A 123,999-nucleotide genomic window follows, 5' to 3' on the forward strand; every position below is an offset into this window, starting at 1 on the left:
CGAATTTGAATTTCTTTTTTTTTCGAGAGTAAAGTGCAAGGATTTGTGTATTGGAACCACATATTAATGATAAAGATTTTAAAATAGAAAAATATGAGCCACGCACTTTAATATTATCGGTGCGTATTTATACCAGCAGGCATATGTGTTCGAAAGACAGCCTAATAGTATTCACCCCTTTCTCAGTCCAAAGTTTGACCAATATTTGAATATTTAAGTCAATGACTTTGTTGTGGTTTGGATGAATTTGTTTTCACGTCTATAAACTAGCATATTAGGATAGTACATTCAAAAACGTTAAGTGTAAAACGGGGCGTATTTCTTGTCTAATGTCAGGAAAACGATTTAGACAGTAAATTGTAAGAGGCAGGCCGAAGAGTTTGTCCTTTAATTTATCTTTATCTAAATATAACCTTTCTTTTAATAAAAATTGTTAAATATATTAACTTAACTTGTCTTATATGTATATGTCATCCATTCTTATTTATATAATTATGAGTATGAGTTCTGTTACGGAATGCAGAAGATGAAGGAAATCGAATGTAATGAATAAATTCTGTTAATTTCACGGATATTTTTTTGTTTTTGTTTAATTTTAGGAAATTTGTAAGGTTCCATAACCAAATACCAATTTCCTGTAATTTGACACGATATAATTTAAAGATAAGAGGTGTTCTCGAGACTCTGCTGCAGGAACTTTTTTGTTAAGGATAATTTTAAAAGTGTAATAAAGAATCACTGATCAACTTGTATGAGCAGGTAACATGATCAAGGCCAAAGATCATTTGAGGTCATCCGAACTTGATATTTTTAATCAAATGAATGGTGTTTTGTGGAATACTAATCATCTTAGTCAGCACTGCTGCTGTATTGAATTGCCTAATGCAGGGGAGACTACCAGGGGTGTTCCACTTGTTTGCATAAACTGAGGCAGCCATCCGTGATGGCATATTTGCCTTCAACACAGATATTCATAATGAGAATTTCATGAGAACTTGATAATCTCTTCAAAGAACTTGGTTGAGCAGAGAACTTTGATAATATTTTTTTTTGGAAACAGGGCTATCACGCAGTCATCCATGACAGTATATTCACGTAGGACAGCTATGTATTATTAATATAATCATGATTATAATACCTTTTTTAGGGAATCCCAGGCAATACTGTTATGATAAATTCTATTCAAAGTAAGTACATGCTGGCTTATATGTGAGTTATTATATTTTTTTTTAGATCACCATATCGCGTCGCCCCCTATCCCCGGCCCCTCTTTCATTATCTGTCCCTCTTTTATACCCTCTTCCCTCTACTCTCTAATATAAAGAGCTAATCTGGTCCCAAATCACACTCCTTTCAGAGTGAGATGAGGGACCAATCCTGATGGAATGACTTTTCAATCTTTCAAAGTTTTTTTTTTTGGTAGGAATTCGTAATTCCGAAGCTTCGTTATTCCGAAGGTTCGGGTATTCCGAAGGTTCGTTAATCAGAAAGCGAAATAAGGTTCGTTAATCCGAAAACGAAATGAGGTTCGTTGTTCCGAAGGTTTGTTAGTCCGAAAACGAAATAAGGTTCGTTGTTCCGAAGGTTCGTTTATCCGAAAACGAAATGAGGTTCGTTGTTCATTTCGTTTTCGGACTAACGAACCTTCGGAATTACGAACCTCATTTCGTTTTCTGATCAACGAACCTTCGGAATTACGAACCTCATTTCGTTTTCGGACTAACGAACCTTCGGAATTACGACTCTCATTTCCTTTTCGGATTAACGAACCTTCGTAATTACGCCACAAATGTTCGGATTAACGAATCCTTTTTCGTTATCGGATTAACGAACATCGAGGTATAGGCGATTTACGTGTTTCGGAATTACGACCCTTCGGAATTACGAAGTGTAACCATTTTTTTACCTTTTTTTGAGTGAAAGTGTGAAATAAGATGCACACTATCTCTCTCAAAATAAAAATCACTCTAAGAGGAGTGTGATTAGAGACAGAGAGTGTGAACTTTTGTTTTTCAAATGTATCCTGCTGTTCATCATGTTCATTGACCTATTATCATCATGTTTTAGGGCAGATTGAACATGACTCCGAGTTGAGCACTGAGTTTCGGGGATGTATCATTTTGTGCATGTCCTATGTCTTGTTTAATCATGTTCGTCTTCTTTACACGATATCCATGGTATGATACTGTCTAAATACAATCGTAAGATATACGGACTATACGTGAACGAGAACTCATAACCCTACCAATGGATTGCTGTGTTTACCCTCACATCCAAATTGCTATCAACAATTGTGACGTAATTTGATTATTCTTCGTCACTATGTATTTTAGCAATTATGCTGTAAAATGTATCATGATCTATTTGAATGTCTGCTTTTATTTATTTATTGTGTGTGTGTGTTTATCTTGTAAAAGGCAGGGTTCTGTTATACAGTGATCGATATCCTAGTCATATATGACATTACTCGATAACCATAATCAGGTGGGTATTTATCTTACCCACTTCACTATTGGACTTTCGTATAGGTCTTCACCCCTCCTCATTCACATCCATATCTTTTTTAACAACATACGATAGAAATGTAAGCCTACAACGGAAGTGTTGTGGGTTGAGTAACTGAAAAACGCAACTGTCGGTTTGCATTGTGGGTATTGAGTTTTTAAAAACGTGTATCAATCATGATAATTTGCGTCCGGGACCGACCGTTTACATCACCAGCCAAAAGACGTGACGCATCGCTCGAAGATCAAAACGACTTCTACATCAAATCGTATTCCCAGGCGCACACCACAACGCCAAGTTTGAACATTAGTTAGGAGATTCCATTTTCTTTGTTATATACGTACTTGTGAAAAAATACAATTTAAGTCTCATGAAAAAAAATACTATAGGATTTTACCGTTATCATGTACCAGGACTTTGCAATATTATACGATGTCGAAGCAGTCTTATATCTTGTTTATTGAGGTTTTGGGGTCGTGTTGATTGAGGGTTTTTGGGGTCTCGTGTTATACAGCATATTTATTTTATTTTCTCCTTTAATTCTTCAAACATGACGATAATGACGCTTTAGTCAACATGGTCAATGAACGGTGACCGATGACCGATGCTCACATCAGTGAGTATTTCCAATTGGGTATTCATAATTCTTTTCTATGTGTTTTTTCTTCTTTAATCGAGATCTGTTTGCAAATGTTTTTAAAGATTGTCAGGTTATTTCCGAGTTCAAAACGTCCCTTGGTATGAACTGTGACCATGTTGACATGTGTGCGATAGAACACCGACATGCATCTTTCAATATAGGCGGTGACGAAATAAAAACAAGCACGGGAATAACTGTGATGGGTTTTTTTGCCCCAATAAATTTATGGAGCAGTGCCAAGAACACAAAGCAAGGTAAGCCAATTGTCTTATATTGTTTTTGTGTGTAAATGCAAATTGCGTTAATTTACTATTTGGTGACAAATCGAGTATGTCAAAGTGTTAAATGACGTCATCTGTCAGTTTACCTCAATTAACACCGAGCAATTTTCCTGTGATAGCGGTCCAGATGTCAACATGTTCAAAGGTAACATGTCAAATCATGCTACTCCGATAAACCTTCTCTCATCAACATGACAAAAAATAAATAATTATTTTGCTATTGCTGAAACACCGTTTTCTCTGACATTGGTAAACCAACTATATGGCGCATATTACAATCTAGTTTATTAACCCAGTTCTCAGTAAATCAGAGTTGTCGCATCTTCAGAATAATATAAGGTCAGTCCAGTTAGGAGCTCATGATCCTGAAGGAAATATATATTTATTGTTCTTCTTGATTGTTTGATTATGTTTTTCTTCTAATTTAAGAAACAATAATGACCGTGCTAGAATATCCACGAGCTTTGGAATGTGCGAGCGAACAGACTCGTGTCACTGAATCTACATAATGTAGTTCAAATACATCACATAAACTGGCCAAAGAACATATTATATTGATATAAAGCAAGTATAGTTTTTTTATATGATATGTTGAAAATCAAATGTGTTTTATTAAATCAAATGTGAATAGATAAATAAAGCTGCTCAGAGTTTAGTATTTGTTAGTGTTTTCCTTCCATACTTGTCTATCCTAATTATGAATCAAAGGTCAAGTCTGTCCCAAACATTAAAGTTGATTAAAATAAGAATAATCATAGAATCATAAACTTAGTAATTTCTCAAAAATTCAAATGAAAAGAGAGATATTTATTTCTTTTTTTTAGTTTTCCTTGTTTTCGGAAAGCAGTGATATTATTTTTGAAAAAATATAATTTACAGCAAAAATAGTAATCTAAAACAAGTTCCAAAGTTTTTTGGCATCTTTATAATATCTTTAATCATGCTCAATGCCATTGTGAAAAGGTTAGTTTTAACTATTAATCTACATTGTACCTGTCATGTCTTTCTAAACAGCATCCCTAGCTGACACTTAGAATATCTTACAAGTTATAAAGCCGCCATACCCTGTACGGTTTGATATGAAATGATAGGGCAAATAATTTACAAAATATGTAGGGGTCATGATAAGGCTCTTCCCTTGGGCATGAAACGGTCAAAAATGATCTTCTTTAATAGTATTTGTTGAATGGTTAGTTGATGATCATGGAGATATGATATCGCTGTGATGATTGTTTTATTCGGTCTATTTCATCATGAGATATATTTCAAAGAACTTTTTCTTTCCATCGGTCCAGAGTTTCAGAACCACATAAATCGTTTCAAGTCATCTTTTTATTTTTCCCCCAACGGAGTCTTACGAAGTAAATCACGTTGCACGTCATTACACAGCAAAAACTGCGGTGTTAACCGGTGTACATAGAGGACCACACCAGTTATTTTACACCGGTGTTAGATTGGTGGTGTTAGTTTTACACCTATAGGTGTTATTACAACACCTTTGGTTGTTACATTTACACTCTTCGGTATTATGTTCGATCTCTAGGTTGTAATTTTAACACCTCAGGGTGTGGTCCTCTCTTAACACCAATTAGTGTCAGTTTTTACAGTGTACCTTATATCGCGACTGGCAGTACTTCTTTGTAGATGCAATTTGTATTCTCAATTGCGCCTTCCAATGGGCTTTTTTATACGCACGTACAGTTAGATCAAAAGTTAGTCTCGAGGATTATAATAAAATCTCAGCTATTTGGTTGTGAATATTGCATGATTGAATAATAAGAACACAACGAATGATTTTTTTCATGTTATTATGTCTTCCATTCAATGGAGTACAATGTGAGTGGAACCTTTGTGTGGTGACACGGTTTGAAGCACTTAAGGCCTGGTCACACCGCCCGAGCGTTGTTGGAGCGGTCGTGGAGCGGAGAGAAAAAAATCATCACCGCTCGCTACCGTTCACCATTTTCGATTTTGATTGTTTTTTTTTATGTTTTCGATTTTTGTTTTCAATTTTTCCCCCAATTTTGAAAGCGAAATTCGACCCTCTTTCCCTACCTCTCCACGACCGCTCCAACGACGCTCGGGCGGTGTGACCAGGCCTTAAATTGCTAAAAACATGTCCAACGACTGTTTTACCGTACCCCCTGTTCTCAATCTGTCCCCCTCCCTCTATCTTCCTCCCCATCTCTCTTACTCTTTCCATCTCTCCCTTTCTCTCTCTCTCTCTCTTATGGACTTAAAAAAATACGACATTCACGCGTTAAAGCTATCAACCATGTTCATGTTTATATTTTCGAGCTCATTCATATGGATTCGAAAGGATGCGAGAATGCACTGGGGGTCCGGGGGAGGGGCACAACCGGCCCATGCCCCCCCCCCCTGAGAGCCATAATTGTAATGCAAATATACCGTTTTAACCCGAGCGTGCCCCCTATTGAAAGTGAGCGCTTCTTTTCGGAAAATTTTCATCGGAAAAATGTGCACCCCTCCTTGGAAAATCCTGGATCCGCCACTCCGAGAAGGCATCTCTAAGTTTGCTCCTGTGTTGACACGTTTTTGTCTCGATCTTGTTAATATAGGAACCTTTCAAAATAGCCACCATGAGTTCTGATTTGGATTCCCTGTATAAATATGAAAAAGTTCACGCTTATGCTGTTAGATTTCCCTTATCCGAAAGGTTATAGAAAACGCTCATAAAATGTCTCACTTTTCGTTTGAAAATAGATTTATCCCTTTAAATGTATTTGTTTTTATATCTCGACTCTATATATTTCATTCAGTTTTCTTTTTCGTGCTCATTTTTCTATTCCACAGACAAAGTAACACTAGTTTGAACATGTTGAATGGAACACAGCTTGCGGTTCAGAAAGATCAAATTCAAATTGCAATTGTGTGGTTCATACATAATGAAACCCCAACGGGTTCCTTACTGTTTGAGACCTCAAGCAGTTCTAAATAATTTCTCCCCTTTTCTGTGGTATATCCACCAAAGTATAACATAGTATTCAGTGACGGTAGTGACTTGATATTAGAAGAAATCCAAATACCCAGTTTGCACGAAGTTCTTATATTAAGGAAGTCTTTATAGCAAAGGTACGGCGAATAAAAACTGATATTACGTCCCTGATTCGGAAGGATTCTGTTAAATTCTTTCAATTTCTAAACATATCGTAATCATAATTACGAACCGGATGACTGAGACTTGATGCATTCCCAGGTGAGGTGCATTTTGATTATTGTAATGCATGTATACAATTTGCAGTGCACGAGCTAGATGGTGAGATAATTTTTCTTGTCAATTCTACTTCATAACCTTATTATGTCGACTCATTAACTTGACATGGCGACATCAAGAATATTACCAGTCAACTTCTCACTGCTTGTCATCTTGTCGACTTAGGGTATCTTGCCTAGTCGACCTTCGCAACAGTAAATGGTACGATCGGGTATATCCCTGAGCCAACAAATTTATTTGGAAGTCAATTTGGCAAGGCAAATTATATCTCTATGTCGACAAATTTGTTTCGAAGTCGACTTGGCAGTGTATTAAGACTGATAATGTTGATAAATCGACGTGATAAAGCTATTGAGTCAACTTCGAAAGGTAAATATATGGCCATCTCGTATGACTAGATAATATTTTGCCTTCGGTAAGTGAGTGGTACTTTATTTTCAGTAAAGTGACCCCTTTACTGAATTCTGAAGTCACCATCGAAAGGTTTGATTGATTTGACTATTGATCAATTTCAAACCTAAGACACGACTTCCCAAACCTCGTATAAATGATGCACTCTTACTGTTATATTTATTTGGGGATGGATAGAACACTTGTGATGGTGTGTTTCTGCGTGTTTTGGATTGTTTTAATGAAATGAACTTCTACTAAGAAGGCGATGTAATCTTTATTTGAACATCCCCTTCCTGCACCCTCCCCGAGGGAGCGCGCTTCGCGCGCTCTGTAAGTGTTGGCACGCTTCGTGTGCACTTACAGTCCCCTCCAAAATTAAATCCTCGCTACGCGGTTGTATCTCACCATTTTTACCAACGATAGTTATTTTCTTATAAAAAAAATACGCATGCCAGCTGAACATCTAGGTATTCTTCAATATTCAACACCAATCATGCATTTTACCCTTTATTGTTTCCGATGTGGAATATACAGTGCGTATCAAAATAAGTTTACACTTTGAAAAATCCCTGGGAACTAGAAAAATATACAACAAAGTTTTGACAGAATGTTACGCTTGAGTGAGCACTGTTGCGTTTTGTAAAGCTCGCAGAAATCGGTTTGCGCAGAAATGCTCGTTTTCACGCTGTGTCAAGGGGAAAGAGCGAAATCGAACTTCCCCTGCAAAACATTTCTCATACATTTCCCTTGCACTTTTGGTCAATTCAAATCAAACGGATACATTCAAGCATTTTGCAACAATTTTGCTACCCAAATTGAAATTTCAACACTTAGTAAGCACAACCTTTACCCTTTTTGTGCCAGCTGGATCTCAGGACATAACTGAATCTGAACAAAAGTTTATATCAGACATCTCCAGCATTTTTTCACTAAGTTTTTATCATTTAAAGTGGGTTTACATTTCATTTTTCACTTGTTGCTCCACACTTTTCCCAAGCTTGACAATGATTAACAAAATGAAAATCAAGCCTAAGCCATTTCATGTAAATCACAGCTCAGTGTAAAGCAAATATCGTCAAGATGGTCTCGGTGTGGGGAAGGGGGTGGGCGCAATGCACTCTTCGAAGTGTTTTGGGCAAGGAAACAAGTTTAAAAAGGTAAAAGATATCTTCAAATTAATTTTACTAGCTAAATTCCACATGTTTTTCATGATTAAGGTCTACTTTTATTCGCATATTTCAAATTTCTGCACAAATCATTTTCACTAACTTTTTAAAAGTAAGTGGTGCTCACTCAAGCAGAAATATTTTTTGACAGTTAAATCGTCATTTGCTTAAATGGATCTGTACCAAAGTTAAAATGCGGAAAAATCTTCAGGATATCACAACTGTATAATTTTACAGGATTTTTTTTTTAAGTGTAAACTTTTTTATACGCACTGTATAGTACATGATTTTCTTTTGAACTTTGGTCTTAGTATGATAGACGCCTTTTCACTCCCTCAGCCCTTGCCTTAAACTCATTCAGATACCTGTGGACATGATAATTTTTCCATCGCCTTCACCAACTGCGATTTTACTACAAAATTCACGCATAATTAGAAATCAAGAAGGACTTTAAGTAATAAACAACCCAATTCTCACCGTACGCAAGATATTTTTAAAGAGGCAATATTCCATCGATTTGGCGGCAAAGCATCGAGGATCATTACTCCGATTTAATCTTAAATTGAGCATGATAAGTTAATAGTTTTTTTTTTTTTACTTGTTTAAGTTTTACTTTAAATAATGAATGTTTTTGTGCACTTGTTTGTCTTATTTTTAAAAATATAGCAAAATAGTAAGGTATGAAAATTTATCTGGAACAAACAATAGAGTAAAATTATCAATACACCGCTGCGTTTTTCAATGAGCTCTATGCTGCAGTTTTTTACCAGGTTATTATATGTCTTAAATCTCTTTTATTTTGTGATGAGAAAGATGTGTTTTTTGAAACGGACTAAAACCCCCACCCCAAAAGAAAAACTTAAGTAGTTGAAAAAAAAACATACAGAGTGTTTGTGCGTGAATATTTTGTACTGAAGTGATTTTCTCGCATTAACTCCCCATTCACTGTGCGCTCGTAAATTATATTTGCAATAGAACACTTTTACGCGAACTTACCCGGCGAGTTACACTATAAGCACGATTCGCTTATAAGATCGTAACAGACGTCCCTCCTCTACACCACTGAGTATTCAGGTTTCTATGTTAACATTTTTGCTCCTCCTCCATATCCAGATAATATTTTAACCATATCTGATCAAACTGAAAGAATCTAGAGAACAAAAACAATTGTATTGAAAACAAAGAATATTATTATTTTTTTTTAGTCATTTCTTACCATGAAAAAAAAAAGACATGTATAGCCTCGTGATATCTAGTAGAATGAAAGTGCATTCTAAAGTGTAAATAAACCTTATTTACGGAAGGTGGAATGTAGTGGTCATTTCCCTTGCGCACCACTGTCACTGGAAAATCGCTCAAGGAAATCGTACGGTTTTTCCCAAAACGATATTTTATTAATTGATAAATATACATGAACTCAATGAACTCAATGTAACCCACCCATGATGGGATTTTGGAAACTATTTTTTTCAAATAAATGAATATTATTTTTTCTCTTAAGAGATTCAAAATTTTAGTTATTTGCTGGTGAACTCGGTGTCAAATTGGTTATTTGTACATGTAGCTTATTATTTCTATGCTCATTAATATTTGTGCGTTGTAATAAAAATGTAATTTTTATTACATTATAGCGTAATAAACCGTCTATTAACTGCACTATGAGACTGCGGGAAATATTTCATAATACAAGCGATGACGCCACAAAGATTTTAGACAGTCTGATGGCGTATGATGATAAACATCCTTAGCCGAAATTTGATAGAAATTGACTCACATGCATGGTCCAAAATATGGGCCTACGATTACATCAAGCTTAAGTACACTGACGTTCTGACTTGCTTTGTATGAAGGTATCGACTAACTATCAAAAATTATAAAACCCATTACCAATAGATGGCGCTATATCTGATACTTGGAGAATCTGCATTTTCACCGACAAAGAATCGGTCAATGTAAAGTAACACATTTTGTTAAATTGGAATATTAGAATAATTGGAATCTGGGGATAATATTTCAATATGAATTTGCCAAGGCTTTTATGTCAATAACTAACCTCGTCAAGAAACACGTTGTTTAAATAAAGCATGCGTGGCAACTTTAGCAAAACCTTGGTACTAGTATATAAAATTTCGGCCAAGCGAAGCTATTTTGATACAAACCGTCACAGTGAGATTCATGGTGAAGTATATCCTTTGTTTTAGCTTAATTGTCTACACAAACACGTTGAAGTTGTCAATGATCCGCTAAGGAAAGTAGTCTAAATTGGGTTTATAAAACTGACTTTAGTCTATCTAAATTTAATATAGTCTAGGTTGCCTAAGCTTGTTTGTTGAGCAGACTTTATTTTCTGGAAACCATTGTCCTGTGCCAGTCACGCACAGGGTACCTCGATAAACAATACATTTCCTTCCTCTCACAACCTAAAAATTTTCCATTTTTTCCAAATGCATAAAAAAAATTACAGATTAACCTCTGAATGAAATTGACCCATTTTCCTGTTATGATCATGATATCCCTCCATAAAAGGCAATATCCTAACCACTTTATAGCAGGTTGATGGAATGTAATATCATGGACTTTCTAGTCTGTCCATGGTAATATTCGATGATCAAGGTCGTAGCTTCTGAAACAATGAATGAATGTACGTGCGATCAATGCTTACCGTTGGCCATGACCACCGTCACGCCTCCTCCAAAGCTCCACAAAAACAACAACAGCAACAACATAACAAGGAAAAGTGCGAAATATATTGCTTTTTAAATATAAACTTTCGTTAATTTTTTTTTTCCAAATTTACATTTTATTGACATTTTGTCTCGCTCGCTGCATGCATTCTTATAAATTTTGCCCAATACATTATCTTTGTCACCTTCATTTTTTTTCTTATACGCCACTGACCGATATTCGTGTGAGTGGGCGTGTTCGTATATTAATGTTCACTGTTCGTAATAAAGCAGGAGCTCGTATTAATAGAGATTCCCCAGACCTCACTTGGTATATGCGACTCACGACTTTTTAACACTATAGCAGACGTGCAAATCGAAAAGTCCCAATTGCCTCTTTTGTGTATACTTACACAGTTTAGGCGAAACACTAGAAGTATAAAGTTGCCTTCTCCGAGGTCCACCCGAAGTTAAAAACATAACGAAGAGTCTGAAGTACAAGCCTAGAGAGGGGAAAACTCTGACCGTACCATCGATCTTTTTTTCTGAACGAAACATTGATATCTTTCGAAATTATAATGCTGCGCTCGTAGCATATAACTATGGAAGCAGGAGACCGTCAAAAACACGTATATACGTCGTGTCGTAATTCAATTTACTACACGACGTAAATAATTACGTAGTGTAGTAATTCGAATTACTACACGACGTAAATAATTACGTAGTGTAGTAATTCGAATTACTACACGACGCAATTCCGAATTACTGCCCAACGATTTAATGTCATGACGTTAAATGAATTAGTGTCGCTACATCAAATAATTAAGGTCGTGTAGTAATTCGAATTACTACACGACGTAAATAATTACGTAGTGTAGTAATTCCAATTACTACACTACCTAAAGAATTACGTCGTGTAGCAAATAATTACTACACGACGTAATTCCGAATTACTGCTCAACGATTTAACGTCATGACGTTAAATCAACCAATGAGACCGTTCGTTATACGAGCGCAATGCGAAGAGCTGAGACTACAGAGTATTGTACAGGAACGTACCGGCAGGAAGTTAGTTGGATGTCCTGACTAATCTCTTGGTGCCGCCAGTGGATAGAGTAAAAAAAAACAAGGAAAGAGAGAATATATAATAGGAGAGAGAGAAGCGAAAGGGGGAGATTGGAAAGAAAAGGAGGGGGAACGGGAGAGAAAGAGAAGGGAGAACGGAGGGGTCATATCATTGTATGAACAGGATGTTTTATGATTGTGCCCCGAGCAATAGGGCGAAGCCCCAAGCTCAGTGCGTTATAAGAACAAAAAGAGGGGGCACACAATGGCGCATGCAGCAAAAATTTGCTTAATATTAAGTCTCGAGCCAGCGAGAGAAAAAAACTTTAACTTTGAGATTGATTTTGACATGGTATGCATAAAATGACGTATCTTTCATCTTTCTTTCCTTTCTTTCCTATTATCATTTCCTATTCTCGGTTGTAGAACTTTTTTGGGGGGGCAGTGCTATGCGGATCGGGTCCGTGGCATGTGACGGCACCAAGGTTTTTAACCTAGGAGACAAAGTAACATTTTGGGGCCAGGGGGAGGGTACGTGACACACATTTTTTTAAAAAACAGAGCGTGGGGCGCAAGCTAAATTTTATTTTAAATGTAGTCTCTAATCAGTGACTTGAAAAGGGACCTGTTAAGGACTAGCAGTTTGCATAATTAATTGGTCCATGAAAATGATATCTCACGAGCCGAAGAGCTTTGATATCCGGGGATGATATCTGGACGTTCTAAGCACTTTTTGTAATCATGAACACGATGGGTATACACCTATACAATTGATGCGATCGCGCTTGAGCGGAAACAAAATGGCGATTTCACACCAAAAAAATGGTCCAGCTTCACAGGCGTTTGCATATCGAACCTGAATATCAAACCAACTTCACAGTTTGAATATCGAATATCGAACATCCAACTAACTTCCCTTCTCTTTCTCTCCCGTTCCCCTTCTTTTCTTTCCAATCTCCCCCTTTCGCTTCTCTCTCTCCTATTATGTAATCTCTCTCTCCTTGTTTTTTTTACTCTATCCACTGGCGGCACCAAGAGATTAGTCAGGACATCCAACTAACTTCCTGCCGGTACGTTCCTGTACAATACTCTGTAGTCTCAGCTCTTCGCATTGCGCTCATATAACGAACGGTCTCATTGGTTGATTTAACGTCATGACGTTAAATCGTTGAGCAGTAATTCGGAATTACGTCGTGTAGTAATTATTTGCTACACGACGTAATTCTTTAGGTAGTGTAGTAATTGGAATTACTACACTACGTAATTATTTACGTCGTGTAGTAATTCGAATTACTACACGACCTTAATTATTTGATGTAGCGACACTAATTCATTTAACGTCATGACATTAAATCGTTGGGCAGTAATTCGGAATTGCGTCGTGTAGTAATTCGAATTACTACACTACGTAATTATTTACGTCGTGTAGTAATTCGAATTACTACACTACGTAATTATTTACGTCGTGTAGTAAATTGAATTACGACACGACGTATATCCGTGTTTTTGACGGTCTCCTGCTTCCATATATAACGGCATTCGTACCCTCAGTTTTTTAACATTCATTATGTAATCGACCAAGAAGATGTGATAGCCTATAGTTGGTACAGCACTGGTTCAGGCGACCTTGATTCGAAACTCAGTTCATGGGTTTTAACTCTTTTTAATGCATCACCACTTCCTTCGGACAAGATGTAGAATATTTGCCGTATACAAACTTGTATTCCCGCTTACCTTAAAGTTTAATAGGCTAATGGTAACACTAACCAATAACCATGATAACTACCGTAATCATATTTGGAACCCTCTAAAATCTGGAATCTCTCGGTTTGCTCATGGACCTATCACGTAATAGGTCCATGGTTTGCTCCAATATTTTTTCATTCATATTTTGAATGAAATGAAAATTGATCCTGGAGGGGAAAGTCAACCTCCACCCCTTCCTATCTTCTTAAGTACAACGCGGTAACTGTAATAACCTGATCTCCGGGAACTCATTGTTCGGGCTGTTTTCCGGAAATAATAAGATCGTTATTTACTTAAATAGTTCCCTTCCTTTCATATATGAAATACTGGAAATTCTGGTTAATGATGGTCATCGTGGTCAGTGATTGTTGGAAGTCTTTGAACTGTTTCCGGAAGGAAAAGAGAATTCATCAAAATCAATCAATATCCGTATCAAACGCACATATTGTTTTGTATACTAATCCGAAAGCTGGATATCTAACTTTTGCTGTGTTCCTGTGCATGTGTAAACAATTTTTTTTAAATGATCAATGAACTTTGATATTTTCATATACTCGAGAATATACTGAAATATTAACTCATTAAGAGTCTGATGAATCGGGTGGGTTTGTTGATGTGGGGAATACTTCGTGAATCTTTCCCCTCTCTTGCAGCAGGCATCTCTTTATCCACATTTAAAGGTCAAGTCCACCCAAGAAAAAAATGTGGATTCGAATCAATATAGAAAATCCAACAAGCATAACGCTAAAAAAAATATCAAAATCAAAGGTAAAATAAGAAAGTTATAGTATTTAGGTTTCGCTTATTTTTCACGAAACAATTATACATGCACAACGCAGTAATATGCAAAATTTGAATTACACTACAGTGTATTTCGATTTTTGCAGATCTGATAATAATGACCAACTTACTTGAATCACAACATATTAAAGGAATTTTAATTCCACATGGTCAGGAAGGAGTGAAACTTTGTTTCAAATGACTGAGAAGAAAATTAAAGTATGTTATATTTCATATAATGAAATACCAAGGAAACAGTGATTTGGTGTCAACAGTCTTCTCATTTGCATACCGACCAGGATGTGCATTATAACGGTTTCGTAAAATTAAGCGAAACTTTAAAATGTCATAATTTTTTCATTTTCATATCCGATTTCGATGAAATTTTCAGTGTTATGCATGTTTAAGTTTTTCTCTTCTCTTTCTGTTGGGGTGAACTTTTCCTTTAACGGTGTTATGAATATTGAATATGCATCTATAACATGTATGAGCGCCACATATGAGGATGTGTGAATGTAATTGAAATTTTAGAGACGCGTATACCATCAATCAGATATGATTAGTTACGTCTTGGATCGACCTTCAACGTCACCATCCGAAAGACGTGACACGGGGCTCGAACCTCTGCTTTAGCTCGTAACTACTCCAATGTAGCTTCAATTATAGGCGCACGTACGCCACACACCCTGGGGTTCTACACTAATAAACGGCGAGTTTAGAGTTGCAGCACTTGATACTGACCTACCAGGAGAATATACACAGGTCTCAGTCCATACAAGTATGATCAAACCTTGTCATTGATAACAGTTTGAATGATTTTTTTTTGGTTACGTTGGCAAGGTCACAATCAGTGTCATTTGTGGAGGCCTGAAGATTAATCTTTAGAGCAGCAAATTTGTTTATCACTTACCTGTTGATAATAACTCGTCTTTATATTACGTCACTAGTTCGCCCATACAAGGAATTCACAATCAGACGTAGATGGAATATTTTTATATCAATTGATGAAAGCTGAAAAGAGAACGATCTTTCTGTACTTGATCCATCCATGGACCTAGTTCCACGATCCATCCGATACGTATTAAGGTCTCGAATAAGAACTATTTCTTAGCATGGAGGTAATCATGGACTGATAAATATTCCGTTGCATATCTTAAACAATGTAAACTGCATGTCCCGAAGTATGAGCATCTCATGAGTGCATTTTGAGAACATGAAGCAAGGCATATATCGGGATTTTATTTCTATTTTCTGTTAATATATCTTATGACCTTTTGTAATAATCACAATCCCCAAAATAACAAGGGGGCACGTTAACGAAAGTACTTGCACTTACCTCGAATGGAATAAGTGTTTGCCATATAAAGCTTGTAGATCCCCAGTATTTAAATGAGAGAAATTTAATTTACATTTTACGTCATTGGATCACGCGATTTGGTCCTAATTTGGACGCAGTAAACATATCAGCTTACATGTCTGTCCGTGTAAATCTTGTCTGGATTATTGATCATTCGTAAGGAGAGCTGAAGAGTCGGTTGATTTGCAGATGAGGTTTGGGTTTGAATCTAATTCAGTTTTTATTAGGAATCGCTAGTGACAGAATAGGTAAGTTTATTCATCGCATTTCTTTTCCAAATGATATTTCTTTCAGATTTACAGATGGGCACTGTAATTGCAATCTCACTTTTCCCATTTTATGCTATTTTACAGTATTTTGGGGGAGGGGTGGTTGTTTGTTTGTTTACTTAGTGCTTTTTAACATGACGGGTTAAGTTTCGGTTTCAAATTATAAGTTTGTCGGGGTGCTCATCGATACATTAATACGTTGTAAATCACTTATCATTGAGAAACTCCTCAAGTATTTTATAAATTGAAACAGGGATTAAACATTTTATCTTGAGAAAACAGCCGACCTGAAATATGTGCATATAGCTGCCATGTTATTAAGATAAAGTATATTGAGTTTCAAAAGATATTGAAAAGAGATCGTTCTACTCACTAATACAAGAATTTAAATTGCAATCTCACTCTTTACTCTTTGGAATCGCGTCATTAATTTCTAGTGAATGTTGATTAATTCATTTAATAGAAGGGCTAAACATATCGCGTGGCCTGTACGATCACTTTTAAAGTAGTTTCGTCAGTGGTCACTATTTTGACCCCCATAAACTTATTGGACCAACATAATGTGCCTGAGTCTTCTATAAATCAATATGGTAAATTGTGCTATGGGTTTAAACTGAAATGATTCAATAGTTCTTTTTAGAATGAAAAACGAATTTGTGAAAGACTAGCATGTATTATCCAGAAAAGACCTTCATCTTTTACCATTCTCTCTAATTTCCCTGTTTGTGAAACTCTTTTTTTCCGGGCAATATACACATGCCTCCCACCCTCCTCATTTGTGCGCCAGTATTGATAGTTTCCATCGTAATGCTAGTCAAAACAGTGATCCTCGCACACTTTTCATAGGTGAATTACCTCAAATTCTTTTCCGGATCCAGTTGTTTTTGTGGTGTAATGTGTTTAGATGAAACCTTGTCTATACGTAACTAATTTTATATCAATGTTTACCCACAGCGAAAGTAAAATAAGATCGCTGGTATACTCGTGAAACTTAACGTGGCTGTCAAGGCCGTATTTGACAACTATCAAATGACCATACATCAAAGATGGCGTCGCTCCCGTATGCAAAAGGGCTCACATGAGTATTACAGACCCCCATTCACTCACGTGTTATATCATAGCTCATCAAAAAATCATTAAAAATCAATCCCTCGATAGAATTTTCTTTGATTCACTGACATTAGTCACAATAAACAGTACATTAAGACTTGACATGTTGATATGTTAATCATGTACTTGCCCAGCTCAATCAAAAGTTAAATGGCCTGAAATAAGACTCACCATAATTTCGGCCAGTTCATTGCCAGAAAAACCAGAAAAGATTGTGGGTAATAATAATTAAAATGAAATACAAAAATGCAGTCTAGCCTCCCCAAACGCCTTAATTATGAAAGAGTATGATCATAGCATTATCTCTATCGTTTTTTTCTTTTGATATACCAACATTTGATCTATTTCTAATGAATTATTTTCATCAATAAAGTCATGTGATCTTTACTTACGCCTGTCCGACATGCTTTGCGCGCAGTTGAATTACTTTCATGTGCCCAAAACTGATGAAAAGAGGATTTTATTGCTGAGTGGGTTTTGTAATCTTGACACTTTTTAACATTTATTTCTGTGTAAATTTAAAAATAAAAAATAATGATAAAAATCACACTACGAGAGTAGTTATAATGGTGATCGGACATGGTGGCTCAGTGGTAGAGCGCCGACCCGCCTCATGAACGGAAGGTCATGGGTTTGATCCCCGGCCGAGTCTTATGATCTTCTGCCTTCTTATCAGGCGCTTGACGTATGAGAATGGAGCAGGGTAATAACAACATATTCTGTTATGCAGGGCCCGCCAGCTACTCTGGGTAAAAAAAATTATCAATATTATTATTTTTTATTATTATCATTATTATTATTATTATCAATGCTATTATTATTATTATTGTTATCACTGTTATTATTATTATCATCATCATCATCATCATTATCTATGAATGAAAGTTTTTCTCTATGGGCTAAAGTTTAAGATGATATTGAGCAAAATATTATATTATTTGTCAGGTTGATATCCTAGAAATTTAGTTGACCGTAAAAATAATTAATAACCAATTATTTTTCTAATTATTGCATGTATATCTGTATTTACATATTTTTTTGCCGAACTACCAATAACAACGTAATGGTAGGCCTTCTAGATGTGGAAATGAAATGAGAGGGACTGGCAACCGAAAATGCAAGTCGATTCTTTTATTGAAATTGATGGTGACTTTGCTCTAAGGTCTTCGTGACCTAATATCCATGAGGGAAATTACCACCGGGCCCCGGAATTATTAAAACCTATACTTACTGGCACCCCCCCCCCCCAAAAAAAAAAAAGCCAACACGATCCGCATGGTCGTTTCGCTTAACCGTTTTGATAATTAAGTTAAATGGGCGACGGAAATAAGCTAACAACCATGTAAGTTATTAAACAATGAGATAGTGAGTAAGATAGTAACGATGTAATATTAATTGCATTCAAATTGCGCTCATAATTCTAACTATGTCTCATACAATTCAAATGGATGGAGAATATTCTAGGATTATGTTTAAATTAAATAATATACTTTTGCAGCGTAATTGAGTGTACGGATGAAAGCCCGGGGATGAAAGATATTGAGAAGGGCCCGTGTTAATCTGCAACACACAGAATGACATATCGAGAAAACTAATAAACTCTCTGACTTTGATCCAAAATAACAAGTCTATTCAATTAAAATAAAGGTCTCATTAAAGGAGCAAAAGATAAAGAAAAGTACCTGGAGATTGTGACTTTTTTCATAATTATACATAATGTAGCAATATTTCAATTATCATCGACAATATTTAACGACTGAGTTCATATATGATTTTAATTGATTCTGTAATAGATTATTAAAACGTTTAGGGGAAAAAAATCGCTTCGTGAGGAAGGATGCATGCGGTGGAGGAGCATTGTTGTCTGAGAGAGAGGAGGGGGGGGGGGGGGGGTGGGGGAGCAGGGGAACGTTTCATAATTTTTTTGTCCGACAAGTTGTTACATCTGACAACTTTCCTTGATTTTGATTGGCTGACATGCACTGTTACTACGGTAACTGTCGGATAAAACGTCCGACAAGATTTTTCATTAAACGTTCCCCAGATATCTCCTTTCCTATTGTAAATCATAAACGAACAAGCGTATGAAGGACATGAAGAATCGGGCAACCCTCTCCCCATCCCTGTGAAGCACCGAAGCATTTTTCTCACAATTGTTTTTTTTTTTATTTATAACTCAATTCCATCTTATGTGTTGTATCTGTCTTGGGTTTTTGCCCCCATCGACCCCTGGACAGGATATTTCATCAACTATTTTAACCTCCTAGACATTCAATGGCAAACCTTGAGTTACGGCACTGAAGAGCTACAAATCGAATTCCTGGATTGTTACCTTATTAATATGCCCTCATCATGCTCATTGATAATAGTTGTGAGATGGGTCACACTGCGTATTGGCCTGAAGGAAAGAATACACCTTTTGTCATTTCTTGTATTTCGAATTTACCTTATTTATGCATTATGCTAATTTGGAAACGATGTGCATATGAAATAATGGGGGTGTTCTATCTTCCGTGACGGGGTTCACGAAAACACATTATAAACCTTACGTTGGTACCATAATTCTGATCAAAATAGAAATAATAAGTCTTTGAATATTTATTTACTTATTTATTCATTCATTTATTTATTCATTTATATGTATTTATTTATTAAGTTATTTATTCATTTGTTTATTTATTTATTCAGTTTGTATTATTTTTGTTTTCATTTATTTTATTATTATTTTTTTCATTTATTTATTTATTTAATGTTTTTTTTTTTTTGGGGGGGTAATTAATCAGCCCCCAATCATTTTGGCTGACTCTCCTTGGTATGTACTATCCTATCATGAACTTTGTTTTATATTCGTTTCAATTTATTTTCTATGCTCTTTGAATGTCATTCCAGTCTCACAACAACCAAACTCTTAATTATTTTTGGTTCGTTTGTGGTCAGAATGAGTCAATCCTCATCTAAAGAAAACTTAACGTACTTTCACAGGAAACACAATAAATGGTCACCTGATCATCTAAACTTTTGGAATTTGTATTTTGAACATATCGTCAAACCAATACTTATAAAAGCAATCATGGGAAATTTACTTTTACCAATCGACCAAATTTCATCCTTTGAACATTCTACATACTAATCTGACTAAAAAATAAGCGATTTGTAAAAATTAAAGTAGGCCTCGGTGATTAATCATTTTCCAATATTGATTGCGGTTTTTTTGGTCCTGTTATCATTTGATTTAATAACTTTTATCCATAGAGACGTGTGCTCTCTTTGGTAACCGCGATTTTCACTATATCAGTAGAACGTGTCTTAGAACATTTGTTCCATCATTAACCTCAACACATGTTCAAAACATGTGTGCATCCAGTGGCGTACATATTGGGGAAGGGGGGAGGGGTGCTCCCCTACTTCAATACTTAAAAAAAAAAATCACGACCAAAAAAAAGGAAAGAAAAGGAATGAAAGAAGGGTGAAATGTGATATTACTTATTAAATAATGTAAAAATTTATCATAATTTGGAGTTTTGTAATAAATAACTTTTTAAAATAAATTTTAGTCCATGTGTCATTTAGCTCTTTCATTTTTTTTTTTGGGGGGGGGGCTCGTTACGCAACTTTGTGCACAAAGGCGATCTGAAAGATGTATACGCTATGATTATATCCAGATTTGCTGGCAAGTAATGAACTATATCCCATTACCTTCATTAACGCCAATTATCAGCGTACTAAATCAAAGAAGTGAAAATGATTATGACATGTTCATTACCTGTTTACTTATCTTATACGCTCACATCCCTTTCAATTCATAACCACTCAAGATATGGATGTTTAGAAATGCGTAGTTCAAAGACTTATAGTACTATCATACTGTAGAGTAAGACCAGTTGGTCGCATCTTCTGTAACAGAAGTTTTTAATCGCTTTATATTCCAAATCCAAAACGATCTCTCTCCATCTCTTTCTTAAAAAGGGCACCTAAACTGAGATCTCCCTCCTCCCCATCTATCTCTTTTCCATTTTTAGCCACGCATGCGTTTGCTTTGATAACGTCACGGAAATGTAATGCGACGCTTGATTACTTGTATTTTGAAAGTGCCTATATGGGAAGACTATTCAGTGCAACGAATCTTACCCAGTAATAAGTCCATGATACTACACAGTGCACCGCACTTTACCAAATAATAAAACACAAGTCATGAAGTGCAATATTGAGAATCATGGTGAGTTTCGATGCGACATGATCTAGCTCTTCTGTTAAAATTAGAGAACATCCAAAAAATAGAATCCCGTCTCTTGTTTGACTTTTCACCAGATGGATAGCAACATTCTTAGTATGTGTATGCGGAATATAATTATTAGAATAGTTTAGTTGAGTACGATTCCCGAAAAATCCCATAACTTCGCAGTCACACCCAAAGAGGGTAGGGCAACCCACGTAGAACATGTCCGTCTGAAGGGTTCATAAGGTTTGTCATATCAAAGGTATACTACGTGCTTCTTTATTCTGATATATTGATAATCTTGGAAAATGTCACAAGATCGGAACATATCAATATCGAAAGCGATCAATATTATGATTTCAATATGTTTGTTTCCTTTATAAATCCTCAAAATATAATGACCAAAATTTTCCCCATTGTAGCACATCATTTCCGCGATCTCTTTACAGACTTATGCTACAGCAGAGTCGCATTTCACAAAAACTTGTTAACAAATTCTCCAAGACAAACTTTCTACCAGCCAATCAGATGAAATACACGCAGTGGCTTCCAACATTATCACGATGATGTTTTTTTTTATTGTAACCTTATGAAAAGGGATCCTGATCATGATTTCCTGTTGATTCATAATCATTTCTTTATTTGTTTCCTTCTTTTCTCTCAACCATCCAGGAACTGAACCTTGAACCACCTAAACTGCAGAAGGTCTTCCCAGAGGCAGATTCAATCAGTTTCAAGAAAAATATGTTCCCGAGGTTATGCTGGACCGAATTGGTACCGAAACGTGTTTTTTCCTGATGTTTCTATGATGACGACTGACTTTGAAATTATTGTGACGTCAATCATTCATTTTTCCAAAGTATGAGACTCTTGGCACGCAGGTGTGTTGTTACCATGGTAAAAATTGATAATGAAAAACAGGCCAACATCAATTAACTTATAAGTAAAAAGGTGCCTTCAGTTTCTTCAGATATGGTTTCACACCTTTAACGTAAAATTTTGAAATAAAAACTAAACATTGTCTTAATGATGAACATGCATCACTTATATCAATCAGCTTAACAGCTTTATCTTTCACTCTGGATGTAACGGGTTAATGCCTAAATAGCCTACCGTAGCCTATGATACTTCAGACAAATTATAGTGAACAAAATCAAGGAGCACAGTTCTTACTTCGGGAATCTCGATATCACTCGTTTTGATCTGAGGCTATTTGTCATCTCTTTAGATGTAACAATCGTAAAATAAACTACAACAAATTCGGGCTCTCTTGGCACATCCGTTAACCCTCATTTTCAAGTGCTCGGACAAGCACTAGTCATTATCGTGAAGGTTTAAGCGAGCAGTATCTAAAACTTTTCAAAGATGGGGAACCGGAAGTACAGAACGGACGCTGGCAGTCAAACCGGAAGTGATTACGTGTATGACAACCCAGTAGCAAGCACTGTGTCCAATGAGAATGGGATCTCTGTGATATCAACTGGAAACTTTTCCACACATTCCAATGGAGGTAAGCAAAGGTGAAAATCAATAGAACAATGACCATTTAAACTTTACAGAAGAAGGGATAGCTTTTTAATATTAATCAGTTTTTTAACATTGTGGATACACATAAAAAAAATGCAACAACAAAACGATGTGCGCCTCGCAAAAATAAGTGTGATATCCGGATCACGAAATCGCTCGCCCTTGGAGAAAATGTTGATATCAAAACAATTTTCTATACAAGCATTTCTGGTATGTCTTAACAAACTTCATTAGAGCACTTTCAAAACCTTTTAAAGGTCCAATAATTTGAATCATATACAGTATGAACCCTGTAAAAAATTCGATGATTTCTCAGTGCAAATTCGAATTTACAATTGAGGACATTTAGTGCCCTCATTCGATATTCATATTTAATTTTTTTAAACGGCCCTTTTGAACGCTTATCTACAAATAACAGATTGTTATTCATTACAAAACTACAAAAAAAACAATTGTTGCCTTTTTATTTCCAATTCCATGCTTGAAAATGCCCCACCCCTCCCCCTCCGTTATTTCTATTTTGGTCGAATTTAATACTAAACATTACTTGAATTTGACTTTAAATTCGCCAATTGCAACCACGAAATCCCTTATCATTTCAATAATAATCTGAACTATAAATAATGATTCTTTGATTCTCCTACATAATCATGGTAATACTATCTTGACCTGATTGTCTAAAGGGGGCCAGAGAATAATCGCTATGACGTCATGCAAATAGGGTGCAGACGTTTCAGCATGGTTTCCTAAATTTGGAACGTATCTTTAAAGACGTGAGAAATTGACGCAAGCGAAAAATTATTAGTCCCAACCATTAATTGCTCTGGTGAAACAGCAAATGTATCAATTCTGGCTTTCTTTTGTTGGCAAGCACTGGCACTGAAATTGTGATTGTAGTTTTTACTGTTTACATTTTTTCGCTTTTATGCACGTCGAATTTATACCAAATCACGTATTCATGGTATTGTTTAGAGAAGTTATCGATTTTAAGGGCCTTATATCGCTTTGCTCGTTCGCAAAGCGCCCAAACGTTTGCAACTATATCACGGTCCATATATAAAATATTCAGCCTCTTCAAAACTTGCAACATTGAGAATATGCACTTTGCGCAACACGGAATTGTTTTGGGTTTATCTGTTTTGTGGAAAGTTATTTTTGAAACAGATTTTAGCACATTTATTTACCTTACAGGACGGAAAATTTTCAGAGAACGCTAAATACCAAATTCGATTCCAATTGCTCACATTTGAAACTAGGATACTTTTCTCCGTCAACGGCATTTTCTCATGGTAATTTAGACACCATAACACATAGACCCGCCGAATTCTCACTTTATTGGCCTCATTTGTCCCATCTGTATGTGTATGCTCGACTGATTTCTATGGTAGTTTTCAACGTTCTTGGGACGTTTCTGTCCTGCAACGTATGACGGCCCTCGCCTAGTATGATTTAATACAGGACGGTAATCTCGAGAACGCTGTAGGAATCAGTCTAGCATTCATAAACAACCGGGTGTATTTTTTTTAGTCACGCAGTGTAGAAGAGGGGTTTGTTGCCTCATTCCCCAAACTGAGTTTTCGCTTTCACGACACAACACAGAAAATATATTGACAATGCCCGTCAAATGACAATATACAGCTGGGAGGCTTTGTCGAAAATTTGTGAACCGGAACAGCAGTTTCGTCCTAGTTTTAAATGACGAACAATTGCAAATCATGCCGTTTGTCCAGAGTCCAGGACGAAACTGTTCTTAGGATTTGAGACCAATGATTTCTAAGTTGTTTGTTGACATAAAGGGCATTTGACAATATATTTTCTATGTTCTTGAATCTGACGTGCCTCGTGGAAGCGAAAACTTGCATATTTTCTTTGAATGGAAATGCGAAAGACGATAACAAGTTTCAGTGCTGAAAGCGTGGAGGGAGAATCAATGTGGATGATGATTTGTGAATCTTGTAAATATTTAGCATGCTGGGAACGAATGTTCCCGAACCTGTGATTTTATAAGCTATTGGGCAAAATAGGTCAGTGTGAAGCGAATGAATCAGAACTGTATTTTGGATAACGTGTTGGCATTGGCCATTTGGCGAGGAGAAAGAGGTGCGATAATATTACTCTTTACTCCATCCTTGAGGGACGCACTTGATCTGAAATCTCTTGGTGTCACATGACACTACAGTCTGCTACGTATGACGTTGTATCAGGGAGGGTTCATGGGGAACCACCCCCCCCTCCCTGTGAACAAAGGGGAAAGGACTGAGGACAAACAAATAAGGCGGAAGGTACCATGTAAGATGACATGATATACATTCACATAATAGTGTTCAGACATATCCTTGATAATACCCTTTCTTATTAAAAAGTACGCCATTTGAATTTGACAAGTTGGATACCCGGCCCATTCACCGTACGTGCGTACGGCAGCCCGATCGTGAAAAAAAAATTTTCACTTGCTTTACTGTACAAGCTTGGTGCCCACTTTGTAAAAACAGTTGCCATCCCACCCCTCCCCGCCCCCCGTGCCACATCAGTATTGATTTGAAGTAATAAACTATTTGATTTAAAACATCTGAACGATATTATACTAAAAGATTATACTCACACTAGCATAATGGTTTGTGAAAGCGAACATAATCTAACTCTTCGAGTAAGGATATAACTTTTACCGCTTTTATATTTGTTATTGTCATTTCAAATTCCGCAGAATGGCAATAGCAATACAGAGAACATGCACCTGCAGTATTATTTTACTATTGGCCCGATTGTCGGAAGCCACCGTAAATAGTTGGCAAAAATAAAAAGAACTTCATTCACGAACCAGCAATTTTCAAGAATTACTATAGGTTTCATTGTATATGGAGTAAACCGTTGGGGCTTCCTTGCCAATTTCCGCTACAACTTGAGATCAATGTGGGGAAAATATAACGCAAAACAATAAACTGTGTTGATCGGAAGGCGCATTTCAGAAAATGCTAATTTTTGTTCAGTGTTCCATATGAGAAAAGTCCATGGCATATTATTTCTGACAATTGGTGCCTGGGTCAAGAGCTAAAGTTGCACGCCTTGCAACGTCTGGCGCCTTGGGCGAGCCCTGTAATCTTAGGTGTCCCTGAAGGGACATCGCAAATAGACCAAATCGCGAATATTGACGACGAAATTCGACGTCGCCTATTCCGTCATGAAATTCGCGACGAAATTCACGATGTCGCCAAATTCACGACGAAATTCACGACGTCGCGATTTTGTCGCCAATTTCGTCATGAATTCGTTTTGCTTGCTCAGTGGCGGTACGTGCTCATAAAACTCTTGCCAAGACTTTTAACCATGCTTTATGTGAAAATGGTGGGCTTTAATTTCAAATCATGATCCTTTTTTTACAAAGTGGAATAAGTATGTAGATTTGTTAGATCTAAGGCTGCCATTGCCTAGATTATCTAATTTTAAGTTAAATGTTGATTTGAATCAATAGAGAAAAGTCAGACAAGCACAATGCTGAAGATTTCATCAAAATCGGATATAAATTAAGAAAGTTATGATATTTCAAAGTTTCCCTTATTTTTAACAAAAATAGTTATATGAACGAGCCAGTTACATCCAAATGAGAGAGTCGATGATGTCACTCACTCACTATTTCTTTTGTTTTTTATTATTTGAATTATACAATATTTCAATTTTTACGAATTTGATGATTAGGACCTCCTTGCCTGAAGCACAAAATGTTAGAATAATGGAATGCCATGTGTTCAGGGAGGAATGAAACTTCATTTCACATGACAATGACGAGAAAATCAAAATATTTCATATTTCAAACAATAAAAAACAAAAGAAATAGTGAGTGAGTGACATAATCGACTCTCTCATTTGGATATAACTGGCTCGTTCATATAACTGTTTTGTTAAAAATAAGCGAAATTTTAAAATGTCATAACTTTCTTATTTTACATCCGATTTTGATGAAATTTTTAGTGTTATGCTTGTTGAATTTGTCTCTTTTTATTCAAACCAAGTTTTTGTTGGGATGGACTTGTCCTTTAAAGACTATCGGTAGGCTAGATCGATGTGTCTCGTTTCTTAATTCAATGCCAAGCTCATGCCAACATGCACGTGCTCGACTCGAAATCATAGTCGTCTTCTGGCGCTTGTACAAGGACTTCCCAAGCAACCCAAGCAAGCAAAACAAATCCACATCAAAATTCGCGACGTCGTGAATTGTTGAAGACTACCGAGGACTAACGAAATTCTCGATGTCATGAAGACGGAATTGGCGACGTCGTGAATTTCGTCGTCAATATTCGCGATTTGGTCTATTTACGATGTCCCTTCAGGGCCACCATAGAAATCGTACTCTACCTACTTTCAGATTAAAACTTTATATATAAAGCTCAGTTTCTTTCTCCATTTTGGGGAATATAATATGTAGTTACTCCCTCAAGGCCAATCAATAAAATTGTTATCAAACATATCTGACATCTATTCATTACTATATTACAGTTTTATAGTCTTGTTAAAAATTCTCTGAATTAAAGTGACGCGAGGTTGTGCTCCAGTAAAAGGCTGTTAATACAGACTCCAGTCTTAATCATTAGAATCGCCTCTTCAAATATGCAATTTACCTCGTGCATGTCGTGCGCGATCGGATGGATATTTATGCATAAACTGATTTAGTTAGTCTCCTTTATTATGGACAACCAAAATTTGGATTCAACAATGTTTTTGTCATGAATCTGCATGGCGTTGTAGATCAACTCTCTCTCCCACTATCAAGCGTGGGTCGAGGGGCCACAACCCACAGTAGGCACATACAAATGAAAAAAAATGTATATAAAGAATACCCTGTCTAAACTCATGGCTCCTTTCCCTCTTGAGCTCTCCCCTTTAGAAGTGACGATGAAAATACCTTCTTTTACCCAAATGAATACCTTCTATTTTGCTGGTCACATTTTTCGTTTGTTTGAAAGAAAAGGTGACCGAATTACGAGCAACGGCCTTTTACTTTTGTTGGTACACCCCCCCCCCCCATTTTGAAACACTGGATTCGCCTCTGTCTAAAATCCTGATCGTGCAGGTAATTTACAAGTGAAATCTTTCTACTGGCAAAGACCTAATTGGGTAGGAAATGTTTCTTTTAGGATACCCTAATTGGTTGAACTTGACCGTGAGCCATTTTTTTATCAGTAGCGGTTTGCTGTTTTTAGCTACTACCCAAACGTAATTCAGAGTCTTGAATCTGGGGCTCGTTATAGATTTGTCGGTTTTGATTTTTCATTGCACTTCTATTATATTTTTTATACTGATTTATTGAGAGAGGTTATGTTGTATGTTATACCTCCACGTATTGTATACAATCCACTTTTAATCTTCTTTTCCCTGATTGGAAAACATTCGTCATTGTAAGTTTTATATAAGCAACAAAAACTACCTGCGATAAGCCTAGTCTTTTGTATTCTTTGGTACTCACGAGGGTACAGTTCACTAATCATCGTATTGTTCATGTGCTATCCTGCGCTTCATTGCTTTTTTTATCCTTCTTGGATTAACCCCCAGCTTAACGTCAGTTTTGCAGGTCACTCACACATTGATTGGATTACAACCCGCGAGATCAGTTAAATCGATTCGGATTTGTGGATTCTTATTTGGAGGAAATTTTGCCATAGTTTGTTACCTGTGGGGTAATGTGACTTTTACAGGAAAATCGTAATAAACCCCCTTCGAGCAAGATAAGGGGTTTTTTTTTAGGAATGTGGACGCTTCAGTCAAGCAAGTGATATCACGTAAAACTATCGATGGGTCCCGTTTTTCCCCCTTTCGATTAGTTATTTCCTTTCCTGCCTTGCCAAGCCCACTCGGTTGACGCTTCTACAAAATCCAAAAGAAAAACGGGGCACCGCACGTGAAAGCGCGCACGGAATGAAGCAATACCTTTCTGTTAAGACTTTTTAGTGATTTAAACTAGGGACACAACTCTTTGATTAAACCACGGACCTGCAACAAAACTTGATTCGTAGATGAGCTGCCATACAACATGCTTTTGCTATTTAGGCTTATCCGACGTAGTCTGCGAATATCCTGAAAAGTCTGCCTGTGTTTGAACACATTGGCAAGAGAAATTCAAGATATTTATATAAGGATTGTTGCGTTTGGACAGCGTTATTCATAACTTGAGATTATTCTCAAAATGGAAGATTGTTGGCGAAAGCCGAAACAACTTTACAATTCACTGCTTAACCCCTCAGATCCCAAACGTCAGGAGATAAAGGAGGATAAGAAAAAGCACCGTTTGACCTCCGTATCAAAGGTTGAGAATGATGACATCGTCGACCAAGACGTCAATGTCAACGAGGACACAAAATTTGGATGGCTTTGGTTTCGTCCAAAATGCCTACAGGTAATCTTCTAATCCTACTTGTACTTTTTACACTGTACGGGGAACGGACAAAAAGAACAGTATAAATTATAATCACATACCATTCTGATCTCTAATTATTCGTATCAAAGTAAAAGGAAACATCCCAAAATTATTATTCCTACAAACCTGGTTATGTGGGAGTGATGAAATTCATTATGTTCACATGCCAGACTACGATAATTGCATTTTTTCACTAAAAATTGCCGAACTATTACACACATACAGTGCTTTCTTGAAACTGCATGTTTATACCATTAAAAAATTCTTATCGTCCAAATCACTTCCGAGACTTGTAAGATCCATATCCATACTCATTATCATATAATGTAGTTCAAAGTGGAATTGTAGCAGGCAGCTTAAAGGTGACACGAATATTATCTCGGTATATATTTGATTTTTTTATACTTTACAAACTGTTTTGGAATAATTCATGACACGATATATCAACCATGAAGGATGAAGACGGAAGAGTAATATAGCTACAAATACAAAAAAGGTGATTTAAAGGGGTCCTCCGATCTGAAAAAAAGTAACATTTCCCGAGCAGAAATCTGAAAATGTTCATCAAAATCTGATTTTTGGGAGGTGAAAACAGTTATATGCACGCCGTCATGATTATTCATTAGATGTGCTGATGATACCATGTTCCCACTTTCCTCTAAGTCAAATTTATTATATGAGATCGTAATTAGTTCGTATTTCCATAGGTGTGTGATATGTCTCCCTTCAGTTTTTGCAAAATAAGTTGCCGCTATGATTATCTTACGGGTCAAATCAGTTATCAATCCAGCATGTTTTCATCTTGGTGGATAAAATTTTGATAGATACAGCTTTATATAACAAAATACATCAGAATAATACGGCATCATCAGCTCGCGCATTGCATATTCACGAAGACATGCATAGATTTCACCGAAATAAAGTCAGATTTTAAAATGGCATAACTTTGTTATTTTTGGTCCGATTTTTATCATACCTGAAGTGTTTCGTTTCTTTGATTTTATTTGATCTGTTCAAATCACTGGCGTACAAATGAATGGCTTGGGAGTGCTTGCCCCCCCCCAAAAAAAAAAGAACAAAAAAAGGAAACAGAAGTGTGAAATGTGATATTTTCTGAATATAAGATCAAAATTTATCACAAAATTAGATTTTTGCAAATAAAATGTCGAAAAATCGGCTCGCTCGCTCTTAAAGGACAAGTCCACCCCAACAAAAACTTGATTTGAATAAAAAGAGTAAAATCCAAAAAGCATAACACTGAAATTTCATCAAAATCGGATGTAAAATAAGAAAGTTATGGCATTTTAAAGTTTCGCTTCATTTCACAAAACAGTTATATGCACGTCTCGGTCAGTATGCAAATGAGGAACTGATTACATCACTCATTCACTATTTCTTTTGTATTTTATTGTATGAAATATGATATATTTTTATTTTCTCGTCATTGTCATGTGAAATGAGGTTTCATTCCTCCCTGATCAGGTGGAAGTCCATTATTTTAACAGTTTGTGCTTCAGGCAAGGAGGTCCTAACCGTCAAATTCGTAAAAATTGAAATATTGTATAATTCAAACAATAAAAAAAACAAAAGAAATAGGGAGTGAGTGACATCATCGACTCTCTTATTTGGATGTAACTAGCTCGTTCATATAACTATTTTGTTAAGAATAAGCGAAACTTTGAAATGTCATAACTTTCTTATTTTACATCCGATTTTAATGAAATTTTCAGTATTGTGCTTGTCTGATTTTTCTCTATTAATTCAAACCAACATTTTCTGAGGTGGACTTGACCTTTAACTTTTCATATATTTTAACGGATACGCCATATCTGACCCCCTCAACATTTTTGGCTCATCATGCCACTTGTTCACATCACAGTTTGTTTGTTTAGCTTCGAGTAGGGCCTACCCCTCTAAACCACTGATCGTTTGCTGTTCTTTTTTTTTAGTTATGTATAGATGTAAATTCATCATAACAAATGCTATTTCATTCTGTTATTACTTGGTCTCCTTAGGTCTTCAACACGCCCTTGGGCTACTGTTTTATGTTATGCCTGGTGTCCTTCGTGCAAGGCATGACAGCTTTTGGCTTCGTCTTCATCAGTCTATCCACCATAGAGAAACGTTTCTTCCTCAACAGCGTGCAGAGTGGTAGCATATCAAGTGCTTATGATTTTTCGTCGCTTATTGTGGCGGTTATCGTTAGTTATATGGGTGAGAGGGGACATCGCCCACTATGGGTTGGATTTGGCTCCATGCTCTTCTGCGCAGGTAAGATTGAAAGGTTTATATACATACATACATATATATCTATATATATAGTATGTATGTATGGGTGTATGTATGTATGTATGTATGTATGTATGTATATATATATATATATATATATATATATATATATATATATATATATATATATATAGTGGGTATCAAAAAAAAGTTTATACTTAGAAAAAATCCTGTAAAATTATATACTTGTAATATCCTGATGATTTTTCCATATTTTAACATTGGTACAGGTCCACTTAACTGCTGAAAAATATATCCGTTTGAGCGAGCACCACTTACTTTTGACAAGTTAGTGAAAAATTATTAGCGCAGAAATAGGAAATTCTTATGCGAATAAAAGTAAACCTTAATCATGAAGAACACGAGGAATTAGTTAGTAAAATTGATTTGATGTTATGTTTTTAAACTTGTTTCCTTAACCAAAACACTTAGAAGAGTGCATTGCACCCGACTCCCCCACACACTGAGGCCATCGTGACGATATTTGCTTTACACTGAGCTGTGATTTACATGAAATGGCTTAGGCTTCATTTTCATTTTATTAATCATTTTCAAGCTTGGAAATGTGTGTAGCAACAAGTATTAAATGAAATGTAAACCCACATTAAATGATACAAACGTAGTGAAAAAATGCTGGAGATGTCAGATATAAACTTTTGTTCAGATTCAGTTATGTCCTCAGATCCAGCTGGCACAAAAAGGGTAAAGGTTGTGCTTACCAAGTGTTGAAATTTCAATTTGGGTAGCAAAATTGTTACAGAATGCATGAATGTATCCGTTTAATTTCAATTGACTAAAAGTGCAAGGGAAATGGATGAGAAATGTTTCGCAGGGTAAGTGTGATTTCGCCCTTTCCCTTTTACAAAGCGTGAACACGAGCATTTCTGCGCAAATAGATTTCTGCGAGCTTTACAAAAATTGACAGTGCTCACTGAAGTGTAACATTCTGTCAAAACTTTCACTTGCATTAGATAGACGAAACCCAAACCCAAGATTGCATGTGAAAGAATTACCCACATGTTGTATATCTTTTAATTCCCAGTGCTTTTTCAAAGTGTAAACTTCTTTTTGATACGCACTGTGTGTGTGTATATATATATATATATATATATATATATATAATATATAAACAAAGTGGGAATGTTCTGCTCGGAGTTGGTCCAATGAATAGTTAAAACAGAAATAAAAAATAAAATCTCCGTAATGAATTTTTTTTCACAAATTTTCGCCCATAGGGCTTTATTAAGTGATTTATTGAAATCAAACGCTTCAAGATCAACAACAGTAAAGCGCGCACTCTCTCAAGGAGCGCCTTTGATGGAGGCGCACCCGTATATATATATATATATTATATATTTATACGAAATCTTCAATTCATGAAGTAATACATTTCATATCATTTTATAGATGCAAAGCGCAGTTGTGACACCTTTTAAGGTAAAATGAAGGCGTCATGTTTAAACACGAGTCTCGGGCGTGTTTTCATTGATGGTATTCCAGTTGTCCTAATGTAAAAGTATTAATAAAAAACTTTCTAAGTTCTGAATTATTGTTTTATATCAGGTCAAAGATAATAATGTATTGACCTTAAGAAAAAATCCAAAGGATTGTGTATAGTTTGGATGAAAGTGTAGTGCACTCTGTATTATTCATATAGAGTTTACCTCTTCTCTATGCAACCCTATTATAATTAAACAAAAATCGTCCCTGCAGCACAACAGAAAGGAATGAAAAAATACTTTACATTATTCATTAAATCAAAATATAGGCATACATTATAACAGAAAATATACAATATTTCACAAGGCTTGCTTAAACGTATCATTTTTATCTTCTTCTTTCAAAATCATAAATGTTTTTTTTTGTTGGATCTATTTGACATTATTAGTTGTTGCAGGATAACATAATAATTTCCTTTTGTTTTATCATCTTCTATTATGTGTTTCAACTATATATGTACTGCCTAAAGGCCTCCGCAACTAATACGACTATAAGTTGTGCAGAGAGTATGTCCTTATTATTCTTAACTTAAGTAAGCTAAGAATGTTTACTTCGACTTCAAACAAGTTGGACCCGTTGCTTGAACCAAAACTTTTTTTTATTCTCTCGTCCCACAGTCGCGTCTAATTTTGTAAAAGCTTTTCCTTTCTATCTTTAATACCTCATGTCATCCAAGTGGGATTTGATTTTGTCTAAATGATTTTGAAAGTCTTGGTCCAGTAACACAAAGGAATACAAAGCTGTTTAATGGCAGTGATCGTCGAACATTTTTCTACGATTGATTGTATTGACTACAATGTACAATAAATCGTAAAAATGAAGCGTATGATTAATAGCTAGCCTTTCGTGTTACAGGCTTCTGGACACAAAATACAGTAAGCAAATCAACCGTAATGACACTGTAACTGTAATAACTTTCCAATTACGTACAGGGTCTATCACCTTTGCAATCCCTCACTTCGTCACCCCGAATTACGTCTATCAAGAGGTCGACTCAGACTATTGTGGTCTACCAAACGAGACACTCAGCTGTGATGACCATGGTTATGAAGGTGACGATACCGATTTTGAAGACACTCCTTTATCAAAGTACTACTGGTTCTTCATTGTTGCCCAGGTAATCCTCTTAATCTCATAATATGAAGAAGTTTGGGAATATTCTCGGCGCCAGATGTATCATGGTATAATAGCGGGATTTAATCTTTCTCCTCACGACGCTGCATGCTGAAACATTTATGATATTGATTAATCTTCTAATTTCATGACAAACACCTTACACGAGTGCCACATAATCCAAGTGAAAGGATCTTTGTTCTACAGAAGACCCTACACGAAATTCAGCGCCAAATATTCGTTACAGATGAATCAGAGATTACAACTAATTTCCCATGTTGTATCAATATTAATACGACCACCGCTTTCTGCTAAAGATATGGATATTTATGAGGTTCGCAACCATAAGGCCTCCCTCCAAAGCGTAAGTTCCATCAAAAATTACAGTAGTTTCGAAAGGCCCAATCAAATTTTAAAATATTGTCTTTTGTTTTCTTAAAAACGAGGTGCTGCATGGTATCGGAGCTGCTTCTCTTTACACACTTGGGGTTGCATACGTTGATGAAAATGTTCCTCCACGACAATTTGGCATTTTCATGGGTAAGAAGGTTTATTGTTGTTGCTGTTGTTGAATATTTCAATTCAATCACGGAGCTGTCATTTATTCATCATATTGATTTTGTGTATACAGTATTTGCATTATCAAAAAGCATATCGTGTGATATAAACTGAATCCAATTCTAGATTGACTTTTAGCTTGGTATAATGATACTCGATTTTTACATAAAATGAAATATAAACGCATTATCTTCAATCGCTGATGTAGGGCCTATTTGCTGACACAATCATTTGAAAGATGGGGACACTAAATTTGTGTTCAATAGAACCGGCACCTTTAAATTATCAAAATTATGGGTAAGATTACATCGGGAAAGCTCGCGGACAAGGACGTGTAAAAATGAATGCAAGGTCCAGATCTAGCATACACTTCACCAAAACAATACTTGAGCAAGACATTGGCATTGAGGGTAATATCGGAATTTGTAAGTAGCTTCTTGTAGTTAAAAAATGCTTTATGCGGTGAATTGAGATGCCATTTCAATGGAAGATTACATAATATTTTTGCAGGTATCTACAACGCGATCACTGTGGCGGGGCCTTCGCTTGGTTACATCATTGGGGGAGCATTCCTGAATATTTATACTGATCTAAACGTCGATAAAAACAGGTAGGATTGTCAAGATAACGGACTTCTTTCTAATTGCATCTGGTATGAATAATATTTCATTCCCTCCCCCTATACTTGTAAGGCCCTGGAGGTATCTTTTCTCAAGTGTTTCAATAAAAAATATGAATTGCGATTTCGTGTATATGTAATAATTCGTGCACTCAATTGGGGCATTGCCTTTGTAACCGATATGTAACAATATTTAGGAAAACGGGACTCAATGTTTACATATTTATATTTCTTTCTTCAATTTATTCACAATTTTTTAAAAGAGTATCATACAAATCTTATAGTACCTATCAAATAAGTGTTCCAGAAGGTTAATCAAATGTTTTGAGTCCATTTGAGACCTGGAGCTTAAAACTTATACCGACAATATAAATTTACTTTACATTATATAACTTAAGGAATAATATACTTTGATGATCTACTGGGATACCTGTCTGCCTGCCTACTCAGCAAATATGTTCTCGCCAATACAAGGATTTGTTTTCAATCGCAAAGGACCATTGTAGCATGGGAATGTTCTACTGGGATACCTTTCTGCATGCCTACTCAGCAACTATGTTCTCGCCAATACAAGGATTTGTTTTCAATCGTAAAGGACCATTGTAGCATGGGAATTTTATTAATAAAAGGCCCAACCATAAACCAATGGGAGCCGTTTCTTTATCTTCTTCGAATGGGCGTTTGCTTCGGGTTCCAGGAGCCCACAGCATGATTTGACATTGCTTGCCATTTTTAGATTTATGATTCTCATTTCATTCCTTTAGTCTTACTATCGATGTAACCAGTCCTCTCTGGATAGGTGCCTGGTGGATTGGCTTCATAATGAATGGGGTTCTTCTCTTCGTGTTTACATTCATCTACATGGGATTCCCAAAGGCTCTACCAGGTAATTTGAGTTGATGATGGTGATGATGATGATGATGGTCATGGTGGTCATGATAGTGGAGGAGGTGATGATGATGATAATGATGATGTTGATGATAATAAATGATGATGATGATTATGATAATGATGATGATGATAATGGTGGTCGTGGTGGTAGTGATGGTGAGGATGATGAACATATACTAGGTGTGATGATAGGGATAATGATGATGATGAATTTCTGTAGACCATAACCATAAACATTGATCAAAATTATGAATTATAACCATGGAACAATCCGACCATGTATGGATTTTTGTATTCCATCCTCATTTGCTAGCTTCAATTTTATGCTTAGTTCTTACTGCCGAACTGATCACCTCGGTCAAGCTCGATCAAGATATTTTCGGCCTATCGCTCTGCAAGGAATCGATATCAGTCTACCAAATAGTCATCGCCGCTCTGTCATGATCGCCGTTGCTCAAGCTCTCTACTTGAATTTGTCGATCAGGTCCAGAATATTTGAGTACACAACCCGAGAGTTGTCAATCACTCCAATTAAGGTAGATCACTCAAGATCACATTTTCGGATCTACACCAATTAGGATGAGAATACTTTGATGGGACTTGATCGTGTACGGAAGTATATGAACCAAGCATTATACACTTCTACTATTTGATTGTAGTTACTGACTTTTTATTTGATGAAATAAAGTGTTCACATATTTTAGTATTTCTAGAATTCCATTTTGTTTTTTTTTTGTTTCCAGGGCGAGATAAAGTGATGGCAGAACGACGAATAGAAACCCAGAAAGGTCAAGATTTCAAAACCGAGAAAGGGGCACTTAACCAACTCAGAGCATTACCACGTGCTATCATCAGCCTCTGTACCAACCTTCCTTTTATGTTCTTGAATGTTGGTTCCGTCGCGGCGTTCTTCCTTGTTGCTGGTCTTGCCGTCTTCGGACCCAAGTATCTGGAGTCCCAACTAGCTATGACACCAAGTGAAGCTGCTTATGCTATGGGTAAGTCCAGATTGCTACTTTCATGGCCTATGGTGCCCCCTTTTAATTAAGGCTTATATTCTATTCTTGTCTGCCTACATGGTTTTATTGGATAATATCATTTTGATAATTCCAAGCTATATTTCATTGTGGACAACAAAAAATTAAAACCTTTCTCGATTCGTCAATTCTTTCAGGTGTCATTGCGGTCATTGGAGGCATCACTGGCGCCCTCATCGGCGGAATATTGATCAATAGGTTGGATCTGAAGTTTCCTGGTTTGATGAAGCAGAGCATGATCGCTACCTACACAGCGATCTTAGCATGCGGTATTTTCTTTGCTGTCTGCCCAACAGTCGATTTCTCTGGAGTCACCGTCAAATATGAAAGCAGGTATGGCATGAAAAGTGTCATTCAAATCGAATAATTGGAGTCCTGCTATCCTCTTTGAGACTTCTCTGTCCATTTACAAAAGGGTCATGTTCGCGTCGGCGAAGTCATGAAAACACTGCTCAGTAAAAATAATAGATAAGTTGAACACAATATACCAAAGGATGTTATAGTTCTCATGGAATATATATCTGTAAATTGGGCAAAACAGATTATTGATGGTCCTGCTTGCCTGAACTAGAATGGTTTGTCCTTGTTATTGAGGCATATGTGAGCAAATCTTATAAAATTTTAAGTCCTGATTAAAGCTGGGGAAAATGACTAGATTCATTTTTTTCGATATAGGGAAATGTCAATAAATCGCACTTATGTTATGACATTACTATGATTATGAACCGATCTATCTTATCCAAGCCATCAGAAATCTTTTTAATTTCCATTTTGTTGGCTCGTTTCATTAGCGGTCATTCAAGATTTTAGAATGTTCATGCAATTTCAAATACATTGTTTTTTTTGTTTTTTTAAGTACAAGCATCGTTACCAAGAATGCGTAGACCATTTCCGTAAATTTGAATATATGATAAAAGAGTACTGTCTGTTGTCGGACACAAGTGTCGTAGCTGGGAATCGAACCCCGCACTTTAATGTGTCTAGTCAGGGACTCTAGACCACTCTGCAACGGTACCTCCACAATTGGTTTGGGGATCGATAGTGAATTCGTTGTCCGGTGGAAGTCAGTCTATACATCTTATTCTAGATGTTAACCTCTTTTCATCTTTTTCAGCGAACCACATGACGGGCTGTTTGAGTTGAACTCTACATGCAACTCACGTTGTTCGTGTTCTAACAGCTATGATCCTGTATGTGGGAGCGATGGGATCATGTATTACTCGGCCTGCCATGCTGGTTGTGAAGTCGAATTCTTGGCCAGCGGTGAAGTGGTAAGGCATTTATTTTTCTTAAAAGAATAATCAAATCACGATTCCTTTAGCATGCCAGCTTATTGTTTTTGATTAATTTGATATATAGATGGTCATTCACTGTGTTCAACTTATATCTTATACCTGCTCTACATGTTATTGAGTTCGTCATCCTTGCTTGGTTTCATGAATTTGAGCAACAGCGAGATTACACCTTTCCATCCACATCAACTTTGTCGTTTAAGAAATGTCACATTAACCAAATTGATGAGTTATAGAACCGCTAATTTAGTGTGTCTTCTGATCAGCTATGTGGAATAGCTATTTAATACCAGATTATTTTATTGTCACACAAGCATTCAGAGTCCTAAGCAGGATACTCTGAAGATCCAGTGTACTCTTCTAACTAATGATAACTCATGATGATTTAGATTATATCACTCAAATCAAACTGTCTTCGTGTCATCCGTCAAAGGTATGGCTCAATATCATTTACTAGTCTCACAGATTCATAATTATTTTCTCTGGGTCTTCATTTACTCCAAGACATTACTTTCTCATGTTTATAGACTGTCATTTATTATGGCAATGGTGCATCCATATTTATCGTCTTTACATTTCACATTTTGTTTTGTCAGGTAATATCTAATGTAAATGAATTGAATGCATCGAACTCAACCTCTGATACAACTTTGTATTTCACTTAGCTATTACACGAATGCAAATGCGTCCACGACTCAGACTCACCTAGCGACTTTGGTACAGTGAATTTTGGTACCTGCTCTACATCATGCCCGTATAAATGGCTCTATTTTGTTGGTTTAAGTGTCATTGTCATGCTTGGTGCTGTGTCGGGTGTGTCAGGATGGACTGCAACAATCAGGTAATTTAGTTTTAATATCAATAAATCAATCCTACGAAAACAAGATATTTGCCCCCCCTCCAAAAAAAGAGGTTGACAAAATTAGCACATGGTACAGAGTAATATGAAATTGAATTTCTCTTACAAGGAAATAAAAAATTTCTCGACCACTCATACAAATGATAAATCATTTTGGGGGAAGAACAATAATTCAACGCTATTCACTCTCCTTGAATTAGACACCACCGGGAAGGGATCCGAACCCCCACGCAGCCTCAATTTGAACAACCCTTTACGTGATTGTACGTGATATTACTACTGCATTGCTCGTTTCAAAAAATTTCTGACGAGCCCATCCTTTTTGAATGAACATTCTATAATTGTAAATCGAATACTGAGGTAAATGTAAACCATCACCTTCAACGGAGTAGTAATCACAATATGGTTGGTTTATGCTTTGAATAATCAGTACGTGTTTTTTTTTTTTATTATTATTATTATTAGATGCGTGCCTCACAGTCAGAGGGCGTTTGCCATGGGCATCCAGACTTTGATCTACGGGTTGCTAGGTAAGAACCTACACAGTTAATTATTCCTTATGACGTATCCGACAACAGGCAGTTTAAAGTGTAACTTGAAATCCTGACATGCGTGCTCATCGTGACAATCGAGTAAGAAGACGAAATTGTCTGTATCTGCGTCATTGGTGAACTTGTATGAAACACTACACACCATTCTTCTCTTGTGGGTGTTCATCATTCCCCCAAATATAGAGTAAGGATAGGAAAAAAATTCTCGGGCACGGGATACGCTGGTTTTAACCCTACATCCCCTATTATAATTATGAATAACGTTAGAGAACCACTCGACCTCTATGGATAATCCGTAGATTAAAAAAAATAATTCCTCACTTCTTTGCTTCATTACTGTTCTTTTCTTATTCAGGTTCTGTACCCGGTCCCATTATCTTTGGATTACTGCTGGATACTTCGTGTCTCTTGTGGGAGTCTAGTTGTGATGGCTCGGCCAACTGTTGGCTGTATGACAACAAGCTCTCCGCTAGGGGGTTTCTGATCCTCAGTGCCAGCTGTGAATTCATCGCCGCTATATGCCTTACTCTCGCACTGGTATCATACAAATCCCCAAGCAAACAATCAGAACTTGAGGGCGGGATGAATAAAGAGTTTGCAAGCCAGGATGAATTAGATACTGTTGCGTGAATACCATCAAAATCATCATTTCAGTTACTATTGTACGACAAAACGCACTGCTGATATCACTTGTAGAGTGAAAACCTTCCTGGACCTGGCAGGCAACGCACATAATTATGAATCTAAGTGTGGCGCCATCAATCGCAGCATCACATATTTTGATTTTACCACGTTACCAAGATTAACTTGTTGAATTATCGGGTTACGCGTAATGTCTTTATGACCCCATTTTCTATAAGCGAGTGCAGGGGATATGTCACATAATATGTGGTTTTGTATGAAAGATGAGATTGGAAGTCTTATTGAACTCATATTCACGCCCAGGTTCTTAATTTTTCTTTGCTGAATCATCGCATAAAAAAATGAATGATCTGTTCACTCTGATACATGGTATCCATGTGCCTATTATGAAAGAAATGCAAGATGAAAGGACAAACCATACTCTAGCTGGAGAATTATGTATTTTTTTAAATTCGAGTCCTGACAGTACATCGACATTATATTTGAATAAAGCGCTGTCGTGATAACATAAATATACAATGATGATATTCTTTTTTAAAGTCTTACATAAACGTCAAATGTGTCGGCCTAAAAAGTCCTAAAATGTTTAAAATACCTCTTCACCTGCCAGTATATCTGATATTCTGTTTAATCTTTCCTTAATACCTCAAGAGATATGTAACTTAATCAATATAGTAAACATCGTAAATATCGAAAATGATATCCTTGACTTTAGCATAATATTGTACATACTGTACAAAATTGTTGGAGGACTATTGTGTGTATATATTTCAAACAGTACTATGATGTCGTGCAGCCTATACAAGATTACTTAGTATGACATTGATTTTTATTTCTTTTCTTGTAGAGCTTCATTGTCAATGTTTTAGAAGGATATTAGAGGTTCTCATCCGTGTTATGATAGTCTCATATGAATGGATGTCAATAGGGATAACTCATTGATTATATTGAAATATTTAATGTGTAAGTATTTTGCGGGATGATCATTTAATCTCTACAAATTGGCATCAAACGCATGGGCATGGGGTGGGAAAAGAAACTGGAAAATGGTATTTATATTTGTAAAATATAAGGAAGAAGAGGAATGCAAAAAGAGACAAAAAATCAATATATTTGTAAAGGAAATTACTGGATTATACTGTACATTATACGATTAATTTGATGTGGTAGGGAAAAAAAATTACACTTCCTTCAGCTTTGGGTCCTCTATCAAAATATTCTGATACTGGTCATGTTAATTTGTTACTATTATTATTACCATTACCCAATGCTGACGCTACGGAAACGACTGTTGATTATCAAGAAAAGTAAGGGTGCAAAGACGAGAGAGGAGACGAACATTGAAAGAAGGTTCATTCAATTCTTTATATAATTTCTATTCAAACATACAAAGAAACATAAATCAGATAAAAATATAAGAATAGATACGTTAAAGGAAAGCAGTATAAAATGATACATATGAAAATCTGTGTGTGTGGGTCCATCAAAAGATAACAGGAAAGAGGTAACTGGGTCATAATATCATAACACTATTTTCTGTTAGAAAGATTAACCTTCTGATGGTCATTTGGGACGTGAACTAAAAAAAGTACATGGGGCTGTTTCTTACTTAATGCTAGATACCTATTTGATGTCGTTTTCACTTCCGAATATAGTTGGAGATTATTTACCTCATTCACTATTAAAGGACACGTCCACCCCAACAAATATTTGATTCGAATAAAAAGAGAAAAATCCAACAAGCATACTACTGAAAAATTTCATCAAAATCGGATGTACAATGAGAAAGTTATGACATTCTAAAGTTTCGCTTAATTTAACAAACAGTTATATGCACATCCAGGCTGGTATGCAAATGAGGAGACTATGACGTCATCCACTCACTATTTCTTTTGTTTACTTTATTACATGAAATATTCTAATTTTCTCCTCTTTGTCAAATGATACAACGATTAATTCCTCCTTAAACATGTGGCATTAGCTTTGTTTAATACTATAGGTTTCAGTCAAGTTGGTCCTTATTGTCAAATCTATGAAAAATGAAATATTGTATAATTCAAACAATAAAAAACAAAAGAAACAGTGAGTGATGGACATCATCGACTGACTCACCTAGTTGTGCATATCACTGTTTTGTGAAAATAAGCGATACTTTAAAATGTCATAACTTTCTTATTTTACATCCGATTTTGATGAAATTTTCAGCACTATGCTAGTTTGATTTTTCTCTATTTATTCAAGTCAGCATTTTCCTGGGGTGGACTTGACCTTTAAGTAGAAGTTGATGACTACGACAATGCCACAAATGCATTTGCAACATCAGTAATTGAATGAAAATGAAATATTTAGAGGTTTTATCCGGATTTTGCATCCAATGTGTTCAAGTGATAGATATTGAATAGTTAAACCTTTGATGTACATACTGAATTTAAAAAAAAACATTATTTCAAGAATATAGTTATTCGAAAAGTTAACTCAAGAATATAGTTATTCGAAAAGTTAACTATTTCTTGATGAAGTATTAATTTTCGAGTGCAGCGCAAGCGTTGCACATGCTCTTTACACTCTAAAAAATGAAGTGCTAATTCAGCTCTTAAAGAGCGTGTCTAGTGACTGCACTTCGGAGTGCTGATTTTCCTCGTTCAAATTTGAACTAGACAAAACAGCACTCCGAAGTGCAGTCACTATACACGCTCTTTAAGAGCTGAATTAGCACTTCACTTTTTAGAGTGTAAGGTCATGAATATTTTCATCATCATTATTTTAATCTTTATTATTATCATTTTTATTGATATTTTATTGGTGTTCTGTATTATTTCTCATCAGTTTAGCATAATTTTTATCATTGTTATCATTATTACCGTTATTGGTATTACTGGTATTACTATTATAGTGTCATCGTTTTGATTCTTTAATAAATCAAATCAATTTTACTTCTTTGAAGCTGATTTACAGTATTACCGTTAAAAGGTACTAAATAATTTTATATGTTAATACAATAATTATTCTTTTTTCTAGCAAGAATTCTTGATACAGTACTGATAATCTGTAAATATTTGCCAATGGGTCTTATTTTTGTATATTGTATTTGGAGAGTTTAATGAGCTACTAGTATATAATCTTTATATTAAAATGGCATTTTCAAATGCTGCTGTAGTAAGGTAACGTATCTGAAATTGTATTATTTCTTTCCGATTACACTTGAAATTATTTTCAAGAGATTTCACTTTATAGATTCCGAGTGATATATATTTTCTTGTTATTTTTAGGGAAAGCACACTCTAAATTCATTAATCTCCTTCTGTTGCTTAATTTACATGATCATGATTTGTATCATGTACGCACACACACACACACACACACACACACACTATATATTTATATTTATATATATATATATGTATATATATATATGTGTGTGTGTGTGTGTAAAGCTTTACATGTACAACAGCTTTTCGGCAACTCTTTTTTATTTAAATATTGTAAAGAAATGGATGAAGAGAACAATGGTAGGCGTAGCTGAAATCAAGGTTTGTCATTGTTCAAAACTCACCTTCACCCGACAAAGGAAAACATAATTGGTATGGTGTCGAAAATCTGTCTATCTGACGGTCAATCGGATCGGGCTCTCCCTAGCCACTAACTTGTCTCTGTGGTCTAGTGGTTAAGGCACCGGCGTTCAAAGCTGGGGGCCCGGGTTCGATCCCCGGCAGAGACATTTTTTCGGCATCACCAATTTTTCCAAAGGGTAGATAGCTCTGGGGAACCTTGATTTTAGATACGCCTACCATTGTTCTTTTCATCAATTTCTTTACAATATATATATGTATATATATATATATATATATATATATATATATATATATATATATATATATATATATATATATATATATATACATAGATACATATATATATATATATATATATATATATATATCAAGTTTTTTAATTCACCACTTTCCCTTAGCCACTGCTGTTGCATTTTGATATATATGATAGTACTATTATCTTGGACTAATCAAATTATGATTTCAAAAACATAGCATTCATTATCATTTTTAAATTAATTTTTGAGCTTTTTTCACGGAAATAGCTCCTTTTGGAACAATGTCAATTTTTGCCAATTTAAACATGTTTGATATTGGAAACTGAACACGAAGTACGTAAAAATGGCTAGAAGAGCACATTTCACATCTTTTCTGATGTTAATTCATTGAAAAATTACAAAAAGAAAAAATATTTTGTCATCTTTTCTAAGGACGGTGATTTTCCTATATCTAATTCTAAAAGGAGCTAAATCCAAAAATATTCCTAACAATTGTAAAATTCTTTTATTTTCATCAAAATTTGCACCGATGTTGTGAACTTGTACCCACATGTAGCTAAACGATTGAATGTATAACTTAATGTAAAATAAGAAAAATAACAAATGTTAGATTACCGTATTATGGATTTACCTTCTTTTGGAACAAAGCTGTTTTGGATATAGCTCCTTTTGGAATAAAACTCAAATATGAAATCAATTTTTACTACTGACCATTCAAACTAAATTTTCAAATACGATATGCTGCATTTGATTCCCACGTCTAAGATACGTATATTTGAAAGATTTGGTACATTTGGGTTTCGAGCCTCCTGCGAGCAGTGAAGAAAACACCGGTATTCTTGCTAATGTCATGGACACTTTCGGTCATCCCTTGAGTTTCAACGCGGCCCATGTCCCTTTGTCCGAACCATCATACCTTTAACCATTGGGAGCGAGCAGAGACAGCGTGGCAGCAAAAACTCATTTTGTTTTGATAAATTACATTGTGAACAACAATACTCTATTCATGTGCTTCGAATATTTCAATAACAATGCAATGAATGAGCGCAGTTTTATTTTTTAATGAAAAGGCGCCCAGTCTTCAAAAAGAATGATCAATTTGCCCAGTTGATTTTTATTATCTTATATCTAGAAAGTATTATGCCATACCCCCGCCCCTCCTCCGTTTTTCCTTTGATATTTTCTTTTTTCTATTTTTCCTAGCCTCATTCGATTTTTTTATCGAACAACTAATTTGTTATTACACTATATATATATAAATATATATATATTTTACGCTTTTCTAAGGAAGTTTTTAATGTATGCACATTTACATTCCATAAACAAGATTTCGAAACACGATAATAAATTATACAATAAATCCATATCCCATATAATTATGAAAATTATACATCAAACTTTGAAGATACTGGAAATTGATACTAATGCGTTTCAACAATTACAAAGTGAAATATCATCAAGATGTATTAAATGACAAGAGAGAGGAAAAAACAATGATAAAAAGGGTGACGTTCTACCTTCCACCCACCCACCCCCCCCAGCCATCCGGGGGGGGGGGGGTTAGTGAGATATTTTTTGCTACTCGTCATAATATGACTCTGTGCAACATAGTCCAAGATAGGCCCCATAGAAACTTACCAAACCTTGTTGTATATATATATATATATATATACAATATATTTTGACGGTTTCTTGTCAATTCAAGTGTGTTGTTTACGAATCTGGATGATGCCACTCGTGTAACCTTGAGCATTTTCCGCAAATTGGCAAAATCCCATATGGCAGCCAAAATATGCAAATTACCCATGAAATCATAAAATTGCCCGCACATTGGCTATGAAATGCATGAAATCGTATGGCAGGAGTGAAATACTCTGAAAAAAATAATTCTTGACAAAATATTAATTTTCCTTATATTCAAAATGGCCGTCATAGGCCACTGTATACTCTAATATGTACAATACATAGAGATGTATACTTATATCTCTATGGTACAATATTAATAGGGAAATTTAATTTTCACAGAAATGAGCACTAAAATGTATGAACGAAGAAATAAATGCAAATCATCAATACCAACGAGATATATAATTTATTTATGTCATATGGGGACATTGCTGTATTTTGATATCTAAAATAGCCGCCACTGGCCCAAAGAGTTTATGTACAATGCAATGACCGGGGCCAAAAAATGACAAGAGTGAGCACTAAATGCCTATTATTTAGATAAACGAATGGAATAATGACTAAAAACATCATTGTTGATATGCCATGCCATTTAAGTGATAAATGCTGTACTTTGAAATTCAAAACGGTCGCCAGAGGCTTATTACACTATATTTCGTAATAGTCAGCCGAAAGTCAGAAGGCTGAAGTGTATCTAATTTACTGGTCGTATAATAGTAAATTGTAAAATAAAATTGATTTTGAATTGAAATATAATAATATAATCATAATGATAATTTAAACTTTATATAGCGAACATATATGTCGTTAATGACACTCAAGACCGACAATTAACATAAGAAAATTAAAGCAATGCCGAAAATGAAATCAATAAATGTATAGAAATTGAACAAATTTGTAGAGCGCAGAAACTATTCTTTAAAGTATATATTTTACTGAGCTATACCGTGTGAGAGAAAAAAAAAACTTGACACCTCACCAATTCCCAATTTCAGAATAAGAATAAAAAGTTGTCATGAACGCATAATCCTTATATGATAGCTGGAAGACTATCTTCTCCCAAATAATTTAATTCCATTTTAGAGCCTAAATCACCTCCATTGAAATAATATCAATATTTTGTAGTAGTTTTATAAATCAACTTAACAATTTTTTTAGAGAAAAGAGAAGAGGAAAAAGAGGAGGAAAAACGAGTGAATGAAAAAGGTGAGGGGAAGACTTGGGAATTAAAAAAAATGTTTTCGTGTCACAGGCATATGAAATTTTAGCTCGCGCTTCGCGCTCGCATTGAATCTTCGATGCGATACATATCTTGCTCGGTAGGCTGATATGGAGCTTAAAATACCAAGTTTTGAAGTCAATATACAAAATATATTTCAACTTGGAAATCGATCTTTCATTATTTTCTCTGATTTACAAATTGATTTCATAAATGAAAGGCAAGTCAGTGTTGACTTACCAATAAAATTGATAAATTTGATTGAAATAGCTTAATTCTTCTGAGAGAATATTGATCGTTACGGTAAACTTCTGTTTTTTCCAAAATCCCTATTATTTAGTATGATACATGTATTGTTTATCTTGTCTATAATTTAAGTTTTGAAAATACATGTACTTACAAGATTATCAATATCGCTCTGTACGATTTTTGTGTATGCTTTTTCTTTATTTTTGATTATCATTCATGTTTTATATGCTGTTATAGGTTTGCACAAACAGTTCCCTTAAACATTATCTCCCAGGATGTCCAGTCTAATGTACGCACAAATTCACATTCCACTTGTAACCCTTTCCGACCCCTTAATTGGGACATTTGACCGAAGTAAACGAACAAAACCACTTGCCAGGTGGGGAGTAGTTCACTTTCATTTGGACACTAAGTCCCCCAGTTGTTATCATAGTGGTACGCGGCGCTCTAACATCTTTGGTATAAACTAGGAGAAAAACAGCTGGTGAGTACGATACCTGTGTCCTGATGTATATTTTCTTGTATTATGTGAATATCTGTAGTAATAGTGAAACTGTAAGACTCTGTATTGCTTATTTTAACTGTTGACAGGAATATGATTAAGAAGATGTATTCCATACATTGCAATACGCATTTAGAAATAAATACCACGAAGTAGTAATCCTTCTAATAATGTAGAAACAACGAACACTTTCAGAACCACGGGTTCTCAACTAAAAAGTATTTTATACGTTTGCGACATTTGTTTAGTTCTTTCTGCTATTCAATATTGTCATAGAGTAGATAAGCGATGTTCCTTATTATGTATTTATTACGGTTAAACTATGATTGACAATGGAAAAGATATCGACGTAAAAAAAATATTAGGACGATCAGAAATCCATATGAAACAACGATGTCCACCGTCGAATTCCTACTTAAATTAAATTAAACTTTGCTGAAACTCCATAGACATGCCTGTTTAGTTCAATTTTGGGTCATTTAAATTATGTGTACAGAAGTTTACTTAGAAATCTTCCAAGTACGACAAAAAATGCACATTACGTCACTGAATCATCATCCAACACACCACGATTATTACTCTTCATCGTCACATTTTTTAAAATCTATACTTTAATCCACGTAATTGCAATTTTATTCATTTTACTAATTTGTACTGACGGACTCTGGTCGGAGCCATTGTGCTCCTCTTTCACGCCCCCCTGTTACACCCACAAATGTAATAATCGCCCACAAATGTAATAACGCCCACAAATGTAATAACACTTTACCCACAAATGTAATAACGCCCACAAATGTAATAACACTTTACCCACAAATGTAATAATTTCACCCACAAATGTAATAATGCACTTTACCCACAAATGTAATAATTTTTGATCGCCCACAAATGTAATAATGACTTTACCCACAAATGTAATAAATTTGAAGGGATTTTTGGCAAATCCGTTCTGAACTAAAATCGTATAGTAATGCGTTCATTTAGCACAAAAGTGCAAAGTCTCATTTCCTGACCCGGTTAATTAAAGAATTGTAATATAAGTCCAAAGTCTTTATTCCAAACCCGGTTGTTTCAAAAATTATAATATAAATCCAAAGTCTTTATTCCAGACCCGGTTGTTTCAAAAATAATAATATGAGCCCAAAGTCTTTATTCCAGACCCGGTTGTTTAAAAAATTATAATATAAATCCAAAGTCTTTATTCCAGACCCGGTTGTTTCGAAAATAATCATATGAGCCCAAAGTCTTTATTCCAGACCCAGTTGTTTAAAAAATAATCATATGAGCCCAAAGTCTTTATTCCAGACCCGGTTGTTTAAAAAATTATGATATTAATCAAAAGTCTTTATTCCAGACCCGGTTGTTTAGAAAATAATAATATAAGTCCAAAGTCTTTATCCCAGACCCGGTTGTTTAAAAAATAATCATATGATCCAAAAGTCTTTATTCCAGACCCGGTTGTTTAGAAAATAATAATATAAGTCCAAAGTCTTTATTCTAGACCCGGTTGTTTAAAAAATAATCATATGATCCAAAAGTCTTTATTCCAGACCCGATTGTTTAAAAAATGATAATATAAGTCCAAAGTCTTTTCTCCAGACCCGGTTGTTTCAAAAATTATAATATAAATCCAAAGTCTTTTTCCAGACCCTGTTATTTCAAAAATTATAATATAAATCAAAAGTCTTTATTAATAATAATAATAGGCATTTATATAGCGCCATCTATCTAGAAATAATCTATTCCGAGGCGCGTTGTTATTATTATTACCCCGGCTTTAGCTCGAGCTGCCTCTCAGCGCTCATGCATTCAAGGAACTAATCCTACCGGGTACCCATTCACCTCACCTGGGTCGAGTGCAGCACAATGTGGATAAATTTCTTGCTGAAGGACCCGGTTCCAGACCCGGTTGTTTAAAAAATAATAATATGAGCCCAAAGTCTTTATTCCAGACCCGGTTGTTTAGAAAATAATAATATAAGTCCAAAATCTATTTTCCAGAACCGGTTATTTCAAAAATTATAATTTTAGTCCCAAATGAGATACATTAATGATATTCCAGTGGAATAAAAATGAGAATCGAGCTTAGTCTTTTCTCCAGACCCGGTAACTAAAAGCTGAAACTTTATAGTAATGTGTTTATATAGCACAAAAATGCGAAATCTTTTTCCACACCCGGTTAATTAAAAAAATATGATATAAGTCCAAAGTCTTTTTTCCAGACCCATTTATTTAAAAAATTATAATAATTATAAAAAACAAAGACCCACGATCCTATTTATGTTGAATAACATGGAAATGTAGCGTAGTCTTTCTGTCAGACCCAGTTATAAAAGTCATTAAAAACACAACAACAACAACAAAACAAAGACCATGCAACCATTAAAGGTCAAGTCCTTTTCAGAAAAATGTTGATTTGAATCAATAGAGAAAATCAGATAAACACAATGCTGAAAATTTCATCAAAATCGGATGTAAAATAAGAAAGTTATGACATTTCAAAGTTTTGCCTATTTTTAACAAAATAGTTATATGAACGAGCCATGCAGCTACATCCAAATGAGAGAGTCGATGATGTCACTCACTCACTATTTCTTTGGGTTTCCATTGTTTGAATTATACATTATTTCAATTTTTACGAATTTGACGATTAGGACCTCCTTGCCTAAAGCACAAAATGTTAAAATAATAAATATCCACGTGTTGCAGGAATGAAACTTCATTTCACATGACAATGACGAGAAAATAAAAATGTTTCATATTTCATTTAAGAAAATACAAAAGAAATAGTGAGTGAGTGATGTCATCAGTTCCTCATTTGCATACCGACCGAGATGTGCATATAACTGTTTTGTGAAATGAAGCGAAACATTAAAATGCCATAACTTTCTTATTTTACATCCGATTTTGATGAAATTTTCAGTGTTATGCTTGTTGAATTTTTCTCTTTTTATTCAAATCAAGTTTTTGTTGGGGTGGACTTGTCCTTTAAAAAAATAATTTCTTGTATATTCCTTCCTTTTTCTATGAAAAAACCTAAATAACAAAACATTAAAATACATATGAAAAAAAACTGAGAAATAAGATATCAGTAAATAATAGGGGGATTACTTCCAGAAAACGATAAAGTTGTTGATTGACGATCTATGATATATTATACTGTATAAATGAAAAACATTCTAACAAGAGGGGATAACCATTCCATTCCATGTTTTTATTTGGCAATAAGTCATGATTGACTATTTTTGCCACCCACTGTATGAGAAGTAGGGTAGCAATTTTATTTAGTATTATTTTTATTACTTCTTTTTGTCTCACCTGCATAGCAGAGTGAGACTATAGGCGCCGCTTTTCCGACGGCGACGGCGGCGGCGGCGTCAACATCAAATCTTAACCTAAGGTTAAGTTTTTGAAATGACATCATAACTTAGAAAGTATATGAACCTAGTTCATGAAACTTGGCCATAAGGTTAATCAAGTATTACCTAACATCCTTTCAGAGTTTCATGTCACATGACCAAGGTCAAAGGTCATTTAGGGTCAATGAACTTAGACCATGTTGGGGGAATCAACATCAAAATCTTAACCTAAGGTTAAGATTTTGAAATATTATCATAACTTAGAAAATATATAGACCTGGTTCATTAAACTTGGACATAAGATTAATCAAGTATCACCAAACATCCTGCATGAGTTTTACGTCACATGACCAAGGTCAAAGGTCATTTAGGGTCAATGATCTTTGGCCGATTTGGGGGTATCTGATGAATTACAATCAAAACTTAAAAAGGTTTTGGATCTGATTCATGAAACTTGGACATAATAGTAATCAAGTATCACTGAATACCTGGGCAAGTTTCAGGTCACATGGTCAAGGTCAAAGGTCATTTAGGGTCAATGAACTTTGGCTGAATTTTTTTTTTTGTTGAATTACCATCATAACTTTGAAAGTATGTTGGTCTAGTTCATAAAACTTGGACATAAGAGTAATCAAGTATCACTAAACATCCTGTGTGCATTTTAGGTCACATGACCAAGGTCAAAGGTCAATGAACTTTGGCCATAATGGGGGTATCTGTTGAATTACCATCATAACTTTGCAAGTTTATTGATCTGACTTTTCAAACGTGGACATAAGAGTAATAAAGTATCACTGAATATCCTGTGCAAGTTTCAGGTCACATGATCAAGGTCAAAGGTCATGTGAGGTCAATGAATTTTGGCCACATTGGGGGTATTTTTTGAATTACCATCCTATCTCTGTAAGTGTATTGGTCTAGTTCATAAAACGTGGAAATAAGAGTAACCAAGTATCACTTAACATCTTGTGCGAGTTATAGTAGTTTTCAAAGTCAGCACTGCTGCTATGTTGAATCGCGTGATGCAGGTGAGACGGTCAGAGGCATTCCACTTGTTTATTATTATTATTTCTTGTATATTCATTCCTTTTTTATGAAAAAAAACACAAAACCTTTAAATACATATAAAACAAAAAACTGAGGAATAAGATATCAGCACACAATATGGGGATTACTTCCCGTAAACGATAAGGTTGTTGATCGACGATCTATGAGATATCATATAAAAGAAAATCATTCTAACAAGAGGGGATAACGTTTTAACAAGTTCTTCGGTACTTTAAATTTTCAGTGTACCAAACACCATTTGTAGTATATTCAGCATTTTTTTTATTAGTTACAATTCCAATAATCTCAGTGGCCTAAGATATATTTTCTGGGGTTATATTGACCCGTTAAGTAAAGAGAGAGAGAGGATTTATGTGATCAAGAAGTGATAAGATAGGAAAAAAAACTGATTTGAAATGACTGAAAGAGAGACAGGCAAAGAAAGAAGAGCCTCCTCCCACACCCGTACCAGAGTTACGGAGTTAGGCTGTCCCGTCGGTGGATTCAGGTCCATCAACATCTTGAGGTTTAATCTTTCCAGGGGGCAAACGTGTGTGTTTGAGTTTTGTCAGACGTGTCTCAATCAGATATGATTATTTACGTCTGGGACCGACCTTTAACGTCACCATCCGAAAGACGTGACCAGGGCTCGAACCTCTGCATCAATTTGTAACTTCCCCACATAGCTTGGATTACAGGCGCACGCCACAACGCCCAGTCTTTAAATATGGTGTAGTCTTTGCTCTAGACCCATGCAGTTATTTCAAAATAGGAAATTATTAGAAACGATAAAAACAGACAAACAATATTAACAAAGACGCCACAATATCATTGATGTAGAATAACGTTGTTGTTGTTGTTATTTTGGGTTTTTAAGGCGCGTACCATTCAGATCTGAATATTTACGCCTTTTATTAATTTGACGTTTTTGTGGTATGCCTTATCACAGGGTTTTATATTTTGGGAGATGCTGGTGTCTAAGTTTTTAGATTAATCTTTTGCTTAATTTGTATTTTAAGAGAACTGGATGTGGAGTAAAGACAACTCTCTAAACCCAAGCATTTTAACTGGGTTTAATTTTAAAGATTGGTCTTAGCTTTGATTTTTTATCTTATAAATAGCTGGGTCTAGACGAAGGTCTAAGTATAATAATAATGTTATTCAACAGGAATAAGAATATGACAAAGTATTATGTTTTTAAGATTGTTTGAATTAATTTCTAAATGACTGGGTCTGGAACAGAGACAACGCTCTAAACATGTGCTTTTGTACTTGGTCTTAATTTGGAGGATTGTTGGTTCTTAGATTCGTTGTTGGGGGTTGGGTTTTATTGTTTTTTTTTATTCTTGAAATAATTGTGTCTGGAGGAAAGTCTACAATCGATCTCCATGTTATTCCACAGTAGTTAGATTATTGGGTATTTGTTTTAGACAATTTTATTTTTAAATAATAACCAAGTCTGGAAAATGGACGTTTTCTTTGCAAATGCATAATTACAATGTTTTGTAAGGGTCTTAGTATTATTATACAAAAGAACCTGGGTGTGGGGAAAAGACACATTTTTTACTGGGTGTAACTTTTGAAAACTGGTTTTAGATTTGATTTTCTTTTTTAATTCATTTCTTAGATAACCTGGTCTGGAGGAAAGAGTACGTTTTACAACTCATGTTATTCCAAGAGAATATGATAGGGTCTTATGTTAGAAGATTTTTTTTGTAATTTTTGTAATGATTAGGTCTGGAATAAAGACAACATTCTAAACCTCTTTTTAAAAACATGTTCTATGGTTCAAGGGTTGCTTGGTATTAGATTTGGAGTTATTTATATTTTTACTCTTAGCCTTATTTTGAAAAACAAATGACTGGGTCTGGCTGAAAGACTACACTATATGTCCATGTTATCCAGCATTAATAAGATTATGGGGTCTTTATACGGTTTCTGTTGTTGTTGTTGTATTGTTATTTACAATTTTTGAATAGCAGGGTTCGGAGAAAAGGCTAAGCTCGATTTTCTTTTTTTTCCACTGGAATATCATTATGGTATCTTAGTTTGGACTTATATTATAATTTTTTAAATAACTGGGTCTGGAAAAAAGACTTTGGACTTACATTATAAATTTTGAAACTACTGCGTCTGGAAAAAGACTTTGGACTTTTGTGCTATATGAAGGCATTACTATAGGGTTTTAGTTTTTAGTTTTGAATAACCGGGTCTGGAGAAAAGACTATGCTTGATTCTCAATTTACTCATCGCGCGTATATTCACAATATGTTCAGTATAATTTAAAACAACAACAAAGACTTTGATTCCACCAGTTTTAATTAACTGGGTCTGGAGAGAAGACTAGGCTCAATTCTCATTTTTATTCCACCGGAACATCATTATCGTATCTTAGTTTGGACTTATATCATAATATTTGAAACAATCGGGTCTGGAATAAAGACTTTGGACTTATATTATTATTTTTTAAACAACCGGGTCTGGAGAAAAGACTTTGGACTTATATTATCATTTTTGAAACAATCGGGTCTGGAATAAGGACTTTAGGCTCATATGATTATTTTTAAAAAAAACCAGGTCTGGAATAAAGACTTTGTACTTATATTATAGTTTTTGAAACAACCGGGTCTGGAATAAAGACTTTGGATTTATATATAAAATTTTTTTAAACAACCGGGTCTGGAAAAAGACTTTGGATTTATATTATAATTTTTGAAACAACCGGGTCTGGAGAAAAGACTTTGGACTTATATTATCATTTTTGAAACAGTCGGGTCTGGAATAAAGACTTTGGGCTTATATTATTATTTTTTAAACAACCGGGTCTGGAATAAAGACTTTGGATTTATATTATAATTTTTGAAACAACAGGGTCTGGAAAAAGACTTTGGATTTATATTATAATTTTTTAAACAACCGGGTCTGGAGAAAAGACTTTGGACTTATATTATCATTTTTTAAACAATCGGGTCTGGAATAAAGACTTTAGGCTCATATGATTATTTTTTAAACAACCGGGTCTGGAATAAAGACTTTGTACTTATATTATAATTTTTGAAACAACCGGGTCTGGAATAAAGACTTTGGGCTCATATTATTATTTTTGAAACAACCGGGTCTGGAATAAAGACTTTGGATTTATATTATAATTTGTTAATTAACCGGGTCAGGAAAAGAGACTTTGCACTTTTGTGCTATATGAACGCATTACTATACGATTTTAGTTCAGAACGGATTTGCCAAAAATCCCTTCAAATTTATTACATTTGTGGGTAAAGTCATTATTACATTTGTGGGCGATCAAAAATTATTACATTTGTGGGTAAAGTGCATTATTACATTTGTGGGTGAAATTATTACATTTGTGGGTAAAGTGTTATTACATTTGTGGGCGTTATTACATTTGTGGGTAAAGTGTTATTACATTTGTGGGCGTTATTACATTTGTGGGCGTTATTACATTTGTGGGTGCAACACCCCCCCCCCATATTTCCCTACTTTTCACCCATGTTGAAATGGTGATTCCATGCTGTGTATATCCTTTTCATTTTTCACCTACAAATACAAAATATATATTCATAATACAATTAATTTTAGATCATGGTTGTAGGGCCTTCCCTAGCAAGCCTTTGTCGAAGATCGGTGAATCAAAATCCAAACAGCAACAACGTCCTGGGTTCCGTAAAACATAGGTTAGCGATTGATCGTACGCTTGATTTTCACGATTGATTGTACAGCAGTTGTACAGTGTAGTACAGTTAATGTAATAATCATAGAAAAATGTTCTACGATCATTGCTAAGTTTTTTGTTACGGGCCCCCGGACTCTCGACAAACTGCATTGGTATTTTTGTCCGGTCCGAATCTTAAAACGATGTGCACTGTAAAAACTGTGGTGTTAAAACTGAACACCAATTGGTGTTAATAGAGGACCACACTCTGAGGTGTTAAAATAACACACTAGAGATTGGACATAACACAAAAGAGTTTAAATGTAACAACCATAGGTGTTGTAATAACACCTATACGTGTAAAACTATCACCACCAATTTAACACAGGTGTAAAATAACTGGTGTGGTCCTCTATTTACACCGGTTAACACAACAGTTTTTGTTGTGTGCTGTCCCTGTTCACCAACTTCCGACAATGTCCTCTAATCTGTCCGTAGAAATTTGACAGACTTTTTCAATAGACTCTGAAAGATGCTTGCAAAAAGCGTCTGAAAAGTGCATGATAAAATACACTATTGGGTATCCTGCGACATTACCTGCTGTGACAGGGGTCACTGTTCACACAACGTTTCTGTTCGGCCGGTACTGACCTCTAGCATGGCTAGAATCTGTTATTACTGTGTCAAGTTTATTAGACTTGACAAGGGAAGTTAAAAGAATGGGAGAACTATTGAACATGCGGTGAGTTACTTAAACTAGCAGTATATATGTTGGAGAACTGTTAACTCGATCGACGGCAAGTCTCCAGGCACAGTTCTCTGGTTTCCGTAATTCGCAAAGTACATTATACAAATTCTGAATTAGTGATACTAGATTCACCACTAACTGTGAATGTCTCTATCAGAGAGGGGATTCGTTGTCTATTCTTCACTCTAGACGTAGTGATATAAGTGTCAAATATAAGTCTGTGCTTGCAGACTAATCTACGACCTAAAAAATACAGAATATGCAACTTTGTTCATGTCAAGTTTGGTGGGAATGTAGACTGTATTATCAGAATATGCAGAAAAGGTATAGCATAATCTTGTAAATCTAGGGGTGGGGCATAGGCCTAAACCACGCATTCACACCTACACACAAACACACACACACATACACACACACCTTCGCACACAGGTACGCACTCACACATATCATAAACAGTCAAGAAATGAATTATTGAATTTCTATCAACAAATACTACTTAAATCGTGGATAATGTAAAGATAAAAATTAGGGTCTATTTAGTTTGTAGGTTAGATTGTGTGTTTAGTTCAACACGCAGATTTTCCGTCGGAGCAATTGTGGCAGAGGCAAATTTCATGGAACCATCAAACACACAAGTATGAAAATATTCATGATTTCAAGTAATAAAGTGAGAAGAAAGGAAATCCCACCTAAGGAATACGCATAAAGGCGTATATATGACCCTTTTTCACAAAAAATGCTTGATTCTAAAATTCAATAAATTCATTATTGGTTATCAGATTTCGATGAAATTCCACATTCTTGCTTCATGAATTTTGCTCTATTTATTTAGATATAATTATTTTCACCACAGAGTACATCTTGAATTCCGTCAGAACGCTCATTAGATAAGATAAGTTTGCTATATCAAGGTAGAAAATGCAGATTATTCAAACATGGATTCCAGTTATTTATTCTGGAGAATTTTTAGAATGAGCCATTATGACATGTTATGACATGAAATCGCAATTTTTTACGGCCTTAGAATAAGGTTATTGGACCTAGAGTTATGCAGTCTGTAAACATGATCTTTTACACTGTATACGAGCTCGGAACTGTAATTCAGAGCATGCCATTACTTTGTAAACGTATCTTTTCACTTATAAGGAGATCGGTATCATGGAGGGTGAGGCAACGACTTCAACGGGAGAGGCTGAGAAGTTTATTCTGAACAACACTGCTGATACAGAACCCCAAAAGACATCATTCGGATGGATGTGGTTCAGACCAAAATGTATTCAGGTTTGCCAATAGTCTGTTTGTCTCTATTCGTCAAACATGTTTTTTTTTATTTGCACGTCCAGTAGTGAACTTCTTATAAGATTTCTCTTGGACAAGTTACATTAGAAGTTTATTTGTGCTTTCTTTGTATGTCATTTTCATGTATATGTATTTCGCAATCGTATTCTGCAGCTGGGATAACCCCTTTCTTCCCGCCTTTCATGCTCTTTGTAGCTTTTTGGTTTTCCCCATTTTTCTCTTCAAATTCATATACCTGTTAACTATATTATTGATTCAAATAGTGTATTCTTATTATTGGAATGTATATATTTTTTATTGTTCACTACTTACGAAATAAATCAATCAATCAATAAGACATGTGTTCAAGGCATAAAGGGTGGGTGAACGAATGCAAAGAGGCCATGGGCACGTCCAAACTGGATTAAAGTGATCTGAGATATCAACTCTTCTTGCTGAGGATGTGGATTTGCGCTCACGCTGATCGTATACATACGCATCTTGATAAAAAGAAATGATCAGACTTGATTCAACTATTTTGGCCCCGTTAAAAGTTACTTTTATGGTAACTTTGCCATGCGTCGAATGGAAACTTGCATGGATTTCTTGATTCTGATCGGCTGTTGATCAGCGAAGTTACGAATGGATGGCAAAGTTATAGTAACTTTTATGAAACAGGTCCCCAGTTCTAAATACATGAAATATCCAAAGACATTTGTTCGCGGTTCGCTTTTATTCATTTAGGCTTATCTTATTTGGCTTGTAAAAATAAGATTAAGATAGGACTACCACCTCAATAGACAAAAAAACAGCATTCAGCGGCCCAGCGGGGAAAATGGATGAAAAAAAATCATGATGTACTTTCGAATTAGTCGACTTGCCGAAAAGTCCCTACTTTTTAACACTCAAACATATAGCATATGGTTTTGATCTTTCCTAGTTTTAGAGTCAGTCTTAACTTTCTAGTTCTAGCCTTCATTGCATCACAGATATTGTATGTCTTTCATTGGTGCTCTACTGTTACCTTTGATAATGTCACCCCTTCTTTGATCGTTTTCATGAAGAGGTTTATAGTTTGTTTGACGGTGAATTCAATCGAATGTGATTGATAATATTTGATAGGCTGCATTGCTCAACTTTTTTATCATTATTTCCGTTTAGCAGAATGTTTAACTGGATAGATGATGAAATTAATTTACCAAAATGCTTTTTATCACCATTTCAAGGGATAGATTACGATGGCATACATCACGTTCCAGTCATGTAGACATAGTAAATATTAATTTCATTCATTTCGATCAAAGGGATTTATTGTCCTATGATTACCGAATCAAAGTGATTTTTATTATACAGATATTGACTGATGGTGTGTGTAATATAAACATTCTTTGGACCGCCGGATATATATTTTCCCAAGGGGTTATATTTTCCCGAATCGCACAGCGCTGAGGAAAATATAAATCCTTTAGGCGGTCCAAAGAATATTTGTTTACACACCCCATCAGTCAATATCTGTTATATTAGATAGCCTTGAATGATGAAGATAGATCTAACGTTCAGTCTAAACCTAAAGTTAGCTGAGGGAAAATATAAATCCTTTAGGCGGTCCAAAGAATATTTGTTTACACACCCCATCAGTCAACATCTGTTATATTAGATAGCCTTGAATGATGAAGATAGATCTAACGTTCAGTCTAAACTTAAAGTTAGGTACAGTGCGTGCAGTAGATCAGTTGTGTATGATACTAACAGTGACTGATGGAAATGGTATAACTATAAGTAATGTTAGTCTAACGCATTGAATGTCCATTTTCTCATTTAAATCAAGTTTGTTGAGGCCTTACTTGTTAGACCTAATTAAGAGTCCAGTCCAGGTCCAGGAACCAAGACAGATCAAGAATGATTGTTGAGCCATGATCAGGTGCAGATTCTGATCTAGATCTAATGGGGATGAGATAAACATGAGTATGTCAGACTATACTGTTGGTGTTGGTCCTGATCTCTCTGTTGTCGAACTAGGTCCAAGACCATGAATCTAACTAGATCTAGGATCTAATGTTTTTGCTAACACTAACGTACGTTGTCGTTAGCAAGAATTAACGTTAGATTAGATTCTACTCTAGATCTACTCTAACTTTTAGACTATAGCCTAACTTAGATCTATATCTAACGCGTTAAAAAAGTTAGACCTAACTTAGACCTAGGCTAGCCGGCCTAGCCCATATCTATATCTACTAACCGAATTTTATCGTCCAAAAGTTGATTTAATTGTTCCTCATTGCTCGTCGGACATCACCACAAATCTTTGAAGTTAGGCCTAGACTAAATCCAAAAATTTTAAAAGTAAACTAAGCTTCAGTCTCTATCTGCTAAAACTAACTGTCATTGGCTCCACTCACCAATACTGTATTATTTCCGTGTAATTTGTAACGTCTAATCCACAAGAGGGCGACATAAACGTAGAAAAATATATTCATGGACCGGCTTGTCAATATATTCATTGAAAGTGGACCGGCTATAGGAAAATACATTGATTTCGATAATGTCACGTGACGTGCTATGACCAATCACGCTTGGCTATCTGTCTTGGCTATCTAATATTGATCATTATAACTCATTAAAAGGAACATATCATGTTAAATAGCATGCAATTATTCATTACCAAATCCGAAGCTTTATTGTTTTCCTTTCTATGATCGCATTTTTTTTGTTTTACTTTCTTTATACTCAGGTGATCAATAACCCGCTAGGGTACTGTTTTATGCTATGTCTCTTGACTATATGTCAAAGTATGACTTCATTTGGGTTAGTCTATGTCAACCTTACCACCCTTGAGAAACGCTTTGCCTTCAACAGTGTGCAAAGTAGTTGGATATCGAGTTCGTATGACTTCTGCAATCTCGTCGCCGCTGTTTTTGTTACTTACTTTGGCGAGAAGGGACATCGGCCTCTCTGGGTAGGGACTAGTTCTGTTCTCTTTTCCGTAGGTAAGTGTAGCTATCACCAAGTGTCCGTTTTCCAATTTCCTTACACTGAATGTGGAAGAAAAACCAAGTGTAGGAGAACTTCCAGTCACTGAGCCCACAGGGTTTTCTTTTCAAATACGACAGTTTTAGTTTGTTGAAGGGTACATCTATCTATCAGTGCAATAAACAGCTATCATTATCGCCGAAATCAAGCAAATGGCTACAGGAAATTTGCGGCATGATCCTGCCGATTTGTTAAAAATATCACTTAAAACACAAAGATCACAGACAAAGTATAATACTTTCATATTTAATTCATATGATTTATTTTTACCAACAGGATCCATCATATTTTCAATGCCTCATTTCATGTCTTCAAACTACGTCTATCATGAGACCGTGTCTGATTACTGTGGTTTGCCAAATCAGACAAACTTGTGCGATGGTGAAGCCATACGTGAATCTGATGATGAACGATTCCGTTTATACGCCTCCTTCTTTGTCATAGGTCAGGTAGGCATATAAGGATTCTTTTAAATATAGATAAAGATACATAAACATAAAACAGTATTGTCATGTCATATTATGTATTCTTCGTCCACCTTTACATCTGGTGATCATATTAGCCCAACAGGGCATGGATACGTTCAGCTGAAGGAGTATAAGGTGAATCATGGTCTTACATGACCATGCAGTGGATCCAAAATATCTGGATTAATATGAAAGAAGAAAGAAATCCTGAAAAAAATGAGAGCAAAGTGAAGTTAGATCAAGAGTAACACTCAGTAATGTCAGTATCTTTTTAGGATATAATTTATCTATCTGTCAGTCGTACCAATTGATATCGTCGTAATTTCTCTCTGTGTTTTATGATGGCAAAACTATATAGAATAAATTAAATTAATATATTGTCATCGCATTATTTTAGTTTCTTCATGGTATAGGATCGGCATGCCTGTATACCCTTGGTGTAGCATACATCGACGAAAATGTCCCAACAAAACATTTTGGAGCATACATGGGTAGGTAGATATAACCATCATGACTAAAGAATGTGGAAGGGAAATGTATCAAAGTCAAATTGAATATCTTAGTGTACTTTTAGAGTGGTTTGAGTAGTGTAGTGATATAGTTTTTGTATCGTGCACTTGCCTAAAGTAAGGAGCCTTGGGGCTGCGCCCCGAATTTTCTTGAACAAGAAAAACAAGAAAAAAGGGAGAAAAGGGGTGGAAAAAAAATATGGAGAACACGTCATGGCTTGGAATCGAATCCACGTCCCTCAGACTGAAAGACGAGAGTCATGCACTCGACCGCATCGCCCCCAATTATGCTCTTTGGAACCAACATGATCAACGAATCATTATTGCTTTGTTACTACGAAAACGCTCCCCCTCACCCTCTCTCTCGCTCTCTTTTGCAGGCGTTTACCAAGCTATCTGTGTGATCGGTCCCTCACTTGGTTATGCACTAGGTGGTGTGTTTCTCAGCATCTACGGTGATTTGAATGTTGATACCAATACGTAAGTTTTTCTTTATCTCACCATTGAATCATCTTTGTAAGTTTAAAAAAGTGATATAAACATTAGGTGATAGAGGTCAGTTTAGATCACCGTTAATCACATCCTCATGTTCATGTTCAATAGAAAGTCAGAATTATTTTTATATGGGCTTGTTGCAAAATTGGTTTAATTTAATGTAAAAGTAAATGGGAATGATCACATTCAAGATACTGCATGGCATGGCTCCCATTTATCTCAGTGTTGCAGACTTCGAAGTTCTCATAACACCATGCTCCTGAGTCGCCCACCTTTAAAAAGATTAGACTTGGCGAAAACTGATCGAACCTTTGTTAGTGCTACAGCCAAACTCTGGAATAGTCTCCTTTCCTCAATAATAAACGTATTCTCTGTTACCTTGTTCAAAACTTAACTAAAACTTATATTTTTCAAGAGAGTTTCAATAAATACGTAACTTTTTTGATATATTTTTTAGAAACGATTTGCTTTCCTTTCCCGTAATTATATCTTATCCGTACTTTTGTTACTTATCCTGTTAACTATTTCACCATGTTAAGTATTGAAATGGGAAGTTGAGTAAAAAATGCTCAATATGAATGATTAAATGTACAATTACTATTATTATTGTGTACGGTTTATTATCTCTTAATGTGACTTTGTAAACAAATATGCCCGATCTTAGCTTTATATACCATAAAATTCCCATTCTCCTTTACTTTCATCTTCAATGACTTAATTTTTTGTGTTTCTTAGACTCACAATAGATAAGACAAACCCTCTATGGGTAGGTGCTTGGTGGATTGGCTTCATAATGAATGGAGTTCTTCTCTTCATCTTCTCGATTATCTACATGGGATTCCCAAAATCACTTCCAGGTAACCGTTAGAGTATCCACAATGACGTAACCAATTCAACAACATTGAATGCATCTAAAATGAACATACCTCCAAAATGATTCTTACAATATCATTTCTGATAACTTGAGTCATACTCTCATAAGGGTCGTGTAGAATCCTCAATAACACCTTCCCGGAATCATACGTGTACATTAATTTGATATTATGTTCAAAATAGCCACCACTGTCATTGGTTTTCAGGAGGAAGTGTGATCATGAGAGATCGTCAGTTTGAGACCCAAAAGGGTAGTGAATTCACAGGGAAAGATGGCACTGTAAACCAAACCAAGGATTTACCACGAGCTGTGTGGAATCTTGTCACCAATCTTCCCTTTATGTTCATGAATATGACCGTTGTCTTCCAGTTCTTCCTCTTGGCTATTCTTGCTGTCTTTGGACCGAAGTATATTGAGTCACAACTTAGCATGAGTCCAAATGAGGCTGCGTATTCTATGGGTAAGAACCAGCTGTGTTTTTGTTCTTCTTAGGATTGATAAAACATGATTTTTTTTTCAGATCATCGTTATATATATATATATATATATATATATATATATATATATACATATATATATATATATATATATATATATATATATATATATATATATATATATATATATATATATATATGTATATATATATATGATATTTGATAATGAAATAGCGAAGGTACAATTTTATTCCAGGTCCTTTAAAAATAATAATGGGACAAACTTACTTACAAACCTACTTACGAATAGCATCGGATATCGAAAGCTTGGTTTGAAGGTTCGGCAATTGCCTTTGCATGAGTTCGTAAATATGGTCTAATAAAATAATGTTATTTTATTTTTATGCTTAAAGAAATTCCAGTGTCACGACATTAGATTCATATTTGTTTTTAGCATCTTTGGTGGTTTAAATTTGAAATCATTACTTTAATTCTCTAGATATTTGTATTAATTCCGAAAAATAGCAAACATGTGTTTAAATTTTAATAAGATTCCACGGCTCATTGGTCTATATGCACGAAGTTCGCCATTTCTGACATTACTTTTTTTTTGGCCAACGACTTTTCAACTGACAATGGATTGGTGAATTCTTTAAAGCTTCATTATGAAATGGAGCATATCTCCCGAAATCAGTACGTAGGTCCAATACTTAGGTTATAGGATGACAACTCTACACCAGAATCAGAAAAATCCAAATGTGTCCACGAATGATGCGTCATCATGGTCATGGACATTACCACTTTTGGTTTCTGGTGTATATACTAAAAGCTTTCATGATGACATTCTAATACCAGCTTCGTTCCTTTATATACATGTCTACTTCTATGAAATCAAATATTTGAAAGAAGAAAATGTTACTGCGGTTTTTTTTTTACAAAAGAAACTTATGCATATACGTACTTCAAATGTATATATAAAAAAAACACTAAAAATAAAGAGCTTATGTGATACTGACTTTGTGACTTAGCAAATATTTTCTGCGCTTACAAGATTTTGAGGGAAGATCTATATTTTTGTAAAAGATATTTGTATTAATTCCGTTAATTTAATTAAGTAGACACAAACGTAGAAGCGACATAGGCCTACATGTACCCCAAACAAGCATAACTCTGATTCGATCTCTCTATCTCTCTTTCAAAATGTTCGTTTTATCCAGGTATATTGTCTGTGTCAGGTGGTCTCAGTGGTGCCCTCATTGGTGGATTACTTGTCAACCGACTTGACCTGAAGTTTTCTGGTCTAATGAAACTGTGTGCCGTATGCGCATTTCTGTCGATGTCGACATGCTGCGTGTTTACCGCTGTTTGTCCGACGATTGATTTTGCAGGAGTAACAGTGTCATATGAAAATAAGTAAGCACATTGATTAATATGTACATGTATATCCAACACGCAGATATACATGTATGTTGATTTATCGCAAAAGAATATCATCTCTGGTGTTTTCTCTTCTTTTGCATCGGCCAGGTTGATCATTTACGGCATTACAAACAATCAATTCGGTGAACCAGTTTTATTATTTTCAGCAGTTATTTGTTAAGACCTATTTAACAAAGAGGAGTAGTCTAGAATAGTCTACCCATCAGTGACGTACTGACATGAGGAGGGTTTGGGGCGACTACGTCCCCCCCCCCCCCACACAAAAAAAAATCACGACCAAGAAAAAAAAGAGAAAAGGAGAGAGGGAAGGGTAAAATAAGATATTATTTTCTAAATATCGTCAAATTAATCGCAAAAATTGAATTTTATAATAAAATGATGAAATGATATCCAACCCCCTCAAATTTTGGGCGCATTACGTCAATGTAACGACCGGTTGGTCTAGATAAACAACTGAGAAGACTCTCAAGTAGACCTACGTCAATATCTATATCTATATTATTTCATACGTTCAGTTATAATAAGAGCAATCATTGACCCTGCTATGACGTGATGTTTTTAAATTTGTTTGTTCGTTTGTGTTTTTTTTGTTTTGTTAAAAATATGAACGAGTTCCAATGTTCATGTATCTTGCCTTTATTGTTTTAAGGAGTTTATCTCACGAGGGCGCTCCGATCTTAAGTGCACCATGCAACTCTCACTGCGTCTGTTCGAACAGCTATGATCCTGTATGTGGGAGCGATGGAATCATGTATTTCTCTGCTTGTCATGCTGGTTGTGAAGTCGATACTCAAATGAACGCTGATTGGGTATGACGCATCAACTAAAATATTCATAGTTTTATTCCCTCAGTCACATCAGCAAACACGACTTCAAAATCGACCGACGGTCTTGACATTTTTTTTTCCAAGTCATCATGGATTTTTTTTTAACATGCATTTTGTCATGGCCCTGGGGAGCAGGGGTGCTGAGTATGTTTAATGCCATATGCAGTATCCCCCTGAAAATAGACATTTTAGCAAAATCATCCTCATTTTGTAAGGTAAACCTTTTGAAAAGAAAACCTTTTTTTTCTTTTTTTTTTTGGTTGCTCATTTTTTTTTCCTTACCAGCACCCCCTCTTCAAAAATCATTCCCAGGCCCCTGCATAACACAATAGGACAGCCGCTCTTATGTGACGTCAAAAATAAAAATGAAAAGTGAAATTCTAAAAACTTTTTTTAATATTTGTTGGATTTTCCTCAATCCTTCACTAATATTTTAAGTTACATTTTCTGGTATTTGTACGACATACCTTTCTTCCGGGTGAACTTCCCCTTTAGTAATTGATATTTATAGCGACAGATATCTATGATAGCTCATCACCTTGTTGATATTATTATCTATCCATAATCATAAAAACACATTTTGTTTTGAAAGAGTTTCCTTGAGTGCCGCTGCATAGAGGACAGCAGTACTTCGTCTGGACGAGGAACTGCCACTCCAGGGGTTTGTGACACATCGTGTCCTTACACTGAACTCTACTATGCCGCCATCTTTTTCATTCTACTCTTTGGTGCCGTGACAGCTGTATCGACCTGGACTGCTAGCATAAGGTAGGTGTAAGGGGAGGAGGTACATTATTGTTAACTGACGTACATACATGCTGAGACCGTTCAGTTAGTTGGATCATGTAGGTCTACAGCCTCATCTTTAGATCTCTGTCACCTTTCTAGCCCTCTTTATGATATCTAATGAAGATGTGAGGTAACTTGGTGTTTGTTAACTGCCAGCTATTAAACCATGCATGATAAAGAGATAGATGCCTTTTAGCATGTGATGTAAAGAAATACCCACCCCCGATTCACCTGTTAACAATGTTGGTCGTTGTTTTTTAAGTTATTTGTTTATTATTTTCTAGAATCGTTTCACACAGTCAAAGAGCCTTTGCACTAGGAATCCAAACTCTGATGTACGGATTATTAGGTAAGTGTTAACGCATTTTCAGTCAAATGTCATGCTTCATGAATTTTGTGGGCATAGCAGAGGATGAACGAAAATTTATCACTAAGTGTATCTGCTGAAGGTATTATATTTAAAAAAAAAATGGATGTGATGTACCCTCACCGTTTTGGGACATGTAAAGTTCTTCCTTGACAAATTACATGGAAGCACACAAAAGAATATAGTAGCTTACTTGATAATTGGACAAACAAAATCTCGCTTTCTTTAATTTTTGTAAATTGAAGTAACCACCCACCCTTGTTCATTAACTTTTAAGGTTGTGTACCTGGCCCTATCGTCTTTGGTGCTTTGTTGGATGAGTCGTGTCTCCTGTGGGAAACCAGCTGCGAAGGTACGGGGAATTGCTGGCTGTATGAGAATCGAGACTCTGCTCTCTGGTTTCTTGTTCTCAGTGTGAGTTGTCAGTTTTTAGCCCTGGTATTCTTTCTCCTAGCTCTGATTTCATACCGCCCACCTGACAAACATGATCCAACCGAACATAAGGATTCTAGCAGTGATGCAACTAACGTAGATATGTTAATGGCCAACTCTAATGCCAACGCTTGATCTCCTTTTGGAGAACTATATTCTTTGGATTCGATTTTGTGATGCCAATATTCTACAAAAAGACTGGAACTGTGCTATTTTTTATGACAACAAACTGCCAGTGAATGGGGGAAGGGCAAGCGCACCTTCTCAAAGTTTTGACACCGGGGGTTATTTTGTTGTTCATCGGGATATATGTTTTAAAGCCCCGCCGCCTTTCTCCCGTTTTATCTATTTTCGAAGCTTGTTCCCGACTGTCTTACATCGCGCCATATTGGATTTAACGCGTGCTCAGTGCATTTACCTCCTTGTCCCCTTACTACCTTTTAGTTGACAATTAGATTGTACTTGCATCCACACTAAAACGAGATCTTTCTTTCAGCTATCAGTTTATATCAAATTAGAAAGTAATAAATTCATGAAATTAGCTAAATTTATTGTCGTTAGCTCATGATTTGTTCATTAAAAGACAGTTATGAGATGTATACCGGGAGGTGGGCACTCGGATTTGGAACTGGAATTTGCCATCTGAGATGTGGGTCTTCGAGAACTTACGCCTGGCTGACGGGCTTAGGAATGGGAGAGAACAGGTTGACCAATGGACAAATGGGTGAAAATTATATTTGTTTTGAACTGCTGGCTAGGCGTGATAATGAGACCAATAGGGTCCCATATACCATCACTGCTACCATACACGAGTGCCCGCCCTCCCCCTATCGGGTAGGAAATAAATAGAGACTTTTCGATGTACGTATGGATGATCAAGAAAAGAGTTAGTGCATTGTCAATTGCCGTCAAGACAGACAACAACCAAGAAGTCGTGTAAAATTGACGAATAGAAACAACAGTTTAGTCCTTGATTCTGGACTAACGACATTTTTGCAATATTTCGTCAGCTCTAAAACTTTTTATGATGAAACGGCTATCCCTGTTCAACAATTTTTTCGCAGAGCTAGAGACTACTCAGTTGTTCTTTGTCAGTTTACGGACATTTGAAAATACGGTGACATGACATTTGTTCCTGCGACAATTGCTCCTGGCTTAATTTCGTTTAAGATGAATGGTTAGGGTTGGAATCGCAACAGGGTCTTAGGTTAGGTTTAGGGAAGGGTATAGTGTAAAACTTAGGGTTGAATTGGTCATTTTGATTAGTGTGTGGAATTTAGAGCGGAGCAATTGTCGCCAGAGCAAATGGAACCGACAATACATTCGCTCTGAATCCAGCGTGAGTTGCTGATCGAGAAATCCCACTCTCTTCGAATCTTCTTTGAGGGGAATCCACGGTTCACTGACTCATGAGTGTGCACAAATGGACACAATAATTATGATTGTGCAAACGATTTGATCTGCAATTTTCATTTCGGTTTTCATTCCTGTTTAAGAATACCTTTCATCTCCAACAATCACAGATTATTTTGATTCATACACAATATTGAAAACAAAAATTATCTACATGTGTTCATAGAATGAAATAGAAATCAAAGATGCTTCACTAAAGTGATTAAATTAAGCGTATGTAAATATAATATAAAAAAATAATGCCCATCAAAATCGTGTAATGGATAGAATCCTTTTGCAAGAATGCTATAAACATTTTTACTTGCTAAAGAAAGGTAATGACTACTGATATATTTTAATGCCCATTATTTCGTGGTAAAAGAAAAGTAATATATACGATATAAAAGTAATGCCCATTAAATATTTATAATAAACAGTAATCTATACAGTGAACATGTTAATTGACAATATAAAAGTAATTCCCACTAATAAACTAATATTTATGAAGTTGAGTCTATTGAAAAGTATATTTTTGATGATTGATTAAAAGGTAAAGGTAAGAAAAAACACAACAATGCCAATAAAGTTGATTATATTTTAGATGATTCTATGGGAAATTTGAAAGAATGAGGGACTAAAATTCATATCATAATCATTTTGTCATATCATTTACATAAACTTTGAACAGTGAAGATCATGCATTAAAATAGGTAAAGAGGTAGGGTTTATCATATTATATTCTGAGAAATCATCTGAATAACACCAATTATTATGCTAAAAAATGGTAAACATATCTTCCGCTCTTCTAAACTTCATAAGTAATTGAAATGAGGTATCAACGTAGACTTCTATAATTCTGAATTTCATCTCTTTATCAATGTATAACGCATAAATTTAAAAGCTTAAATGACACAAAAAATAATATCGTATCATATTCATCGTATTCTACACCAATGACAACCAGTTACTGTTCTTATCCTTCTTTATGCATATGACATTTCTTCTTCGGTCGCAGTATCATCAGTCGTACTGTTGGTATGGCTAGAATGATTTCTTACTCTTCTTCAGGAGATATGACAATTGAGGTAGGTCGGAGTTTCCTGCAAAATAAATACTATTAGTAAGTAAACGCTGAGGTTATGAATGGAATTGAATTTTAATTGATGAAGATTATTAAGTAGCAAAGATGCCTCAAATACTCTTACAATATACCTCTGCTGGTGGTTTATCATGTATATGGTGGTGCTGCTGATGCTGATAAAGCCGCTGCTACTTATACTACTGCTACTACTACTGCTACTACTACCACCACTACTTCTACAACCTCTACAACTAATATTATACTTAATTGTGATAATAATAATCATAAAAATAATGACAATGACAACAATGATAATTATAATCAATAACAATAAAAATGCTTATGCTAAAAAATATATTATTACAGGAATTGTAAAAAAAATAATAAAAGGGAAGAAAAATAAGAATATTAAACAGATAGAATTGTCCTATATTTACCCTCTTCTATTCCGTTGAGAGAATACAGATATAACGTTTAGCTAGATCACCCCCCCCCCCCTTCTCTCACACTCCTAAGATCATTCCTCTTTTACTCACGTATATGTAACTCCAGCAGAGTCCATCATCATTTCAGATGCTTTCATGAGGTAGATGTTACTATCCCTGTACTTATCAGAGGCGTAGAAGACGTGTTTAATGCCTGCTTGTATGATCATCTTGGCACAGTCGTTGCAGGGAAACAGCGTTATATAAATCTTACCCCCTCTGACGTCACATCCCTGCTTCTCCATCAATGCGTTAAGCTCTGCGTGAGTCACTGCAGTAACATTCATGAAAGTAGGCCTAATCTTACAAGATGTTCAATGGCGACAGTAGGACATTTTAGATTAGGTGGCAAAGATCTAAACATAATTTCTGTTTTAATTATTCAAGAGATGTTTGTTACCGAGCAAGAATTTTTTTAGAGGGCATTCTAAACATGTGACAAGGTATGAATTTGGTTTTAAAGTTGCTTATCTGCAGGCAAGGGAGCTAGGCGAACGATTGTTTAAAATAGGTTATATTTCCATAAGGGAAAAAAAGCACGACACAGTATGCCATTAAAAAGCGCAGAAGAGGTTTGCACAGGCTCTACTAATGTAAAATATACCTTGAATGCTTGTCAGCAACAGACTGGACTTCTAAGGGAACCCCCCCCCCCCTAAAAAAAAAATCCTAATTTTGAAAGTGAAATTAGGTATGGAATAATTCTTTGTTTTCAAAGTGCTAAAGAAATGCCTCTTCGTTTTATCATTTTTTATGGGTGAGAGGGAGAACTTAGGAAAATTTCCTCATGATTCATTCAAAATACATCTTATTTCCTTACATTACAGACTATTTAAATAAACGCTTAGAGCTCTCTCTAGTCATGCTTGTGGAAATTATCATTTTACATCATTTCACAGCTTGAAAATGATTTGACATCACTTTGTTACTTCCTACTGTATATTGAAGATATTTATGAATAGATCAGTAGGTAGCTCATTCAAGGGCCTGGTTTGGACAAAAAAATACAAGCCCCCCCCCCAAAAAAAAAAAAAACTATTTTGTTTGTTAACTCCAAAATGAAAATAACAAGCAATGAGGTTTTGCTCAAAAACCTCACTTTTGCTCAAAAACCTAATTTCCAGGTGGTGCTGCGTCTGGCAAATAACATACGCACCACCCCCAATAAATCTGGGGATGCTTCAGCAGCCCCGCTTTCCAGGGCTATGCCCATATTCCATTGTCATTGACGGGGCTATTTTAAAAAGTTAGGCATGAATTTTGAAAGGCGGAAGCATATATTCAAGTATTAAATCGATTCCCAATCGGTTTAATTCCGATTAGCTAATATTTAAAATGAGTGTATACATTCCATTTTTTCCAAACATATGTTAATGAATAATTCAGTGACGTACAGATGGGCGGGAGATTGGGGGCTTGCCCCCTCCCCAAAAAATACGACCAAGAAAAAGGAAAGAGAAGGGTGAAATGTAATATCATTTTCTGAATGCATGGTCGTCAGAGCAGAGGATTATCTTTTGTGTTTGGGGACTGATCAATAGATGTCCCCCCATGAACAATATGAACAATGGATAATCCTCTGTGGCTCTGATGAAGCCCATGAAAAAAAAAATTGCGCGATACGCCATATCTGGCCCCTCTAAATTTTTTGCTCATTACGCCACTATAATTTGTCAAAGTTTGGTAGAGTTATTCGGTCCTAATTCCTTAAAGCACTTGGGAAGTTAGATAAGATTTATTCTATTTATACACGGTTAAAAAAGCCCAAACAGTTCGCAGACTGATTTCCATTGGGGCCGAGTGGAACATAATATACAATTGACATAGTGAACATTTTAAAACCAGTGTTTAACGAACAATATATATGAAACAGAAGCATCAATGAAATATTACAAGGCAATCATTGAAACGTGAAGAGGAGGGGAGGAGAAGAAAAAAAGGAAGAAGAAGAGAAAAGTGAGAGGGAGAAGAAAAAGATAACAGAGAAGATAACAGAAGAAAAAAAGAAGAAGAACTAAAAGATTAATAATGATAATAAGAAGACGAAGAAATTATATACCGTTCTCAATAACATCAATAACATACAAAATGAAATATCTATCGGTAATTCGAACAAAGCAGTGCATACATGGTAATAGTAAATGTGAACATGAAAAACTAAAATGTCAAAGTAAATACATGTTTCTATAATGGACAATCGAGCACAAGAAAATGAATACATGATTTATCAATGTTAAAATCTAAACACATAAAAATGACTGGAAAATTTATGATAACTAAACATGCGCTGAAAATAATTATAAAGCATCAAAAACTTGGTTAATACTGAAGCTTGCCATATAAAAGCAAAACATATGAAATGTTTTGAAAATGATAAAATGTACTGTGGGGGTATCTGTTTCAGCATCAGAACATGTTCCGGTTGTTCAGAACAGCATGAGTATATAGTACACAGTGTGGTCACGAAGTGCACTGAGTGAAGATTGTAATTCACAACATTGGAGTACTCAAATTTAACAGTTGGAAGACGATTTAAGATCATTTCACATTGTGTTTTACATCGTATTCCACAGTGTGAACGCACTTTGGGAAACACTCTGGGACAACAGGGGCCGATTACATGAAAGGGTCTTTCCAAGGATCGTATTTCGTGTCGCCCATCTTTTATGATACGCTATAAGCGGGGTTTTTCTGAAATTTATGATAATAATAATAATAATAACAATATTTATAAAGCGCAACATATCCATCTCTATAAAAAATAAGATTCGTTAGCTTGCTTTTAAACAGTGGCGTAGCTACGGGGGGGGGGGGGGTCTGGGGGGCACGTGCCCCCCCCCCCCCCCGAGATTTGGTGTGCCCCCCAGGTGCCCCCCCCCCAGAAAAAAATGGCAGAGCAAAAAAAAAGGGGAGAAAGAAGAAAAAAAAAGGAAAAGAAGAAGAAAGAAGAAAAAGAAGAGGAAAATAAGAGGAGGAAGACTTGCAATTAAAAAACAAAATCTTTCATGTTACTATATAAGATTTTTGCTTGCGCTTCGCGCCAGAATTGCCCGTTCAATGAGATTCATATCTTGTTCAATAGGCTGATATGGAGCAAGTTTTGAAGTCAATATACAAAAAATATTTTAGCTCGGACATCGAGCTTTCATCATTTTTTTTTTCATTTACAAATTTAAGTGGTCTGTAAAATGTCCGTTTTATGGTCTACATATCAGCATTTTAAGCTCACGCTGCGTGGTCATATTGTTTGATTTGCCAAGTTCATATTGTCTACGTGTATTCCATAATGTTCCATTAAACAAATGTATTCAGAATGCCCAGATTGATTCTAGGTCTAAATCTAAAACATGCGCGATAGTCGCGATACCCTGCATGTTCTTTACTTAAAATGTACTTAAATTATCCAGTTTCACATCAGAATATCAATAATTGTCTGCTCATGCTTCACGATCGCATTATTAATGATACCCAATTGATGATATCCTATTTATGATTTTACAAAATATGAATAGAGTGTCCCGCTTTTAGGTCTAAAATATCAATTTTCTTCCTCTCGCGCTTCTCGCTCGCATCAATTGTTTAGTTACATACCTATCCCATTTATTAATACAAGAATTAGAATGACCAATTTTTAGGTCGGAATGTCAAAAAAATTTGCTCGCTTCGCGCTCGCATTATTGAAATATATTGGCGTTCGCAGTAACCATCTAGTTACATACGAATCTTGTTCAGGATCACACATAACATTGCCCAGAAAATTAAATTTTCAGGAAAAAATACATGAAAGTAAAAAAAAAATCGCTCGCGCTTCGCGCTCGCACTTTTCATAAGGCTTATGAGATTATTTCATGTTTATGTTGTTTTATAAGAATAAAATTAAGAAGTGACAGATCGGGGAAAATATAGGTGAAGATAATTTCGGGCCCCGTCCCCTATTGGCGAAAGTCGGATCCGCCCTTGTGACACATACACACACACCGGAAAAATGGCCGGTGCCCCCCCTCCCCTGAAAAAGCGAGGACCCCCGAAAGCCCCCCCCCCCCGGGAAAAAAATCCTAGCTACGCCACTGCTTTTAAATCAAATTTTATACAATTTCATGATATATCACATCATTAATTATAAACAAATATTTGTTTATTTTAACGGACGAATATAATATATCTGCAGATGATTGGTTGAAAATGCGTTTCACGTGGCGCATCATAAAAGATGGGCGACACGAAAGACGGTCCTTGTAAAGACCCTTTCGTGCAATCGGCCCCACAGTCTTTTCAGCAGAGCACGATTCGGGCGATTGTACAGGTAAATATAAGACTGAGGTGACAATTACGAATGATACTCACCGTAGGGAAACTTGGTATCATATTTATTTTTGAGATCACGTTCGTCCCATGGGAACTCATCATCTAGACATCCGTCTGGCATTTTGTTAAAACCAGTACCGGCCAGCTTGCCATCCGAGGTTACTATGCATGCTCCCACCTTGTAACAATGAAAAACATTCACCAGCATTATTGGAAATAAGTTCCGTATTAATGTAGGAGGAAGGGAGGGGAGGAAGGGAGGGGAGGAAGGGAGGGGAGGGAGGGAGGGGAGATGATTGTTATCGTTAGATCACCTTATACTGATCCTCGACCATGTCTAGTTTGCCGAGATGCGTCGGGTCGGAGCTTTGCAATAATTTCTGTCAGTTCAGTATATGGATTGGGTGAAAGCCTCTGAAGCTTAAATCGGCTTTGTATATTTCAAAATCAATACTTAAGAGATACTCTTCACGTTGTAAAGGTCTTCGAATACAGGTTGCTTGATTTATTGTGCTATGCAAGTGCATAAACGTAATAATAGTAATAATCTTTAATCATTCTAATAACATCTACCCTTTTTCAACTGGGTCATTTAAAGATATTTATTTCATTCAAAATATTCTCATGTAAATATGGGAGTTACTACTCATTTGGACCTACTTTTACTCAGGTAATGTAAATATTAAGATGATAAGCAAGAAGAAAAGTCATGTTTGATTAGAAATTAAGATTTTAAACTCAATGACTCTCTCGAAAACAAGCTCCCTATCCGGCGAAATGTATCATCCACAAAAACAACAACGATGATGATGAAGTTGATGACGATGATGATGATAATAATAATGATAATAACAATAATTATTATTATAAAAATAATAATGATAATAATGATAATAAAAGTATTAATAGTAATTAATAACGAAAAATATATTGATCAGTTAGACTGTCAGTCATTCTTTTCTGCTGATACTTCTTTATTTTTTTTCTTTGAAGGATTTGTAAAAACGATATAATTTTATACTGTATATACCATACGTACGTAGTTTTGTTTATTTACGCAACCACCCTCCTCGATCGCTCGTAGATTTTCAGAAATAGTGCACCGTATTACAACCGTCATTCCACTAAGGAGTTTATTGTGCAACTAGATGTAATGGTTAATAAAGCAATAATACATACCGGTGTAACTGGATCTTTACTCCTTTGAGCAGTTAAATGAGCTGTAATCATGAAGTACTCGTCATCGCTCAAGAATTCCTTCCTGGGACCTATATGGAATCTTAATTTTATACAAAAGTTTATTTCTTTGTTTGTATTTAAAACAAATTTAGAAAAAATATTCAGAAATAATTATCATGCCTGTGATCATGGTGCAGACATCAGAAAATAAGGGGAAAAAATGAATATATAAATCTTTCCTAAAACATTACTAACATATTGTTTGTGAGGGTGTGTTTGTAATGACTTTCCTTTAAAAAAAATTCTTGCATTTTTACTGGAAACGTACAACCATTCCAGAATTCATGCCAATTAATCCCTCTTCTTATTACTAACCATTATTTTCATATAGTAAAACTCATCTTCGGCAAATTAAGCTGAATGGGTGTGTACGTGTGTGTTGGTGTGTGGATGTGTGTACACTGTGCAGGCCAGCATGAAGCGTCCTCGGTTGGCGAACAATGCTCACGTATGTATTGAAATGAGCCTGGCTAGTGAATTAAATTCCCAGCTTTGGCAATTAGACGAAACAAAACACTTTGCACTTGTTAAACATAATTATGTACCTTCCTAGTAACCTCAAACAATACAAATTCGAAGTTATACTTTTTATTTTCTCTCTAACTTGATGTTCGAATGATGTGGAATTTCTTACTCTCGTGACACAAAATTTAGTGATTATAGTTAAACCATCGATATATTTTTCAATTGATATTCTGGTTAAATTACAATGATTATTTCCTTGATCAAATGTCTTGTATTACCATGAACTGGTTATGGGATCGAAGTGTGGAAAATATGTGAAATATATGTGAAAATATGTCTGTAAATGTTGGTTATGATAGTCAACTCAAAATTTTAATTACCAAAATTTTCAAAATACTAACCTTATTTTCAGTGGCGTACCGTGGATGTCGCGCGAAGCGCGCTCAATAGCCGGGTAAACTGACATAATAGAGACATTTTAAGGTCTGTGCCTTTAAAATTAATGTATATGTATCTCACTGATCAAATAACGCGATCGCGAGGCGCGAGCTGACATTTTTTTATATGTATACCTACAAAAGGGACTTTATAAGCAAATTACTAAATCATGATACGTGTGCGTACCTGTCTTACTAAACAAACAAAGCAAGCTCCAACCGCGAGTTGAAATTTTTGTGAATATTTACCCCAAACAGGGACATTTTAAGGACTATTATTTAGGAATTCCTGAAGAGCATACAATATCACCATACACGTTTAATTCGAGCGCCAAGCGCGTGATGATTTTTTTTTTGAATTACACCTAAGCACATGAAGCACTTTTAGTAGTCATTGTAATCATGAGAATCCATGACACATGCTCCGGCGACGATTGCTCCGGTGACAAATGCTCCCCAAAATGCGACATTTGCTCCGCGACATTTGCTCCTCGACATTTGCTCCGCCGACATTTGCTCCGCCGACATTTGCTCCGCCGAACTTTGCTCCGCCGACTTTTGCTACGCCGAAATTTGCTCCGCCGACTGTTGCTCCGCCGAAATTTGCTCCGCCGCCAATTGCTCCACATTTAGCGACAAATGCTCCGGCGACAAATGCTACCCGAACGACACATGCTCCGGCGACAATTGCTCCACCAGTATTTGCTCCGCATGTAGGGACAGTTGCTCCACCGACATTTGCTCCGCATGTAGGGACAAATGCTCCGCCAATAGTTGCTCCGTCCACAATTGCTCCATCGAGTTTCTCGGCATGTTGCTTTAAGACCTAAATAAAATACCTGCGACAAATGCTCCTCGAATAACAATTGCTCTGCTCACGATTGCTCACAAGACACTTGCTCTGACGAAAATATTTGTTATATCTTTTTGCGTTACATAATTTTTGTATTGTTTTGTTTTACCATTCAAGTTGTTGAGCCACTTTATATCATAGGCGAATCCAGGGGGCGAGGGGCCCCCCTTATTGGCGGAGCAAAAAAAGATAAAAAAGGGGGGGAACAGGGAAAAGAGGGAAAAAAGAAGAGGAAGACAAGTGAAAGACTGGGAAAATAAAAAGAATCTCTCATATTTTACTATATAAAATTTTCGCTCGCACTTCGTGCTCGCATTGCCTGTTAGTTGATTTACATATCTTGTTTAATATGGAGCTTAAATATCAAGTTTGGAAGTCAATATGCAAAAGATATTTCGCCGCGGAAATCGAACTTTCATTATTTTGTTTGATTTACAAATTGATTGTTTTAAAGTGATTTTTAAAATGTTAGTTTTACGATCTGAACATTAATATTTTCTGCTCGTGCTACACGCTTGCAAATGTTAACTTATCAGTTACCTTTATTATTTTCGTGTATTCCATAAAGTTTTCAAAATATCCCTTTGCAGATCTGATTGTCAAAACGTATCAGCTAGCGCTGCATGCTCGCATTTTGATTGGCAAGTAATGTATGTATCAATATTGATTATACATCAAACTTCTTAAAATCCACATTTCGTGACAGTCTATCAAAAGTTGCGGCTCGCGATTTGCGCTTGCATTAAAAATGTATTTACTCATGCATCTCATTCATAATTACCAAAGTTCTTAAAATGTCCAGTTTTCAGGCCATAATTTCGTGCCCTACTTAGGCATATTAGCTTAATAAATAAGATAAATAATTTTATAATTAAATTGTCCCTTTGTTTCATCTCGCACTTAATTAGCAAGAGGAATAGGAAGATCATGTGATGACTTGTCCTAATGACGTCCCGGTCTCTTGTCAAAACCCAAAGTAATAATAATGAAAAATATTAGCTGTTTTTTAAGTACGATCCATATCCACCTCACAATTTTCCTACAAATTGCTTGAAATATAGAGCTGAAATACACCCTTTTTTATTGATTTTCATGATAAAAGATATATTTAGAATGCCTAGTTTCTAGGTCTAAATATGAAACACACGCGAGCATGTTTCATCAGATACGCAACTTGTTCTCTATTTAAATCATTATCCAGCTTCAGATTAAAATATCAACAATTTTTCTGTTCGTGCTCTGTTCTTGCATTATTAATACAGGAAGATCCCCTATTATTCATCCTATTCATGATTTACAAAACATGAATAGAGTGTCCCGTTTTTAGGACTAAATTTCGAATTTTGTCGCTCGCGCTTCGCGCTCGCATCAATCGTTTAGTTATATAGCTATCCTGTTCACGATTAAAGAAATTGATTTATTTTTTTCATTCTTTACGTAGAAAGGTAAAAATGTTTAGCTCGCGCTCGCATTATTTGATTGCTGAAATATGTAGAGTCTTCATGGCTAACTGCAAGCAGTCCTTAACAGGTACCTTTTCGATCAGTTCAACACGTATATAAAAAAATTTTGCTTGCGCTTTGCGCTCGCATTATTAGTGTTAGGAAGATCCCTTGTTCGCGCTCGCGATTGCATTATTCAAATAAGGATTATGATATGATACATTTATGTTGATTTATAAGAATAAAGCTAAGAAATGACTATTAGGACTACCCCTTCAAAGAAATGTTAAACAATGATAATTCCACATGTTCAGGGAGAAATAAGACTTTTTTTCATAGGAAAATGAGGAGAAAATTTGAATATTGTATATTTCTTATAATAAAATACAAAAGAAATAGTGAGTGATGTCATCATTTCTCTCATTTGAATACCGACCAGGATGTGCATATAACTATTTTGTGAAATTATAGCTTTCTTATTTTACATCCGATTTCGATGAAATTTTCAGTGTTACGCTTGTTTGATTTTTCTCTCTTTATTCAAATCAACTTTTTCTTGGGGTGGACATGTCCTTCAAGAGGAGAGTTGTTTTTACACTGCACGTAATTGAAGGGAAAAAATAATGAAAAAAATGGAGTGAAAGTGACAGGAAACACCTTTCTAACAAGATTGTAAAACTTTATTAGTTTTCAATTCCATTAGAGGGGGTAGGAAAAAGTTAAAAGAATAAACAGTGAAAACAGACCAAAATAGCATTAGAGCGAGAAAGGAGAAGAAGGGAGAGGTTGTAAAAGAAATAGGAATAGAAGTTACTAGGAATGCAGAGAGAGAGATAAAAAAATTAAAACAGTATGAGAGAGGGACGGGGGAGAAGGTGCTTTTCAAAGAAAGAAAGGGAGAAATAATCGAGATAAAAGCGCTGATGGGAAATTTAATTTGAGCCAAACTATTTCTTTCCGCTGAACAATTCAATTAGGAATGTTAAAAATATATATAATAATGATAATGACCATACAGCTTTGGAGAAGAAGCGTTGTTAGTTTTACAAAAAAAAACAATAATTTTTCGGTGGATGGCATTTTCGGCGGAGCTATTAAGGCCCTATCTCACCAACGGAGACGTCGCCGCGACAGTCTCCAACTTATCAGTCGCTGCAGTCGCGGAGACGTCTCGGAGACAAAAATGGCTTGCGCTCTCACCAAGGAGACGTCTCGATGGAACGTTTGAAAGATCATACACCTGACTTGGAGCAGGAGGAGGGATATCAGCACGCGTTCAGTCACGTGGTTTCTGAAGTGGGTCAAACAGTGTGAAGAAGTGTCGCGGAGACGTCTCCGCAATGTATTATAATTTTTTTTTGGTCTCCAGCAGGTCTTCGCGATGTCTCTGAGACGTCTCTGAGACATCGCGGCGACGTCTCAGCAGTCGCGGATATCATTAGTCTCCGAGACGTCGCAGCAACTGATGGAGACTTCTCGGAGACGTCGCGGAGACTAGATCCAGTCTCCAAAAATATTAAACATGTTTAATCTCCTTGCGACTCCTCGGAGACTCTGTAATTTTCATGAGACGTCTCAGAGATGTCGCGGAGACGTCTCTGCAACTAGCAAAATTTGTAGTCGCGAACTAGTCGCGAACTAGTTTCAAGCCCAGTGAGATACCCCCTTTAGCAGAGGAGCATTTGTCCGTACATGCGGAGCAAATTTAGGCGGAGCAAATATTGGCGGAGCAATTGTCGCCAGAGCATGTGTCGTCCGGGAAGCATTTGTCGCTTAATGTGGAGCAATTGTCGGTGGAGCAACTGTCGGCGGAGTAACTGTCGGCGGAGCAAACATCGGCGGAGCAAATGTCGGCGGAGCAAATGTCGGCGGAGCAGATGTCGAGGAGCAAATGTCGCGGAGCAAATGTCGCATTTTGGGGAGCATTTGTCACCGGAGCAATCGTCGCCGGAGCATGTGTCGGGTTACCAATCATGAACATGATACATATCTCACAAATCAAATATTGTGAGCGCGGAGCGCGAGCTGCAGAATTTATGTTATTCAGACCTGAAGAACAACATTCTATGGCTTGCGGTAATAAATTAAGACCATACGCATTTCACTAACCAAATGATGAGCGCGAGCTGAAACATTTTTTTATATTCAGACAAAAAAAGGGATATTTTAAGGAATGTTTTAGGTATTCAAGAAGAGCAGACAAATCTCACCATTCACCATGCGAACGTACTGGAAATGTTTTATATTCATACTTTAAAAGGGTGCAGTCACTCTAAGTAGTCATGAAAAGAAGCATATGTGTCACTATATGAAATAATAAAAGCTTGAAGTGTGAGGATATATTTGGTGTATATTGACTTGAAAACGAAATGTTTTAGTAACATTTAATCTCCTTGAACAAGAGTACCATTTATCTCATTAAACAGACGGTGCGGATACGTGTTTCATGACGTAAAAAAGTCTTATTCTAATAAAATATAATATCATATAAGATGGGTTGTACGAGAGAAGGCTTCCGATTAATCAATTGCCCTCTTCTTGAAAATTACGTAATCCGGTATATGGCCACGATCCCGGGGGGACACTTACATTGACGAGTGGATACCATGCGCGACCAAATAAATGTCTTTTTCCAGATAGGGCACGTTACGTACGTAACTTAATAAGGGTGTCAAAAACACTAAAATAATGAAAAAAGGGTATCCATTTCGCTAGGAAATTAACGTGTTTAGGGTCAAATTTGCGAGGGTATAAACAATCAAGACTAAAATGTTTTATAAAGGATGTACTTTTTGCCCAAGGAGTCAAGTTCGAAGTGTGAGGATATATTTGGTGTATATTGACTTGAAAACGAAATGTTTTAGTAACATTTAATCTCCTTGAACAAGAGTACCATTTATCTCATTAAACAGACAGTGCAGGCACGTGTTTCATGACGTAAAAAAGTCTTATTCTAATAAGAGTAAAATCGGGGGGGGGGGGGCACTCAGTATATAATGCATAGTGGGTATGTGCCGCGGAGGAGACCCCCATTTTACACTCAAATTTCCGTCCAAGGCATAGCATTTTTGGTCTTATTGAGACCAAAGAAAGCCGCTCCAAGGCATAGCATTTTCTTCTTTTTGGTGAAAAGCGGCCGTAGAGAGCGCTTTTCGACCATCGCCTCCGCGCGAGCGCACCCCGCGGAGGCCGCGCTAGGGTGTCACGCGCGTAAAACATTCCCCATAGACTTGTGTGTTAAAATTGGACTTTTGAAAAAGTCATAAATAATAAATGTGAAATTAGACTAGAGGGTGGAATGTTTACTACCATTGGATAGGATATATATCTGGCATTCCATATCTGACCAGGAAAGGGTACCGTAGCCAGCTCATTTTAAAAATAAATTCGCCATTTATTAAGATAACTATGAATGGATCAAATTCATCGACTGAAACAGTAAAATAGCCCTAATTAGTCCGCCAGTCAAAAAATAGTACCAAGTCACTTTTTTGTCTTCCCAATTTGGGCGAAGGAAGTTCAGTACTTACCATTTCTAGAATCAGTGTTAGATTTTGAATCATATTCATACATTTTTGTCAATCAGCAACATCAAATTGAAAAAAATTCGAATGGGTTGGATCGAACGAATATCTTGAGCCCTCTTGATGTAATTAGGCTCATGGCACCCTAGCTGCATCATGCACGATTGCCCGTTCCATAGGGGTGCGTATATACGCACTCACACGCTGGAGATCCGTTCCAAGGACCCCGTTTTCACAAACATTTGTAGTTCCGAAGCCCATTCCGAGGACCCTCCTTTTTACAGTAAGCCCGCTCCAAGGTCCCCGTTTTTTGCCTCGCCCGCGGCGCACCCTTACAACTTTTTTGGTCGAGTGTCCCCCGGGGTTTAGAGTACGATTTGCGCGAGTTGGGCTGTACTAAACCCAATGATGTAGGTAAACGTATAGTCCGGCAGCCCAGGAGGTTTATTCAACCGAAAGCCGGACAAGCAAATGACCCCATAGCTGGATGGCATGGACCTTGAAGTTTACAAAAATGCATTGCTGCCGGGTTCTATGCGTGGTCTTCCCTCCGAAATGACGTAATATATGACGTCACTACAAAATGGCCCTATTTCACAATTTTGCAGACATTCTACACATAGCATGAAGTCAAGGGAAAATATCTCAGCCAAATCATGCTTGTTTTGTATGAAACTTTCAAAATATATTGTTCAAGTAGTGCACAAGAGATATGCAAAATTTCACGAACAGAAATTATTATTTACATATGCAAATTACGTAATGAAATTTGCATATCATTAGTTTTGGAGATTTCTTGCATAAAAAAATTGTCGAAAATCGATTCAGAAATTTATTTTCTTTTTTACTGTACTTTATTTGATATTTTTCCTCTCAAGCATAATATCATTGTCTTCATCTATATCTCTACTTTAAGAAAATATATGTCAGTAATTGTGATTTCAGCCCCCTTTTCAATATGGTGTGCACATAGAAATCGTGCGTTTTTGGCCTATTTTCACCATATAGCTGAGGTGGGCGACCGATATGCCTACTTTATTAGTGCTTCTTGCATTTTGCATGATATTAAATCTTCCAAACAACATATTTTCATCTTCATTTTGACTCTGGTGATACATCAATGATTTCAGCACAGATTGATTGCCCATTGGGCAGTCTATAGGCTACGTTTTCAGCCTAGTTTTCAACAACGAACCTATACCATGTAAGACTGCATCGTTGTAGTCGAGTCGGATAAGATGTTCCTGTGTACCATCAAAATATTTTTCACTCAATTTTTCAATCAACGTTTTGGTATTTGTCTAAACTGTCTCGTTAATGAATCTTGATGTTCCCTTCCCAAAATCGTGTCCAACGGGGTTCAAAATTGATATCATTGGCGGCCCTCTTGGACTTTTAAAAAATGAAATTTCAATTATTTTCATATTTTATTGCACAGAGTCTGACAATGGGACAATCTTTTAATCAATACGCATTTCTCTATGATTGGGATAGTAGAAATCGATTCAATTCGTTTTCTGATGATATATTTTGAAATAATATTTATCCCGAAATGGGCATGATTTTGGTCAAAAATTTGCATGTGCATTGATATCTATCTGTTCAATCATTAACATCAACAACTATTTCAAAATATCAGCATTCGACACGAAAGAGGATGTAATATACCGATAATACTGTAACGCTTCATGACAGTATATATGTATGTCTTTATTTGCTTAGTTAAAGGGCAAATACCATTATTACCCATTTATTGGAAAATATGCCACTTTGGAGCCCATATTAAGGCAAAAAACGTTTCTGATATGGAATAAAGCCACTTTCATTCTTTTTAAACTACATGGAGATAAGAAGGGTAGAGTTTCCTCTATCTGCTACTAGCATACTAAAGCATACCCCCTTCAGGGAGCGTCGAAATCACCCACCTTTTTTCATATTTTACCTATTTGTGGGAAAATATGCTTTTTGAAGCCCCCATTGAGGCAAAAAGTGTTGCTGCTATGTAGTACGGCCACTTTCATTGTTTTTAAACTACGTGGAGACAAGAGTAGAGTTTCCTCTATCTGCTACAAGAAAGGTGTGCTGGTACAGCAAAGCTTACCCCCTCTGAGGACTGCTGAATTTACCCGATAATTATACGTATTTTGCCCATTAATGGGAAAATATGCTATTTTCGAGCCCCCATTGGGACAAAAAGTGCTTCTGCTATTTAGTAAAACCACGTTTATTATTTTCAAACTATATGGAGACGAAAGAGTAGAGTTTCTTCTATCTGCTACATATAAAGAGGTGTTGGCATATTGGAACATACCCCCTTAGGGGGTCTCCGAAATCACTTACCCTTTTTCCATATTTTACCTATTTATGGGAAAATATGCTATTTTCGAGCCCCCATTGAGGCAAAAGTGTTTCTGCTATGTAGTAAGGCCACCTTTATTATTTTCAAACTATATGGAGACGAAAGAGTAGACTTTCCTCTATCTGCTACATATAAGAAGTGCTGGTACAGTAAAGCCTACCACCTTTGGGAACTGCCAAAGTTACCCGCCCCTTTTACGTAATTTGCAAATTCATGGGCAAATGTGCTATTTTCGAGCCCCCATTGAGGCAAAAGGTGTTTCTGCTATGTAGTAAAAACCACTCTTATTGCTTTTAAACTATATGGAGACGAAAGAGTAGAGTTTCCTCTATCTGCTACATATAAAGAGGTGTTGGCATATTGGAACATACCCCCGTTATGGGGTCACCAAAATCACCTACCCTATTTCATATTTTAATTATTTATGGGAAAATATGCTATTTTCGAGCCCCCATTGAGGCAAAAGGTGTTTCTGCTATGTAGTAAAACTACTCTTATTGCTTTTAAGCTATATGGAGACGAAAGAGTAGAGTTTCTTCTATCTGCTACATATAAAGAGATGTTGGTATATTGGAACATACCCCCGTTGGGGGGTCGCTAAAGTCACCTAACCTTTTTCCATATTTACCTATTTATGGGAAAATGTGCTATTTTCGAGCCCCCATTGAGGCAAAAGTTGTTTCTGCTATATAGTAAAACTACTCTTATTGCTTTTAAACTATATGGAGACAAAAGAGTAGACTTTCCTCTATCTGCTACATATAAAGAGGTGTTGGCATATTGGAACATACCCCCCTTATGGGGTCGCCGAAATCACCTACCCTTTTTCCATACTTTACCTGTTTATGGGAAAATATGCTATTTTAGAGCCCCCATTGAGGCAAAAGGTGTTTCTGCTATGTAGTAAAACTACTCTTATTGCTTTTAAACTATATGGAGACGAAAGAGTAGAGTTTCCTCTATCTGCTACATATAAAGAGGTGTTGGCATATTGGAACATACCCCCTTATGGGGTCGCCGAAATCACCTACCCTTTTTCCATACTTTACCTGTTTATGGGAAAATGTGCTATTTTCGAGCCCCCATTCAGGCAAAAAGCGTTTCTGCTATATGGTGAAGCCAGTTTCATTCTTTTGAAACTACATGGAATTAAAGGAGTAGACTTTCTTCAATCTGCTGCTAATAAGTGGTTGCACAGCAAAGTCTATCCCCTCCGGGGGTTCCGAAAGTCACCCACCCCTTTTCCATATTTTTTCCAATATGGGGAAAATCTGCCAATCTTGGAACCTCTGAAGAAGGTAGCAGTCGATGTGCCAGCACTTTTTTTTACATGTAGCTGATAGAAAAAAATGCCTCTTCTTTTATTTCCAAGTTGTTTCCAAAATCAAAGCTAGCTTTACTATATAGCAGAAATGCCCTTTTGTCTGAATGGGGGCTCAAACATTGCATTTTTTTACAATAAAGAATGAAAATAGACATATGTAACTGATAAAGAAGATCCTACTTTGTCATTTTTATGTGGTTACAAAACAAAAACAAGGGCTTTACCGCAAGGCAGAAACACTGTTTGCCTCAAAATGACTAATTTTCCGAGAAACTGGCAAGATACGAAAAAAAGATTGGGTGACTTTGGCAGCCCCCTGAGGGGTAGGCTTTGCTATGCCCCAATCTCTTTATATGTAGCTGATTGAGAAAAGTGATTTAAATGAAAAAATTACATACTCAAAACAAAATTTTACCACATTGGGGGCTCCGAAAAGCACGATATCATAATAGTCAAGCTATGGATAATGGTATGGTACTGTATGTAACATTTTACTGGTTCTTGTGGGACTATGCTTTAAGGTGCCCGAGAGTAATTGCATGCAAAATGAAAATGCAGAGCAATGCCTCGAACTTCTATCTTTTTCAAGAGATTTAATTATCATAAAAATTGCTTTGTGTAGAAAATGCCTTTTACCCTCATACACATGATACAAGTAATACATACCTTTCTATCGATCGCTAAGTACGTTATTTTCTGCATGTTAGACACATCAACAAAGGCGATCGGATGCAAGATGAAACAGATATATGTCAATGCACATGAACATTTTGGTTCAAAATTTTTTATGAATTCTTTTTTTAATGTATTAACCGGACTATTCAGAAAACAATTTCAACCGATTTCTACTATCCAAATCCTAGTGAAATGCGTATTGATTTGAAATTTCCCATTGTCAGACTTTGTGCAATAAAATATGAAAATAATTGATTTTCATAAAAAAAAGTCCATGAGGGCCGCCAAAGATATCAATTTTGAACTCCGTTGGACACGATTTTGGGAAGGGAACATCAAGATTCATTAACGAGACACTTTAGGCAAAAAACATTCAGTGAAAAATATTTTGATGGTACATAGAAACCCCCTTATCCGACTCGACTACAACGATGCAGTCATACATGGTATAGGTTCGTTGTTGAACACTAGGCTGAAAACGTAGCCTATAGACTGCCAAGTGGGCAATCAATTATTGCTGAAATCATTGATTGATCACCAGAGACATAATGAAGAGGAAAATATGTTGTTTGGAAGATTTAATATCATGCAAAATGCAGAAAACATCAATAAAGTAGGCATATCGTTCGCACACCTCAGCCATATGGTGAAAATAGGCCCAAAACGCACGATTTCTACGTGCGCACCATATTGAAAAGGGGGCTGAAATCACAGTCTATAATGTCTTTTTCAATTACTGTTATATATTTTCTTAAAGTAGAGATATAGATGAAGATAATGATATTATGCTTGAGAGGAAAAATATCAAATAAAGTACAGTAAAAAAGAAAACAAATTTCTGAATCGATTTTCGACAATTTTTTTATGCAAGAAATCTCCAAAACTAATGATATGCAAATTTCATTACGTAATTTGCATATGTAAATAATAATTTCTGTTCGTGAAATTTTGCATATCTCTTGTGCACTACTTGAACAATATATTTTGAAAGTTTCATCCAAAACAAGCATGATTTGGCTGAGATATTTTCCCTTGACTTCATGCTATGTGTAGAATGTCTGCAAAATGGTAAAAAAATAGGGCCATTTTGTAGTGACGTCATATATTACGTCATTTCGGAGGGAAGACCACGAATAGAACCCGGCAGCAATGCATTTTTGTAAACTTCAAGTTCCATGCCATCCAGCTATGGGGTCATTTGCTTGTCCGGCTTTCGGTTGAATAAACCTCCTGGGCTGCCGGACTAGTAAAACCGACGCGGACCGATGTACGTGTTTGAAATATTGCTGTACTTGTTTAGGGGTACAATTCAGGGAATACTTGCCAATAGTATCGTTTTGTTTCCAATACTTGTTAAGGATTGGGTTTCACACGCCAACACTTGTTATGGGGTGCATTTTCAGAATATGGAAATTACGTGTTTAGGGTGCTTTTTGAGATCTCATGGTCGCGCATGGTATCCACTCGTGAATGGAAGTGCCCCCCCCCCCGAGCCACGATATAAACCTCTACTTAATATCAATGAATAGAACATTTATTTTTCTTTAAAATGGTACCCTACATGATATGATTATGGTTCACATGGAGGTGCAGTGCCTTGAAATGTGGGGCAAGGTCAAAATTCAAAAGCTGCAAAATGACACAATATTGAAAGTCACTGTTCTTTTTTCCGTGGTGATGAGTGAGTTTCTCAGCGGTTTCTTTTGACTTTGTTCGAGAATCTCTATTCGGTTTTAGTATATCAATTAATATATCAATTTATTTTCTTTAGAATGATACCATACATGATATAATTGTGGTTCACATGAAGGTGCAGTGCTTGAAATGTGGGGGCAAGGGGGCAAGGTCAAATTTTAAAAGTTGCAAAATGACTTAAAGTCGCTGTTCTTTTTCAGTGGTGATGAGTGAGTTTCTCAGCGGTTTCTTTTAATTGTTTTCATGCACCTTAACATCAACATTAACATGGAATCAAACACACCTCTGCACAAGCAAAAACATATAACAAACAAACATGCATAGGTATTTCAAACCACGACTCAAACCATGTTATCTCACAGTACCATCACTACAGAAGCAGGGGCTTGATTTGAATAGATTTTCATCTCTATTGACACAAAAGAATCATGATCTGTATTGACCCATGACTATTTCTGCTCGTTTTGCAGCTTTTCAATTTAGACCTTTTTGAATCCTGTTCTTTTCGTGATGGCATGATCATAATAAGCGTGGTATCATTTCAAAGAGAAATAAATGATCTTTCGAACGAAATCAAATATGCATTGTGTAAAATTGGGAGAAATTAATGGCCAAACTCAGATTTCCAAATTTGTTTTGCTCGTTTTGCAGCTTTTCAATTCAGACCTCATCCCGACAGTGTTTTGAATCCTGCTCTTTTCGTGATGGCATTATCATAACAAGCATGGTATCATTTTAAAGAAAATTAAATGATATTTTGAATGATGTAAAATATGCAATGTGCAAAATTGGAAGTTGGGACAAATTAAAGGCCAAACACAGATTTCCAAACTATTTTAGGGGGTTTAATTCAACTCAGCCTGCGGCATCGTTAAAATATAAACGCACGCGAGAAATTTGAAATCTATGACATTCTTTATGGCATATGAAACTCCTTAGCATGCACTTAATGTATAATATGACATAATATAATACAATACAATACACAATAATCTCTTCCTTCCCAACTAGGTTTCTCTTTCTGGTCCCTCTTTTTCTCCTTTCCCCCCTTTTTTTTTATATTTTTGCCAGCCGATGGGGGGGGGTGTCCCCATAGTTACACCACTGTTTATTTAGCCACGTGCCTACATTCATGACATTAAATGGTAATTCGTTTCTTCATTATGGATCACGAGATTTGTGTAGATCAGAGTCCTATCCTATCAAACTAATATTGATTGGATTCTACGAAATTAATATTTACAAAAATTTAAGGGCAATTATCCTAATAACAATAGAAAAGGGGAAAAAACATTATAAACGATTGTTGCCCCTCGCTCGTAACATAAACAAATAAAGATCATAAGTATAGATAATTGAAGTGAATTACTTATGTTAGACACTTTTTTGCAAATGGGTTTAATCAAATATTACAGATATGTAGATTATAACATAAAGGCCGGATTGCAGCACTGCCTATCTGATCGCGGAACGGTCTGATCAAAGAAGAGAAGGGCGTGGTCATCAAATTCCGTCACTAATATTGTCATCACATAGGGAGATGGCATGCCGGGGAGTCCCCATTTTCTTTTTATGGTTTATTTATTTCAAGTAAAACAATCGTACACATACTGCAGCTAAAAGTTGAAATGTATGTATTTACAAAGGTAGGCCTATAGCAATGTCACAATACATGTAGAATAAAACAAGAATATAATAATGATAAAACTAATGGCACATTAAGAAAAATCCAGTGTACATTATGAAACTATGGTGAATATTTGCAGTTCAGCAGTTATTTAGGATATTGATTAAAACGTATTGCACTGTGTTTAAAACGGGAGGTCCTGCATCTTTATCGCATGTACATGTACTTTGCGCAAAGTCATGCTATCAACGTTCCTTTCCGGTAACCAGTTTTTACAAGGTGGGTTCTGCTAACAGATTTGCTAACAATGCAAAATCATGATATAATTCAGTTTACATTTTAAAACATCTTCATAATTCAATTGATTTCGTTGCCTAGAATAATTTTACAAACTTTTTTCTGGATTCTTTCTCATTTCTGTACATGATCTAAAGTTAAACTTCCACTAAACATGCAGGCACACAATATTCAATAAATCAATGCATGTTATTCCTGATGCATGTTCTGTCCATCACCGTTGCTCATTATATCACGTTACAGGAAGCCAGACATGATAGAATATAACAAAACAATCATCACGAAATAAGATTATACCAAGGTCATGCGAAAAATTTGTATTATAAACTTGGTATCTTTAGTCTCTCAACTTGTCTCTGTCCACCTCATTAAATTCTGTGAACACTAATAATGAGAAAATAGGTGTGCAAAAGATATCGCAACATAATCTTTTTTCCGCACTTCCTCAGAAGCCCAGAAAACCTTGCATGAAGATATTTTAATCTTCCTCGAGTATTATCTATCTCCGGGCATGGACCTATTAATAGGTCCATGCTCCGGGTAACCACTTCCCAGGTCACCCAGGTGTCCCCCTTTCGTGAACTCTCTAAATTACATCACTTTGGTAGTATTATTTGCACAGAATTAGGACTATGAAACTTATGACAAATAAATATTTGATCACAAAGGAAAAAAATCGCAGCTGAAGTGGACGCAGCGCTGCCCCCATGAACTCATTGTTTTTTGTCGGCAATTACACCAAAATGGATGAAACAATAGATGGATGGTGGAAAAGGAAAATTAAAGAAAATGACAAAATGAATAAATGAAACGACATTAGAGAAAAGGGAAGGATGATTTTTTTTGTCTTTTTGTTATATTTTGTTCTTGATATTTGATTCCTCTTCTTTTCTCCTACCTCTCTCTGTACCTCATCACATCTCTTCTTTAATCAACGATTTTATGATAGGTCACGTTCTTATCGTTTCAACTGATATTTATTGTGTCATAATCATAATGTAGATGTTTGTTCTCCAACTTTTGACAGGATTGCAAATCAGAACAATGTGTAAATATCAATTTCCTTATAATTATTGTTATATTGTAGAGTTGTATTTTCCTCCCCTTTTCTGAAATTTCGAAGCTCATTTGGATCTATTTTGGTCTTTAGCTTACTATGAATATGGCAATCACTATTCACGTGCCATTCGTCGACCGGACATAGTGCAAAGAATAATTAATAAAAAACCCGAATGTATATAACTCTGTAATGAAATTTTATGTGGTACTAGGGAATACCAGCTTGGCAATAAAATCATTTGTATGAAAGAACCCCCACGTAAAAGAAAAGACTGAAGCAAATGGATAGGAAAAGGAAAATTATTGTTGAAATAAAATAGATAACGAAATACTAGGCCTACGCACACGAAGTAGGCAATCACAAGCAATCATATTTATCCTCTTGTAATAATCAGCATAAAAATACTTACATTGTATTATTATTATGTGATTCCTCGGTTGATTTCTTCTCAGTGCTTCCGTTCATCATTTTTATTAGTATCCTTTAAATTATTTAGACAGTTATATGTATCAGGCATTCCATATGCCTCAGAAAAAGACACGATTCAGAATGGAGATCTAAGTTTCGAGATCTTTTAGAGATCGGTTGAAGCGACGTGTTTATGAACAAAGTTTCACCTGAACGACTTCATTTATTCAGACAAAGTGCAATTGCATCTAGATTAGGACGAATGTATTTTTTATGTATGACTGTTCGAACGCCCTCAGGGACCTCGGGAGACCAGCCGGCACCATGATTGATGCTGCTGAGTAGGGCCATCCTCCCGTTTTCATTTGTCAATATCATTTTATATGTATTGTAATTCGTTTTTAACGGAAATCAATTAAATTCAATATATCGACGGAACCGACTGAAGATTGACCAAATCTCTTAATTTAGACATCACTTGTTCAGTTAGGTTTCGGATTTATTGGTATGACTATATAGCATAAATCATTGGGCTGCAGTTGACTTGTCCTACTTCATGTATTCGATCGAATCTCACCTGCATGTAAATTAGTTTTCCAAATCAACAAACATCAACTACAACATGTATTTAACAAAACGATGCACCCGAATTCATTACCCGGTCATATCCGTGTTCTTTTCATTACCACAAACTCATGGGGTAACCTATGATGCGAAAATTCTAAGAGATGGCGTTTTTTTTTTCAAGGTTTGTAAATGTCTTGAAATCAGTGTAGTTTAGCAATATTTTGTGAAAAGGCACGTCATCATGAATATTAATTAGGTGGGCTCATGACGTCACATCCCCACTTTCCTTTTTCTTATGACATGAAATCATAATTCAGATGATCTTAGTAGGTTTGCATGGTGGAGTTTATAACGAGGAGAAGTTTTACGGTTCACCATGTGTAATATGAAGAAGGGAAGGAAATACAGGCAGGAAAATTGAACTCGAAAGACGGGAAAGATGAGAAGTGGAAATTAGAAGTATTATTTTCTTGAAAGTGAGTGAAGTCCTGAAGAGAACTGTAAACCAGATGATATGACATGGATGTCATGAGCTGAATATGGTTTGAGTAGCGCCCGGGAGTAGCGATGATTATATAGTAGTAGCAGGATGAAGGTTACTCGTCATTTCGGACGGGTTGACTGTCATCCTGCTACTACTATATAACCATCGCTACTCCCGGGCGCTACTCAAACCAAATTCAGCTCATCCATGTCATCTCATCTGGTTTACAGTCCTCTTCAGGACTTCACTCACTTTCAAGAAAAGAATACTTCTATTTTGTATTTTCATCCTTTCTCGTCTTTCCATTTCATATTTTCTGCCTGTATTTCCTTCCCTTCTTCACTTTACACATGGTAAACCGTAAACCTTTTCCATGTTTTGAAATCATAATTGTTTCATTCATCATGTTCATTGTGTGTAAATTATATGTCTTCATTATAATGAAACAAGCTGCAGCAAGGAATATCTTATGCACTAAATGAGTTGTCAATCTAATTTGTTAAGTTTGTGTTAGAAAAAAATTGAATATAAACCTAATTTCATATAATAAAATACAAAAGAACAAGTGGGGATATGAAATAATCGGTTTGCTCATTGAATATTCGTGAAGGCATGCTTAGAACTTTCAGTTAGTTACAAAAGACTTAGTCAAAAGGATTGTCTGTCAGGACAACAACAAAAAAGTCTGTTTCATTATAGCCAAAGAGCACAGATAACGAAGGGTGTGTCGAAGTTGTGATATCATTATAAAACATTTTTTTTATTTGAGCCGTAGATCACGAATCATAAGATTTTACGGGGGAGTGGGAAATTATAAGGCTTCAATTCACTTTCTGTCAATAGCCAAACACTTAACTGCATACATGTTACCGGGATAGCAGTATATTCTATCGAATTTCGACAGAATGTTCAATCCGGTGTTCAATCTCGTGTAATATTACAAGAAACCGTTAATATTAGAAGGAACATATTTCAAGACAAGTGTTGCAGCAGTTTATAAGGTAAGGGTAAAATAAGAATGGGGTCCTTTCGATGGATCTATTGATCCCCCTCCCTTTTTTTCTTTTTAGCGAGTCTGATAGTTTTCGAATCATTAGCTAAGGCCTACCATCCAGGCATATGAGTGCATGTATAGATGAAGGGTTTATGCTATATCATACCGTAATTTCCGAAAGGTCCGGTTAAATGGATGCTCGAAACGTGCTTTTTTGATATGTGCGCCTTGTCACGAGACTAGTGATATCTGTGAACGTTTGTGAAAGTTTTCTTTATAAATTGCAAGTCCTCAACTACTTTTATATCGGTAAGATAATTCAAAATATATATATGTATATATATATAAATGTGTGAAGCTATACATGTACAACAACTTTGGCAACTCTTATTTAAATATTGTAAAGAAATGGATGAAGAGAACAATGGTAGACGTAGCTTAAATCAAGGTTCCCCAGAGCTATCTACCCTTTGGAAAAATTGGTTATGCCGAAAAAATGTCTCCGCCGGGAATCGAACCCGGGCCCCCAGCTTTGAACGCCGGTGCCTTAACCACTAGACCACAGAGACGGGTAGTGGCTAGGCCGACCGAGATCCGATTGACCGTCAGAAAGACAGATTTTCGACACTATACCAATTACCTTTGTCGGGTGAAGGTGGGTTTTGAAGAATGACAAGCCGTCATGCCTCAGCTGGATCAAAGCTATTGCTTCGATACAGTACACGTATGTGAGAAAGTATACAAATGTGTGAAGCTATACATGTACAACAGCAATATTTAAATAAAAGAGTTGCCAAAGCTGTTGTACATGTATAGCTTCACACATTTGTATACTTTCTTACATACGTGTACTGTATCGAAGCAATAGCTTTGATCCAGCTGAGGCATGACGGCTTATCATTGTTCAAAACCCACCTTCACCCGACAAAGGTAATTGGTATAGTGTCGAAAATCTGTCTTTCTGACGGTCAATCGGATCTCGGTCGGCCTAGCCACTAGCCCGTCTCTGTGGTCTAGTGGTTAAGGCACCGGCGTTCAAAGCCGGGTTCGATTCCCGGCGGAGACATTTTTTCGGCATAACCAATTTTTCCTAAGGGTAGATAGCTCTGGGGAACCTTGATTTAAGCTACGTCTACCATTGTTCTCTTCATCCATTTCTTTACAATATGTATATATATATATATATATATATATACATATTGTTATATATAAGAAGAATTTATAAGATTATTTTCTCTTTAAGGATATTCATACCATAGAATTATTAATCATATTCCAGAATGCCCAAGAAAAGCTTTGTTAGACATGAGTAATCTTTGAATAATCTTTATTATTTCTTGAATGTCCAAAGAGAGACAATAAAGACTGCTAAACAATAGATTGCTACACAACAGACATGTGGCAGTGAAAAGAGCAATATGATTAGCTATTTTATTGGCATTGTTAATTCCACTGAGGTCATTCAAGAGTCTTCTAAAATTATACTTCTCAATTGGCAGAATGTTCTTTTTGTAGACATTACTAGAAGCTTCCAGAATAGTGAATGATTTATATATAAGCTGGCTGTTTCTTCAAGGATATCATCACATCATATCAGATCAGAACTCAGGGTTTCACCCCAGACTTTGACTGTTTGCAGTTACTTTGAGAGAGAAATTTTCAGTTCTCATCGAAATCATCAAGCTGTTTTAACGAACGCTTTTCAACCCATGGATTGCTGAAATTGACTGTTAATCATCATCAACATCGTCTTTATTTACATTTCAACATGTTACAGTGACTCTTGTTATTAATCGTGTTTCACAGGGGCGGAAATCCCGGGGGGACGCGTCCCCCCTACCTTTTTGGAAAGGGGGATATCAAATGTCCCCCTACTATATTTGTGTTCTTTTATTATGGAAAAAATACATAATTCAAAATCAAAATTATGCATATGTATCTTCGAATTTCGAAATATATATAAACAGTTTTTGTTAAGAACTTGGATACGAAAAGAAAAGGCATACCGGCCCGACTTTTCTATATCTAGCCCCATATGCCAGCCAAAGAGTGATGACATTGATGACATCGATGGCCATTGTCAATTTCATAACTAATAAAAATGACGAAAAAAGAAAATCGCCTCTGAAATACTTATAAGTAAATTTAGTGCATAGATGGTAGACGAGAATGCTCAATACCCAGTAAAAATATACCTTTTATTAAATCAATTCATTTTCCCTCTATTCCAAATTTACTTGGAATATTAGAATATTTTCATCGTTCGCGTACTCAGTAAAAAGAATAGCTTTTATGAGTTATAATTAATCCTTTACAGTGAATTTTAACTATGTTTAATCCCCCAAATTCGTTTTTAAATACTCTATTAACGAGACTTCTATATTCCATTTTTTAAAATTCCTGCCTTGGGAGGGGTCATCATAGGTAGATCAAGGAAGCGAAGCGGCGGCCCGCCCCCTATTGGCGGAGCAATATGGGAAGGTGAGGAGAAAAATAAGAAGAAAGATAGGACGAGGGAGAAAGTTAAATGATGGAAGGGGAGGGGAATAATTGGAAAAAAGAAACTTTCAGGTCTTAGTATAAAGATAACAAAAAATTCGCTCGCGCTTTGCATTAACAGGCAGCCATTTCTTTATTTCAAAAGGGGCTTAATTTTTTTCACTTTTTAGATCGAAATATCTAAAATCAAATCATTTATTTAGGATAATATCCATCTCTTTTATAATTTGTTGGTTTAAATCTTAAAAAAAATTAGCTCACGCTTTGCGCTTGCATTAAGATTATTGAGATAAACCGCTTGTTCTTTATTTAAAAAGTGTTTGTTTATTATAAGGACATTGTGTAAATTTTCTGTATAAAAACTTATGACATTGATGGATTTCCATAGAGTTACGATTGATTCAGTCAATCGTAACTCTTTGTAAGACGGAGCCCTGGTGTTTGTATTCCACTGAAAAGAACACAGCGTCTCACAGTATGTGTCACAGTGTGGAACACGATGTGAAATGACTTTCACGCTGTTTTATAATGTCCTTCTTGAGAAGATCTTACAGTATAGTCTTTAAAAAATTGTTTGTATGGCGTTCGTAGCAGTTATTAAGGACCGAGCCATTAATCAATTCATAACATTACATAACAAATATATTCATACTGACAATAATCAAAGAAAATGTCACTACAGCTCAATTTGGATTACGGAATACTCATGTAGAGCATTTTGAATTTGTCACTTGTTCTCCTTTTAAAGATTTATATCACATTGCACATTGTGCATTTTAAGGAACTATTTGGGATATAGTTTTTGATATTTTGACCAGTATTCCTTTTGTTTTCATTTATAGAAATGGCAAAGATGATGAGAGGTAAAACCGAGCGTTTTGTAGCTTCAACTAAACTACCACTGATGAGATCCACGCAAGACATTGACAGTAACTTCCATATCATTGGTAGTGGAAGGTGTCAGATACTGAAAGGCATTCTGCTGTTAATATTGGTTATTCTCCAGATAGAGTACGTCAGCATGTGCCCAGCTGGATGCGTATGTACGAGTAATTCCTTAAATGGCTTAAGAGTGGATTGTTCTAATGCTGAGCATACTTTAATTCCAGCGGATATTCCTTGTTCGACTACATTGTTCATTCTTAAAGAAAACCTTCTGCAGAGGGTTCACGAAAGGGCATTCCCATGTCAAGTCGATATGCTCTCTTTGATGCTTCGGAACAATGCCATAAAAATGGTGGAAGAACGTTCCTTCGAAAACTTAACGTCACTGATGGAGCTTTATTTAAGAGGAAACAGACTGATACGTCTCCCTTCATTTAGACAATGTAAAGACCTCATAAGTGTAGATCTGTCGTTTAACTTTTTAACTGGTTGGCCCTCACACTTTTCCAATGAATCATTGTATTCTATATTTTCAATTCGTTCCAATCCATTCGATCATATTTACAAGAAAAATCATGTAGTACCATATGCAGTACAATTCCTTGACATGTCTGGTGTTGTTACGCCTGTGATTTCGTCAAATTCCTTTTCACACCCTGCTCACACTCTGGAACTAGAAATGTCGTCTTGTGGCATTTTCCGTGTAAACTCCCTCTCAGAACTATCTGCCATAAGATATATAATATTAGCTTATAATCGCATAAGATTCATTGATCCACATGCATTCAGAAATCTCCGGGATTTGATTAAAGTAGATCTTAGACATAACGACATTCGCACAATTCCGGTTCTTTCTGATTTGCCCTCTCTACAAACGATCAATTTGAATTACAACTCCATATCTGGAGCCATTGAGGGTGCTCTTATAAACGTACCTAGCCTGGAATCTTTACTTCTTCTTGGAAATTCCATTGTTAACTTATTATTTATTCCTCCGATACCATCTCTTAGGGGGCATATTTTGAATGAAAATTACTTAGTAGGTTGTCTTAATCTGACAGAAGAGGTATCACACTGGCCCTCTATTGAAATCATAAATGTCGCAGATAACGGTCTAACCGGACTCAATATCGGGGAATGTTCCAAGGTAGAAAGGCTACATGCTGAAAATAATTTCTTGCGATCCGTCTTCTTCCAGCATCCCATGTCATGTACACACATGACCGACATCATTTTGGATCACAATAGAATCCCAAACTTGTTGATTTTCAATGGTTTGGTAAACCCGGAGTTCATTTCCTTCCGTTCCAATCTTGTAGATGTGTTAGATGAAAATATGTTGATGAATATGAGCAACTTACAGTATTTAAGTCTACAAAAAAATGTGATAAGAGAATTAATTCGTTTACCCTTCTTACCAGCACTTCAGACCCTTGATCTATCTTATAACAAGATACTGTACATTGATGAAACTGCTTTTGAATTTGTCAGTTTGTACCATATCGATCTGAGCGGTAATCAACTTTACACATTAACATCATTTACTGGGGTACCTTTACTAAAATCGCTGTACCTCGACAATAACCAATTAGTCAATATATGTGCCGAAGATGTAGGGGAAATTCCCTCGTTGGAGACTTTGTCTATTGTAGGAAATGGTTTAGCAACCTTCCCTCTGCTGCCACGTAATCGAATCAGACTACTCAACTTAGCTGACAACAACATATCGGCATGTGAACTGCCTGTAACTCAGCAATACATTGCTTTGGATATTCTCATCATCAGCAACAATCGGATCCATTGCAACATCCGTTTTCCCTCGGCGCTGAGGAGGCTCACAATTGACAACAACAAAATCGAAAGAACGAACGAAACTTTGAAATACTTGCTCTCCGATGTCGAATTTTTGTCCATGAGAAACAACAGAATATCCTCACTTGGTCAAGAAATAAATCCAGGCCCCTCCTTATTATATCTGGATTTATCTCGTAACCATCTGACGTACATTCCACCCTTCAAATTTTCTCTCGCAAGTTCACTGACAACGCTAAAGCTAGAAGGCAATTCCATATCAACCATTAATGAACACTCTTTCTTTGGTCTTGCAAGACTTCACCATCTTGACCTACAGTGGAATCAAATAACGTCTTTACCTGCCGAGTGTTTCTCACCAATACGTCGCCTAAGTCGTTTATATATTACAGGTAATCCAATCCATACGGTGGCAGGTTACGTTTTTTCATCATTCAGGCAAATATTGCCAATTGAATATTTGTTCTTTTCTCACTCTAATAGCTTTGGAATATTCCAACTTTCGCTCCTAAATAGATCTCTGTGTTATCTCATCATGAGGAACAACTCTGTGGTTAGAACCTTGAATCAGAACAAGTCTTTTCTTCTCAAGCTAGATAATACTGTATCTATTGACTTTAGCCAGAATGTCTTAACAAAATACATTCCCCGAATAGATTCAAGGAAACTCCGATTATTGAATATATCGCACAATTCTTTCAAAATGATACCAGAACAGCTCGTGAAAAAATCACAATTTCCTTTTCTCAAAACTATAGATTTATCTTGGAACCAAATCAGAGTTGTTCAAAAGAAAACCTTTTCATACCTGACAAAACTAGCCAATGTTTTTCTCAATCACAACGAAATTGTGCTTATAGAAAATGGGGCTTTTCCGCCATCCTATACGATAGATTTCTTAGACTTAAGTGAAAACAACCTAAGTCTCATCAAGATGGAAGAACTGCCTCCTATACACCCTCATCTACATGTTGATACCTCTGGAAACCCGTTGAAATGCGATTGTGATCTGCAGATTTTTCAGAATATGTTTCCTGTTTTTATTTCAGGAGTCACTTGTGTTTCTCCATTTGAATCCGGGTTTGAATCCAACAACCGGAGTCTAGATGATGCTGTACTGAACGGAGAAGAGTGTGATAGTCTCATGTGTTCGCCTCCCAATCCTTTCTTAATCGCCTATGAAGATGATGTCAATTTAATTCTCCCTTGTCCTTTGAATGTGACAGGTTTTGACGAAATCGTTTGGACCCTACCCAACGGCATGACTCTAAGTACAGCTACAAGCACATGGTCAGAACACCGCGTATTTGTCACTGCTGAAGGGTCTCTAAATTTCAGTGCCGTAGCAGAGGAAATGTCGGGCAAGTACCTGTGTTCTGCCCCACATTTAGGAGCATACTTAGATTATCCCCTACATCTCTCTGTGGCTAAACGTGGACGTTCTGTGACACAAAACATATCTATCGCCGCCTCTCTGTGGAAGGAACGAGCCCATTGCGGTACACATTCACTTATCGATAATCAACACGATCAGGAAAGCATCTTTTTCCCAACGTTTGCAATTATCTTGTTTTCAATTCTGTGTGTCATTGTAAGTAGCACGCTGGCCATCGTTATATGTTGTAGAATGAAGCAGACTACATCAATTGAAAATGAGTCTGATGGAAATTGATGTCGAATCATGCCTACAGTCACAGAGCAGATATGAGTTAAGAAGAATTCCCGGAAGAATTAACGTTAAAGAGATATGATGACTTTACATAAATAATATGGGATGCGTGACCCGATAGGCTATAGGCCAACCGTGAAAGCAGGGACCTAAATATTCCTTATATACATAGTATACAATATATACCAATTATTTCACAAAGCTTCATTGTGTTATGCAAGTTAGAATATTCAACCCACCTAAGTATCATAAAATCAAGATTTATACATAAATTAACTAAATTCCTTATTATTCAAATTCATTTATTTCACATCTCTTAAAACAGGGTACAATGCATAATGAATTAATACAATAGAGTAAAAACAGCAATGACAGTTGTACAATTTAGAATAAAACTAACGAGGAAAAACATAGAGCAATGTATGAGATGTGAGCGCGTAACAAAAAGCCATTGGCCTATCTAGGCTCCGGGGGGGGGGGGCACTCGACCAAAAAAGTGGTGGGGGTGTGCCGCGGGCGAGACAAAAAACGTGGGCCTTGGAGCGGGCTTATCGTAAAAAGGAGGGTCCTCGGAACGGGCTTCGGAACGACAAATGTTTGTGAAAACGGGGGTCCTTGGAACGGCTCGCCAGCGTGTGAGTTCGTATGCATCCCTATGGAATGGTCATGCGTGCATGATTCAGCTATAGCGCGGCCTCCGCCGGGTGAGCTCTGCAGCCGCTTTTCACCAAAATTGCAGCTCATTTTAGCAGATCGATGCGATCGGAGCGGCGTAACAAAAAATATATGCGAAGCTTTGGAGCGGATGTCTCTCTTCTTTTTTCTCGATAAGACAAAAATGCTATGCCTCGGAACGGACATTTGAGTGTAAAAATGGGGGTCCCCTCCGCGGCACATACCCACTATGCATTATATACTGAGTGCCCCCCCCCCCCCGGGTCTAGGCTACTCCATCTTTACATTCATTACTGACAATAAAACAAAACAATATCTTCCAAACAACTTTTGAGATTGTGAAACAAAGATCTCAAAATGAAACCAAATCAGTAGTCTGGTAGAAAAAAACAACAGCAATTAAAAGGTAAAACAAAACGTTAAACAACATTGATCATAACAGACAAGCTTATTCATTGAGTAGTACAATTATTTAACAGGTAAGATTTACATTTTCTTTTAAACGAGTTTAAAGAAGGTTACTATTAACTTTCAGGGGGGCGATTTGTTCCATACGAGTGGTCCATTATAACTTTTGACCGTTCTCGGGAAATTATGAGGGTCAAAAGGATTACATAGTTTATCCAATATACTTGTATTATATTTGTTTATGCTTCGATTTAATGAAAAATAACCGTCAAATGTTTCAGGCAACTTATTCATGTAATATGAAAACATAAAACACAAAGTTTGGAGGGTGTGTATATCATTAATTTTCAAGCTCTTTAACTTACAAAATAAATGATAGGAATAAGCTAAAGACCTGGTCACACCGCCCGATCGTTGTTGGAGCGGTCGGGGAGCGGAGAGAAAAAATCATCACCACTCGCTACCGTTCACCATTTTCGATTTCGATTGTTGTTTTTTTGTTTTCGATTTTTTCCCCAATTTTGTGAGCGAAATTCGACCCTCTCTCCCTACCGCTCCACGAACGCTCCAACAACGCTCGGGTGGTGTGACCAGCGCTTAAGTAATATGACTTATGTTGTTATTCGAATTGCCATTTTCTGTAAGCGAAATATTTGTAACATTAAATAATTTGCACAATCCCACCCCAGACGATATTGCAATGGTTACTATGCTCATATTGATTTTCTATACTCATTCAAATCGGCTGTGTTTTTTTTTTTTTACTTTTAAGAAATATATTTGAAACAATGATCATTTTAATAGGCTGTTGATTTTTTTCTCCACAAAACAGAATGCCAATTTAATACTCGGGTATAATATTCAGCTTAATATTCAACTTCGACATAAAAGAACCCCTACCATCCCCAAGGTAAATTAATGAATAAATAATAACAATGCATATTAATGGTGATGATGTCTTTTTTTGTAAATGTGTCGAACTTTGCAGAAGGCCAACAGTACATTCAATGAAAACGAAACCGCGAATTGGCGAAGCTTTATCATAATCATCATCACAAATATACCATTTTATCGTAGAACCTAGAATCCCCTCTTTTATTTGGCATAATTTAGGCGATTACTCATTCAAGTATGGCCGGGTTAACACAGTCTGAAGATATAAAGACAAAATATGTTGCTGTCCATTTTACTCAACACTCGCGTTTTGACGATCAGTCATGCAAAATTAAGTATTTTGTTAATCATAGCTACGGAATCCGATCCGTGAAAACGCATTTATTCAATGAAATTATGGGTGTGCAACTTTTGTTATTTCCTTAGTTTTTTTCTTCTTTAAAAATAAATGTTTTTCTTTTAATAAGAAAAATAAACAGAAGAAGCCTATTAAGATTGATTGATTTTCCATTAAGTTAAGCAGAGAAAAACTGGTGTATTTTTTAAAGAAAACGTTAAAAGAGGAAATCAGTTTGTATGTCAAATATTTGATTTTACATATTTGAATACAAGTTCTTAGTAAACGACTGCTCTCTGATTAAAATCACAAATTCAGAATCAGTTTGGCTCAATGTTCCGTTTTTGCTTTTTTGTTTCCAAATCAGAAAACCAAATTATCTGATTGCACCATGATTCACGACGCATTGGTTGGTGTTTGAATCTTTTATTTGATCTGTTGGTTAATATGACATCCGAAAATTTAAAGGTAATTAGAATCTGCCAGAATTATGGTTGACTTTTACAATTTCAAGGGTTCGGACCCAAATTATTTTACAAATCCATTTGAGCAGAGTGTAAGATCTATATTTAGTTATTTTAACTCACTGATCAAATCCCATCTTACATACATCTTCACACATCCCCCGCACACCCACCCCGACAGACACATTCAGACCCTCACACATAAACAAATTTGAAAGACAAACGTTACTTTGAGCTAAAGATTAAAATATCACAGTCAAGAAGAGAAATGCGTGTAAAATTTATATTTCTTTATTCATTCAAAACCATGAAAGCAACAGAATATTGAATTAAGTGCATTTGATAGATAACAAACAGCAATTATACAATCTTATTACCGAAATAGATCATTCAGGGACCAAGCGCAGTATGAAATTGCCTTAGATGTTCACTGTTTGGAAATACTTATTTCCATATTTTCCGTGTAATTATGTTCAAACCTTTCAAGAGCCCACACTAATTTTCGTTAAAGGGCTTCACATAGAGCTAATGATTAGTCTAATTTATATTTTTAATTTACTGATTCGTTCATTCATTTCATATCATAGGATAGATAGCCCTTTATAGCTGAGCTGATATTTTTAAATAAATGTGAATACATTTTTATACAATAAAAGGGGAACATAAGATACAGCAAAATTAAAACAAAGCTAAATAACAAGGTAAATTATATAAACAAAACACAGCACAACAATTCAATTACAATTAGAAAAAAAACATGAAAGAAGCAAACGTTTGATAGTAGATCATACAAAACACAATCAAAATAATCAAGATACAGTGAAGAATGACAGCAATATATACAATAGTACAGCACAATACATACATAATTATGTTAAAAAGTAATTAAAATAGGGGGTCAAATTAAAAGAATTTTAAATAACATTGACGAAATTTATAGAATGTTATAAATGAATATAATACATTAAATATTGAAATGAATAAAAACACAAAGGTTGGCAACTAATTTTATTAAGTTATACAAATTAATAAATTTATATCAAGACGAAAACAAATACAACATCCAAAAAGAAAACAATAAGAGGAGAGAAATAAAGATTAAAAACAAAACCATGTATTACGCGTGTTGATTTTTAGAATTAGTTATACATGCTTAAATTCTTTGTCTGATACAGTGGAATAACTTCATGGTCTTAGTACAAGAACTAATGTTATGTAAAGAATATAGAATTTAGTATTGATGGTAAGATGTACGTTGTTTTCTAAATTAAAAGTCTAAATGTTGGTTCGTGTCACTTTGATCTTTTTCAGTGTTAGTGTTTGTTCGGGGTTATGTGTGAAATCACTTTTTTAGAGTATTAAATTAGACAAGATTTTGATGAACCTATATGGTGTTAAAATTGCTTTCACTGAAGAAAATTAAATCCCGATCACTCAATTGAAAATCAAGGTCGGATAACCAAATTATCTTTTTGAATATAACGCGGAAGATGAAAACAGTCTGAATGAGAATTATAGTACCACGGTACAATTGCATCAGATCATAATTATATTTCCTATTTTTCTAAATAATTTACACAGTTTAGATGGTATTTCTAAAATAAAACTTATATATCCAGAAACCTTTAAGGAATAAAATGTTGAAAAATATAAAAATGCCTCTAATCGGTAATATTGGGTATATGATCAATTAGTATCCAAGCCCCAAAATTACAGAAAGCGTCATGAACGGCCTGAAATAATTATCATTGTTTATTGGTATGTCGTTGTGATCTTTATAATCATTATTGTGGTTATTGGTTTAGTATAAGCTTGCACGAGTCTATTTCTGTTCGTCCTATACATTCTATTTTATGTCAGCCACTATGACTGATTAACCTAGACGTATTACTATTGTATAAGGATAGAGAGCCCTCAGATATTGATTATTGAAAGTGAGAAGCATGGGTGTCGATCGGTATTCTTGGGGGGGGGGATGATTGACACAAATGTTCTTGTGGATGGGGATTTTTTGTTATTAATGCATGATGATAAAATGCAGATTCTTACAAAATAAGGCTAGCACAAATTACAAACTGTGGCTTCTCGTGTGCATTCGGGCTTACCGTCATTCCTTATACGATTTTAACCCTGGATTTTAAAATGTTTTAAATGCTTTATAAGTACATGAAAAAAAAACGTAAAAACAATCAAAACTCAACTATCATGTTATGATATTTCTCCAACAATTTTCTTGAACCATCAGTGTGTAATATCAGCTAATATATGTATTAAAATGAAATTTACGTACCGCATGAGTGTGCTCATACAGAATGCAAAACGGTCATCCCTTTCCAAACTCAAAAGAAATTTATTTTTGCCAAAATAAGAAAAAATCAATCAAGTTTAGTTATTCAAGTCCATGACAATAACAAGAATAACATAGAAAAAACATCCGATGTTCATATCCGAAGATATACGCTTTAGAGAGAAGTGAATGATTATATTTTCTGAAACCATGAATTGATTTCACTTATTTAAAAAATTAAAGAATTATTAGTAAAAATATGATCATATTATATTGAGCTCACTGAACCTCAATATTTTCATGAGTGGTACCTGATGGGGTCACATGATAGAATGTTTAATATTAATTACATCCAACGGCATACAACAAAAGCACCATACATAATGAGCTACTGATCACCAAACGACCATTATGACGTTTTAAAAGTGAAATTTTGCATTTGATATGGGCTCACTCTTTCATGACTATAGTCACCTCATTTCCACATAGATATTGAGGACATCAATGCTCTCCTGCAAAATATTATTGACCAAAACCTATTGTTCAAGTCAAGGTATTTGGATATACAAGCACCACTGGTGGGATGGAGCACTCTATCAACAAAAGTTGTTTTTCGTCGGGGTCCTTTTATGTCATGTTTTTAAAAAATATCATATACATAAATATTTCATTCTTTTACATCTTGAACCTTCACCCATCTGTTTAAAAGTGCTGGAAAAGAGGTTTTAATTCATAATAATATACACAAATTGCGGGGGATACAAACTGATTGATGGCATACGATAATCATCACTATAATCCTCATGATCAAATTTTTCCTGTTTTCATCGTCACTTTTATCATTTTTCTACCCTAAATTATTGGGGGGAAGATAATACAGGCCATTCTCCCCCCCCCCTTGAAATATTGGGGGATATATCCCCCACCCCCCCCCCCCACCCCTTGATCGACACTTATGGTAAGGAGCAATCAAATTGACAGCTAGATTGAAGTATATTATCATTATCAGTAGAAGAAGAAGTAGTAGTAGTAGTAGTAGTAGTAGTAGTAGTAGTAGTAGTAGTAGTAGTAGTAGTAGTAGTAGTAGTAGTAGTAGTAGTAGTAGTAGTAGTAGTAGTAGTAGTAGTAGTAGTAGTAGTGGTGGTGGTTTAGGTGGTGATTGTGGTGGTGGTGGTGGTGGTGGTGTAGTATGCTTGTCAGTATTTGTCGATCATTATTCTTTTAAAATTAATTCGCTTTTATCAACTGGTATGTATGACATTCTTTTGCTTCATTGAAACAATGTTTATTATTATTATCATTATTATTAATATAACTAGGAGCAACAGCCGGTGCATTCACATGTTCAACTCTGGAATGATGATAATGATTATAATATAAACAAATACATGTATATTCTATTAAATTTCTATTTTATATTGTACATGAATATTATACATTGGTGTCCGCCAAAATATAAAATGCAAAATATGATATAGACAACTTATAACCATGCTAACTATACGTAGACCAATTCTGGTCATATAAAATACAGGTTAGCGATTGGTGATCGGGATGACTGAGAATCGAGGTCATTGGTTATTATGTGTGATCAATCGCAAAAACAAGAATTAGCGCCATGATCAATTTCTAGGTTTTATGTTACAGGGTCCTCCTGTAAAATGAGAAACCAATTTGAACTCAACTGTACAATTCGTGCCCTTTACAAGTGTGTATATTTATGTTGCTTCTTTAGATGTTGAAAATAAATATCCACAACCTCAAATCTCTTTGTTTGTTTATTTCTTATCGAAGAGATGCATGTATTGTACGTAATTTGTGGCGTGCAGAGACCGAATACAATCAATCTACTGTAGGTGATGTTATTTACAATCTATTGTCTGACAAAGCTGAGCTTATCCTGGCACGCGATTAAAAATTATTATGGAAATAAGTAGAATGAAGAAAACTTATAAAAAAATTGTCCATCAATCTTATTGTCGCCAGTAGCCAATGCACTGGTTTAAATTTATAAAGCGTAATAATTATTCTAGACTTGCATATATAGTAGTCCAACCTCTGGAATGTAGTGGCGGCACCATGATATTTAAAGTAGGGGGATTTGGGGCAAACGAACATTTGGGGGTGAGCAAAGGCGGGCAAGAATTTTTTACCCGTTTCATAAAATCGAGCGTGAATATCGATAATATCGATGCAAGCACGTAGTGCGATCAGAACATTTTGATATATAGCACATTTTTGTTATTACGAACATGTAGGAAGCGTAGGCTCGAATCAAGATGTGCATATTGATTGTATTCCCATGTAATCCTATTAAATCAACAACCACTGCGAGCGCGAAGAGGGAGCGAAATTTTTGAATATTTTTATACTAACCTGAAAAAGGAAAATGTTTGAGTAAGTTTTATTGTTGGAGCTAACAGAGATTGGATGAGAAAATTTTCGAAATTTAAAGAGTAAAAAATGCTGTTGTGGAGTATTTTACAGCTTGATTACGATGCTCGTGACAGCATGTACTATACATTTTTTTCTCTTTTCAGTTTCCAAAATTTCCTCGTGCCAGCCCACCCCCACCCCTTGATACCGCCTCTGCATCTTTTTCAGGTCCATCCTATTTACAATTTACATCTAAAAAAAAATATGCATGACACTAATAATGCACTCCAAATCAGATATGAATTAAGAAAGTTATGACGTTTTAAATTACACAATACGGTTATAATTTCCAAAACAAAAGAATTGTTTTCAGATTTACCTAATCTTTTCAGAATATCGATAAGACTTAAATTCTTGTTGGCCAATGAAAATAATACAAGAAAAATCCTAATGGAATAGAAAAAAAAACTTGTTATCCTTATTTAGAGATAGTTATTTTTAGAGTATGAAAATTGCTGTCAAAACTTTAGTCAGATCTGTCAGAATTATTCCTGTCACCAAATCACTATAATCTTTATCATATACAAGTACTATCATACTAATGACTCGAGCTTATGTTGCAAGACCTCTGTGTGTTCTATCAGTGAGAGCTTTCTTGAATAAAATTCATTGTGACGTCGCCGTTTCTCCGATTTTTCAATAATACGAATAAGAATAACCTAATTAAAATAAAACTTCTGATGATAATAATCATAATCATTAAACAATTATAATTATAAAACTTATAATAATATAACTTATCTACAAAGGCCACCGCACACCTTAACATTGGTCCGCGATCCGATTTTGGAATAAACGTATCAGGATTTGATGCTTATTATTGGGAATGGAATACCTTACTGTGTAATGTTCTAAATCATGTTAAAATCTTTGATTAGGCCATCATCCTTTAGAATAAAAGCGAATTTACTACCTTTTCGTAATGACATCATAACAACTGTGCGAATGGCGACGATTTGAAACTAAGTTGGCCTTTACTCCAAAATAAAGGCTTGCAATCATCCAAAGTGGATGATTTCAATTACGGTGTTGAAGACACCAGCCACAACACCGTACTTGAAATGATGCTGATGTTGGGATTGCATTGGAAAATGTGACGTATTTCCGACAGTTCGTTGAGCGCTGGTGTTGAATGTCTACGTGTAATTTCCACATTCATTAACCCCCAGAGATCGGGAAAATCGTGATTTCATCAAGTTCGGTACTAGTTTTGGACTGGTGGTGTTGGTTATTTGAAGCCCACGAACCGGATGAAACATCGATTTTTACAGTACAGATGAATGCAAATCATTTAGAATCCTGAGGGGCCACTTCCATTGACGAGTGGATACCATGCGCGACCACGGGGTCTTGAAAAGCACCCTAAACACGGATTTTCCATATTTTGAAAATGCACCCCTTAACAAGTATTGGCGTGTGAAACCCTACCCTAAACAAGTATTGGAAACAAATTACGATTGGCAAGTATTCCCAGAACAGAGCCCCTAAACAAGTACAGCGATGTATTTCCATATTCTAAAATGGCACCCCTTAACAAGTATTGGAAACAAAACGATACTCTTAGCACTACTCCCTGAAATGAACCCCTAAACAAGTACAGAGATATTTTATTGTTATGTCAAGCGTCTGTCGGTCATCGGTTTTACCTTAATTTAGACACCATTATTTTGGTTTAGTACGACCCCACCTTCCACAATTGGCGCAAATCGGACTCTAAACACGTAGTGTTGGGGCAAACAGGACATCCGTTATAAAATATTTGGGTTTTCTTTCATCATCCCTGCATATTTGACCCTAAACACGTATATTTTTCCGAGCGAAATAGATACCCTTTTTTCATTTTTTTTCTTTTGTGTTTTGACACCCTTATCACGTTACGTACGTAACGTGCCCTATCATGAAAAAGACATAATTTTTACGTGTTTTTTTTGGTCGCGCATGGTATTCACTCGTCAATGTAAGTGCCCCCCCCCCTTCCCGGTTTAGCCTTCGTATTCCGTACGATAATATTTTACTTAATTTCTCAGCGCTTTCACTTTCGTCCTCGAGAAAGTCTCGCGTAAATTTGAGATGATCAGCAGCTATAGTTTATCTCTGTCAGCAGCGAAGCGCAGAGGCGTGACTTAACTCAGAGAATTTCAATTTAAAATATTACACAATATAATATACACAAAAAATATTTATATTTATTTAAAATGACAACAGATCAGGCGATTTATGTTCATTCTGCAGTAAAGAAGAAGAAACATATGATCATATACTCTTTTCATGTGATAAAATAAAAACTATATGGAAAGAATGTGGGAACATGCTTCAACTCCCTATCATTACAAATATTGATAAAAAGGTGTACACTGGCGTAGAAGGGTCAACTAAAGGAGAGGCTCAATTATTAAATCACATAATAATCCTCATAAAGTATATGATTTTAAAGAATAGTAGAAACACAAAAGATCCACCGACCCTTAACCATATTACATAAAAAAATCTTTGTCGACAACCAGCTTTAAGCATAAAATGAAAAAATTGCTTCTGTCGTTATATATATATAAATATTTCCCATCTTACGTCTCCTTTTGACTTCAGACATGATAACATGAACCATGGACAAATTGTTGTTGCGGCATTTATACTTTGCCCCCACTGATATTTTGTTGAGCATTCTATTTTATTTAGTAATTCATGCCCGCCTCCCCGCTCACGTCTCCCTCTCTTGTTCCCTTTCCTTTTCTTTTCTCTGCCCTTTCGGTGCCACGAGCCTAATTACATCAGGAGGGCTCAAAATATTCGTTCGACCGAACCCATTCGAATTTTTTCAATTTGATGTTGCTGATTGACAAAAATGTAGGAATATGATTCAAAATTAAACACTGATTCTAGAAATGGTAACTACTGAACTTCCTTCGCCCAAATTGGGAAGATAAATAAGTGACTTGGGAACTATTTTTTGACTGGCGGACTAATTAGGGCCATTTTACTGTTTCAGTCGATGAATTTGCTGCATTCATAGTTATCTTCATAAATGGCGATTTATTTTTAAAATGAGCTGGCTACGGTACCCTTTCCTGGTCAGATATGGAATGTCAGATGTATATCCTATCCAATGGTAGGAAACATTCCACCCTCTAATTTCACATTCATTTTTTATGAATTTTTCAAAAGTGACATTTTAACACACAAGTCTATGGGGGAATGTTTTACGCGCGTGACACCTTTCCTTTGTATATAGGTGTCACGCGCGTAAAACATTCCCCATAGACTTGTGTGTTAAAATGGCACTTTTGAAAAATTCATAAAAAATAAATGTGAAATTAGAGGGTGGAATTTCAAAACAAAAGAAAAATCTCTCTGTGTTATTTCAACCTCGTATAATAATAAAAGAACAGTTTTTGTATAGGGCTCTACACCTTACTTAGGTCTCAATGCGCGTTAGGCAAAAGAATGAAGAAAAGAAGAGGGGAAAGCTGCCGGTAATGCTATACTGACCCGACCGATAACCAATATAAATAAAAAGATACTTTTCATTCACATTTTCAGATAATGAGCAGAATACGATTTGTTCTAAAATCGGATCATGAATCTCTCTGTGTTATTTCTACCTCGTATAATAATAAAAGAACAGTTTTTGTATAGGGTTTTACACCTTACATAGGTCTCAATGCGCGTTAGGCAAAGAATGAAGAAAAGAAGAGGGGAAAGCTGCCGGTAATGCTATACTGACCCGACCGATAACAAATATAAATAAAAAGATACTTTTTATTCACATTTTCAGATAATGAGCAGAATACGATTTGTTCTGAAATCGGATCATGAACCAGTCGTAAGCTCTGCGTTAGCCTTAATTTATATGTTGGGTCTGCAATATTAATGATACTAGTTTAAATGTCTATATAAGAGAATAAATCAAATATTTATTTATTTATTAATTGAAATATATTTATTCAGGAAAAACACAGGATCAGTATAAAAACACTGTTTTACATCGAGGTCCTGAAAAGGTTAAAAGGTTACATCAAAATTCTAAAGCTGATATAAGAATACGACCAGCTGCATATAATAAGCTAAAAAAAAAAGAGAGTGGCATTGCGCTATTTAATAAAAAATCAACGAAGACTGAAAATACATGAACATATTTCAAATATTTCTTCCTAAATTGATCCAGGAAGGGTCGCGATACACGATCACAAACTGAAAATAGTGACAATGGAAAAAGTGATCTGCATAATATGATTTGCTTTTAGTACTTTAGCCAAGGGGACAATACCTCATTAATGAGTTACTAAATGAAGGACAAGATTTGTTATTCATTACAAACTAAGATGAGTTACAAAATGCTTAGTCGAGGCGATTGTCGGTCAGAACAAAAATCTGTCTGTTTTATAATAGCCAAAGGGCTCATAGATAATGAATAGCGTGTCGAAGTTGTGATATTATGAAACATATATTTTAGCCGTTGTTCACAAATCATAAGATTTTACGGGGAAGTGACAAGGCTTCAATTTACTTTCTGTCGATAGCCAAGACACTTTACTGCGTACATGTTACTGGGATAGCAGTACGTTCCATCAAAGGTTGACAGAATGTTCAATCTGGTGTAAAAATACAAGAAACCGTTGATATTCGAAGGAACCTATTTCAAGACAAGTGTTGCATCAGTTGATAAGGTAAGGGTAAAATAAGAATAGAGGTCATTTCAATAGATCTATTGACCCCCCCCCCCTTATTTTTTTAGTGAGTCTGATAGTCTTCGAATCATTAGCATATAAATCAACGTATAGATGTAGGGCTTAAGCCTTATGCTATATAGGGTAATCGCGTAACTCGGCCATTCGAAAAAAGGCCCCTAATTTCCGAAAGGTCAGGTTAAATTGATACTAAAAATGAGCTTTTTGAATAGGTGCGCCTCGTCACAAGACTAGTAATATTTGTGAATGTTTGTGAGAGTTTCCTTTAAAATGGCATGCGAATCTGAAACCTTTAATAATCCAACTTTAAGTCCTCAACTACTTTTATCTTGGCAAGATAATTCAACATTCTAAACAGTATAGTCTTGTGATGTTTACCCACTTGAATAGTAACACACTATTTCATTATACTCAGTACTTTCATAGAGCAAAAACTATGTACCCAGTAGCAAAATGGGTTAATTTTTAAGGCCAGAATACATGTTTACGTGTCGAGTTCAAATCATTGTTTTGTCTTTTTGTAATTTCATATAAATGTCGTTTCAAAACGCCGATCGTAAACTTACAAAAAATGTGCTCTTACGATCGTTGTTTCTCCAGACTCACGGTTTCTGGGGAAATTAAAATTCACCGAAAGGTAATATTGTTAATAATTTGTTATAGTGCAATCACGTAAATTATTATGTTGAAAAGTATTTGCAGGACTTACCATGCTCAGAAGAGTCAAACATTATGTTGATGAAGCATCAATGAAATTAGTGTAGTTGACTTGATAGGAAAAGAGGAACAGCAATACTTATTTGGATGTTATATATATATGTATATATATATAAATGTGTAAAGTTATACATGTACAACAGCTTTGGGCAACTCTTTTTTATTTAAATATTGTAAGAAATGGATGAAGAGAACAATGGTAGGCGTAGCTTAAATCAAGGTTCCCCAGAGCTATCTACCCTTTGGAAAAACTGGTGATGCCGAAAAAATGTCTCCGCCGGGAATCGAACCCGGGCCCCCAGCTATATATATATATATATATTTATATATTATATATAGTTATAGAGTTATTTATTCATCATTGTTATTTACATGACACAATTGGTCTACCTACACCTTGCGAGTCCCTTACGACCCTTCTGGAAAGTACAGTGTCACACACTGTAATCACAGTCTGTTCACATAGTGGACTATGTGAAAATTTTACTCACCTTGGTGAAATGCTCACATTGGACACCTCGACAGTGTGACTTGTGACTTTTTACAGCATATTCACATGGTCGAATGTGTGGTATTTTGTGATCAAACTATAAAAATGCTCATGAATATAAACAGCGTGAAGATCATCATGATTCCATTTATCATTGCAACTTTTTTGAGGTACATTCATGTAGGAATTTCAATACATATAGGCATTCTTTTTGCCAATGAATAAACTAGTAAGTGGCAAACGCTTTTTTGTAGGCAGATCCAGGTGAGTTATGTATACCTCAAAGTTGATTTTGAAAAACGACTTAAAATTCCCCTTTTCATGACAGCTTTATCATTAATTTCGGCTCGCGATTTGCGCTCGCATTAAAAAATCGACCCATGCACCCTATTCATAATTAAAAAGGTCGCTTAAAGCGTCCAGTTTTTAGGTCTTAATATCAAAAGATTTCGCACTCTCATGAGGTTTGTCAGATATATAAATAAGATAATAACATATCCATGAATCCCTAATAATTACATTGTCCCTTGTTTCAGAATGGAACATTAACGAGCTAATCTCGAGTTTAGGAAGAGGAATAGGTAAGAAGTCATTATTTTTTTTATTATGACAAAATGCCCTTAAAATGTCCCGATCCTGGGTCAAAAACAATAATTAAAAATAATCAGCTCGCGCTTCGCGCTCGTACCGTTTATTTAACCAATTCACAATTTACCTATTCAGTGCTTGAAATAATGCGCTAATTGACCCTTCTCCAGATCACGCCACAACGCCACAACTGGGCGTTGTGGCGTGTGCCTGTAATCCAAGCTGTGGGGAAGTTACAAATTGATGCGGAGGCTCGAGGTTCGAGTCCTGGTCACGTCTTTCGGATGGTGACGTTAAAGGTCGGTCCCAGACGTAAATAATCATATCTAATTGATACACGTCTGACAAAGCTCAAATACACACACAGATCGGAATATCACTTTATTAAGGTTTAAATTTCACTTTCCCTCTCGCGCTTGCATCAATTCTGTAGTTGTAAACCTATGCTGATCATGATTACAAAAATTGGTCAGAATGTCCAGTTTTTAGGTCGGGCTGACGAATTTTTTTAGCTTTGCGCTCGCAGTAATCATTTAGTTATATAGGCTACGCACCTTGTTCAGGATCACAAACATTGCTCAAAATGTTCAATATGTGTACATAATTTTGCGCATGTGTGTGTGACAGTTTTTTTTTTTTTTGCGTGTGTGATCGAGTGCCTTTGGAATGTTGATTCATGATTTTGTCCCCCCCCCCATCTGAAAAATCGATCGACGCACCTATCGTGTTCCACACTGTGATCACACTGTGCACACACTATGAGACACTCTGTTTTTCACGTAAGGGACTGCCTTACATACACCATTGCAGTCGTTTTATCTCCGTTCGTAAGGCATTCTTACCAACGACGTAAGAGCCCTTTATGACATTCTAACGATCATCTTGGGAATTCAAAGCTTCTAGAACTGTCTCTCGTCTCTCCAAATATTGAGACGTTTCAAAAATCTTTGACAAGATCATCGACTAACGGTTGGGCTGCGAACCCTAGATTCGTATGTCCTCCCAAATGTTAAACAATTCTGTAAGATTTTCTCAAGGACCTTCGAAACTAGCGTTTGCAGCCCGTTTGTAAGTCGATGGTCTGATATTTTAAAACGTCGCAAGATTTTGTAGGGAGGGAGACAATTCTAGAAACCTTAAATTCTTACGATGATCGTTAGAATGCCTTGTTCATAAGACTTATGACGTTCGTAAGAACGCCTTACGAACGGAGATTTGTAGGGAGCTCTTTTACACGAACGACTTCTGGTATTTGTATTCCCTTCCTGGAAGAACACAGCGTCTCACAGTATGTGTCACAGTGTGGAACACAATGTAAAATGACTTTCATGCTGTTTTATAATGTCCTTCTAAAGGTGCTGTCACACCTTGGCGTTTTAGACAGCGTATGCCCGACGTATCAACATTTCTCTAAACTTTGATTTTTTTTTCAATTCTGGGCGTATACTTAGCGTATTCATAACGAGTTGGACGTATACATAACGTATTAGTAGCTTATATCGAACGCTTCGTTAACGTATAAGTAACGTATTCCAACGAATGCTTAGCATATTGCTGGCGTACACAACTTATGCCCTACGATAGCCTAACTTACGCATAGCGCGCGGCAGCGTATTGCTGACGAACGCGTGTCGTAGCCTATAAAAAGGCTGCCGCTCGACTATTCAAATCATAACCGCACGATACATCACCTATCAACACCACCGCCATGCTGAAGAAAACTCCTGTGAACCCCACCTTTATATACCAATTCCTATAAACATGATAAACGTTGTCAATACGCCATTACACGGTAGCTGTAAGTTATAAACACGTTCAGTAAGTTTTGTGGTCGTCCGGAGCACGTCTTCATACGTCAATGTACGTTGGAGTTAAGTTACTCATAGGTTAGAAGTAAGTTTTAGGGTACGCTGGACATTATCTCGACGTACATCGACTTATGAGTAACTTACGAGTAACGTGTGTCAACGTGTATCAACGATCGCGTAACTTGCCTACAACTTATGACCCGCGTATGCGGGACGTATGAGCCATACGCTGGCATACGTCGAAAAATGTTGTGCTTGCACAAAATTTTTCGACGACCTCGCCGTATGACGACGTATACCAGCGTGTTTTGCGTACTCTTAACGTATGCAAAACTTACCCGTAACGTATTTGACGTACGCCAGCGCATTCGCGAAATTCCTCATACGTCGGGCATACGCTGTCTAAAACGCCAAGGTGTGACAGCGCCTTTAAGAAGATTTTACAGAATGGTCTAAACATTTGTTTGTACGGCGTTCGTAGCGGTTATTTGGGACCGAGCCATTAATTCATAACATAACAAATATATTTATACTGATACCAATCAAAAAATATCACAGCCACCTTAATTATTCAAATGCTACGGCTAAATTTGAATCATGGATTACTCATGTAGAGTATTTTGAATTTGTCACTTATTCTCCTTTTAAAGATCTATTTTACACTGTGTATTTTAAGCAACTATTTTTGATATAATTTTAAATATTTTAGACCAGTATTCCGTACACGTGTTTCCATTTGTTTTCATTTATAGAAATGATAAAGATGATGAGAGGTAAAACCGAGCGTTTGGCACATTCAGCTGTACTACAATTGATGAGATCAGCACAAGACATTGACAGTAACTTCCATACCAATGGTAGTGGAAGGAGTCAGATACTGAAAAGCATTCTGCTGTTAATGCTGGTTATTCTCCAGATAGATTACGTCAGCATGTGCCCATCTGGGTGCGTATGTACGACATATTCCTTAAATGGCTTAAGAGTGGATTGTTCTAACGCTGAGCATACTTTAATTCCAGAGGATATCCCTTGTTCGACTACATTGTTCATTCTTAAAGAAAACCTTCTGCAGAGGGTTCACAAAAGGGCATTCCCATGTCAAGTCAATATGCTCTCTTTGATGCTTCGGAACAATGCCATAAAAATGGTGGAAGAACGTTCCTTTGAAAACTTAACGTCACTCATGGAGCTTTATTTAAGAGAAAACAGACTGATACGTCTCCCTTCATTTAGACAATGTAAAGACCTCATGAATGTAGATCTGTCGTTCAACTTTTTAAGTGGTTGGCCCTCACACTTTTCCAATGAATCAATATATTCTCTATTTTCAATTCGTTCCAATCCATTCGATCATAGTTACAAGAAAAATCATGTAGTACCATATGCAGTACAATTCCTTGACATGTCTGGTGTGGTTACGCCTGTGATTTCGTCAAATTCCTTTTCCCACCCTGCTCACACTCTGGAACTAGAAATGTCGTCTTGTGGCATTTACCGTGTAAACGCCCTCTCAGAACTATCTGCCATAAGATATATAATATTAGCTTACAATCGCATAAGATTCATTGATCCACATGCATTCAGAAATCTCCGGGATTTGATTAAATTAGATCTTAGACATAACGACATTCGCACAATTCCGGTTCTTTCTGATTTGCCCTCTCTACAAACGATCAATTTGAATTACAACTCCATATCTGGAGCAATTGAGGGTGCTCTTATAAACGTACCTAGCCTAGAATCTTTACTCCTTCTTGGAAATTCCATTGTTAACTTATTATTTATTCCTCCGATACCATCTCTTAGGGGGCATATTTTGAATGAAAATTACTTAGTAGGTTGTCTTAATCTGACACAAGAGGTATCACACTGGCCCTCCATTGAAATCATAAATGTCGCAGATAACGGTTTAACCGGACTCAATATCGGGGAATGTTCCAAGGTAGAAATGCTACGTGCTGAAAATAATTTCTTGCGATCCGTCTTCTTTGAGAATCCCATGTCATGTACACACATGACCGATATCATTTTGGATTACAATAGAATCTCAAATTTGTTAATTCTCAGTGGTTTGGTAAACCCGGAGTTAATTTCCTTCCGTTCTAATCTTGTAGATGTGTTAGATGAAAATATGTTGATGAATATGAGCAACTTACAGTATTTAAGTCTACAAAAAAATGTGATAAGAGAATTAATTCGTTTACCCTTCTTACCAGCACTTCAGATCCTTGATCTATCTTATAACAAGATACTGTACATTGATGAAACTGCTTTTGAATTTGTCAGTTTGTACCATATCGATCTGAGCGGTAATCAACTTTACAGATTAACATCATTTACTGGGGTACCTTCACTAAAATCGCTGAACCTCGACAATAACCAATTAGTCAATATATTTGCCGAAGATGTAGGGGAAATTCCCTCGTTGGAGACTTTGTCTATTGTAGGAAATGGTTTAGGAACCTTCCCTCTGCTGCCACGTAATCGAATCAGGCTACTCAACTTAGCTGACAACAACATATCGGCATGTGAACTGCATGTAATTCAGCAATACATTGCTTTGGATATTCTCATCATCAGCGACAATCGGATCCATTGCAACATCCGTTTTCCCGCGACGATGAGGAGGCTCACAATCGACAACAACAAAATCGAAAGAACGAACGAAACTTTGAAATACTTGCTCTCCGATGTCGAATTTTTGTCCTTGAGAAAGAACAGAATATCCTCACTTGGTCAAGAAATAAATCCAGGCCCCTCCTTATTATATCTGGATTTATCTCGTAACCATCTGACGTACATTCCACCCTTCAAATTTTCTCTCGCAAGTTCACTGACAACGCTCAAGCTAGAAGGCAATTCTATATCAACCATTAATGGATACTCTTTCTTTGGTCTCGCAAGACTTCACCATCTTGACCTTCAGTGGAATCAAATAACGTCTTTACCCGCTGATTGTTTCTCATCAATACGTCGTCTAAGTCGTTTATATATTACAGGTAATCCAATCCATACGGTGGCAGGTTACGTTTTTTCATCATTCAGGCAAATATTGCCAATTGAATATTTGTTCTTTTCTCACTCTAATAGCTTTGGAATATTCCAACTTTCGCTCCTAAATAGATCTCTGTCTTATCTCATCATGAGGAACAACTCTGTGGTTAGAACCTTGAATCAGAACAAGTCTTTTCTTCTCAAGCTAGATAATACTGTATCTATTGACTTTAGCCAGAATGTCTTAACAAAATACATTCCCCGAATAGATTCAAGGAAACTCCGATTATTGAATATATCGCACAATTCTTTCAAAATGATACCAGAACAGCTCGTGAAAAAATCACAATTTCCTTTTCTCAAAACTATAGATTTATCTTGGAACCAAATCAGAGTTGTTCAAAAGAAAACCTTTTCATACCTGACAAAACTAGCCAATGTTTTTCTCAATCACAACGAAATTGTGCTTATAGAAAATGGGGCTTTTCCGCCATCCTATACGATAGATTTCTTAGACTTAAGTGAAAACAACGTAAGTCTCATCAAGATGGAAGAACTGCCTCCTATACACCCTCATCTACATGTTGATACCTCTGGAAACCCGTTGAAATGCGATTGTGATCTGCAGATTTTTCAGAATATGTTTCCTGTTTTTATTTCAGGAGTCACTTGTGTTTCTCCATTTGAATCAGGGTTTGAATCCAACAACCGGAGTCTAGATGATGCTGTACTGAACGGAGAAGAGTGTGATAGTCTCATGTGTTCGCCTCCCAATCCATTCTTAATCGCCTATGAAGATGATGTCAATTTAATTCTCCCTTGTCCTTTGAATGTGACAGGTTTTGACGAAATCGTTTGGACCCTACCCAACGGCATGACTCTATGTACAGCTACAAGCACATGGTCAGGAAACCGCGTATTTGTCACTGCTGAAGGGTCTCTAAATTTCAGTGCCGTAGCAGAGGAAATGTCGGGCAAGTACCTGTGTTCTGCCCCACATTTAGGAGCATACTTAGATTATCCCCTACATCTCTCTGTGGCTAAACGTGGACGTTCTGTGACACAAAACATATCTATCGCCGCCTCTCTGTGGAAGGAACGAGCCCATTGCGGTAGACATTCACTTATCGATAATCAACACGATCAGGAAAGCATCTTTTTCCCAACGTTTGCAATTATCTTGTTTTCAATTCTGTGTGTCATTGTTAGTAGCACACTGGTCATCGTTATATGTTGTAGAATGAAGCAGACTATATCAATGAAAAGTGAGTCTGATGGAAATGGATGTCGGATCATGCCGACAGTCACAGAGCAGATATGAGATAAGTAGAATTAATTTTAAAGAGATATGATGACTTTACATAAATGAGATGGGATGCGTGACCCGATAGGCTATAGGCCAACCGTGAAAGCGGGAGCCTAAATATTCTTTATATACAGAGTATACAATATATACCAATTCTTTCAGAAAGCTTCATTGTGTTACGAAATTTAACCCACCTAAGTATCATAGAATTAAGATTTATACGAAAACTTTATTATTATTCAAATTCATTTATTTCACATCTCTTAAACAGGGTACAATGCATAATGAGTTAATGCAATAGAGTAAAACAGCAATGACAGTTGTACAATTTAGACAAAAACTAACAAGAAAAAAACATAGAGCAATGAATGAGACGTGAGCGCGTAACAAAAAGCCATTGGCATATCTAGGCTAATCCAGTTTTAAATTTATTACTGATAATAAAACAAAACAATATCTTCCAAACAACTTTTGAGATTGAAAAACAAAGATCTCAAAATTAAACCAAATCAGTAGTCTGGTAGAACAAAACAACAGCAATTAAAAGCTAAAACAAAACGAAAGAACAAAAATATTAATCATAACAGACAAGCTTATTCATTGAGTAGTACAATTATTTAACAGGTAAGATTTACATTTTTAACGAGTTTAAAAAAGGCCGGTTTTCAGTGGGCAAATTGTTCCATACGAGTGGTCCATTATGACTTATGACTGTTCTCGAGAAATTATGACGATAAAAAGGAATACATAGTCTATCAGATATCAATATGATGATCATATTCTACATTTTCATCAATATTTTCCCCACTCTGGAGGAAAATAAGCTATTGCCATGGCAATGGCCCCTTCGAAACATTGATATTTCTTTTAATTTTATTCAAGCATTACCAAGGCAACATGAATTTTATCCTTTTAAACAATCCATGCAGAACACTTTCTTGAATTTTTGTTCAAATGAGTCGGTCAAATTCTAATTGTATTATCCACCTGTCCATTGTCTTGTCTAGTTGTCGACCATGATATTTTCGTAAATTAGATGTTATATTTTATTGTCATGGCAATAACTTATGATGGTATTCATACTTTTAGCAACCCAAATATCTTTGTTAAACACCTTGAAATTAAGGGAAATTAAAGATAAATCAGATTTTACATCATTTTCTTTATCAATTTTTTTCTGGGGAAGAACAAGCAGTTGGAACTTTCTCAGTGATCTTAAATATATCTACATTTCATATGTAATCAATTGGATGCTTGAAAATGGTCTGTTTGGTCATCTATATTTTGTTTATTAACCATTTACATGGAAATGTATGTTATTTTGGAGAAATTAATCCGTTGCCATAGCAACGGCCGAAAATGGCATTTATAAATTTACTTCCCATCTTTAAAATAAGTATTACGGCATATACTAATACCTGTGTAAATTTCATGCTTCAGTCAAAATTTGCACAATTGTTGTGATTTTTAGAGCTTATCTGCTTTACTATTAGCATAAAGCTAATGATTATTCTAATTTATTTTTTAATTTACTGATTCGTTTATTCATTTCATATCATAGGATGAATAGCCCTTTCAGCTGAGCTGATTTTTTAAAATAATTATATACATATATAAATGTAAATATATTTTTGTACAATAAATGGGGAACATAAGATGCAGCAAAATTCAAACAAAGCTAAATAACAAGGTAAATGATATTAACACAACACAGCACAACAATTTAACTACAATTTGAAGAAGAAAAAAACATTAAAGAAGCAAACGTTTGATAGTAAATCATAGAAAACACAATCAAAATTATCAAAGTACAATGAAGAGAGACAGCAATATATAAAATAATACAGCACAATACATGCATAATTATGTTAAAAAGTAAAAAAATAAAAAAGGGGGAGGGGTCATATTAAAACAATTTTGAATAACATTAAAAACGAATATAATACATTAAATATTGAAATGAATAAAAACACAAAGTTTGGCAACAAATTTCATTAAGTTATAAAAATCAATAAATTTATATCAAGACGAAAACATATACAACATCCAAAAAGAAAACAATAAGAGGAGAGAAATAAGGAGTGAAAACAAAACCACGTATTACGCGCGTTGATTTTGAGAATTAGTTACACGTTTAAATTCTTTGTCTGATACAGTGGAATGTCTTCATGGTCTTAGTACAAGAACTAATGTTATGTAAAGAATTTAATATAGAATTTAGTATTTGATGGTAAGATGTACGTTGTTTTCTAAATTAAAAGTCTAAATGTTGATTCTTGTCACTTTGATGATCGTTTTTAGTGTTAGCGTTTGTTTGGGGGCGGGTTAGTGTGTGTGTGAAATCACTTTTCGAGTATTGAATTAGGAA

The 123,999-nt window shown here is 35.8% G+C and overlaps 4 protein-coding genes across 4 annotated transcripts; 3 read left to right on the plus strand and 1 right to left on the minus strand.

Annotated features, from left to right (window-relative positions):
- The first annotated feature begins 3,382 nt into the window (after positions 1-3,382).
- Positions 3,383-42,281, plus strand: LOC121422879 (solute carrier organic anion transporter family member 4A1-like). Its single transcript, XM_041618110.1, has 14 exons — positions 3,383-3,399; positions 22,099-22,936; positions 29,187-29,338; positions 31,375-31,630; positions 34,081-34,265; positions 34,708-34,801; positions 35,330-35,429; positions 36,203-36,324; positions 37,073-37,327; positions 37,504-37,699; positions 38,481-38,637; positions 39,324-39,499; positions 39,983-40,047; positions 40,424-42,281. Exons 2-14 carry the CDS (start codon positions 22,792-22,794, stop codon positions 40,696-40,698), a joined length of 2,178 nt encoding a protein of 725 aa, XP_041474044.1. The 5' UTR covers positions 3,383-3,399; positions 22,099-22,791; the 3' UTR covers positions 40,699-42,281.
- Positions 42,282-48,104: 5,823 nt separating this feature from the next.
- LOC121422888 (solute carrier organic anion transporter family member 4A1-like) lies at positions 48,105-70,400 on the plus strand. Its single transcript, XM_041618120.1, has 13 exons — positions 48,105-48,177; positions 58,166-58,300; positions 61,029-61,284; positions 61,604-61,776; positions 62,192-62,285; positions 62,684-62,783; positions 63,534-63,655; positions 63,878-64,132; positions 65,327-65,522; positions 66,199-66,358; positions 66,969-67,144; positions 67,450-67,514; positions 67,810-70,400. Exons 2-13 carry the CDS (start codon positions 58,178-58,180, stop codon positions 68,097-68,099), a joined length of 2,010 nt encoding a protein of 669 aa, XP_041474054.1. The 5' UTR covers positions 48,105-48,177; positions 58,166-58,177; the 3' UTR covers positions 68,100-70,400.
- On the minus strand, positions 69,426-92,872 carry LOC121422893 (deoxycytidylate deaminase-like). Its single transcript, XM_041618133.1, has 5 exons — positions 92,634-92,872; positions 76,407-76,506; positions 75,267-75,405; positions 70,974-71,193; positions 69,426-70,456 (listed from the first exon to the last, which is right to left on the minus strand). The coding sequence occupies exons 1-5, from the start codon at positions 92,690-92,692 to the stop codon at positions 70,411-70,413; spliced, it is 564 nt and encodes a 187-aa protein (XP_041474067.1). The 5' UTR covers positions 92,693-92,872; the 3' UTR covers positions 69,426-70,410.
- Positions 92,873-119,445: 26,573 nt separating this feature from the next.
- LOC121431879 (leucine-rich repeats and immunoglobulin-like domains protein 2) lies at positions 119,446-121,044 on the plus strand. Its single transcript, XM_041629659.1, has 2 exons — positions 119,446-120,491; positions 120,988-121,044. The coding sequence occupies exons 1-2, from the start codon at positions 119,463-119,465 to the stop codon at positions 121,042-121,044; spliced, it is 1,086 nt and encodes a 361-aa protein (XP_041485593.1). The 5' UTR covers positions 119,446-119,462.
- The last annotated feature ends 2,955 nt before the right edge of the window (positions 121,045-123,999 follow it).

The sequence above is a fragment of the Lytechinus variegatus genome, chromosome 1, assembly GCF_018143015.1.
Source record: "Lytechinus variegatus isolate NC3 chromosome 1, Lvar_3.0, whole genome shotgun sequence".
Taxonomy (NCBI): Eukaryota; Metazoa; Echinodermata; class Echinoidea; order Temnopleuroida; family Toxopneustidae; genus Lytechinus; species Lytechinus variegatus.

Excerpts from the sequence above, each read along its gene's own strand:
- LOC121422893 (XM_041618133.1), bottom strand. The coding sequence starts at position 92,692 with ATGATGAACGGAAGCACTGAGAAGAAATCAACCGAGGAATCACATAAT. Across the intron at positions 76,507-92,633 it reads TCACATAATAATAATACAAT|ATTCCATATAGGTCCCAGGA; the intron begins GTAAGTATTTTT and ends TATAAAATTAAG. Across the intron at positions 75,406-76,406 it reads GTAAAGATCCAGTTACACCG|GTGGGAGCATGCATAGTAAC; the intron begins GTATGTATTATT and ends CATTGTTACAAG.
- LOC121431879 (XM_041629659.1), top strand. The coding sequence starts at position 119,463 with ATGTTGATGAATATGAGCAACTTACAGTATTTAAGTCTACAAAAAAAT. Across the intron at positions 120,492-120,987 it reads TCATGAGGAACAACTCTGTG|GAGTCACTTGTGTTTCTCCA; the intron begins GTTAGAACCTTG and ends TTTTTATTTCAG.
- LOC121422888 (XM_041618120.1), top strand. The coding sequence starts at position 58,178 with ATGGAGGGTGAGGCAACGACTTCAACGGGAGAGGCTGAGAAGTTTATT. Across the intron at positions 62,286-62,683 it reads ACATTTTGGAGCATACATGG|GCGTTTACCAAGCTATCTGT; the intron begins GTAGGTAGATAT and ends TCTCTTTTGCAG. Across the intron at positions 65,523-66,198 it reads ACAGTGTCATATGAAAATAA|GAGTTTATCTCACGAGGGCG; the intron begins GTAAGCACATTG and ends TATTGTTTTAAG.
- LOC121422879 (XM_041618110.1), top strand. The coding sequence starts at position 22,792 with ATGGGGAACCGGAAGTACAGAACGGACGCTGGCAGTCAAACCGGAAGT. Across the intron at positions 29,339-31,374 it reads TTCGTCCAAAATGCCTACAG|GTCTTCAACACGCCCTTGGG; the intron begins GTAATCTTCTAA and ends TGGTCTCCTTAG. Across the intron at positions 38,638-39,323 it reads TCTTGGCCAGCGGTGAAGTG|CTATTACACGAATGCAAATG; the intron begins GTAAGGCATTTA and ends TATTTCACTTAG.